We start from the raw sequence: 144,179 nt of genomic DNA on the forward strand, positions 1-144,179 counted from the left end.
ACATGAAAATTAAAAACAAACATGTTGTCTCCTGGTGAAAATCTGATCTCCTAAAATTAATGACGTTGGCAAGAATAACAATGCTTCACATTAGAAGGATTTAGTGTTGAAAGGTTGGGATGAAATGAAGGGTCTGAAAACCCCAGAGAACTAATCACAGGCATATGATCAGCTAAGGACAAATAAAGACAGAAAAACCCCATTCAATATGACATTACAACAACAATAATTACATAAGTTACTAATTAAGTTATAAATGTTATTCAAAATATTATTATTATTTAAATTATAAAAATCAAACAGATAAAGAAATGTATTATAATTGCAATAATACCACAGTACTGTAAAAAAAATAATATATATATATATATATAATTAATTTTATTTTTTATTTTACAGAAAAACAGTAGAATTAGAATACTAATATTCATATCTGTCTAAATTCCTCTGCTTTCAAATATTAAAACAAAGCTTTTTTGGCAGAAGATTGCAGGAAGACCTTATAGCCAGATATTTTTTTTTACTGCATGTACTCTGTACTGTAAGCTCAGAGTTGATTATTTTTTTTTTGCACTAATTTGTTTGTCCACTAGGTGGTATCACTGGCCCAAGTTGTTGTTTCAGTCAAAAAACCCCGGATAAGACACAACTAAAACAGAAGGCCTGCATAGACCAGTGCTTTTTTTGATGACTTCTGGCAAACTAGCACAGATACTGGTCAAGAATGAAACCTTCTAGAGCCCATGTGTTTGTGCACGCTATCAAATGTACACTATAAAAAACGCTAGCTTTTGTGTCAGAAGCTTTAAGCCCAAATTGTACTTCAGTTTTCTTTTGTTGAAAACAGATTCATAGATTATTCTCATTGCATTCTTTCAGAGATGGTGTTTGTTTGGAGCAGCATTTACTGTGAACCAAGCCGCTCAGAGACCATTTGTTTTCCATGAATTTACGCAATTGGGCGGGTCATACTTCTCAGGTCAGAAAATATGGAAATTGTATAAATATGGAAAAATCACATCCCTGGAATTAGCAAGTGTGATGGCTTAACATACCATATGCCTCCTCAATGAGGGCGCAGTAGGGGTTGATTCCTCCTCCTCGTTTAGCTTCCAGCTCACCCAGTCTTAGGATGTTCTCCAAGCCATTCAGTGCCACCTGTACGATCTTTGAATCCATCAGCGTCAGGAGGTCGCATAAGGGCTTGATGCAACCAAGCTCAACAAGATGCCTGAGGAGAAGATTAAAGCACTGAAATATAAAGTCGTCTTGGTTGCTGAGGCAGGAAGTGATCTGATCACAAATTGTCACAGGAGAGGCATGTTAAAGCAGTGATTTGTCTCACCTGATCTGCTCAGAAGAACCGCCAGATGTGGCGTTTGTGATGGCCCACGCCGCCTCCTTTCTTGTACGGAATTCGGCTACTTGCAGAATATTTATCAACGGGGGCAGCAAGTCTGCATCCATCACCATCTACAAAGATCAAAACAAAGATTGTGAGATAAAAAAACAGACACTCATGACATTTTCAGACCTGCAGATTATTTGATTTGTTCCGAAACAAGGACGTAAAATGTTACAATGTTGCATTTTCTTCTTTGTTCCGTTCGCTTTCACAAGGCAACATTTCAAAGTGTACCAAAAATGTCTTTATGCAAGTTTGGTTGCATTGCTTTCTCACCACAAGCAAACCGCTCCAGAATTCGTTTTTAATCGGGCAGTGACCACCTTGTTCAGGTGCTCTCAGACCCATTGTTTTCGTTCGGATCTGAGCTTGATTGCCATGTTTATATATATGCCAAAATTAACCAAACGGAGGAAGAAAACATGCTCCAAATGAGCCAGGTGTGAAAACGCAAACTGTGTTAACTGTGTAAACATGCATGTACCTGTATTTGTGCACGGTTCCCGGCTGTGATATTAGAGATGGCCCAACATGCCTCTTTTTTAATGGACTCTTTCGGGCTACTCAGCAGGTGAAGAAGACTTTGCAGGGCAGAGCAGTTAAGAATCACCTGTTCATGAGAAAACAAATGATGTTACGCCCAAAATATGTAATAGCTACAACATTCCTGCAGAGGAGGAAAGAAAATAGTTGTTTCACCTGAGTCTGTAGGTCATCTCCTGTGACTATGTTCCCCACGGCTCTTAGAGCAGGAGACACCACCTTATATTCTGCATGTCTGGAACACATGGAAACATCACCTCAGAAAACTGCTCTTACTCTAAGGATTTGAAGTAGTGCCCATAAAAATACAACAGAGAGAAGCCATCTTGAAAGCCTAAGCTAGTGGTTCTCAACCTGGAGAGGCTTGGGCCCACTAGGGGGCCTCAGCAAACCTCCAGGAGGGTCTCAAAATGGTTTAAATCTCATGAAAATAAAACAAAACATCATTAAAATCAGCTAAAACAACTAAAAAACAAGATATTTCTTATTTTAATTCAACTAATTGTTTTCTTTATGGAACCAGGGTTTCTACATTCTTGGAAAACATGGATATATGAAGTAGCCTAATTTTAAAAATTGTATGAATTCTAGACTTGAAAGGTCATATAAATGTATGAAATCTTAAAACTCAGTCGATATTTGAATATACATTTTTATAGTTATGCCAAGCTCTAAAATACTTTTGGTATCCAGCAAATCACAAACAACTGGAAGAGTCATGGGGGCTTCAAATGTTGTCATCAATAATTGGGGCCTCAGAGTCATAATAGTTGAGAATCTCTGGCTTAAGCTATTCATTATTCTTTCCATTTGTTTTTCATGTCTTACAGCAGCAGCTCCACTAGTCTGCGGCAGACTCCTGAGTCAATAACAGCCTGGATCTTCTCATTGGGACCATCAGACAGATAAGAAAGAGCCCAGCATGCATCAGCCAAAATGTCGGTATCATTCACAAAGAGCAGCCAGGACAGAACGCTGAGACATGGCGACACCTGCATTAAAAGACAAATACAACTTGAATCTCACTTTAAGTTTAAAAGCGTGTATACTCTTGTGACTTAATTAGGTTGAATTAAATTACTTCATTATCAAGTTCATGTTGATATATGTTGGTTTAATAAAAAATGTTAATTAATCCATGTCATTGTAGTATAAACAAAAACGAATTCACATTTTCATTAAATTATAAATCAACATTAACAAATAATTAAGCATAATTATTAATACATGTTCTAGCTTGAGCAAACATGACCATGATGATGTGTACTCACGGCAATACCATTGAGGTTCGTGGCTTGTGAACTGAAGTATGACTGTGGCTGTTTATGTGCTTGCTTGTCATTTAGCAGACACTTTTCATCTATCAAGCTCTCATTTACATACACTAATTCAGCAGATTCTTTTATTCAGTGACATAAGTGTGTTTTGTACAATAACAGCTAATAGTCATAAGCATTCAGCCACTCTAACTGTAAAGACAGGCCTCTGGCTGCTAATAATTGATGTGCTTTAGTCAAGTGTCCCAAGCTACAATAGTGAAACTGTTGTTTGTGGGTTGCCCCTTCCTGCAAAGTTTAGATTTCCAACTAGAGCATCAACCGCTGTCACTACACAAATACACAGGAAGAAGTCTCGTGTTCACCACGGCTGCATTTATTTGATTAAAAAAAAAAGTTAAAACATTATATATTGTGAAATATTTGTATAATTTAAAATGTTTTCCATTGTAATATATTTTTTTATGTAATCTTGGTGTTCAAAAAACATTTCTTATTATTATCAATGTTGAAAACAGTTGTGCTGCTTAATATATTTGTGGAAATTACAGTTAGAGTGGCTGAATCCTTATGACTATTAGCTGTTATTGTACAAAACACACTTATGTCACTTTGAATAAAAGAATCTGCTGAATAAAATTATTAATTAAAAATAATTCTTAATGACTTTAAACTTTTGAACAGTAGGTTATAAGGCATTATTATCGGGTTTTGTTTTTTTGCATTATTATGTCATGTTGCAAGTCCGATATCAATAAGAAGATAAAATCTCAATTTTAAGGTCTAAGATATTAAAATTCTCAACTACTTTGTATTAAAACATTTTTTTTAACTAAGGTCAATCTGTTTGAATTGCTACAAGTGAATCTGAGCTTCACAGCATTATAATGTACAACATGAAAAATGGATATTCATTAAAAATTATATTCAACAGCGTACATTAATAGTGTTTAAAATTAGCGTTAGATGATGGTAAGGGTAATCTAAATGTAAAAAAGGGGGTAAATTAGTTATAATTAAATACCTAATAGTTATGGTAATATATATATATATAAAGTAATTTTTAAAAACAGGCTTTAACGGATATTGTACAGATATAATGTGCATCCCTACTCTTCCATTTCTGTATAGGTACTATGGAACAATGTGTATTGTAAAAACCAGTAAACAAAAATTTGCACAGAACTGCAAGGAAACAGGAGGTGACTTTTACCTTGGCAAAATCTGGGGGTGGGTTTTTCCCTCTGCACAGGTTAGACAGAGCCCAAACTGCGTTCCTCATCATAGTCAGACGATTTTGTTTAGCCAATAACCTGGCATGAGAATCTGTATCATTAGAACTATTCAACAGTAAGGTTGTTCTAAAACAAATGGTTGCATGACTTACTGTACTAGAGAGGGTAGAATATTGCAGTCCAGAACATAGTCCCTGCACTCGGTGCTGTCACCTGCAATATTGCCTAAAGCCCACACTGCCTGCAGTGGAAAAAGACAGTTTCAATCACAAAGTTAGACCTATTTTTTTTAATACCTAACTGGGTCCATTTGTGCCCCTTCAGCGAGATGTTTACCTGTTCCTGTACATCCTCGAAATCCGAGCTGAGCATCTCAATGAAAATGGGTACCGCCCCAGCCTGGATGACCACCCGTGTCTGGTGGGATGTTCCTGAGGCGATGTTAGTCAAAACCCACGCTGCTTCAAACTGCACAGAAACAGGACATCTGTCACCATACTGCAGAAAAGCATTCATTAGTGCACCATTCCAGAGCCAAGGGGATAAAGATAGCAAGAGAGACTTGCAGAACATACACATTCAAATAGTGTGAGCATGTGCTGGGAGAGATTCGTGCCAGATGACTCACTGTCTCGCTGCTGTGACTTAGGGGCTACGTCTGCAGGCTGTTCCTCTGCTTCTAGGCTGTATAGTTCGTTTTGATATCACTTAGATACAGCTTACTAGACTCACCTGTAGCGTACAGTTCTCTCTTCTTTTCAGGAACTCAACAAATCGCTCCACGACACCAGGGGTGGCAATGACCTCATCAATAGGGGGATTAGGCTCTAATGGAGGGTTAAAGATGGAATTAGCATCCTTTTATCATAAATATGATTATGCAAATGCCATGAATTTCAGTCTTCGGGGTCTTTTACCTTTAGATAAGAGCTTTCTGAAGCGCTGTGTTCCGATGAGCTGTTGTTCTGGGGAGCTGGAGAAGATCATCTGTATCATGTCCTCAGAAATAACACTTCCCTGTAATGATGGAAAGACAGAAAAAGTCATAATCAATTTTTTCATCAATAAGTAAAAGACTGTGATTAACTATTGTTTTTTCTCTCTCACCGTGATTTGGTCCATATTGTTGGCCAGTGATTCCAGGTTTCCACCGTCCAACATCCCATCATCCTCCACTGTTCCATCCTCCTCCGCTGTGGCCACATTTCTGCGCTTGAACAGCTGTAAGAACACATAAACTGTGCTCAATAAAAATACCAACATGTGCCACATAACAGTCCTAATGTTGCATTTCTTTCCTTGGAAGGAGCAAGCGAGTCATTTATTTATTACTGTTAAAATATTTTCTCCTGTAGAATCAACTAGAAGTAAGGTATTTGCAGGCTGATTATTTCAAAGGCTGTAAATATTGTGCAGCTTTTAATAAGGCATTATTCTGTATTTGTTTGAGCATTTTGGCCAGTCTGAAAAGGGATGTAACGATTAACCGCGAGCCGGTTGAAGATATGCGATTATTCAAATCGGTTGAGATGCTAAACAAATCGCGATTCATTTGCATGTCTGAGGGGAACTTACGGTCTTTAGAAAAGTTTAGATGGTATTTTTTCTTTTCCTCTTGCCTCTGTATAATGCATATTAAAGTTCATAAGTGCAGGGCTGCTTTGTTTACAGCAGAAACCAAGGAAACTCTTTAAGCGCCACCTGCTGGCAGAGAGTGAATCTGCGTCTCATTCAGCTCGTCTGCTGTTTCGGTTTCATGCAGATATTTTTATGTATAGTTTCACAAAACTGAAGTCAAACCATTCTGTTTTTGTTTCAAATTTCGAAATTATACAATGTAATTTAGATTAAAAACTGCTCATGTTGCATGTATGCAGCATCTTTGTTTGGATCATAATTAACATGCAGTGGTTGCCTCTCATTTTAAATGGGAAGAGCACAGACAAAGCCTTAGTTTGTTTATATGAAGAGTTTTATTTTATTTTGTGTTACTTATTTATTTGGGTACTTGTTTTAAAATTTCAATTTAATTTTGTTATTTACATTTACATTATATTTAAATGTTGTCATTTAGCAGATGCTTTTGTCCAAAGCGACTTACAAATGAGGACAATAGAAGCAATCAAAACCAACAAAAGAGCAATAATATGCAAGTACTATATTAGTATATTATTATAGTGTTATATTTCAATTTCACAAAGAAATGTGCAGCATTTTGTCCAAGCAATAATAAAAGGACACATTTAATTTATAACTTGTCTTCAATCACATTTTGTAAAAAATAAATAAATAAATAAAAAGTTGTGAATCGAATCGTGAGTTGAGTGAATCGTTATATCCCTACTTATACAGTAACATTGTAGAAACAATAAAACATATTTATTAACTAAAACCTGCACTGCTATAAAGGCAGGTCTCAGTAATGATGATTTTTCTACTGTCAGAGTAGTTCACATTTTCACCAAATGAAAAGAAATATATAAACAAATATGAATAAACAACAAACAGATAAATATACATATATTACTGTTCAAATGTTTGGGGTTAGTAATATTTTTCAAATTGATAAAATGTGACAGAAAATACATGGAGTAATGATGCTACAGATATATATACACTTATCTTTAAAAAAAATTAATAAAACAAAACACTACCTATAGTACAATAACAAGATACAAAGCAAAGATCCACAAAGCCACTCCAGCTCTCTTACTTGTTCATCTTTCTTTTGTTTGCGAAGTTGCAGGCCTTCTTCCTCCCTCCTCCTCCTCATCTCATCTGTGTTGAGCGATTTGTTTTTATAGCTTTTGAGACGTGCATTGTCCTTCCCCTGACTCATGATGTTGCCTGCTGGAAAGACATGATCAAAGCAAGATGAGCAAAAGAGGAGTCACTAAGACTCATTAAAATAGTTGCTTGATCTCAGCTAGATGACAGGCTTTGAACGATCACTTAATATCATGTTTCCATCAGCAGTGGCCACATACACCAATCATAATGCCAAATAAGCATGCACATCCGTCATTTGAGACTAAACTAATCTGACAGAAGCAAAAAAAATACTAATGCAGTCTGAGCTGTATCCTACTCAAACGACCTCGTCTGTCACTTAGCATAATAGTTCGAGCATAATATTTCAAAAATACAAAATCATTGTTTTAATGTACTGTGATTAACCAACTGGGGAAGTACGGTGACATCTATTAGCTACAATTTTTACTCTATTCACCTGTGGTATTTTCCCTTAAATGGCAAAAGAATATAAAGATATTAGTAAGAAACAGAGCCAGACTGGATCTGTCAGTGTGTCTCTAACCCGCTTCTCATGGGCAGTGGCGCTTCAGCCCGCAGTGAAGGGGAGAGAGAGACCCATCCAACCATCTCCACCAAAAAACACCGCGCTAAACACACCAATCCAACCGTACATAGCGCCTAAGAACCGGAGACGATCGATTCAAGTCAATAAAATGTCATTTTAGCTCCTCACATGGCAGTGATCATCGACTGAAGAGCAGGTTTGTTGGTAATATCGTCTTAACGCCAGACTCGCCTCCCCCTCCCAGATCTGCGCAGCAGCCTCTGTTAGCTCCCCTGCTAACCCACCCAACAAGGTTGTCCGACTGCTGGCTTATAATTATGTTTTAACATTTTTATCTTTTGAATCTAACATCATATAGATTGTATAAAAGCATTCAAACACAAATAATCCACACTGGCGCACTAACTTGTCAAAACGGTCTCGTTGATCCCTGCGTCGTTTAAGCTGCTACCGTTCAGCCTCCGCCGGTATAGTGATACTGCGCATGCGCACTGGGAGAGGACATCGCGTGCGGAGCGCATGTCTGGTTCTCGGTGTACAGTGTTGACATGTCCACTTTTCATAATAAAGTGGTCTTTTTTAAATAAAGGAGCTTATAAATATGGGCAGTCGCGGGGTGCAGAGTCTTTTTTGTGCTTATGTAGCCTACTACTTGTTTCACTTCTGTTTCAGTTTTTATAACCATTTCTTACTATGTGTCAGTAAGTTGTTGTTGTTTTTTAGCATGTAAGTTTGGCTCAGTGTTATTTTTTAGGATTACTGATAAACTACAGTCGTTTGATTTGTATTATTTGTATTTGTTATTTATTTTAATTTTAGTTACATCATGTCTGAATTTATTATGTATGTATAGGTCTTTTATTAAGTTTTTGTTTTATTTAATTTGAGTTATTTTAATACTTCAACAAACTAAATGGAAATGAAATAATATATATTATTTCATTTCCATTTAGTTTGTTGAAGTATTAAAATAACTCAAATGTTTGGCTTAGTGTTATGTTAGAATCATTATTATACACTTATACCTTTTGTTCTTTGATATTTTGAATTGTTTTTAGCTTTATTTTTTGTTTTTCATTTAAATGTTAAGTTTTGAAATTTTGTTGTATGCATTTGTCATTTTTATTTAATTTCTTTATTTTTAAAATGTGTATAAGTAGTATTTATAAAGTTTTAGCTTTTAGTTTTGGATCTGTTTTTAGTTGTTTTAATACTACAATTGATTGCTTCTGTTGTCCTCATTTGTAAGTCGCTTTGGATAAAAACGTCTGCTAAATGACTAAATAAATAAATGTAGCCCTACAAAACGTATGCTGACCTGCTCTTCGCATATGTTATGCACTCTAAATTATACAATTATTATTACTCGATTTAAACTTGTTTCTTCTTTAGTCCCATGCCCAAATGATGCATAAATGCACAAGAGAAAGAGAAGATTATACATTGAGAGAGACGTGTGTGTGTGTGTGTATCACTATGGTTGACTTTTTATTATAAAAAATTCCAAGCAGGTGTTTTTCCAGCAAGATCTGGCAACACTGGGTAACCAGGTTTAGTCTTCTTCGCTGCACTGTGTCATGTGTTGAGTGTTTCTCTTTAAGATACACTACACATATTTTATAGCCTATAATTATAATAGTTTCAACAAAAGATATACAGAAAGTCTAAAATAAAGTAAAACTATATTTAAATGAAGTATTCATTAACATATATTAAAAGATTTAGTACAATATAGAGTTTAACCATGTAAAGTTTTATACTTTCGATTTTTTATATAACACATTTTTGGAAAACTAACAATCAACAATAATAGGGATTTGGCAACCTGAATGAAATAATGCGAAGCGCAGCACTGCTGTTTTATCTCATAATTCCCTTAACGCTGTAGGATTGTAGACATCACATCAGATTTAGGTCTATTTCATTTCAAGGTAAAAAGTACCCTCATATCGTCTCATCCTTCCCGAAAATATCGATATATCCTCCAGTTGTTCTTTACCGGTAGCTAGCCTACTAGACGGCTAGACAGACCGACTTTTCATATGCACTGTCATTGTGACTGCAACTAATGATGGCATCTTTTCAGGTTTTACGTCGTTTGTGCGTGCTTACACTCAATAAACCGGTTTATCACGTTCGAGTTATCTCAGCATGTGGACTGAAGACTTCCACCGTCAATCACATTAACGGACAACCTGATTCAGGTAGAGCTGCTGGTAGAAGAAGCCCTTACATCCTCTCAAAATAAGTGGATTTAATTGTTGCAGTTACAATTGATCATCTTTTGCAAGACAATATACCTTTTAAAGGCCGTATTTCAGTGAAGTCTGCAATGTCAGGTAAAGGGTGATTTATTATACAGGAATTTGAGACTTTTTGGTCCAATTCCCAATTATCTCTACTTGATAAATAACCACGATGTTCACAAAAAACACAAATCAAAGTATGTAATCTTTTAAGTAAATTAATTAATTGTTTGTTTGTATGCATGTATATTGTCTATTGTCTATGTCTATTTACTGGCTTTTTATTCATTCATTCATTCATTGCCATTGTATTTATTTTGCATTTTATTTATAAGTGTAAGTCAAATATAAGTGACTTATAATATCAGTCAAAAGCTATGCTGAAAGGAACCATTTATTAACATATACAGTATATACAGTGGGTACGGAAAGTATTCAGACCCCCTTAAATTTTTCACTCTGTTATATTGCAGCCATTTGCTAAAATCATTTAAGTTAATTTTTTTTCCTCATTAATGTACACACAGCACCCCATATTGACAGAAAAACACAGAATTGTTGACATTTTTGCAGATTTATTAAAAAAGAAAAACTGAAATAACACATGGTCGTCAGGGAAAGGCTTGTGTTATACAGGAACTTTGGACTTTGGTCCAATTCCCAATTATTTCTATTTGATAAATTACCATGATATTCACAAAAACATACATCAAAGTATGCAATTTTTTAAGTGAAATTCATTCATTCATTGTCATTTCTTTTATTTGTTTGTTTGTTTGATTTAGAGGAGGGGTAGGGTAAAAGAATATTACTAATATTTATACATAGTTATAATACAGAAATACCACTGTTGAGAACATTGACTTATTTATTCATTCATTTATTGTCATTTTATTTATTTGTCATTTTGTTTATAAATCAAGTCAAAATGCTATATTGAAATGATCCATTTATTAACATATAAAAGATAAAGAGTCATATTTTAGTGAAGTCTGTATTGTCAGGTATAGGGCCATATTTATAGTGTCAGTAAGGGCCATTTATTATATAGGAACTCTGGACTTTGGTCCCGTTCCCAATAATCTCTACTTGATAATTAACCATGATATTCATAAAAACACATAGCAATCTTTTAACTAAATTATTTATTGAATATATTTATTTATTGACTGCTTCGTGTTTTAAAGTGCGGTTAATTTTCCTGACTAAACCACTTAGCAATTGTTTTGTTTCTGCTTATTAAAGCAAAACAATTGTTTGACCCATCATTTGTAGCCTATACCACTAACCAAACACACAGCCTTTATGTGTCTACTAACCATTAGCAGGATTTTTTGCAAAATGCTGTTTTTATGTTGCATGATTTTTACTGGTATTAATTAATGAACTTTATTTGCCAATAATAGAATATCAACTCTTGATCTTGCGGTGTTATCATTTTAAATAAGTCTTTGGTTGATTTTCACAATTTCAGTGTCAGCTGTGACATACGAACAGCTCAAAGCCATGCTGGCCAATCACAGCGTGCAGCTATTTGATGTCAGGAATCCAGATGAATTCCAGGCTGGACGGATTCCTGATTCTGTCAACATTCCTTGTACGTCACTACTGAAGTGAAGAATCCGTGTTTCTTGTTTCTGTATCCACACTCACTCTCAGTTTTTTTTATTTGTCTGTCAGTGGGACAGCTTGAGGAGTCACTGAAACTCCCACCACAACAGTTTCAGCTGCAGTTTGGGGTGAAAGCCCCTGAAAAGGAAGATGATAACATAGTTTTCCATTGCCGAAGTGGAAAAAGGAGTCTGACTGCTCTTGAAATCGCTCATCGTCTGGGATTCTCTAAGTAGGCTACTGAAAACACACACTGATCTCATTATAAGCCCAGAACTCATATTATGTGGATGATCCAATTAATTAAATATTCCTTGTTGTTAGAGGCACTACTTGTTTTCTTTGTTGTTGTTTTTCAGGGCACGGCATTATGCAGGTGGATACATTGATTGGGAACAGTGTGAGAAGAAGTAACAGGACTTACTGAGCAACATTTTAAATGAACTTCGCATCACTGCAACAGTCATATTAATCTGGACCAAAAATCTGGAAATAGAAGATAAAATTAAATATTGACAGTTGAAACTGAAGAAAGTTGCTCGTTTTGCTGTTTGCTGTGAATCTGCATTATTATTACAGTGACTCCTCAATTATTATATATGAAACATATTTCATTAAGATGTGAATTTCATTAAGATGTGAATATGAATTACTAGTGTATTAGTCAGTATTGATATCGTTTAATGACTCATTCATTACTAATATGATATTAATAATATTTGATTAAGTTGATTTTTAGAAAATTGATGGAGCAAACCTATTTCAGATAAATACTTAGAAATTGCTACTTCAGATTGAACCAGACGGATCAAACTATTTCTTAAAAAAGATACTGGACTGTAAAAACCGATGTGAATATATATTTACACATGTGTTTCATTAAAATATTTTTAAAAGGCTCTGGACAGTGATTAATTCATTGCTGAATATTGATCTGGACCATCAATCTAAAATAAGATAAAATTGACAAATTTATTTACAAATGTGCTTAATTAAAATCATATTAAAAGACAGCACTTAATTCATCAGTACATATTGATTTGGACCATTAATCTGGAAATAGAAGGTCAAATTAAATGTTGACAGTTAAAACTGGCGAAACTGACAATTTATTCATACTTTGCCACTTGCAAAGATGTGAATCTGAAGGACTTAGTGTAGTGGAGTCATTATTAATATAGTTTTAATGACTCATCAATTATTATAATATGAATCATAATAGAATTAATTTATTTCAGATAGATAGATGGTCCTCTATTCTGCATTGCGTTATTACCACTAGGTGGCAGTAATGCAATTAGGTAAAATAAGGGAGCGTTCTATGGCCAGCAAGCAGCCATACACGGTCACAGGTGCTCGGATGCTCATTTCACTGCTGCCTGTTTGGATGTGGTCGGCTGCACCTTAGTAAATAGCTGTCAGACTGATACTGAACACAGATCAAGGCTGGCACATTTTTCATTGGAATGCAATCAAATCAACAGACCTTCCTTCATCCATCTTGGAGAGAATTATTTGAGTGTCAATTTATATAGCGCTGTTACTGTGGAATTATAGACCGTAGCCTATATAGTCCATCAGATGTAAGCAGTAGCTTTGCAGGTACTGGATTTGGCATACGCTAGCTGTCTCGTCTGAGCCTGGGCCTTGTTCTCTGAATGATGAGAACAGACTATGATAAATGTGACCGTGTCACTTTCACCCCAGCTATAATGGGGTCCTCATCTCTGAGCTGGTTTGTAAAATAAAAAACCCAAAACTAATTTCTTTGTTTATCACAGGGGACCTAAATATGCCCGGGGTGTTTATTTGCTGTCATTTTTTCTCCATATTCCAAATTTCTATTTCACTTTATAGTCCCTCGTTTGCTCTTGTTTCTGATATTTCTGACCTCATATCTCACCAGTATGAGAGAAACCAGGGCAAGTTGTCACAAGGCAATGTATCTCAAAAATCAGATTAGACAAATGAGTTTTCTCTAGCAGTGGATTTGTATGTTGGTTCAAACACCAAGTTGAAAAACATTAGTTAAAAAATATAAGCATTTATTAATCTTCATGTTAAATTCATAATTTACTAATACATGATTCAAATCAAAAGTTGTATCTGTTAACATTATTTAACTGACCTGGGCAGACAGGAACTAACAATTCACAGCTGACTAAAGTTAACAAAGGATTATAAATATGTAACAAATGAATTGCTCATTGATAGTTAATTTTAGTTAGTGCACTAATGATAACCAATGGGACTGTATTGTAAAGTGCTAACAAAAATTATTTTAGTCAACTAAGAATTTTAAGAGTTGTAAAATATCATTGCTCTGTTAGCAGGACAAGTCTATTTTTCAAAAATGTCAGGTATGGGGCAAGTTGTCACATTTTTATTGGAGATTTTATTGGAAGTTATCATGTGTTTGAAATGTTATACATTCCCCCAAAACAATGGTTTGATATTTTACATAGGTAGTAACCTTTAACATTTTACTGTTATCCAATTATATTATTTCTGTATTTCTATACAGTTTATTTTACATTTTATATATAATTTGTCATTTTGTATACAGACAGGTTAATTGCAAGTCCCATTGTGACAAATAACTTTCTTTTGAGATTAATACATTTAAATGTATGTTTATTAGATATTTCTCTGATCTTATAATAGACGGGTTAATGGCAGCCCAGCTTCTATTGCGACAAATTACCCCATATTGGATGACAACATGCCCCGCTATTGGGGCAGCGTGTTTCAATGAACAGTAGGCTATCATTTTTCCAAGGTAATATGTTTATTATATGGAAATGTTTAGTAGCCAAGGCACTCCAAGTGTGCCTATATAGAAACTGACTTTCAATAATAAAGAAAGAGATATTCACCATAGTAAAAGGCGTGACAACTAGCCCCGGTCCAATACCCCCAATCACTCAATAAGACATGCATTTTAACGTGCTATTATCAGGTCAACTTCTTGTGGCTCTTGTGCTGTTAACAGGTTCGCTGGGTCTGTCGCAGGTAACAGCTATTTTCAGACAGCCGTTAGTGATCACAGCATGAGTGGGAACAGTGTAGACATATCGTTCGAAAACGCCAGCGGGACGCGAATACCTTTAGAGCTATGACATGATTTATAATTGGGCTATTTGAGAAGTTATTTTATTCTATGACCTACTTGGATTTACCTCACACAATATTTGATCTATCATTAAGCACTGAACTAATGAGAGCAAAGACGCTTCGTGCGTAAAAGACCTCTTGGAGACGGAGTGAAGCTCGTCTCACGGCTGTAACGTTAATCACCCGGGCGAATCGAGGTCTGTGCGAAACCATTTGGGTACTGCACGGAGTTATTCAATGCAGAAAGGCATCGTGTGGACGTATTTTTGCAGCTGTGCATTAATAAGTTTCACATACGCTATGCTCGCCCGGCGCGCGGTAAGGATGGAGTCCCTTTCTCAGCACCAACGGCTCGCGCCAAGAGCTACTGAACCGATAACTTTCATCTCAGAGAAAGTGCATTCAGATGTGGTTCTGTTTCGGTTCTACGCTGGAGAAGCATAACAGGTAGACACACTGTAAATGGTTTAATATGCTGCTTGAATGAAGCACAGAATAATAATCGATAAATGCATGCGTTCACACTGGCTTTCAGGGCGCATTTGTGCAGATCATCACCATATCACCAGCATTTTATTTTATTATATCATTTTAATTTATTATATATTTTTTATTATATATATTTTTGTGGCATCAATGAGTGACTTTATATCAGCACTGGGGAAACAAAATGTCAACTCTTTGATCTGCAGTGCATTTTAGAACATCATCCATGTTAAAGATTTATGTTATTTAGTTAAACTTTGAGATGAATGAATTATAATTTGATTATTGGAGCTGTATGCATCTTATATTATTGCGATTTTTTAATACTTAAATCAATGTGTGCATTATTAGCCTTAATGTATTTATTTATTAATCTATTATCATCCATTGTAAAGGGTTGCATAAAATGGACTGGAGGAGACAAATCAAGCATGGATCACCAAATGAGCCTTCGCATAATAGATTTTATGATAACTTATATTTGTTGCTGAATAGAATTTTCTAAGATATAAAAGCTGTACTATGAATCAGAAAAAGTCGAACACTACACTGTAAAAAAAAATCCGTAAAATTTACGGTAAAAACACGGCAGCTGTGGTTGCCGGAATTTTACCGTAAAAAATACGGTAGCAACATTTTACGGTTTTAACTTAAATTTACAGTTAAATACCGTAATTTCATTAACTGATATAATGTTAATATACCAACCTATTGAAGTACTGAAATCTGTTTTGTACCTTTGTAATACACTGATAACCACCAAATGCAGGAGGTGATGAGAAAGTCAAATGATGAACCAAAGCCCATCACAAGTAGCTTTTAGATAATAACATATATAGAAGGTGCACAGTGTCGTTCAAACAAACACTAAACACCATCATGGTGACACACGTGAAACTGAAATAATGCAATAAACATTAATTTAACAACATTAGGTGTAACACACAACCCTAAAATACAAAACTGATAAGAAAAAACTAAGAAGAAACATAGTTATTTAAACAAAAAAACATCAAATTTGAAATGTAATGCAGGGAATTCTGGGAATGTCAATTTACGGTTATTCACTGTAAATTATACAGTATTTTTTCACTTCCAAAAATGGTATACTACCGTAAAATTAATGTCCAATACATGTAATGTCCAATACAGTTTTTCACCGTATATAGTAGGGGAATTTACCATTAACCATTTAACAGGATTTTACTGTAGCATTTTTACAGTCTTTTACCGTTAAATTCACGGTCATTTTTTACAGTGTAGTCATATCTCAAGCAAGTCAAGTGTTTTCTGAGTCTCTTTGCAGAATATAAAATCCAGGGACGTCAGCATATAAACAAGATTTCAGACACACTAGAGATGCTACAATATATGTTGTCAAGACTTCTGGTTTCCATTGATGTCTGTGTTTTGATCCCCCAAAGTCAAAAACTCTTCTCTCTCCCCAGATCTTTCACACTCATGGCAATGTTTAGCAGCAGTGAATGGCAGTGGAATGACTCAGAACATTCTCTCACCCCGGGGGGAAACTACAGCCTGATATCAGGAATTGAAGAAGTGAAGAGGAATTACTATGCCATGCTCTATTCCATACTCATCCTGGCTATTGTCTTTGGGAATGTTCTAGTGTGTATTGCTGTGCTTCGAGAGAAAGCTCTCCAGACCACCACCAACTACCTGGTGGTCAGCTTGGCCGTAGCTGATCTCTTGGTTGCCTCATTGGTCATGCCTTGGGTGGTCTATTTGGAAGTGAGTACACAAGAACCTACAATAACCAATAGTTCAGAGTGTTTCTGTATTTTCAACTATTACTATACAGTCCTAATAAAATAAAGGTTCTTTATTGGTATTGACGGTTCCATGACGAGCTTTTAAAGTTCATAAAAACTTTCCATTGGACAAAAGCTTCTTTATAGTGGAAAAAGGTCTTTAGACGATTCAAATGTTCTTCGGACTAAGTACAAAATGGTTCTTTTAGGACTGAAAGATTCTTTGGGAACCAAAAATGGTTCTTCTGTGGCATCATTGCAAAAACCCATTTTTGGGTGATTTGGAATAGTGTCAGTCTTAAACAGGCACATTTATACTTAATACATCAAAAACATTCTAATTTACAGAAGTGTGTTTACAAAAACATATACAGAAACTCAAATCAGTGAATCGTTTTTTAATATGTTAATTTACATGAACCATCCGAACAAACCGATTCACTAGAATGAATTGGATTTTGCAGCGTTATATATGAGATATATGAGATGCGTTTTCGGTGATCCAATTACAAGCAGTCACGATTGGGGTTTGAGTGTCTGCTGTTTACGCTGTAAAACAAAATGTTCAAGTATCAGCAAGTTATGGTTACCACATATGAGTTATTTTACTCATAAACTGTAAAACCCCAGCTAGAGGGAACCAAGGTGAATTAGTCTTCCGGGTTTTGACGTCATCCCTGCAGCACTCTATTTGAAAGCTAATAGACTGAAGAGCAGCAGATAATGGTGCACAAGTCATACTTCATTCAGTGTCCTCTAAATGATCAATAATTACCTTTCTCTTTAGTTAAGGATTCAATTCTTTAGTCCATGAAAAACAGCAGTTTTTAACCCTTTAACTGTCACCGTCTTGGAGCTCCCCCCCCCCCATCACATATTTTAGTAATCATCATAAATGATGTATCATTTGAAAGCTTAATTCATATAGCACTTGATTTATATGGTAAAACGTTTTGACCCTATAAACCTGAAAAGATTTTAACATTAAATGTTAAATTAGTTGCAAATGTTTACACCTGGTTAAAAATCTTAAAACATATTATTGTTATATTAAAATGTACAAATATTATATAACATGTCTTAATCAACCTGAATGCAGTAAGTTACAACTACAGTATAATTTTTACTGTGTAATTTCAAATTTCCTTCAATCTTCCGTGGTTTTGGTGGTAATGGTTAAAACCTTCATTGAGAGACAGTCTTCCTACTCGGTTAAATTTGGCTGCACATCTCTTGAATAGCTGCAGGAGGCATTGTGCTGCTCTTGATTAGTGCCAGAAAAGAAGATCTTCCTGTCATGATGCACTACACCTAGCAGTCTGATTCAGGAGCATGCAGTTCATTCATCTCTGCCGGAGCCTTCTTACACCTCCCTTGCCACTCGAATGGGCGTTATTGTTGTAGGCCAAAAGAGAGACAAAGAGAGTGTGGGATAAAAAGTGGGACTCTCAAAAAGAGTTCTCTCCTTCCTTACAGTGGAGAAACCATATCAGTGAGGCAGTGGGGCTAGAAATAAGTTACTCAGTTAGACCGTTTTCATCCATTTCCTTAAATTTTTTTTGTGCATTTAGTCCCTTAATATGACACTGTTGTACCTATGCAGGTGGTCGGCGGGGCTTGGCTCTTCAGTCGCTTGTACTGCAACGTGTTTGTGACCTTGGATGTGATGATGTGCACTGCAAGCATACTCAACCTGTGTGCCATCAGCATCGACAGGTATGGAGTTATTAATAAATGCCTACTTCATTGTTTGTGTGGTTTTTTTAAGAACTGTTCACTGAAAGGCTTTTTGGGGAATCAAAAATGGCTCTTCTATAGACCTTATGTAGCTCCACCCCTTTCACCGCTGTATTCATTGTCTTCTGTCGTGCAAATTTATGAATGGACCGCTCATTTTAAAATCTTCCCTGTCTGACATTTGTTATGACACCCGCTTTAAACATTAGAATGCACATGATAACTTTCGTTAACTCTACAATAGTTAAATCTACTTCACCAGCTAATAACTCTTTAACAGAGATGCTATAGAGCTACCGCAAAAAAAGGAAAATCAAAAACAAAATTCTAAAGATGCCTGTGCGCTTATTTCTCTGGTGCATAAGGTCTATAGCATCACTGAATTTTTTGTATCTATTTTTAGGAGTGCAAATTAAACAAAAAAATAATTTCCACTTGCTTTTCTTTAAAAAAAAAAAAAAAAACTCAAAAAATGGGCCCCATTCAGTTCCATTGTAAGTGTCTTATGGTACGGTCACATTAGCCACATTTTGAAGAAAAAAAAAATTCCAAGCTCTATTGTCAATAGTGTAGAAATGTATGAAACACTGCTCACACAGATGTCTCTTTCAAACCGGCTGTGGTATATTCTGAACTGAACCAGTTGTGAAAATCTGTGTGGGGAAAACTCTTGCACTGATGCAAACTTCCTGTTTGCATGGATTCCTATTGAAAAGGCTGGATTTCGCTCACAAAAATTCCCTGATCAATGATGTGACCGCACTTTTATGGCATCTTTACTTTTTTTGTTTTGTTTAATAAAACAAGGGATGAGTCACAATTTTTGTGGTAATCAACATTATGCCAAATATGCTGTTGAATTAGTTTTACTGAACCCAAAATATTCCTTTATTATGGTAATCAGCAAATGACAGGTGCATCATTAACACCTTCATACATAGAGCTGGGAGGGGTCCTTGTTTTAATTTTGATTGCATGGCATGAGTGTGAAAACATATAGAAGTTTAATTAGTTGGAGAATGGCAAGGGTGAGATGCTGATCATAAAGGACGAAACAGAAGGGCTGAGAGAAAACGATTCAGTAGACAAAAATGTATGTGCAGGGAAATATTCAGCAGGGGGAGAGAAAAAAACATAATTAGGTTGATTATGCCTTTCAGGCTGGCCTGGTTCGCCCCTCTCTTTCCTCTGTAGTATTCTGTTCTTGTAAGAGTAGTGTGCAGCAGATATAAAAACCGCTCATGAAAAGCTAATACAATTGCATTTGTATCATCCTGTTGAAAGGGTCGAGGATAATTAATCCCTTTTCGACATATAGATGTTGCAAATTCTCTTTCAGTACCCTGGCATACATTAGACGTATTCATTTTTAAGCAGATATTTTCTGTTTAACGCTTCGTGGCAGATGCTGAAAAAAGCTTTGTAGTGAAAGCTTATCTGAAATTGTGTTTGATCTTTTTTTTTCATATCAGAACTGGTGGTATATTCAAAAATTATTTTGTGGGGTCATTTAAAAATTTTGTTTAATCTCATAACTTTTCATGCTTCAGTGAGTGTGACCTTTTTCTGATCAGTATTCCCATTTCTCCTGAGATTAATTATTGCGTCTGTAAAGGTATATGGCTGTGGTGATGCCAATGCTGTACAACACCACCCACAGCTCCCGCAAGAGGGTTTCAGTCATGATTGCCACAGTTTGGGTCCTCGCCTTTGCAGTCTCCTGCCCCCTACTGTTTGGATTCAACACTACAGGTGAGCTTCTGTATAGTGTTTCTGGTGGGTTGTGACTCAAAAACAGGTCATAGGTGTTCTCATTTTACTATTGTCATTTTGCATTATTGAAACACTATTTTCCTAATTAATGCAGTACAGTTGCTTAGACACAATCTGTATTGTTAAAAGCGCTATATAAATAAAAGGTGACTTGACTTGACTAAATAAAATGCAAATACATGCAAATAACCAGGGTTGGAGCTCAAAAACAGGTCATAGGTGTTCTCATTTTACTATTGTCATTTTGCATTACTGAAACACTATTTTCCTAATTAATGCAGTACAGTTGCTTTGACACAATCTGTATTGTTAAAAGCGCTATATAAATAAAAGGTGACTTGACTTGACTAAATAAAATGCAAATACATGCAAATAACCAGGGTTGGACAAAGATACATCAAAATGTATTTTAAAATAAAATAGCAAATACCTTAATTTTAATTGTATGAAAATAAACTACAAAATACAGCAGCCACACCATATATCAAAATAAACTACTGTATTTTTGTATTTTAAAAATACTAAAAAAATACTTTTACAAGGGAGCATGAAATTTCTTCGCAAACCTTCCATCAATTGGCCTATTTGATCTATTGCTTCACCATTGCACTGACTCAGATGATTAAGTAAACAATGTTTGATAGTAACAGCTTTTCTCTGGCCGAGTCATGCAATAAATCTGACATATGCAACCAGTTAACAGATCAAATATTCACATATACCTGTGATCTCCCAGATGAAGGTTAGGTTAAAGGTAACCAACAGTTTAATGTTTAACAGTTTGCGAATTACTCATAATTGTATCCTAATTTAGTTACTTGGTGTTTGGTAACGAAGGGCCTACTTTGCATCAGCAACACTGACTCAATGACAAACAAGTCATTCATAAGAAGACAACTGATGGCACCTGTTTTCATAGCAACTAGTTGATCATTTGACTGTTTATCATAAATATAATAATAATATATTATGTGTCAGGCAGTCATTCATGCAGTGGTATGCAAAATCATGATCCTACAAAACAGCTACTTCAATTAGGGTACAATATTCAGCAATCGAATATTTATTTATCAATCACTGGACACCTGTTTGGAAGTTGAAAACAAACATTTTAGCATTTCAACAATTATTAAATGATCAAATGTTTCGATTTTAAATGTAGCCAGAAACGTAATCAGAAAGTAGCAGCAGAATTAGTCAAGGAGTATTAACCCAACTCCAACTGAATCTATTGAGAGCCATAGAAGCATAGAGGACACATTAATAGTGCCTTAATAACAAGTCTGGGCAAATTACTGAGTAGGCACCAATCAGAGGCCGCCGTTTTATGATGTCATCATGTAGGCTTCTTACAAAGTATTTTACAGTATTTTAAAATTACAAAAATACAAAACACTAAAGCATTTTGATGCAAAATATGAAGCCATTTATATCAACCCTATTATATGCTAAATAAAAAATCCTATTTTATATTTGAAATACATGCATCATAAATACTGCCCATTTCTGCAAATAACCATATGACCATGCATAGTTAGTATGCCCAATACAATCTGCTTCCTGAAGCAAAAGCAGTTGAGAACCACTCTCTTGTCCATTGGTGTGAAATCATCGCTTCCTACTGAAAGTGCTGCCATGAAATCTTGTAAAGGCCTAATGAATAACAAATGGGTTTGAAAATAAGAGTGACAAATTTAACCAAGAGATGTTTAAGAATCAGTGTAGGGAGAGTAACATATAAAAGCAGCAAGGCTTTAATAGCAGGACAGTGAATCTGGAATTCAGCTCAGACCGTGCATAGTTATTGTGAGTCAACTTTTTTGTAGCAAAATATTTAGTTCAATCCTGTTGTTACAACTGATTCGGGTTAATGCTGTTGAGATCCTCATTGTTTTGTGCCAAAAAAAAAAAAAGATTTAAAAATGAATTACATCACCTGTACAGTAGGTGTACCACTGTAGGTGGTATTGGGGCTGGGACATTCTCATTCTAGAGAGCATTTGATTGGACAAAAATCTGTGTTCTACAGTAAGTCATCATTATTTTTGTCAATTATCTTAGAAAAGAGAGACTATCCACCTTTTTCTTGTCGTAAAAATGAGCGCGGCCATTTATAAATTATATGGGTCTGGCTTCCGGTCTCATCTGCATCCACTCCGTCCAGCTATTTTTAGCTGAACAGAACAGTTCGTTTTGCTGCTTGATATTGAAAGTTGGTGTGTCTTATCATATTATTTTAATGTATTATCTTGATTATGAACACACTGGTTTGTAGTGCAAACAGTTTTACCGTTTACTGCACGTTGTTATTCTCCTCGTTATTTTCCTATAGCGGCTAATGAACCGGAAGTGTCACCCATAGGCTTACTTCCGCGTTGAAGAAAAAGGTGGATAAAATTCAAATGCATGAGGTACATGCGAACAGTTAATTGAGAAATCGGGTCCCCTCTCCCTTGTTGGAAGGGAGTCGTTTTAAGCTTTAAGGTCATTCGTTTTTAAGCTTTAATGTAGTTAGCAACTTTAGTAGTTTTTAGTATATCTATAACCATCTATCATAAGGGTAGCTTGACTGTGAGTCAACTACTTTACATGATGTATAGTTTCATAATCGACAAGTAGCTTCCTCAACCATGTATTTTCAAAATACAATAAAGCACTAGAATATTTATCTTGAGGGCTAATTTTATAGCTATAGCTTTCAGTGAGCTTCCATCAGATGTCAATAAATTAGGTTGCGAAGAAATTAACCATCCATTTAATTAGAGTAATCAGTTAATTAGTTTCACGGTGAGATATAATGAATGTCATCTCTCTCACACACACACACAAGCCTCCTAGATATGCATGCGATTTGTTCTGCTTTGGCTGCATGTACTGCAGATGGGAGCGAAGGACTTTGAGGGTCTAATTACGCTGCCGCAGAAACAATTTTATACATCGCATACTGCTGATAGGAGTATTGATTATACTTCCAACACAGCTGGCATCAAAACATACATCCACACTGACTTATTACTTCATATCTGTGATTTTCAATCTTAATTACTTTATGTCACACAATGGAATATTATACTAGCTTTATTACAGCAAACAAAAGATTCACAAGACTGGTGAAATGTATCTACTGCAAAGTATGATGAATATGCGTGTTTGTTTTTTGCAGATGACCCTGCAGTGTGCTCGATTTCAAATCCTGATTTTGTTATCTACTCCTCTGTGGTGTCGTTTTACTTGCCATTCGTGGTGACCCTTCTGGTCTATGTGCGCATCTACATCTTTCTCAGAAGGAGGCGGAAGAGAATCACCTTCCGTCAAGGCAGTGGTAAAGTTCAGCCAGCATCCGCACCACTATCTGCGGTAAGAGTAGATATTCTCACATTTCACATCCACACATAATCTCCTCAAACTGTTTTGGATTCTCTACTCTACTTACAACACACATAATCCACCAATAACAGTGCATAATCACTAGAAGTATCAGTTACCGGTGGTAAGTAATAAGTATAAATATATCGAAGCTCCAACTTGGATCATTAGCAGCCAATCTTGGATCGAAACTCTGTATTACATTTCACTTAAATTCAAAGAAGCCTGGAACTTGGTCTGTCTTTGTTAGGAAACATTACTTGGTTGTTTTATTCAGTGAGACAACTCTCCCGATCAGCAGATAGAGCCTTTGTATCATTGCCTTCTTGTGAAAGTAAGATGCACAGTCAGGTCTTTGGAAAAGTTCCAGCAAAGCCATTCGGCTATGCACCCTAGGAATTTTATTGTGAGATTTAGTTCCAGCTAACTGGAGCAAAATTTGATATGGAGAAAATGCTTTGTAGGCTGCCCTGAATAATTTCTTCCTGTTAAAAAGACTGTTTTCCCCATTCTATCTAATTTGAATAAAGAAAATGAAATCTAAGCACAGACTTGCATATATGAGCTGTAAATTGATTTGCATAACTGGGTGATTTTGTACTGTTCATATTTTAAATGAAACAATCAACAATAATTTACTTTAAAATGAAATGTATCATGACCTCATGTCATTCCAAACTCGTGTGACTTTTTCTTTTCTGTGAGACAAAAAGAAGAGATTTTTTTTTGTCATTACAAAGAAAGTCACTGGGGGTCCAATGTTATTTTAAAAAATGCTCTGGAATTTATAGACTTATCTTTGCACTTATAATTTAAGTGTACGGCAAAACAAAGAGACAGTACCAATGTTCAAATAGTTTGAGGGTTACTGTTGTCATTGTTAACTAAAACAAATAAAACTAATAAAAAATATTTGACAAAAAAATGTAAACAGAAATTTTGCCTTGGCAAATAACCAAAATAAATTTAATCAATAAAATTATTGAAACTAAAACTGAAGTTAAAAAAGGAAAGAAAATAGAATTAAATAGAATTAATTAACACAAAAGACAAAAGCACATAATAAAATAACTAAAATGTAAATGTAAAAATAAATAATAAAATAACGCTGTTCAGGGTTCACTGAGTTTCAACATGTCTTAGATGTGGATGGAGAACATTGTTAACTGGAGCCTTAGAGTCATAATAGATGATGAAGACACAGACTGGCCTGATTATCAGTAATTCTGTTCAATTAAGGTAATTTTGGTTCTTAATGATAATTCTATTTAAGTGAGGTAGAGGATCCATTCCAGCCATATAATGGGCTTCAGTGAAACAACACAGTCAGCATCAACTGAAAAACAGATTTTTTTTAATTCATTTTCCATAGCAGCCTATTTCAATTTCACTGCCTTGATCCTGGCATCTTTTCCTGTCTATTTCTCCTTTTTTCTGCTCCTTAAATTTGTTTTACATGCTTTTGCATTGGCTTTGTTTTCCACCCGCTGACTCTTTAACATTTCTCCACAGGAGACGTGTTTACAAGACGACGCTCACAAAGAGAAAAGAGACCTTTCCCCCATCAGGATCAATGTGATAAATGTGCGTATACCATTGTGCGCCTGCATGTGTGTATAGAAATGTGTGACTACTCTAATCTTGCATGAAATGAGGCTTCTCAGAGGAACAGAGCCTGTGAAGAAATCTTACAAGGTATTTTGAGATTGCTGGCAGCATTCTCTCTCCTGTTTTAGCATAGCGAGTGTGCTTCTGTTGCCATGCCTCCACAGACTTATCCTTGCGGCTGTAAACTGTAAACTGGAAATTTGCGGCTCTGACGTATGGCCCCCAACTTGCTCTGGCTGCTGATTTACTCCCTTCACTGGCACACTCTGTTTGTTGAAACTGTTTCCACAGGAGTCACATCAAAGTTATGGTATGGTGCCACAGCTGTTAGTTGAGGCCTTGGGATCAGAGCTGTGATATAAATAAGGGAGATACTGATTCATTGACAAAAAGAGGTGCAATGTGATTGATTAGATATTTGCATTAAAGATATATTTGCATTCTTGCAACAGGTGAGTTCAAAAGTTTAAGGTTAGTAAGGTTTTTTTAATGTTTTTAAAAGAAGTCTCTTATGCTCACCAAGACTGATTTATTTGATCAAAAATAAAAAGAGTAATATTGTAAAATATTATTACAATTTAAAATAACTGTTTTTTTTATAATAATGTATTAAAAAAATTTATTTATTCCTGTGACGCAAAGCTGAATTTTCAGCATAATTTCTCCAGGCTTTAGTGTCACATGATCCTTCAGAAATCATTCTAATATGCTGATTTGTTGCTCATGAAATATTTCTTATTATCAGTGTTGAAAACAGTTGTGTAACTTAAATCCCCTTAACTGTCACCGTCCCACCTGTGGGACGCTTGGCACTCTTTTTTGTTGTTGTCCTTTTTCTCTATCAAATGTTTTAGTAATCATCATACATTATATATTGTTTGAAAGCTAAGAAGCGCAAGATTCATCCTGTGAAAACCATTTTAAAATCGAACATTGCGATACCATGGAAATAGTACTTTAAAATGTTTTGGCGGTCTCCTCCCCCTTAGCGGGCAGTGTCAAGAGTCATATTACAAAATGCATTACGGCCTTTTACAATCAAAACTTTTTATAATCTTGACAAAAAAATATATCATTGGAAAGGTCTGAGTCTCAGGATTACACATTTTGTGATAGAAGCAATATTGACAGAGAAATGTCAACATATGTGACGTTAAAAAAAATGCATTTAAAATATTAAATGGCGTTTGGATGGCACCCGGTGGCTGTTTGGGGTATAACGCCCTAAATAAAATCTCACAGAAACCTCAATTTTTTTCATATCAACTTCAAATTTGGAACATAACTTATTTAGACATAAGGCTTAAATAATGCTATTTTATAGCAATTTTAGAGTAAAACCTGTTGTGTAAAATATTTATTATATATAAAAATAAAATAAAATTAGTACAGTGTATTTTCTTTACAATAAATTTAAACTTCTATAACTTTTTGATACTTTAATTTTTTTTTAAATTTCACATTTAATTCCATAATCTGCTGATTGTCTTCTTTAAAAAGAGACCAACCTTAGGGCTGTATTCCAAAGTGTTCATAAATTACAACAATTTAAGTTTGGATAGTGCACATTCATGCCTTTTTCAAAAAATGGGGGGTGACAGTTAAGGGGTTAAAACTTTAGCTGAAACATATTTGATTTTATTTAAAATAGATAACTTTTTTAAACATTATGAATGTCTTTACTGTTACTTCCGATCTATTTAATGTATCCAATTTAATGTATAATGTATCCAAATATATCGATAAAAAAATGACTAAAAGTGACTACATTTTGTAAAATGTTATACTTAAAACAAGACAAAAAATTTTTATCATTAGGGTAAGAAAAATCCATTAAACCAAATTTAAGATATATGTTCAAAAACAAGCTTTAAAAGGTTCAATTTTAAAGAGATCTTAATATTTTTAATGGAAAATAAAACCATTTTCTTTGCTGTTTATTTTGTTGAGTTGAAAAATACAAATGACCACAAAGAAAATTTGAGGTTAAAGATTTTTCAACCAATTTTCTGTTTTTCAACCACTTTTTAAAAATGTCCAAATATAGCTGTGTGTAGCACAACTGAGCTGAAAGCTACTGAGAAACATACTGTAATTGGGATTGAATACCCACTGGGATTGAAAATCAAAAAGCCTTTTAAATATCTTTTAAAAAGTCTAATTTTCACAATGTAGTGTATTTCACAATATTACTTTATATCCAATGGCAAGCTTATGTTATAGGGAATTATACTACATGAGTTTAATAAGATATGGCTGGAAAAACAGCAAATGTGTAGTCAGTAGCCAGAGGGTTGCTGGTCAAGAAGGCAATCCAACACTAGTCCAATGTGTAAGGCGGTGTGAAATCAGCTTCATAGTGCAACAAAAATACTCAGTAGTCCTCAGACGATATCATTCTATTCGAGGAAATTAGGACAGCATACCTCCTTGTGCTAATTAATTATAGAACAGACATACTTGCAGGAATAAAGATATTCTGCGCACCTTGAAGTTTGCATGCTTGCGTTTCATCTCCCTGTCTGTTCAGGAAACCAAGGAGCAGGTGATCCGTCCGCGGCTCCTCGCCAGATGCCCATGGCATAAGCGGCCTCAAACCGCCCCTGCCGAGAACTCGCTGCTGCCTCCTGTGATTACGCTGAACTACTGCAGCATCAGCCAGGCGTCCTTTGCTCGCACTGAGCAAGATGCAAACCGCGAGGAAGAGGAGGGTGGGGACGAGGAGCAGGAGACAGTTAGGAGCTGTGAGGTGAAGAAGTTGTCAAACGGACACGCACACACCACCCTGCATCCACCCCGGCCCGCTCGCGTCATGGTGTGTCCCAGTCAGATCCGCTGTAGAAGTATGCACTCCAAGGAAAAGAAAGCCACACAGATGTTGGCCATCGTTCTGGGTGAGACGCTTGCACTGCTTGTACATGCTCTATTATTAGATTCCTAGGTTTAAAAAAAAAAATGAAACCGTTATTTTTGTATTTATGTTGTGGTTATTTGTTGTTGTGGTTCTCATTTAAAGGCATAGTTCACAAAAAAAGAAAGAAAATTCTGCCATTGTTTACTCATCCTCAAGGTGTTAAAAACCTGTATGAATTTCTTTCTTCTACTGAACACGAAAGAAGAATTTGAAGAATGTGTGTAATCATTCCCAATATTTTTTCCATACTATGGAAGTCCATGGGGACCAGCAACTGTCTGGTAACACAAACAGTTTGAACAACTTGAGGGTGAGTAAATGATTACAGAATTTTCATTTTCGAGTGCTCTATCCCTTTAAAGTGAAGAGAGACTGTATACTTACAGCTCACTTATTACTGAGCTATTGAAATTCATCTTGCTGCTTTTTGTTATTTTTCACAATTTTCTACAAATCATTCAGCTCAAACTGGTTGACAGAGTTTTGAAACTTTGTTTTATCAGTGATTTCAGCTTATTGTGGTTCTTTGTAAGCTTTTATAAGACTAAATCTAAGATTAAAGTTTGCTGAAGCTCAGTCTGCATCTGACGTGTGCTACAGCTTGTCAGATTGCCAGCACGAAGCCACCTGGGAAATAGTGAAAATTCTGAATGCCAATAACTTCATAAATCACCTACAGAGTACAGTCAGATTCCAACCAACATAGCAGTTTTATACAACATCAAGTATATAATAACCAATTTGGCTCTATTAATGTCGACTGATGACCCATGAGTCGGTTTTCTGTAAAGTGTTAAATGACATTGATGGTAATCTGAGATGTCTGCCTAATTGAGGAGGAAATTAAATCACACTCATGGAGACAGATGTCTTAGATCGAGGAAATGGCTCAGCTGCCTCAGTTCAAAGTAAATTGGTCAGGGTTGTCACATGACCATTTTGCTTGTGGTCAAGGTTTTTCAGCACTAAAAACACCTGTTTTTTTATTATTTCAAACTCAACAAAGCAGTTTGTCATTTGCAGAAAACACTTTAGAAGTAGAAGTTCAAGGAGTAGTTCATCCAAAAAGCCTCATGGCTTTATTTCTTCTGTGCATCACAAAAAGTGCAAGTTTGAAGAAATGTACTCTTAGCTCTTTTAAAAATGGATGTTGCCACCATGACCAGCTTGAGTCAGAGAGCTGGACTGGAGAACTGAATCAATCTGATTCTAAATGAATCATTCAGTCTGCTTTTGTGGACTGGATCAAATGATTCATTGAAAAGATCCGACTCAAAAGAATAATACATTAACAAATGAATCAGTGTTGGTTTAGTATTTTTATTTACTACACTCTTAAAAATAAAGGTGCTTCACGATGCCATAGAAGAACCTTTTTGTCTAAATGGTTCCATAAAGAACCTTTAACATCTGAAGAACCGTTCTGTTTCACCAAAGGTTCTTTAAGGCGAAAGAAGGTTCTTCAGATTACAAAAAGGTAAGAAAGAGATGGTTCTTTAAAGAACCTTTGACTGAATGGTTCTTTGTGGAACTAAAAATGGTTCTTCTATGGCATCGCTTGAAGAACCTTTTGAAGCACCTTTATTTTTAAGAGTGTATGGTTGTTTATTGACAGTTTCAGCATCATTACTGGTACCTAAGTACGTTTGTCATTAAGGAACCCTGAAATATTTTGCTGTTACAATGAAATGTCAATACCAATTTACTCCAAATTAAAATACAATTAATACAATTTTTAAAAAAAATAATAAAATATATCATAAGAATACACAAAGTACTTTTTAAAATCCATAATCATTTAAAAGTCGACACATATAGGGAATAAGTGATGTTCCATGTCTGGCGTCCTGTCAGCTCCTACCTGAGTGGTGGTAGCCAGTCTCTCAAACTAGACTTGTATAGCTTCCTAGCAAAATCACGTTACAGTTGGACTCGTCTCTCTGCTAGTGTGCACAAACTGTGCCAAACAGGAACTGCATACTCTAACACAAGGGGCACACATACCCTGTATAGATGATAACCAATTCTTGATCTCGAACACCAAATTTCTTTACAGCATGTGATCCACTTGACCATCCTATTTCAAATCACTCTGGATGGTAACTCCTAAAACTTTAACAGAGTCACAGATTTACAAAGTGTCCTGTTATATAGAAAGTGATGGCCAATCTGGTATCTGTTTCAGGCGGGTGACATGTAAAACCTTGCATTTCTTTGAGTTGAGTTTCATTTTATGTTTCTCTGCCCAGATGCCAAGATCATTCAACATCTGTTGGAGATACAGAGCAGATGAGGGGTCTACCTCTGGGCCAGTTATGTCGTCCACATATTTTCAGTGATCTAGCTGATTCTGAAGGGCACTGTTAATCAGTGCTCTAGAAGATTATGGGCCTCAGTATGGTTCCCCGAGCAACTCCACGTGAGGGATATTCCCAATCAGATAGATATCCCTGATAACACACTCTTTGACGATGATTAGACATAAAATTACAAATCTATGAAATATTTAATATGTGGAATTTGTTTTATTTTCATTTTAGTTTAATATTTAGTCATTTTGTTTTGTGTTTTGGTCATTTTCATTATTTTTCCTTGAATAAATCTACTAATTTCTATTTTCTATTTCTATTGTAGTACTTCAGCTTCAAATTGTTCATGTCAGTTAGTTGCCAAGGCAACATTTCAAATTTTTCTTTAAGTGTTTTTAAGTTTAGGGTTTTAATCTACTATTGTACTTTATTTCATTTCACTTTTATGTCAAATTACCGAAAACAATTTTTAATAGTTTTGGTTAACGATAACAACACAAATGAATTGCTACCTCTTTAACTCTTAATAAATTTAAATGTGATCTGTTTTTCACACAAAGCTATGCTTTGGCATCAAAAGACTTAGGAATAAAGTCATATGGACCACTTTTATAGTTTTATTATGTCCTTTTTGACACTTTATAGCTCCAGTTCCCATTTATTGAAATTTGCACATAAAAGAGTGACCAGCACATTGCGCAGTTTCTCCTTCTGCGTTATTATGAATAATTTCATGTACCTGTTTATTCATTATTTGTGGTTTTTGCCTTGCAGGGGTTTTTCTTATTTGCTGGCTGCCCTTCTTTGTGACCCACATCCTAAACACTCACTGCAGAGCTTGTCACATTCCTCCTGAGGTCTACAGCGCCTTCACTTGGCTCGGCTACGTCAACAGCGCTCTCAATCCAGTCATCTACACCACGTTCAACATTGAGTTCCGCAGAGCCTTTATTAAAATCCTGAGCTGCTAAACCATTGGCAATGCTCCCATATAATGCTCAATGCAGCTTCCAGACATTATGGATTCCTTTTTGGGATGTGAAGTGCCATATGCAGAGGATATTAAAGGCCTTGAACAGTCTGAATTTGTTCAAGGTGATTTCAAATTCACTACAGAGTGATTGGTGGATTAGCATTCATCTAAATTAACTCTATTGTTCACTTTGAGATGATGGACCAATCTGGAGTTCCAGTTGGTGCTTCACAGCCAACAACAAAGCCTAGAATATCTTCTGGACCTTATTCTCCATCTCACCACCTTGTCGCATGCGGAGCGAATTCTGAGGTCATCATGTGTTTGCATGTGTCACAACGTTGAATGAAACGTTTTTGAATGAGTTTTGCTTGAAACTCTTCAGTTGTAAAAAAACAAAGAAAACTATTTATGTGGCTACAAAGGCTAGTGATTTGTCAAAGGGACCATAAAGCAGGTGGACCAAAGGAGCGTGAAGTAGTAAAAGATCCAAGACTGTGTTGTGCCTTTAATGGTTTCTCCTTCGTAAGGCCAGGTTTCTTCAACCAACTGCATATCAGGATAGAAAAGAGAAGAGATGGTGATGATTGTTATGGATGAAACATGATATTGTGCTGTGAATTAAAGCTACATTGAATCCCATAAGCCCTGATGTCATCTGAAATATATACACAGAAGCATTATGCCTCATTAGTTTTTTGATACAAATAATATATATACACATACACTAACATTCAAAACTTTGGGGCCTGTAAGAGTTATATATTTTTGAAAGAATTCTCATATGCTCACCAAGACTGCGTTTATTTGATCAAACATAGAGTAAAAACAGTAATATTGCGAAATACTGTTATAATTTTTATTTTTTCAATTTTAATTTAAAATGTAAAATTTAATTTAATGTAAAAAAATTATTTTATTTCTGTGATGATAAAGCTGAATTTTCTACAGCCATTACTCAGTCTTCAGTATCATATGATTTTTAAGAAATCATCCTAATACGTTGATTTGGATTTTGATGCTTAACATTTTTGTGGAAGCCGTGACGCATTTTTCCAAGAATCTTTGATGAATAGAAAGTTCAAAATAGAAAATAGAAATCTTTTTGTAACATTATTGTGACGTCCCAGTTTAGGCTGTGCGTGCGCTTGTGGGGTGTGTGTTTTAGGTGCCGCTTGGAGGAGGTGTGGCTCGCGCACCTGACACTTGTTGGACGCAGAGTTTAAGAGTGCCTGGCGTGTTGGTGCAGAGCGTGTGATATTGGGAGCTCGTCTCCTGCGTGGAGCTCGACGGTACGTGTTGTGCTGCGTGTCCCGGCCGACCCTGGCTTGTTCCTTCGTTTATGCTACATTTATGTTATATTTTGTTGGGTTAAAATAAATGTTTTGTTACGTATTGTTGCGTCTGGACTCCTCTTTGTTCCAGCCTAAGAGCCGGCTGTAACATTATACATGTAACCTTTTGATCAATTGAGTGTGTTCTTGCATATATATACACAGGTGCATCTCAATAAATTAGAATGTCGTGGAAAAGTTCATTTATTTCAGTAATTCAACTCAAATTGTGAAACTCGTGTATTAAATAAATTCAATGCACACAGACTGAAGTAGTTTAAGTCTTTGGTTCTTTTAATTGTGATGATTTTTGTTAAATGTGAGCCAAAATCATCACAATTAAAAGAACCAAAGACTTAAACTACTTCAGTCTGTGTGCATTGAATTTATTTAATACACGAGTTTTACAACTTGAGTTGAATTACTGAAAATAAATGAACTTTTCCACAACATTCTAATTTATTGAGATGCACCTGTATACTGTATATATATATATTTTTTAAAAGCATACTGACCCCAAACATTTGAACATTAGTATAAATAAACAATAAATAAACAAGTCTCACTTGTCAATTTTGGTCAATTTAATGCATCCTTGCTGAATAAAGTTATTGGCCACAAACTTTTGAATGGCAGTGTGTGTATAGACCTTTTGATATCTATACTGTATATATATATTTGTATATGCAGATCAAAATCAAACTCTCACAGCTGCTCTTTACCGTACCACAAAACTGACTGTTATGGAAAATGTGAACCCATGGTCTCCTATCTTGTTTAACAAAATCTGAACTACTAAACATCTTACACAACATCTTACACAGTATTGAACCACACATTTTTTAAAAGTTTTTTTTTTTGTCTTACCTCATGTAGGATATTATTCATGCCTAGGTAAAGAAACATGCCAGGACTACAATTGCCAGGAAAAAATAGATGCATGGCATGGTGCCTTTGCATATACTACGTGCACAAATATTGGATTGGAAAGACAAAAGCGTCTGGAGGTTGAAGGAGAAATATGAACAACATAACCCAAGGAGATGAGTGTGTGTGAAAGTAGATAAGTCAGTTTGTTAATTTGAAGTGAGTGAGTGAAAATGTGCCATTGAGTGAATTAAAACAAGTGAGCTGATTGGCCGACAGCGTGAATGTGACCAAAAGCTTTGAATAGACAAGAAAAAAAGATGCTTTGAATTTCAACCAGCATTGAAGGAAAGCTCAGCTGGAATCCAACTGATTATATGGAAAAAGCTTTTGAAAAAGCATCATGCTCAAGTGTGGCTTGACCCAAATTGTAGCTTTTCCAGACACACACTCTGCATGTGTGCCCTAACGTGTGTGAGAGCTGGTACAAAAGAGTGACAATGTGAGTGATGGTCTTCTCTCACTAATTATTAAACGCTGGCGAGACTCCAGGCCTCTCCTGAGCTCCGGCTTTAATGTGTGTGGCCCGGCACGCACACAGAATCATGGCTCTAGCTTGCTGTCAGTACGAGTGACAGCTAATGAATTCAAAATTGGCATTTCTCTCACCAAATCCGTCCCTCCTTCGGTCTTTCTGTTCTCAGCCCCCTTGTATCTGTCTAACGCACTCACTTCCTGCTGTAGATCCCAATCTGGCTGCATTGTAGACCGGCTTTTGTTAACAAAGGGGTCCTGTCAGTTTGCAAATCGTTTCTTTATGAGAAAGTGTGTGTATACATGTTTTTGTGGCTGAACCCCTGCCGGCATTTGTTCTAAGCTAGTCGCTAAGCTACATTAAGTAACAGCTCAAAATGGAGGTGGAAAGACATGTGAAATGTTATATAAGCTTCTGACTTTCACATTATGCCTCTGTCCACCCACCACCAGCCCATCAGACAGAACAACCTAACTCAATCACACCTGGGAAAAAGGCCCATATGGGACCTCTCCATATCACACACGCACAACAAACACACATCTAAATTGGAACATACTGGACCATACATTTCTAAAGTTTTTATATACAGCTAATTACTATAAACAAATGGAAGCCCATTGTTTGTAACAAGAAAAAAAAATCATGCTTTAAATAATAATTGTGTCATACAAGGTCAATACACTAATTATGAGACAAACTATGACAATTCAAAAGCTTTTGTTTTTGTCATGATTTTTATATCATAGGTTTTACCTTTTAACTTAGAGATTTCATTTTCTTCTGGGGACAAATTTTTTTCTACTTTATATTTATTAAATCAATTAGGGATGCAACCATACGATAAGCCAATAATTATTATGATCAATAACCGCTGATATTACAGTTCTATACTATTTTGTGTAAATAAACTAAAAAATAAAACACTAGAAAACTAAAATCAAGTGTTTTAAATGTTACAAGTGAATTCAGGCATAAAAACATTAGAATTTACTGTATTAAAAATGCTATTCTTAAATATGCTTCATTTTGAAATTTGCTAAAGATTATATTTAATAGTGTCAATAAATTATTAGTGTTTAAAATATTAAATTACAAAATAGGTAATCTAATTTTAATAATTTAATATTGAAATCCCTAACCTTATGTATGAGCAGCAGTAATAAAAAAAAACAACCCTCCATTACGGTATGCCAAATTTTTTCAAGCACTTGATATTTTAAGAGCAAGGGGAGGTTTGACAGCCTTTAAAGAAAGACAGCACAATGCACATGTCTTCATTACCATGTAGTTAGATTTAACATGAAAATAGACACAAACAGAGGATTGTATTTGTCTCACTGGTGACAGTTTAAAGACTATTGGATTTACCATATGCCTAATGTGCTAAAAGACAACCAGAGGGAACTAAGATAAGTCGCCCAATTACAGGTGGACAATAGCACAGCTGGAATCCTGGCTCTCTACAGCCAAATTAAAAGCATTTGCACACACACTTGAACATGTATGAGCATGCATTTCGAGTAGCCTGTATGTGACTAAACTAGTAAGTGAACCTCATTTAATAATTTAATATTGAAATCCCTAACCTTATGTATGAGCAGCAGTAATAAAAAAAAACAACCCTCCATTACGGTATGCCAAATTTTTTCAAGCACTTGATATTTTAAGAGCAAGGGGAGGTTTGACAGCCTTTAAAGAAAGACAGCACAACGCACATGTCTTCATTACCATGTAGTTAGATTTAACATGAAAATAGACACAAACAGAGGATTGTATTTGTCTCACTGGTGACAGTTTAAAGACTATTGGATTTACCATATGCCTAATGTGCTAAAAGACAACCAGAGGGAACTAAGATAAGTCGCCCAATTACAGGTGGACAATAGCACAGCTGGAATCCTGGCTCTCTACAGCCAAATTAAAAGCATTTGCACACACACTTGAACATGTATGAGCATGCATTTCGAGTAGCCTGTATGTGACTAAACTAGTAAGTGAACCTCAGCTGGTTAGTTTTGAGACCCACATGTCAAGTTGTGATGCTTCACTAGAGTCGGTTCTTCATAAAGTGTCCTGTGGTGAACTTATACTGTAAATCTGTGCCGTTGGGAGATGGGACAATGATCGTTCGTTACCGTTATCTGCAGCAGCAGTGCTGTGCAAATTCTGATAATTATGCTAGTCTCTCCCGATCCCCTGGAAAAACTGTCAATGGCTATAAATAAAGTCAGTTTGATGCCCCTGAAATGCACCTTCATGACCGCACCACCCCTGTCCCATTATCTGTCCCACTTTACCCTCTATCTATTGTGTGATAAAAAGTGGAGCGAGTTGGAACTACTTTCCTTTTGTGACTACTATATGAAGCTCCTAAAACAATGCATTTAAAGTGATTCATTGGTAGCTGAGTGGAGAGGAGAATTTAAGGGCCCATTTATCTCTACGGCCTCAAGGTCTCCTCTGACAAACCACATTGACTGCAAGTTCTGGTTAACATATGCCCTTGGTTTTACTACCAGCACAATGATCATGTTCAAGAGTTTGCTGTAGTGCATTTTTTTCATTATTTATTGACCCAACAACATATGATGCTGGTTATCATTTGGCCACTGCAAGACCAGAAAGGATCAATTGGAGATGACAATGTGTGTTGTGCTGACAAAGAGAATGAAATGAGATGCTGTCAAACGCAATTTAGCTCCCAGTGGACCGCACCACAGACTGTTCCTCGCACTGCAGTTCTCAATTAACCACCTTTGTAGGTCAGTTTAGTCTCCGCTACTGAAGCATACAGATTTGCATTAGAATTGGCTCAGGTAATTATCATCTGGGACTAATGCTACAGGATTCTGGGATGGAAATCATCAGCAAGTTATCACTTGGAGGAAGCACAGAAAAGCGGAAAGTTTAAGCATTGCAAAAAGTATACAACAGTATACCATGGTACTTTGATGTATAACATAGAACTGAATTATCATCATATTAATTTACTATATCATCACATTTACATGGTATTCCAATATACTTAAAGGAATAATTCACCCAGAAATGAAAATTTGCTGAGAAATGTACTAATTCTCAGGCCATCCAAGATGTTGATGAGTTTGTTTCTTCAACAGAATAGATTTGGAGAAATTTACTGTAGCATTACATCACATGCTCACCAATGGATCCTCTGCAGTGAATGGGTGCCATCAGAATGAGAGTCCAGACAAGTAATATAAGTAATCCACAAGTTCCGTGTTTGTAATAAACCCATCACCAAGGCATTTTTAACTTCAAAACTTTGTTTCCAGCTAAAATACCAGTCTACTATCCATAATATTGCTTTCTCTAGTGAAAAAGTTGTCTTGTCTTAATCAGGAGATAAATATGCACAGATCAAGTATTATTTACAAATGAAAGCAGTCCAAAACAGTTCTAAACAAATATGTTGATGGCTTTTTATGTGAGAGGACATGGGGGATGGACTTTTTCACTGGAGAAAAAAGTCCATCCCGTGTTGGATTATGGACTGTTATTTTTGCCAGAAGTGACTGTTTAAAGTTAAAACACCTTAATGATGAATTTGTTTATAACAAACATGACGTTTTTATCAACTGTTTGAACTCTCATTCTGACGGCACCCATTCACTGCAGAGGATCCACTGGTGAGCAAGTGATGTAATGCTAAATCACTCAAAATCAGTTTTAATGAAGAAACAAACGCATCATGCATCTTGGATGGCCTGAGGGTGAGTACATTTTCAGCTAATTTTAAACAAAACTTTTAAACTATTCTTAATCCCTCGTTTCCCCTTTTTCTTATCTTGCTCAAAACATAAAATTAATAACACATAATTTCAACATTTTCTTATTGCAACCTATTTCTACTCTTGCAAAGCATGCTGGGGACTGGTAATCCCCTTCATGGATAAATAAAAAAAATTAATCGCCCTCCCCCAAATGTGATTTTGAGGGGGCCCCCAGATTCTGTGCAACGGGCCCAGAATTCCTAGCGAAGCAACTGGATGTAGTTTATGATAAGCACAGACTCAAAGTGTTTTATCTTTTCTTTAGTCTATGATTCATGTTTGATATTTTGAGCTGATTTTAAAACATTGTTTTCATTTGGCAACCAGGCGCATGTTTCTGCATGAGTTTGTTGTGTTGGGAATGACTTAAAAGTCTAGAGTGTGATCCTCAGTCATTCAGTGTAGGAAGGCCATTTTTTTTGTGTGTGTGGTAATGTAAGATAGCTACTTAGTGTAGATTGTAAAAGCTGTGAACTGTATTCTAGCCCTGAGCTGTAACAAAAATGTCAGTTGTACAAAAAAACTGCTTTTTTGTATTCTTTCCCATACATGTCAAATAATTAACATTTATTTTTCGAGTCTTTCTGGGCCAGTTACATTTTAAGACAGCCTTTTCCAACATTTCCTTCTGAATATTGTCATATTTATAGGCAATAGGTGCTCTATTAATAAAAAGAGTGACACGTTCTTCACCCTTGGTCCTCATTACCGATGCTAACCCTCATTCTGTCAATACATCTCACCTTCAGAATGTAGAGCACCTCTGTCACAGAGCATGTGAATGCGTGTAAGGACCAAAGAAAAAAGGAAAAAATAGTGTGTACGCATATGAATGAAGCAGCAAACACATCTTTAAGCAGCTCTGACGAGGTCCTGGCACAGTTTTCACACCAGTCGCAAGTCAACAAATCAGTCCTCATTCTTTACAGGGAACAGAGCGAATCCAAAACTCAAGTAATTACCATGAAATCACATTCAAAGTTTTAATAATGCTGTGTTAATTACTCCCACATTCATCACTCACCATGATGAGCCTGCCATTTCTCTGACAGGAATAGTTTTTAAGCATCCTTTACTCAAGTACAACATACTCTACTAGCTTGGTCACACTCGTAATCTGTTTATATAAAGGTTTATGCTAAAAAAATGATGTTCTATGCTCAGTCTGTTGAATTTAATTCGGAATTATTTTATTTAAAATTACTTATTTTTACTCTCTCTCTCTCTCTCTCTCTATATATATATATTTACATCATATTTAATACCTTAACTTTTATTCTAAAATATGGAAAATAGAATTTAATGGTATAGTTGTGTCCAAACTTTCGACTGGCAGTGTACAATGAAATTCATTTTGGCTCCCAAAGTAAAACTGATCTACCTATCTGTCAGGATAAATATTCATGGACAGGATAGCTATGAATAAGCAGTTGCAAGTTATTTGAGGAGGTCAAAGGGTTTCATATGTTTTAGTATCTTCAGGCTTTCCATACTGATATTTTATTTCATTCCACGTCAGCATATTTCATTTATAAATAGCAATATAATAAAATCTACTTTCTATTAAACATTTTGTTTCAAAACCTTAGCAACAGTAAAAAGGCTGAGCATAGGTTTAGCCCTTCTAGACAGACCACCCTGAATCTGGACCCATCTGTTATAGTGTATTAGTTTGTCAAAGTCTATCTGCTCTGTGGTTTACAGGGCACTGCTGGTTTATAGAGAACCGGGACATAGTAAAAATAAAAAGCGAGTTTTAGAGGGAGGGGATTGATGAAATGTGGAAGGAAATCAACAGAGAGCGATAAAACCTCTCTTTATCTCTCTGAGCAATGCTTGTTAACAGAAGTAGATAAGGACAATCAGGGTTTATAGTTAAATCAATAGATCAGCAGATCTGATCACAATCTATTTGCAGTAATTCAATGGATCAGAGCATATAAGCAAATATACTGACCTGCAATCTCAGTGTACCCAGTCATTCTTGTTATACAGTACCTGTTGAACAAATTAAAGAATTTGCAGAATTTGAATATTTTGTCATTTAAATAACTATTTCCATAAAGGAATATTTCAGACTTTTAGAAATAGGCTCTGGTAAGGTTCAGGCTCCTAAATTAATTATATAAAAAAGATGAAAATAAATAGCAAAATTTAGAAATAGAAGTAGAAACGTACAATGTAAAAAAAAAGACTTTGTTAAAGTTTGACAAGAAAATGTCAGTCTTTCTACTTTAAGGTTTCACATTTAGTTCAATGTGTTAAGTGATGTTTCTTTATAATTAATCGTAAAATTTGATAGCAATTTCTGAATGAAAATTGTTTCTACACCAAATTTTTCGAGTGTAGGGATGTTGATGTGAAGCTTCATTATAGCCATTTTGAATTATAGTTATTTCTTTTATAATTAGTTCTGTAAATTTATTACACAGTTGAATGTTAAAGTCAGTTAAAGTGAGACAAATCAGTTAATATCACAAAACTTCACAAAATTGAAATCCATTGATAAAATTATTTCATTTTTGTTTGTGACTTTTTCTGAAAAAATTATATCACTTCCTCGAAGACGAAAGTGTTATCACTAACAGAATGACCGAGGACACAAGAAAATTAGAAAATAAAGTTAGTTTTGTTTCAGTAAGATTTACCCTTAAACGTAAATAGAACTAATATGATATTTATTTTTTAATAGTTATTTTAGTATAATTGAAATACTATTATGGTTTTAATTAATATTTTGATGTAGTTTTAATTTTTGTTTTCTGTTTTCATTTAAGTTGTATTTAAAGTTTTATTAATTTTGTTGTGTTTTGTCATGTTATTTATCAAGATACACTAAATGAAAGTGAATTATTGACAACTAGAATTTTTTTTCTTTTCAGCTAACGTTTATTTTATTCCAAGCAACAAAAATTGTTTTTTCATGGTTTTAGTTTTAATAGCCCTGATTGTGAATTTCACATTATTATTCAGTATGTACACACGCACACATACACTCGCACACAGTCTTGCTCTAATTTTCACTGCTCCCTGTAGTCAATAAGTCTCTCCTGTCCCCCTCTCACCCCACCTCACTCTCGCTCCAGACGTGTTAAGAGATGGTTAATGATGATGGAGTTGAAAAGCTCTCTCCTCTTCTGTCCAGGTAATGGAATCTCAGAATTCCAGACAAGTAAAGGAAATCTTTCTGTAATACAGGCCTGCTATCGCAGCAGCCAAAGGTTACAGAGGTCAGAATGCCTGAGTGAACCATTCCAAGGATGAAATTGCTGTAGCATGAAAAGAAGATATTGCAGGTATTCAGAAAAGAAATGGTCGAAAGAGAGATTCACACTCAGCACTTATGTAAAGGTTTATTTCAGATGACATTAACGCAATGTGCCACATATACTGTATGGACATTAGTCAGAGTAGACGGCATATTTAATTTGACACAAATGAAAATGACACTGTGAGGAAGCGCTGTGCACAACTGAATTATATTCAGCCAAGGAATTATTTTTGAATGAAAATGAGAGAGAGCAGAAACCGGTAATGCAACAACAAGTTGAACAACATTCAAACGCACCCTTTTCCCACTATATTTCCGACAACTTCCAAACATGCACCTATGGCATTCATTTTAGATTCAGTTCATGCCTGTCCTCACAAGATTAAGGTAATGAGGTGAGCGTCAGGCTGTAGGCAGTTGAAGATTTGAGTCTGGCTATCAGACAGACTCCAAAACAGAACCAATAGCCTGACCTGCTCCAGCTCCAGTTGAGTAACCCCATATACATCACTCATTTAGAGCTTCAGGAACGAGGGCACATCCAACAATAGTGATGAATGAGGAAAACGTTCAGCCCTCCAACCACCAGGGAGACATTCATTAACTAGCAGATTATAATGTTATGACAGACGCAGTGTTTCCCCTAGGTTTACTGATTTTTTTTTTTCTGGACTCCTTTTTAATGGTTAAATTAAATTGTATTAATCAAAAAGCATGTCTAATTAATTAAAATCATGAAACAAACAATTTAACATCAATTTATTAAAAGTTTAATGATTGTTTTATTTTTTCCAACCTTATGTTTTATTGTCAACTAATTCTGTTTTAGCATGTCTAATTATTTGAAAGCATAAAAACAAGTTTCATTTATTCTTACAATAGCCTTATGATTTTTTGCTCAGAAATTCTGTGTTGTGTATTAAAAAAATTTTAAGGCATAAGAAGTTAATTTAATCTATCTTTTAAGTAATGAAAATTAAACAACTGTTATTTTTTGGGAAATAAAGGTAATTTAATATTACAATTAAAACATTGAAGAAATATTGTATGATTATTCCTCAAACAAAGTTTTAATAATTATAGCAGTAGTAGTAGCAGCCTGTTACCTACATTCTACTCAACAATAGTAATATATTTCTGCCGCAATGCCTTCAAGTTAAACCGAGTTTTTATTTTGACGGGTTGCTGTGAATAGCTTTACATTTCTGTGTGTATATGATATGAGGATAGTTTTACTCCAATGAAACTGTCAAAGTGACTCTCAGAGCAGTTCTGGAGATGTTCATGTATTTATGTCCTCATTTAGTGAGAAGGCAGACTCTAAAATCACTGCAAGAGTCAGGCACGCTTCAGTATGAGTGGTAAACAAAACCGCAAGTCTGCGCCATTCATTGACACAGAGACACGCAGAATTCATATTTAAATACGAATCGTTTTGCGGCTTAATATTTACAAACACTAGTGGGAGTGTGCTCACTTGTGTGTGTGTGTGTGCGCCCGCACATCGGGGGAACAGTGTTGCCAGATTGGAAATGTCCAAGTATATCAGAAGCTCAAAATTATCGTATTTGGAAGAAAATTACGCCACCCCCCTAATATAATGGCAGGGGAAACACTGTAGACACCCCCCTTTATTGTGGTTATTTTGGTTAACAAAACCATAACTAAAACCATAAGAAATGCATTTTTGTTACTTAAAATAAAATAAACTTTTTAAAATAAAATATAAAAAAACGTAAACTTATTTTATTTCAGGTAGTTGACAAAGCAATATGCCTAATTTTCATTTAACTTGATGTACTAAAATAACTAAAACAGTAATAAAAACTAGTAAAACTACATAGACATTTAAAAAATAAAAAATAAATAAATAAAATAAATACACTACAAAATTACTAAAACTAAAAAAAATAAATGGGAAAATATTAATAAAACAAAGTATCTCAGTAATAAAAACAACACTGCTTCATATACAATGAGTGAATGTCAATTTTAAGTGATTAAATGATAAAAAAACATTTCATTATTGAAAAATGTCAGATAAAATAAAAAATTAAATGATTTTATAAATTTTTAAGGGGATTATTTTCATTACTTAAAATAAAATAAACTTTTTAAAATAAAATATAAAAAAACGTAAAAAAAACGTTTTATTTCAGGTAGTTGACAAAGCAATATGCCTAATTTTCATTTAACTTGATGTACTAAAATAACTAAAACAGTAATAAAAACTAGTAAAACTACATAGACATTTAAAAAATAAAAAATAAATAAATAAAATAAATACACTACAAAATTACTAAAACTAAAAAAAATATAGAAAAAACAAATGGGAAAATATTAATAAAACAAAGTATCTCAGTAATAAAAACAACACTGCTTCATATACAATGAGTGAATGTCAATTTTAAGTGATTAAATGATAAAAAAACATTTCATTATTGAAAAATGTCAGATAAAATAAAAAATTAAATGATTTTATAAATTTTTAAGGGGATTATTTTCACTTTGGCAATGCATTGCCCATGCCAAATTAAAAATGGCAAATACTTTTTTCAAAGCTTTCCCTTTATGCTACCATAATAACTGTGACAAAATTAAACTCATTAGTTTAATTTCACACAGAGTAACTTTATTGATCCATAAGGGGAAACTCATGTTAGCACTCTATACAGTACTAAAGCATTTACCATGTCTAATGTATTCACAAGAATGCTGTGAAATTCAATGTTTCAGTTTTATTAACATTACCTAGAGAATTTCCTTTAGTTCGGCCAAATACCATCTTTTCCTAGTTCCTAAATCCCTTATTGACCCTCTTAAGCCTTAGTGAATCCTTTTCTATCTAAGCCCTTATGAATAACACAAATTCACCTGTTTTGCCAAATAAAAGTAGTGAGGGGATTATTTCAAACTCATTTTCTATTCAGATCAACTCCAGCCAAGATGAACAGAGTCCACTCTTTAAGACCTTTGCTCACTTCTCCAAGAACATAAATCATAAATTCCCACTATCGCTATACCAGGGGTAGGCAAGTTCGGTCCTAGAGAGCCGCAGTCCTGCAGAGTTCAGCTCCAACCCTAATCAAACACACCTGAACAAACTAATCAATGTCTTCAGGATTACTAAGGCTATAGGCAGGTGAGTTTTGTTTTCAGGGTTGGAGCTGAACTCTGCAGGACTACGGCTCTCTATGACCGAACTTGCCTACCCCTGCCCTATATAAACCTTTTGTCTTAAAAAACATGCAACTGCTGAAAAAAAGAGGAGAGGGAGAGAAAGTAAAGTATAGGACGAATGGTGGAGGACTTACTGTCCCATTTTTGCAAACACAAATGGGGCATTTCCTACAAAGCCTCAATATCAGCATTACCCATTCCACCACCCCACTGCTGTCTCACAGGAAATGTGTCCAACTTCACCTATATTTTAACTCTGCTATGTGGAATCCTAAGTGGCTATAAGTCTGCCACAGGACTTCTGGGATATTTCAAGACACTTGCCATGAATAGGTTACAAAATAGGGCCTGAAACTGTATTCAGTAAATGTATTTCAGAAGGTGGGCAATAGAAGGAGGTGATTAACCTTTTTTATTTTTATTATTATTTGTAATAAATTTTAGAGGTCTAGAGTTTTTATAACCATGATACCAAAATTTGCGATCTGTCTAAATACAGTAGTAAATAAAAACCTGATTTTGTTATTTTCATTTCTACCAATAAACATCAAAATTAGGGGGCCTTTGCACGACACAATTTTCAATTAAAAACAGAAAACTTTATGCGTTTTAGCTATTCATTTACACAACAATGGCGTTTTGGAGGCCTGAAAACACACTTTTGAAAATGGGTTTCATAGTGCATGTTTTCGAAAAACTACAAAAACGTAAATATGTGCGCACATGTATTACGTGTTCAGCCTATAGTTATGTGTGCAGGTGCGTTGTGTTTCTTTACAAAGTGACATCACCAATTACTGGCCTAGCATGCATAATACAAGGTTTTATTCATCTTTGTGGATCTGTGTGAATGGAGATCATCTATACTCGAAACTATTCAAAATCTTTTCAATTTTTAGTACATTGTGTAAACAACCTTAAACAACACACAAAAAATGTATACAATAAAACTGACAACAGAAAAGATAACAGGAAATTAAATTGGTTATAATTAGTAATACTAATGAATGAATAATTAATTATTCATTAATAACAAAAATGAAGGTTCTTTATTGGTATCAATGGTTCCATGAAGAATTATCAACCGGTGAAGTGGGAACTTAAGAAGTCTCTCTTTGATTTAGAATAACTGAATCTTCTCTGAGCCATCAATTTGACAAATATATGTAACATCATATGCCTTCATATATCATTCAGGACACAAGACATGTGGAGAGCCAGAAGACAGGATTTGCACTTAACCGAACTTTTAAGAAGAGCAGAAGGTCAAGTTTTCTCACAAGAAAAACCCTTCAGTTTTACTTCATAACCACATTGCTTTTGAAGTAATTCTGACAAGGAGCACAACTGACATTCAACTAAAATAAAAATTCATATTATACAGTATAGCAAGATTATAAATTGAGAGACAGTCTATTTTAACACGCCAAGAGATCATGGATACTTGAAAAATCAAGTAGGCTAGATGCACAAGGAAATTCTAATATATTGAGACTCGGCTGGAAAGAAATTGTAATACTCTCACCCCCTCTTCATTTATACATTGCTCATACTTGAATGACCCTTAAAAGGCCAACATTTATTCAGGAAATATAACCTTGGGTCTCAACAAAGCCATAGAGAATCCATTGCAATCAAGCAGTAAATCTAAAAAGAAATTGTGTAGGTCATTTCAAACACTCCTGCTATATTAAATGGGTCACAAAATTATAAAAACGATTAAAAAATATCAAAAGGTACAAGTAGACAAGGTTCATAAGAGGCAAAAAGTCTTGAAGTATTGCTTCAGTGATCTAAAAAGAGCTAATTACGCAAAGCTTAAAAGCTGAATGTCAAGTTTATGATTAATAGGGGAGACCGGGGCTAGTTGTCACACTTTTTCTTCAGCGAATACTTCTCTATTATTGAAAGTCAATTTCAAAGTCTTGGCTACCTTTTTCCTTGAACATTTCCACTGTCGTTGCTTAAAAAAAACATTACATATTTCTGTAATTGACTTTTGACTCAAAACCTCAGAGTTACGGAGATAAAGCCCTTGTGACGAGTGGAAGCTGGTTTGGGATAAAAGTGAAGTGAAAATCAAGTGCAGGGACTAGCAGTGGAAAGTCATCCAGCAGTTCAAACCCTTTCTTTTATTAATGATCTCTCCTGGTTCTGCGGAAAAGGTAATTGGCTAAAATGTGGGGAGGAACTCACCTGCTGGGAAAGAGTCTCTTTGCAGCTTTTAAATGGAAATGCTTCTTGCTGTCCCTATACAAGCACACACATTTGAGTTAACACTCAAAAGTGAACGCTGATTTCCCCATATATACAGTGGGGTTAAAAAAGCTGGGATCACAGTGAAAATGTAAGTACATATTATAGTTACATTAATAAAACTTTCAAAAATTCATATTAATGCTAACAATATAATTAGCAAGTGAACCCTCCCCCACCCCCACATGCTCAAGGCTGATTTATTTGATCAAAAATACAGTAAAAAAAAAACAATATTGTGAAATATTATTACAATAACTGTTTTCTATTTCAAAATATTTTAAAATATAATTTATTGCTGAAAGGGCAAAGCTGAATTCCAGCAGCCATTATTTCAGTCTTTAGTGTCACATGATCCTTCAGAAATCATTCTAATATGCTGATTTAGTGCTCAATTGTTAATAGTTATTGTTGGTGATCAATTATTATTAACAATGGTTCTTATTGGTGAAATTGTGTTGAAAACTGTTTGTGCTGCATTTTGCTGTTTTGGTCATATGATGTGATTTAAATTTTTCTTACGAGTGTTACAAGCTCTTGGTGCATAAAGAAGATCTGTAAAGTTGCAAAGACTAAAGTCTCAAATCCAAAGAGATATTCTTTATAAAAGTTAAGAGTCAGCCACGCCTACCTAAAACGGCTGGTTCTAACTCGCCCCCACATATCTACATCAGAATGTGGGAAGATTTGCATAACCCCGCCCAAATGTTCACGCAAAGAAAGAAGGCGTAACTTTGATTCTTGCTGTTGCCACCGCTGCTATGTTGTGGAGTCACTGTGTGTTTGTTGTGAAAGAGAAACTACTTTGTTCGGCCTTCCAAAAGAGGACACAACTAGAAATCAGTGGTTAAGTTGTATTTACAACACTGTTCCAGAACAGTTCAACCCAAATATTCAGATGTGTGCTGCGGATGTTATGGAGGATGGATGAGGACTGTTTCCTGAACCAGTAGCCTACAATGCGTCTGTGGCACAAAGGCTGTTTCTATAAAGTTGGGCAGTTCCAACTTTGCACGTAGTCTGGTGCTTCTGACTCAGTCTTTAAGTACGTTTTTTATATTTAAATAATTTGCCACTGGTGATTCAAACGCGAGTTTTGAGCAGTGTAGAGTAGCACTTGTTGTTTGTCATTTCTCCGATCACAAATGCAGACATGGTTTTATGTTTACGCGGCGCGATACGCAACGCAATGCGTAAAAAGTCAGTATAAGTCATTATAATCAGTAATTATGTCCCCACTGGATGCAACAAATGCCTCGTTTGTAATGCGTTTTATTGGTTTTGTCTTGTCTAGTGATGTCCGGATCGCCAATGAATCGAACCAGTTCACCAAATCGAACTGAATAGTTTGAAACGGTTCGCGTCTCCAGTACGCACTAATCCACAAATTACTTAAGTTAATCGGTTTATAAACATGCCTGATATTCCCTCTGACGCGAAATAAACCAATATCCCGAGTTATTCAGTTACTCCTAACAGTACATTGACTGAACTGCTAAAAGAGAACTGATGATGGGATGTGCACGAGCAGAGCAGCTGGACTGAGTCTCGTCCTGCTGGGAGACGGCATCACAATATGGTAAGGGGCGTAACATTTCTGTCACACGCTTGAGGCATTCGGCCAATCACAACGCACTGGATAGTTGGCCAATCAGAGCACACCTCGCTCTTTTAGACCGATGAGCTTTGTAAAAATGTACGTGTTTCAGAAAGGCGGGGCATAGAGGAGAAACAATAATGTTCAGTATGTGGAAAATGTGTTTTTTTAACCTTAAACCGCATAAACATTTCATTACACCAAATACACAAAATAATGTTCCTTTTAGCAGCATCATATGACCCCTTTAATGTTTCCTAGGTAACTTGATTTTCAGGATGCTTTGATGAATAGAAAGTTAAAAAGAACATTTTTAACTGCATTTATTTGAAATAAAAATATTTCATAACAATATATATGTCTTTACTGTCACTTTTGATCAGTTGAAATCATTCTTGCTGAATAAAAGTATTAATTTCATTTTTTTTAAATCTTACTTTAAAAACTTTTGATTCATAGTGCATCCCAATTTCCACAAAAATAAGCAAAAACTGTTTTCAACATTGATGATAATAAATGTTTTCTGAGCACCAAATATACTAGAATATATCTATAAAGCATATTAGAATGATTTCTGAAAAATCACGTGACACCGAAGACTAATGGCTGCTGAAACATTCAGCTTCAGCACCAGTGGATTTTTTTTTTTATTATTATATAAAAGCAGCCTTTGTGAGCATAAGAGCCTTTTTTCAAAAACATTAAAATCACTTAATTATTTCAAACTTTTGGCCACTTAAACCTTTCAAAAGTGATCTCAGACCAGAGCCCACTGTATCTGTATCTTGGAAAAGGAAGCTCTAGTTAAATAACAATTTCAGGCAATTTTCCATTGATTCCCTCTTTGATTTCCCATTTCTGCAGCTTTCTCCTAACACAGGCTTTCTCACTTCTACTCTTTTAAAACACTCCCACTACAACACCACTCTCTCTTACTTACGTATTTAAAAGATTATCCTGTGCTGTACTCTTTTACACCTACATTTCAGTACTAGCTGGTACATGGCCAACGTTGAAGCATTGATTACTGCACTTATGTTATTTCTTTATGAACTGCGTGCATTGTAGCATTCCTTTTGTAGATTGCACTAAATAAAAAGAACTACCAAATAAATATGTTACTCACTGTCAAATGCACTCCTGCATCCTTAATAATAAATGTCATAAAATAATTATTTTATCCATGCTACAATATACACAGATTTAACATGAAACTTTTTTTTAACAATGAGGCACTTTAGGCTGTGCTATATTGTGAATATAGTCACAACAAAAATGTTTATAGTCACTCTGTTGTGCATTTATTGTAAAATTAAAAAATAACATGAAAAGGAATGTGAAGACCTGAAAAACATAAATACAAAAAAGTCAAAAACCTAGATTTGCATTGTGGTTTAAAGGAAAATGTCTAAAACTTAATGTTAAACTTAAAACTTGACAATTTAATCTAAACAATAATAGTAATGTGTAATAATAAATATTATACAATACCATTATTGTAAGAAAGAAATAATAAAACGCAGCACTTTCCAATAATAAAAATATAACTCATCAGAAAAATATGTGCTGAGCAAAACAGCAGGTGGTAATTTTTCAGGGCTATAGAGAGAGAATCTGAGCAAGTGCTGCTCTTTAAAGAGGCAATTTCACCATTATTAACGCTCCTTCTAAGTGAAACTCTTCATTTGATGGAGCAGACGGCAAATTTAAATCCATAAACTCTGAGATGAGCCATGGCAATCTTAAAAGGTTTGCTGTCTCACTCACATTAGCACTTTTTGTCTGATATTTTGCATGGCAAGAGCACATGCATCAGAATCCAGCTTTATATTCATGAGACACACAATCTGAAATCAAAGCCTTAAGTATGCTCTGATGTAGGTGTTCTTTTGTTCATTCTTTTTGCCTGAAGTCCTTCAATCATTTCAATCACCTTCTCAGCAATGGAGCACTCTATTTTTAAAGTCCTGCAGACGGTCGCTGGCTATTGCCTCCCGCAGCGCTTTGAAGAAGCCAAGATAATGCGCCATGTTGTGTAGCATGAGTAAAACACCGCCGAGCAGCTCGTTGGTCACCAGTAAATGATGAACATACGCTCTCATATGCTTTTTACAGCAGTAGCAGCCACAGCCCTCAACAAGTGGACGGAAATCATCTTGATACCTGAAAGTCAAACACACTGTTATGAGGCTAATTGTCACACCAGGGTATCTAGCTGTTAAAGGGAATTACATTTAAGGACTTTTAAGTGTCTTTAATGCAAAAAATAAAAATAATTCTAAGGACAAGTCTGTAATGCAACAACATATATATATATATATAAAAAAAGAATTATTGAAATAAAAGAAAATATATATATATTAATATAAATAAATAATAAATATTAAACAAATATAATAAATATTTAACAAAAATAATATATTATTAAATATTTATTAAATATATAACTAAATATATTAATATTTAAATAATAATAAAAAGGGAAAAGGTATTAAAAGGGAAACATATCTTCAAACAATGCAATGTGATCTGTATATTGGTGATTATAGCCGAAAGTTTTTTTTTATTTTTTTATATAGGAACAATAATATGGAGCTAACAGCAACTGTTTCAAAGTAGGTTTAAAAATATTTCATGCAAAAACTAAACGTTAAAAATCTAGTTAAATAATCAAGGCATGTTTTCCACAAAATAAATCCATAAAGGATTAAATTCATATTAAATGTACAAATATATCAATGCCTGTTAATAAACTAATATTTATCAATGTTAAGGGTTTTTTTGCTCAGTAAACAGGTACTTCACACACACACACACACACACATATATATATATATATATATATCATTACTCCTGCTGATGTATACAAGACATTTTTATAAGGCAGTGGTTTGAGTCATGGGTGGGGGGGTTGGAAAATCCTTTTGTTTAATATCCTACATCACTCCTTTGACCACTAATCTGATTTGACTCTAGTGATAGAGGCAATATTATGGAAATGCACTCAGACGCGAGTATGAATTACTAACATATTGCATTTATTTATCCTCATATCCAAGCTGAGGTGATTGAGATCATGAAAGCTGGGCAAGAAAGCATTAGATGTGTATGAAAGCATTGGATGTGCATGAAAGCATTAGTAGTCTCATCTGATATGAGCAAATGAAAACACACAGCTGTTTGAGGTGTGTCTCCCTCCATACATACACACCTTTTATCTTTGAGGTTCATTTCGAAAGGCATAATATTTTCATCCCCATTTGAGTTCGGCTTCTTGACAGCAGGCATCTCTCCGTTGAATTCCAACACTGTGTCAAACATACACACGATTAAACATTCAGCACAATTGCTTTACATACATTTGTGTTCAGACTTATTAGCCCCCCTGATAAATAGGAGCAAAGGCGGCTGTGAAAATAAATCCGCATTGTTTATCCTTCCGATCATTCATTCAACAAATTCACAAAAATCTAAGCTTCTCAAAATAGAAAGTGGCTGTAAGAAAATAGCTAAAGCATTGAAAATAGCCATCTTCACCATCAGGGCAATAACTAAGACACTCCCGTCAACTGGAGATGTTATGAATCTGCCTGGAAAAGGACGTGTGTCTACATTGTCTTAATGCACGATAAGGAGGATAGTTTGAGTGGTTGCTGAAATTAGTTGAGTCTTGGGGTCAGAAAGCTTAAAAAAAAATCAAACATCACCACAAATTGTTTATGAGGGTTTCTATGGCCAGATGAAGTTGAAAAAATGAGCTTTTGGCACACACAAGATTTAAACAGATACACAGGGATAAAAAGAACCCAATGCCCATGGTTAAATACACTGCTGGATCATTAATGTTGTGGGACTATTCTTCTAGGTTCTTGTTCAGATACACAGCATCGTGAATTCTATCAAATACCAACAGATACAAATTCAAAACCTGACTGCCTTTGCTATGAATCACATAATGGGCTGTGGTTGAGTCTTCCATCAAGACAATGATCTAAAACAAACAACAAAATCAACTGGAGAGATTTGTATGCAAGGTTTCTGATCTCTTGACAGGTGTTCCCCAACCTCATCAGTCATTATAGCAGAAGATTCAGAGCTGAAATGAAGGTTGCAAAAAGTACTGAATAAAAAGGTCAAACATCACCACAAATTGTTTATGAGGGTTTCTATGGCCAGATGAAGTTGAAAAAATTAGCTTTTGGCACACACAAGATTTAAACAGATACACAGGGATAAAAAGAACCCAATGCCCATGGTTAAATACACTGCTGGATCATTAATGTTGTGGGACTATTCTTCTAGGTTCTTGTTCAGATACACAGCATCGTGAATTCTATCAAATACCAACAGATACAAATTCAAAACCTGACTGCCTTTGCTATGAATCACATAATGGGCTGTGGTTGAGTCTTCCATCAAGACAATGATCTAAAACAAACAACAAAATCAACTGGAGAGATTTGTATGCAAGGTTTCTGATCTCTTGACAGGTGTTCCCCAACCTCATCAGTCATTATAGCAGAAGATTCAGAGCTGAAATGAAGGTTGCAAAAAGTACTGAATAAAAAGGGGCTAATAACATGTACTGAAGAAAAAACATTTATATCATAATGCAATTTTACCCCCACTTTAAATTGTTCTAATTCAATGAATGGTTAGATTTTATTTTCACACCCTTCTTTGCTCATATATACCAAAGGTGCTAATAATTCTGATCATAACTGTACATATTTCATGACCAGATCAAGTAGTGTATGGTGTGAACATGCCAAAGGAACATGTAATTTTCAAATTGAGGAACCTTAAAGACAAAATTGGTCTGTCTGTTGTTGAGTCAAGACATCTGTAGATGAATATGAGGCTTTGAGAGAAAAGCAAGTATTTTGGATGCTAAAAGAAAAGGGGAGCTCAGTTAGAGCTTTTTTTGATCAAAAACGTATATTCAAAAACAGTTCGGAATGTCCTGAAAAAGAAAGAATTCGCTGATGACTGGTGATGGTCTCAATCTACTCTTCACACGGCAAGATGCAAACCTCAAATCAGCATCAAAAATAGAAGGGCCATGTGATTTCAACATGGAGGCCCACATGAGGCTACCCACTACATGTAAAATAAAACAGCTTTTACAAGCTATTGATATGACCAGAATTAAAAATGATGTGAGGGTACATCATTTTTAACATTTTAAAATATTGTTTTACAACTAAAACTACTGAGTGCATGTTTAATTGTACAGATGTCTTTTATATTTCTATGAACAAATGAAATAATAATAAAAAAAATCTTTACAGTGACGTATATGCAAAAAAAAAAACTACTTAAGAGCATGACGGATTGAGAAACCAGTAAAAGGAGAAGAAAAACAGGAGTAAAACACACATGAGACAGAAAGAAGAAGAATAAGTAAAAAGACACCACAAAGTGGAGGTTTAGAGATGTAGAGAGGGTGTGAAAGAGAAGAGCGTGTGAAGTAGAACCTGCCGTGACAGAAGGCAGCAGATCAGGGTAAGGCTACAGCCAGTCTCCCTGCAGAGCCCTCTAATTGGCTGAGGGGATATTTCTTTCTCTCCTGATTCTGCAAGTGCCTGTCCTGAACTCACATCGATTAGCTTCTTCTTAGAACAGACTGCTGCACACTAAACAGCCCAAATCAATTATTCATGCCTGATAGTGAATTTTATGTATCTTCGCGTGATCCAGATACTTTGCAGACAAACGCAGGGGTCTCTATTCTCACAGAAAAGGCTTTTGAAAGTAAAAACCAACATTGAAATGTGGGAAATGATAATGAGGTCTGCCTTCATACAGTGGGTATAGGAAATAATCACTCCTCTTTGAAAATCGTAATCTTATTTTGTTTCTTTGCAGCCTGAAATGAAGACGGACACAGTTTTTGTTTTATCCAGCTGTATTATTTACTCAGTACAACGTATAACATCCAAGTGAAAGATATAACACCAACATGTCAGAAAGAAAAAAAACCTCCTAAAAATGACTGGTAAACTCAATCAGGTGTAGCTAATCACCTTCTCAATGGCACACAGATAATTTGACTTTCAACTGTGATCAGCTGTGGTCATTTTGATCAGTTCAGCATTAAAAGAGCTTTCCTGGACCATTTCAGTCCTTGGTAGTGCAACTGAAGCAAACAATCAACTATGGGTGGCAAGGCACAAAAGATCTCTGGGATAAAGCTGTGGACAGGCACAAGTCAGGAGATGGATAAAAAAAAAACTCAAAGCCTTTATCAATGCCTAGAAGCACAGTGAAGTCTGTTATTAAGAAGTGGAAGGTATTTGGTACAGCACAGACCCTCCCTGGATCAGGACATTTACATTTAGTCATTTTGCAGACGCTTTTATCCAAAGCGACTTACAATTGGGGGATACATAAAGCGATTCTTCTTAAAGAGGCAAACAGATACAGGAAGTGCTTGTAATATCAAGTTTCTAGACATTGTTCAAATAATTACAAGCTAGAAAGAGAAGGAATAAATAAAGAGATAGAATTGTTTTTTTTGATGATGATGATCAAGTCAAGTAGCTTCGAAAGAGATGAGTTTTCAGCTGTCGCTTGAAAATTGTCAGGGATTCAGCATTCCGGATAGGGGTGGGAAGATCGTTCCACCAGCCAGGAATGGTGAACGAGAATATTCTGGAAAGTGAATTTGAGCCTCTCTGTGATGGTACCATGAGGCGTCGCTCACCAGCGGATCTCAGACTTCTGGAGGGGATGTAGATTTGTAGTAGTGAGTGGAAGTAGGCGGGTGCTGAGCCTGTGGCTGTTCTATATGCAAGCATCAATGTCTTGAACTTGATTCGAGCCGCAACTGGTAGCCAGTGCAAGGAGATAAAGAGAGGTGTAACATGGGCTCTTTTGGGCTGGTTGAAGCCCAGGACGTCGCTCCAAACTGGATGAAAGTGTCAGGAGGAAACTGGTCAGAGAGGCGACCAAGAGACCTACAGTAACTCTAAAGCAGTTGCAGGAATTTATAACAAAGAGTGGTCATTGTGTGCATGTGACAACAATACCACAAATTCTACATAAATGTGGCTTGTATAGGAGGGTTGCAAGAAAAAAGCCACATGCAGTCACAACTGAGCTTTGCCAAAACTCACCTTGAAGATTCCAAGGCAGATGAGACTAAAGACCCAGCTGAAAACGAAACCCCATCGTATTCTGCTGAAGTTGAAATCGAAGGAAATTAAGTGAACCCCTGGCCATATTTATGCTCTATTATGCAGTGTAAGCTATGTTTGCCTAGGGAGACCAAACTAGCAGCTTATAAAATCTCGACATCAACCCTTCGCAAGCATGTAGAGGTGAGGTAAATACTTGCATCGTTGCATTGGTGGTTAAAATGAAGCTTTGACAGTTTAGCAAGAGGTTTTGCACAAATTAGCCAAAAAGACAGTGGTGCAGAGTGTGCGATATATATCGTCTGCGATAATATCATAATTGTTGTTTTAATGATGTGCGATTTGACTATCAGTATTTTGCCAAAAACCAAACAAAACACTCCTACAGAGTACCGTGAAGTCTAGTAGATTAGACTAGTGCGCGCGCGCATTTAGAGTGCGTTCTTTCACTGCGTGATTCAGTCTGTTAAAATGCATTTAGAATGATCACAAAATTGAAGATATAGGGGCAGAAAATGTATATATTTATATCTATATCTTTTCATATAGTAAATCAATATCACACGAAGAATGCCGTTTTTTCCTCCAAAAATCAGCATGATTACATATAGATTTACAACAGTTCAATAAACAATAAGTTAATTAAGAGACTTGCGTTTTAGACACAATATTGTCTATTTTTGCTATATTTCTACAACAAAAAGAATTCCAAACACAGCCACCATAGCAGTTTTGCGTCTCTGAACAACATGACGTTTTTTTGTTCCTGAATCAACCGTTTAAAGGGGTCATATGATGCGATTTCAATTTTTGTGTTACAAGCTCTTGGTGCATAAAGAAGATCAGTAAAGTCGCAAAGACTAAGTCTCAAATCCATATCCAGATATATTCTTTATAAAAGTTAAGAGTCAGCCACGCCTACCTAAAACGGCTCGTTCTAACACGCCCCCACATACCTACGTCTCTACCTGCGAAGATTTGTATAACGCCGCCCAAATGTTCACGCAAAGAAAGAAGGCGTAACTTTTATTCTCACTGTAGTATTGTTGCCGTGACGTGAAGGCGCTGTGTGCTTCGTTTAGAAAGCGAAACTACTTTGTTTGGCCTTCCAAAAGAGGACAATATCGCTTCGTCATGCCTAGAGCTGATCTGTGCTGGTCACTGAGGAAATACTTCAACTTCGCGCTGTCGATCGCCGGATCGGCTTTCATCGGGGATGAAGAGGAGTCCAGCCCGGGGTCGTCACATGTGGTTGCCGCAGGCATCACAATATGGTAAGAGACGTAACATTTCCGTCACACGCTTGAGGTATTCGGCCAATCACAACGCACTGTATAGTTGGCCAATCAGAGCACACCTTGCTTCTTCAGACCGATGAGCTTTGTAAAAATCGACACGTTTCAGAAAGGCGGGGCATAGAGGAGAAAATAATGTACAGTATGTGGAAAATAATGTGTTTTTTTTACCTTAAACCGCATAAAAACATTTCATTACACCAAATACACAAAATAATGTTCTTTTTAGCGGCACCATATGACCCCTTTAAATGATTCAGTTCAATCTCAATGACACACTTATTAACAGTGATTTGCTGACACCTACTGGCGGTTTTAATTTCACATTTAAAGTATCTTTAGATTCTCTTTAGTTGCGGGGCATAGAGGAGAAAATAATGTACAGTATGTGGAAAATAATGTGTTTTTTTTACCTTAAACCGCATAAAAACATTTCATTACACCAAATACACAAAATAATGTTCTTTTTAGCGGCACCATATGACCCCTTTAAATGATTCAGTTCAATCTCAATGACACACTTATTAACAGTGATTTGCTGACACCTACTGGCGGTTTTAATTTCACATTTAAAGTATCTTTAGATTCTCTTTAGTTTGAGATTTATAGGCCTATCCCAGAGGTTTCAAACTCAGTTCCTGGAGGGCAGCAGCCCTGCAGAGTTCAGTTCCAACCCTGCTCCAACACACATACCATGTAGTTTCAAATAAGCCTAAATGATTAGATTAGCTGGATCAGATGTGTTTAATTAGGGTTATATCTAAACTGTGCAGGGCTGTGGCCCTCCAGGAACTGAGTTTGACACCCTTGGCCTATCCCATTTTTGCCTCCCTCCCACTGTTAAAATGTAACTAATTCTTACTCAGAGTAAATTTTAAATGAGCTACTTTTTACTTGAGTAGATTTTTAGACAGGTACTTTTACTTGTACTTAAGTAAAATTTCATTAATGTAATGGTACTTTTACTTGAGTAGAATATTTTCGTACGCTTTCTACCTCTGGTTATATCTTTCACTTGGATGTTTTAAGTTGCACTGAGTAAATACAGCTGGATAAAACAAAAACTGTGCCCATCTGCTGCAGGCTGCAAAGCAACAAAATTTGATTATTTTAAGGGAGGGGGTGTGATTATTTTAAAGTCTCGAAGACTTTATTATTTAAACTCACACTTAATTATCTGAAACAACTAGCAGAAGCTCCACTTCCACCAAGCCATGCTGAGAAAAACAGTCCTCTATGCTGCTCATTCTTTCTGCTGGCAGTGAACTGGTAGTTGACACTTTAAATACATTTGAAATAATAGCCAGAAACAAACAAAAAAACATTCCGAGTATAATACTTGATACATCAGACTTTTATGGTTCATATAGTATGATATAGAAGAATATGGAGTTCACACTCAAGGAGAAATAAACCACCTCAATTTGATTCAGAGACCCAACCTGAACAAACACATGGAATATGGTGCAGTTGATATGTATATGGCCAAAAAGATGAAATTCTGATTGCCTATAATGTAAACCAACGACATCTTTGAATCAGTACAGTACAATTTACATAAAAAGCATAAAAAAATATCAGATGTCAGTATATCTTCAAATTATGTGTCTTAGTAAGACGATATTTAAATGCTTTGTTTTATAATCAAAGCTCTGTATTTTTTATTGTTGGGGAAAAACAATGCAATACAATGATGATTAACATACGTACTAATAAATATTAATTCATAAATATTCAATATTTTTCTAAATATTATGTATGGATAATCAAGTAAACCCAAGTTGTTTCAGTTCAGTAAGTGTTCAACTAGAAATATAAATAATAATATGAAAGGTATTCTTATGTTTACTTTACAAAAATCACATCTAATGTACCATGGCATGAAGATGGGCAGTTTTAGAGTGATACTAAAAAGCCTTTTATTTGCTAAAAAAGTATAAACTATTAATTCGATGACAGAAGTAGTTGTTTGTGTACAACAGGTTTATTTTCCACATATTCTTGATCATGATAATTTAAAGGCCTTCGAAATGTGTGTATCAAATATAATGTTTTATAGAGTTAAAGGGGTCATATGATGCGATTTCAAGTTTTCCTTTCTCTTTGGAGTGTTACAAGCTCTTGGTGCATAAAGAAGATCTGTAAAGTTGCAAAGACTAAAGTCTCAAATCCAAAGAGATATTCTTTATAAAAGTTAAGAGTCAGCCACACCTACCTAAAACGTCTCGCTCTAACACGCCCCTTATTTACAAAAGAACAGCACAACCTAGATGTTCGAATTTGTGCAACGTATTTTATGGACGACTGTTTTTTTTTACCTAGAAGAGTACAAGGCTGGCTGTGCACAAAGGCTATTTCTAAAAAAAAAAACTAAACAAAAGGGTCAATTTCGACTTTGCTATGACAATCTGGAGCTTCTGAATCAGCGACTGTAAGTATGTTTTGTTATTAGTTTAAGTATTTGCTATTGACTGTTCAAATGCGGAGTTTTGCGCAGCGCAGAGTAACGCGTCGTGTGTGTGTGTGTGTGTGTGTGCTTCTGAATCAGCGACTAAGTATGTTTTGTCATTAGTTTAAGTATTTGCTATTATTGACTGTTCAAATGCGGAGTTTTATGCAGCGCAGAGTAACACGTCGTGTGTGTGTGTGTGAGAGAGGGGAACAGGGTCACATCACAGGAGAGTGAACTGCCTGTCAGAAATCATAGCACGTCAGCTGTCTTAACCGCGGCTTGTGTACTGCATCATCACTGTGTCGGTCACGCGACCCTGTTGCTCTTTCGGGCTTGAACTGATGGTAAAACTAACGACATTATTAACTGTTTTGATATTTACTTTGAAAGCTGAAGCGATTATGGTAAGGGGCGTAACATTTCTGACGCGTGCTTGTGGTGTTCGGCCAATCACAATGCACTGGGTCAGCTGGTCAATCAGAGCAGACTGCGCTTGTCAAAAGAGGGGGCTTTGTTGAAAACTTTGTGTTTGAGAGAGGCGGGGCATAGAGGACCTAAAATAATGTACAGTATTTGAAAAATAATGTGTTTTTTGAACATTAAAGCATGTCAACATATTATGTTACACCAAATACACAAAATAATGATCTTTAAAATAGCATCATATGACCCCTTTAAGAAAGTGTAGAAAACCTGTAATATCTTTTCAATAGTATAACTATGGGCTTCTGCACACCTGTAGGGGTTGATGTACCTGCCGTCTCAGGGTCGGGATCAATGGTGTAGTTGAAAGAGAGCGCGCAGCCTCGCTCCGTCACCTGGAAGGGGAAGAAGCTCTCAAACAGGTCAACTCCTGCTTCAACACAGCTAATGACCTCATCAGGACGACCAACCCCCAGCACCAACCTGACAGAAATGGCAAAAGCTCAATGCACTGCATGCTCAGGCTTAAAATATAATACGAGTCAAATACAATGCTTTTTGCCTTAATGGGAGTTATTATTAATTAAAGGTTAACTATATAGGTTAATTAAAGGTCATAGTTGTCTCTGCATGTTAAGCTTAGATAGGAAAACGGATTTAAACATTGAATGAATTACACAATTCTGCTGCAACAGGTAATTCTAAGGCTTTGGACCTCACAATGCATTTTTCCCCTATTGGTTTGGGAATACTTTTCTCAGTGTACCTCAGTAAGACCCCAAAGATAAAATCAAAGCCAAGTTCAGCCCAGGGTAAATCATTAAGTATTAATACAAAACCAGTTAATCTGTGTTTTTTGTGGATGTCTCCACACTGCATTTCAATAGAGATCCAAAAGCTATCTCAAACACATCAACAAAGTCATGCTGTAAAACACAAATTGTTTTTGAGGTTATATCAATTTAAAAGTTTGGATAGTTGCAAAAAGTAAAATGAGGATTTAAAAAAAATGTTTTTATAAGAAGTATCTTAAGTTCAACCAGGCTGCATTTATTTAAATACAGCAATATTGTGAAATAATTCATTTAAAATAACCTTTCTATCTTAATATATTTTAAAATATAATTTATTCCTGTGATGTGATTTTCAGCATAATTTCTCCATGCTTCAGTGTCACGTGATCCTTCAGAAATCATTCTAATATGGCGATTTGCTGCTCAAGAAACATTTCTTATCATCAGTGCTGAGAACAGATATGCTGTTTAATATTTTTGTGGTAAACACTATATTTTTTCAGGATTCTTTGATGAATAGAAAGTTCAAAATAACAGCATTTATTTGAATCAGAAATCATTTGTAAGATTATAACGATTTTTATTGTCACTTTTGATAAATTTAATGCATCCTTGCTGAATTTATTTTTGAACAAAACATGCATCATAGTCCAATAATAGCATAAATACTGCAGCACAGAAACAACTTGTCCTGCTCTAAACCTAAATTATGTATCCTGTCCTACAGCCTGTCTGCCTTACAACCTTCTCCAGCTCCAGTTATTTGTGACCTGAGATACACCCAAGGGAAATGTTTCTAACAAGACTATAAAGCCCAGTGGGAAGCAGCCCTCTTAAGACCCCACTGAGCCACAAGGACGCTTCCATATCCACACTGCTTTACTTCCTGCCATTGTCTTGCTGTCTCTGTGTGATTCTCTAACCTCCTCGTCATTCTCCAGGAGAGGGAGATCAGAGAAATCAATCATTACACCACTAGGAACTCAAGGTGAAATTTGTTCCTGAAACCTTTCTAACCCCAGCACTTCCATCTCCCTGGAAGGGATGAGGTGGTTGCTATGGGCTCCTGGTGGGATGGAGTGTTGCTATGGCTGCTGAAAATCGAGGAGCATAATCAGAGAGTAATAAGAATGGGAAGATCTAGCCCCTCAGTCTCCAACTTAAGAAACGTTTGAGCATCTGAGGCAGAGATTTAAAAAGACACCTTTTTTACCTGGGTTTTTCTTGTGGAAGCTCTGCAGATGTCGCTTTAATCAGCTGAGCCCTCACATCCTGGTCCATGGCAGCAGAATGAAATCCATCCAGGACAAATCCGCCCACAGGACGCTTGACAGTCTCTCGTGCTGACCGGAGCCTCTCCTCCATAATGTCTCCACCCTCCACAACCCCAAATATCTCGGCCTGTTTTAATTCCTGTAAACAAAGACAGTACGTTTATATTTATTTAGTTAAATAAATTTCTAGATTTTACCTGTCAAGGCAAACAAAATTAATAAATAAAAAAAATCTCAATTTAAATCAATTTAAAAAAGTTAATAGAATTGTATTTTGTATATATATATATATGTTAATAAAATTCTGGCACCTCCATCTCAATATACTGTACAACGCGCCGACATACATTCACATCAAATGTTAATTCAGCGTTACACTGCACTTATTCACAATCATAAAAATGACATTATTTGCATGTGCTTTAAAGCCTTGCCGGTCAAACATGTCATTCGCGTGCTGTTCTGACGTGCTCTTTTTCTGAGCGCGTACACCTGAGGCGCACACACCCTAAAAAAACCTGTCAAGCAGCACCTGATTACTTGACTAAATTAATTTTTGCGTCTGATTGCGCTAATACTGTCAGAAACACACAAGGATTACATATAAACACTGTTGGTTATAGCTAAAGTGAAAGTAAACAGTTAAGAGAAAAATGGATGCATGCAGCTCTTAAAGTGACAGCAGACTAATTGTAATAAACATGCTGCCGTTTGTCATTAAAGGGATAGTTAACCAAAACATTTTTAATTCTATCAGTATTTACTAACTCTAATGTTGTCCCAAACCTGTATTAATTTATTTCTTGTGGTGAACACAAAGGAATAAATTTAATGTTAATAAAACAGCATAACATAAAAAGAAAAGTCACTCACTGCTCTTGACTGAAGAACTTTAAAGGGGTCATATGACGCGATTTCAATTTTTCCTTTCTCTTTGGAGTGTTACAAGCTCTTGGTGCATAAAGAAGATCTGTAAAGTTGCATATACTAAAGTCTCAAATTCAAAGAGATATTCTTTATAAAAATTAAGACTTGTCCACACCCTCCTAAAATACCTCGCTTAAACACGCCCCCACGTGTCTACGTCACTGTGTGGGAAGATTTGCATAACACCGCCCAAATGTTCACACAAAGAAAGAAGGCGTAACTTTTATTTTCGCTAGAGTGTTGTTGTTGCTGCGCCGCCATGTTGTGGAAACGCTGTGTGTTTCGTTGTGAAAGCGAAAATACTTTGTTAGACCTTCCAAAAGAGGACGATATCCGCTTCGTCATGCCTAGAGCTGATCCGTGCTGGTCGCTGAGGAAATACATCAACTTCGCGCTGTGGCTTTCACCGTGGACGAAGCAGAGTCCAGCCCGGGGTCGTCACATGTAGTTGCCGCAAGCCCGCCGGCTGCTCCTTCGTCGAATCAGCTGGCCGCGGCTCACTCAAGCCACTGTGTGTTTCGTTGTGAAAGTGAAACTACTTTGTTTTGTCTTCCAAAAGAGGACACAACTAGAAATCAGTGGTTAAGTTGTATTTACAACACTGTTCCAGAACAGTTCAACTCAACTATTCAGATCCTGAACCTGCAGAGTAGCCTACAATACTTCTGTGCTCAAAGGCTGTTTCTATAAAGTGGGGCAGTTCCAACTTTGCAAGAACAGTCTGGCGCTTCTGACTCACATCCTGTAAGTACGTTTTTTATATAAAAAAATTTGCCACTGATGAGTCAAACATGAGTTTTAAGCAGTGTAGAGTAGCGCTTGTTGTTCTCCGATCACAAATGCAGACATGGTTTTATGTTTACGCAGCGCGATACGCAACACGTAAAAACACAGTATAAGTACGGATGTAACGATTCACTCAACTCACAATTCGATTCACGATTTTTTTTTATTTTAAGACAAATTATAAATTAAATGTGTCCTTTTATTATTGCTTAGACAAAATACTGTACGTTTCTTTGTGAAATTTAAATATAACACTATAATAATATATTAATATAGCACTTGCATATTATTGCTCTTTTGTTGGTTATGATTGCGTCTATTGTCCTCATTTGTTAGTCGCCTTGGATAAAAGCATTTGCTAAATAACAATTTAAATTTAATGTAAATGTAAATAACAAAACTTAATTTAAAACCAGCCCCAAATCAAATAAATCTCTTCATATAAACAAAATAAGGCTTTGTCAATGCTCTTTCCATTTAAAATTAGAGGCAACCACTGCATGTTAATCATGATTCAAACAAAGATGCTGCATACATGCAACATGAGCAGTTTTTAATCTAAATTACATTGTATAATTTAAAATTTTGAAGCAAAAACATAATGGTTTGACTTCAATTTTGTGAAACTAGATAAAAAATATCTGCATGAAACCGAAACAGCAGACGAGCTGAATGAGACGCAGATTCACTCTCTGCCAGCAGGTGGCGCTTAAAGAGTTTTCTTGGTTTCCGCTGTAAACAAAGCAGCGCTGCACTTATAAACTTTAATATGCAGGGCTCCAGACTGCGACCATTTTTTCTGCCTGTTTTTGTGTGCGGTCGTGCTGGTGCGACCACCGCGTTGGTCAACTCATAAGTGCTTCAATTTCTGTTGCATATGAGAAACATCAAAGGGCAAACGAAACTGAAAGCATAACGAAACAGCTCAGCTACAGCAAAAATGACGCGCTTATTGAGGAAACGATGGATGGTTTTCAAGCGAAAGTCAAGTAAAGACAGCTTCTTAAACCAGAGAAGGTGAACATGCTGCATTCTTGTCATTTGAAAGTGAAAGCATCCAAAGCGCGGCTTAACACAGCAAAAGAGAAACTCCCATTAACAAAATTCAAATCACAAATAATACTACTGATTATAAAGAACGGGTTGAATGTTAACCACTTTCGTTTCCATATAACTATAAACTATGATAAAAGTTCATCAGCATGCATTAAATAATCCCATGTTGTAGCGCAAAAAAATAAAATAAAACAAAAAATTGCGACCAAATCATGTGCTCGTGCGACCAGCTGAGAAAGTTAGTTGCAAAAGAGCATCAGGGGGAAGAATGAGTCTGGAGCCCTGATATGCATTATACAGAGGCAAGAGGAAAAGAAAAAATACCATCGAAAGACAGTAAGTTCCCCTCAGATATAAACTCCTAGCCCTAATTGAATCGCGATTTGTTTAGCATCTCAGCCGATTTGAATTGTCACATATTTAAATCGATTTTCAACCGGCTCGCGGTTAATCGTTACATCCCCAAGTATAAGTCATTATAATCAGTAATTATGTCCCCACTGGATGCAACAAATGCCTAGTTTGTAATGGGTTTTATTGGTGTTGTCTCATCGCGCCGGGACACGGCATCACAGTATGGTAGGGGCGTAACATTTCCGTCACACGCTTGAGGTATTCGGCCAATCACAAATCACTGGATAGCTGGCCAATCACAGCACACCTCGCTTTTCAGAATGATGAGCTTTGTAAAAATCGATGCGTTTCAGAAAGGTGGGGCATAGAGGAGAAACAATAATGTACATTGTGGAAAATAATGTGTTTTTTTAACCTTAAACCGCATAAACACATTGCATTACACCAAATACACAACAATGTTCTTTTTAGCAACATCATATGACCCCTATAATACAGTTGCTTTAATAAGAATCAATGTATAATTGATGTATATAGTGTTTTATTTTTATATTTTTTCATTCAATTTCTTGAATGCTACTGCTAAATGCACCAAGTGTACCTGAAAAATAAAGCACTGTTTGTTTTATTTGTATATTATGTGTGTTAGTAATGTGTATCTAGTTCTTATTTTTTAATAACAAAGATAAAATAATGACAGTGATTTTTATCTTCGCTCACTTTGGCCTAAATGTCTGCCATTGTTTTTTATTTTATATTTTGTTACCTTGTAAGGTTTTGTTTTTAAAATAGGGAAATTAGTCATGATAAATCATCATGATAAAATTGTGTTTTTCCTGAAAAAAATTGTGATATGATATTTTTGCCATATCGCCCACCCCTAATTTCCACCCCAGATTAATGCTGCTTTGTGATTATTCTTCACTACAGGTAATAAGAATATTATACAGGTAATTAAGAATAAGGTAATCAGAAACAAAAATAATCTTTTTGTAAAAAGTCTCAGTTATATTACTTTATTCTCCCTGACAGTCAAGCCCTGAATAGTATAAAATATGACCATTTGCCATTTTTAGGGGAAACGTATCCTGCAGTCACTAACAGGTATTCAGTCTGTGTTTTTGTGTACTGACCTGAGTTTTCTGGTGCAACACCAGACATTCATCCAGATGGGCCAGAGTCCTGTCCACTGCTTTGCGGACTCTCTTGCGAGAGGTACCGGCCTGCCAGGTCTCTCCGTCTGCCATGCTCTGATAGCAGTCCGGCTGGACAGCTGCCTGAATAGCCATGAACCTAGCCACTGTCAGCTCTATCCTTCCACCGCTGCCCCACACAGACACTGTCTGTTTAATCGCACACAACCATTAAATCCCTCACAATTAACAGTAAAGGGATGGCATAGATTTAGAGGACACAAAAGCTCTTTGTAAGCCAAACTGCAGCAGTTGAAAACCAATGAGATTTTACTAAATTTACTATTTGTAATGATTTATTGGAAGTGTTAGTGACAAAAGAGGCTGAAAACAATCATTTGACAGTTCTCTTACCTTGTTGGTGATGTGACCAGCAGGGCTGGTGTTTGCAGAATCATGCAGAGAGCAGAAAAGCACAGTATCATGAAGACCTGCGTAGGAAACCATCAGCTTTGTGTTAATCACGTCAGAGAATTAGCTGATCAGATGTCTTTTGTAACTAGCACAACTCAAGCAGCTACTTCTAATCAAAACAGACATCATGCATTCAAATCTAAAATGTTTTAACACCAATTTCAATGACTGAAATTTTAAAGCTATAAATAGTACAAACAACATATGACGAACTGCAAAATACACTTGTATTATTCATCCATTTACTAAATTCTCAACAGCGATGGAATGCATAAGAACAGTCCAATGCAATCAGGCAGAACACTTGTTCATTATAACAAAACTGCTTACTGGCGAAATAAACAACCAAGAGCTCAACTCATTATTCTGAAGATATAAAAATGCATTTATATGGAGATTAAAACAAATTGGGAAACTGATGAGAGGTGTTGATGGCAAAAGTGTACATTTGCATAGCTTGTACAAACTAATTCCCAACTGTAGATTAGACAAACGTGTACATGTATGAAAGGAACATGAAGAGGAATCTAAATTCGGCATTATATGGAAATGATGGAGGTGAACTTCAGTGACCAACTTTATCATGTACAACAATTTTTTTTTTGTAATTATCCAAATGGAGAACTAGCAGCCACCTCAAGTCACCCTTTGAAATGTCTTCACGGTCACACATCTTAATATTGTGAATGCAATTACCTTTCTCATTTCTGGTTGGATTGCTGAAGGCAACGACTGAAACAGTGCCCTTCTTTTTCGTTACAGTTGCAAAATTAAAACTGAAAACTCATTTTTCGAAAATACATCTGCTCTATGCATCCAAGCATGAATGCACGCATAATTATTTCTAAACAGTCAGTAGTCTGCGAGGGAGGAGAGAATCTGAAAACATGCCTTCAGAACTAAAAATCAACACCCGCACTGGTAAATTAGGTAGGTTGAAAGCTAAAAGAATTTCAAAACCAAACTAACTTGATTTAATATTAATTTTATTTTACAATGCTTATGGTTTGGGATATTGAAGTGTGCAATTTCTACTAGTAGCACCAATTGGAATTGCTATTTGTTTGTTCGAGCAATAGAAGTGGCTTGAAACTGGTTTCAAGTTTATTTTGCTGTCTGCCAGGGGTCCATGTTTCACCTTTAAGAAGAGTTTAACCATATTTCAAAACTTATAGCACTGTGAGCAAACGAGATTTTTATCAAGTGCTTCAAGTCTCAAAGCTTGTGCAGGATTGACCTATAGCCAATTATCTTTTTTTTTAAATTGGAATCATCTTCAAAAGTATAATACTTTCTGCCACAGTCTCAGCTCCAGAACCTCTTTGATAATTTATGAACCACTTGATGTGTGAATTTTCAAACTGTGTGAACTGCTTCAAGATCTATAAGCCAACTGAGAAAATGTTTACACCCACACTGCTGGCTAGAAATGACTTACAATACTTGTGTGATAAAGATGATCTTTTCAATGATTTTGAACAAACTACTAGTCACTACTAGTAAAAAAAAAAAATTTTTAAACAGTGAAAGCTGGCTGTCTTATGCAATAGAAACTAAATGTTGTATTTTTAAATCAGTGCTACATAACTGCACAATTGTTTATAAAAGCCATTCATAAAAATCAGACACCTGTACTTATAATTAAATATCAGGGATGTTGCTAAGCGAAGATATTCTTACAGGCACACTGTCTGAAGACATTTTTAACCAAGAGAAAGCAAGTCACAAAAAGTTAGTGAAAGAGTGAAATGCTAACCTGCAAACTTTCTGACACCCTCTTTGAATTCCTCCAGAACCTCATGATGCTCTGCACTGAAAAAGAAAAAGTGCTGAATAACTGAAACTGTAGATATATAAAATAAATCAAATAAATCAAACCTGTCAATATGGAAAAAAAATATTTGCAAACGCAAGATCCATCCCTATTCTACTTTAATAATTACATTTTTATTTACACTACTGGTCAAGTTTTTTTTTTTTTGATTTTTAAAAGAAGTCTTTTACACTCACCAAGGCTGCATTTATTTAATAAATAAACAAAATTGTAAATACAGAAATGTCTTTGAAATATTATTACTACTTTAAATAACTGTTTTCTATTTATATATATTTTAAAATGTAATTTATTCCTGTGATGCAAAGCTCAGTTTTCAACAGTTATTACTCAAGTCTTCAGTGCCACATGACACTTCAAATGAACAATATTTATTTGAAATAAAAATCTTTTGTACCATTACATCTCTGTCTTTAGAGTCACTTTTGATCAATTTAATGTGTCCTTACTGAAAAAAAGTACTAATTCTTTACAAAAATCTTACCCTAAACATTTGAATATTATCAAACAGTAAAAGCTGTTTTGGGGGGGGGGGATTTACATATGGCTACATTATTTTTTATTTAATGCAATTTAATTATTTGATTAAAGGTTTTCATTTGTAGATGGTTTATTGCATTCTGTTCTTAAGCCCTGCAAGAGCACTTGTACAACAGGGTTCATTAACTATTATAGTTAACTAATTCAGTTAACGGAAATGAACGTTAACTGTACCTTTTTAGCTACAGTTTCTAAAGCAATAATAACTAAAACTAATTATTAATAATAATAATACGGCACTGGCATGATTGGAAAATACACATTGAATTTGCATTGATTCAAGCAATCACAGTGACACAATACATCAAAATCATTTATCTTTTTTTATTCTTACAAAAGTCTTCTATTTTAAATTAATGTTGTTTTTTAACTTACATTAAAGGATCCGGGGGGAAAAAAGTGTATCACAGTTTTCAGAAAAATGTTAAGCAGCACAACGGTTTTTAATATCGATAATCGTAAGAAATGTATCTTGAGCATCAAATCAGCATATCAGAATGATTTCTGAACAATCATGTGACACTGAAGACTGAGAGTAATGATGCTGAAAATTTAGCTCTTCATTACAGGAATAGATTATATTTCATTATATTTTTTATATATTAAAATAGTAAAGTTATTTTATTTGTAATGATATTTAATAATATTACGGTTTTTACATAATTAATGCAATGCTGCAACCTTAGTAAGCATAAGAGATCGGTATATATATGAACTTTTGATCTGTATACATGTAGAAAGTGCCTACCAGGAACTCAAGGTAACTTTACAGATGACAAGACAAAAATATAATAAATCACTACTTTCATAGACTTCCATCCACTGGGAATGCTGTGAAAAATTCAAGTTGTCTCAACATCAAATTTTGTGATCTGACAGCAAATTATTTCATTTTACAGTCCCACATGTTTGGTTAGAAAAACTACTGGCCAAATATTCAGTGAATCCCTGTCCCTGAACGTATAAGCTGAATTTATAACTTATGTATGAGTATAACTAGATTCTTACAGGCAATCCACTGACACCTGTGTAACTGATGGCAGGTCTCTCAAAGTGTGTAAAGTGTCCTGGGTCAGGTGGGGAACAGTTGCACAGCGAGTGTACAGCAGACAGCCGGGCACCTCTAGAGAATGCTGCCCTGATTTTCCCAGTCCAGTCAAAACTCCCAGGCGACATCCCTGAACCACTCGAGACAGTTCCAGTTGCATCCCACTTGTGGAGCTGTAGCTTCCTTATGTGAATGTTTCTCTGAAACTTGGAGGAAATTACAGCTGGTCACCTGCAAAAACAACATTCAACCTCTTTATTCTCTCATTTTCCAGAGGGATATAGTGATTGACAAGCAAATAAGCACATATGAATGAAATAGAAGACATTACTGTCTAGTTTACCAACCTGAGGCAAAGTTTCCGTTATACAACGAGCACTCTACGCCGTGAAAACTTGTGAGCAGTGAATTAAAAATAATATGTCATATTCGACAATAAATTATCAAGCGTACCAATTTGATATTAGCTGCTTCCGAAAGCAGGACATGTGGGAGCTTCAGGTCGCAGAAATATTTCGTAGCGCTTTGACTTGGGTCTCATATTTACGACGTCATAACATTTCTACAGCGCAGAGCTGTGCAGTTGACTTCCATATGCTACATATTTCACAACGAATTGTGTCATTACTGCTTATCTTTAAAATTAATGAAGAAAAAGAACGTCGTAAGCCTCTGTAATTTGATTGAGTATCTTAAACTTACTGAGAACCCCTATTAATGTTGTAGTTGTTATTATTATTTTACCATCTGTCTTTTTAATATATTTCTTGAACAAATTGATATAAAACAAGTTACGAAAATATTGTGGTGACATATATGATATATCGGGCTGTTAACCTTAAAACAGTATTGATGACTTTGTCACATTCAGAAAAATGGTAATGAGCATGAGCTGCTCAATTAATTTAGCTGATTCAGTTATTTTAGTGTTATATATTTTCTGCTGCTAATTACAAAGCATATTTTAACAAATGTAAACATAAAAAATAATGAACGAATGAACTAACTCATCCGTTATGCATTGTAGACATAACATGTATATTGCATTGCAGTAACTTAGTCCGTTGTGCTTCTGAGTGAAGAGATAACACATGACAGGTGCTTGTTGAACCAAGAGGTCTGCATTGCATACAAGAACTAACTCTGAAGAGAAAAACATTGAAGAGAAAAAAATCACATATGTTGTTGTATAGCAATAAATGCTAAGAACTAACGGTTTCATTGTTTTGCATTCAATAATTAACTTATGTTGTGCATAGAAGAAATTAAAGTGATAAAGATGATAACAATGATTTGATCAAGGGTTTTTTTCACTGAGCATTGTATTGTTTGCTCGTTTACTGTTTTATTGCACAATATACACATTTTTGCAATGTTATTGCACTACGTGCATGTTTAACATGTTGACCTCCAGTGTGAGGTAGTTATTTATTTTTATTCAGTTTGCTCATTTTCGACTTGTAAAAAAAAAAAGAAAAAACATTCTGGTTAAACCATATAGCCTACCTGAAAATATAGAATTTTGATATGTTACAAAAGAGTTGTTGTAAAATGTAATGGTCACAGTTATGTGGTTTTGAAATATGTTGTGGCAAAGCAAATAAAATGCAAAACTGTATTACTTCTGAAAAGGTTTTTGTTTTATCTTCCCAGAAAAGTAATAATTTTGATATATGTTGCACTGGTTATAGAACATGAAATCATTCTAACTTCTATATTTTAAAGTTAAAAACTAAACAGACAAAAACGGTTTACTATAGGTTAACGTAATTAATTCCACATTTAGCTTGGGAACTGGGAATTTTACTTAATTTGCACACCTTGATTTTCACACAATAGGCTAAACAACAAATATTGCAATACCGGTTGTTACATTTACAATTGTGAAATACTAAAAAACACAATTGTAGGGTCAGCGTCTGAAATAAATGCATTTAGTAGCTTAGTAGTTCACCTTTGAGATCAACTATGGCCACACAAGAGCCGGCGTACTGTCTCCATGGTTTCAAAGTAGACGCTTCAGTCCTCGTCGGTTCTTGTTGGGATATGTAGTTTTTCTTAGGCGTCAACTCATGCTACATCACTTTGCGTAAACTACAAATCCCACAATTCCATTGCTGGGCGAAAAGTTTCTCACTTAAGTACATGAATGTTTCGACGAAGCTAAATTTGTATAACATATACTGTAAATTGCTGCTACATACACTTTGAAAACATGTGAAAACATATTATATTAGCTTACAATCCAAATGCATGCCCATGTACAAGCGACCATGGCAAATCCCATTCACAGACCGGATATTTTTCGTTGGAAAACGACAAAGACAAAAACACCAGGCAGTATTAAGGCGAGTAAACCCTGCTTCCTCTTTTCTCACTCAGTTCTTCAAAGATGTAGCTTCGTGTTTTCCTTCGTTTCCTTTTTTACAATATTCAGCCAGAGGTATTCATCTAAATATATGTCACACTCAGGTTATCTTTGGTCATTCACATTGGTTATTAGTAATGAATAGATTTGTGGCTCAGCAGAAGTATTTAGCTCAAATGCGCAATGAAAACCCCTTCAGGTGTATGCAGTGTTGGGGAAGTTACTTTTAAAAGTAATGCATTACAATACCGCGTTACTCCATAAAAAGTAACGAATTACGGTACTTGGTTACTTTTTATGGAAAGTAATGCGTTACGTTACTTTTGCGTTACTTTTAAATCTGGACAGGGCTTGCTTGCTTGTTTGTTTTTAAAATAAAAAAGTTATATTTTTGGCAAATATAAAAGCCTTTTCACACCAAAAGTGAAATGAATAAGCCTCAGCCTGAAGGGAAATTACATTTATGTCCGTATAGTAGAATGCAGAAGAAGAAAGTTCAACACACTTTAGCAATAAAAAAGACACACAAATGTTTGTCTAGAGTAATTTTTGCTTATTAGTATGGTTGAACTGGATCATCGAAGGTCAGAAACAAAGACATTGGTTAATAGAATGGGATTAAATACATAAAGGACATGTGTTGTTTAACATTTAATTATTGCAGGTTTGCGTCATATTCTGAGTTGCATTATTTGTATTCATTTTGAGGAATACTGAATCAGTTTTTTTTGTGAGTGAGATGAATTAATGCATATTCATATTTATTTTAGAACTACAGTAACATCTTCTGATTTCTCTCAACAAGGGGACAGGAGAGCTGTCAATCAATAAATTGAACTTTTGATCTGTATACATGTAGAAAGTGCCTACCAGGAACTCAAGGTAACTTTACAGATGACAAGACAAAAATATAATAAATCACTACTTTCATAGACTTCCATCCACTGGGAATGCTGTGAAAAATTCAAGTTGTCTCAACATCAAATTTTGTGATCTGACAGCAAATTATTTCATTTTACAGTCCCACATGTTTGGTTAGAAAAACTACTGGCCAAATATTCAGTGAATCCCTGTCCCTGAACGTATAAGCTGAATTTATAACTTATGTATGAGTATAACTAGATTCTTACAGGCAATCCACTGACACCTGTGTAACTGATGGCAGGTCTCTCAAAGTGTGTAAAGTGTCCTGGGTCAGGTGGGGAACAGTTGCACAGCGAGTGTACAGCAGACAGCCGGGCACCTCTAGAGAATGCTGCCCTGATTTTCCCAGTCCAGTCAAAACTCCCAGGCGACATCCCTGAACCACTCGAGACAGTTCCAGTTGCATCCCACTTGTGGAGCTGTAGCTTCCTTATGTGAATGTTTCTCTGAAACTTGGAGGAAATTACAGCTGGTCACCTGCAAAAACAACATTCAACCTCTTTATTCTCTCATTTTCCAGAGGGATATAGTGATTGACAAGCAAATAAGCACATATGAATGAAATAGAAGACATTACTGTCTAGTTTACCAACCTGAGGCAAAGTTTCCGTTATACAACGAGCACTCTACGCCGTGAAAACTTGTGAGCAGTGAATTAAAAATAATATGTCATATTCGACAATAAATTATCAAGCGTACCAATTTGATATTAGCTGCTTCCGAAAGCAGGACATGTGGGAGCTTCAGGTCGCAGAAATATTTCGTAGCGCTTTGACTTGGGTCTCATATTTACGACGTCATAACATTTCTACAGCGCAGAGCTGTGCAGTTGACTTCCATATGCTACATATTTCACAACGAATTGTGTCATTACTGCTTATCTTTAAAATTAATGAAGAAAAAGAACGTCGTAAGCCTCTGTAATTTGATTGAGTATCTTAAACTTACTGAGAACCCCTATTAATGTTGTAGTTGTTATTATTATTTTACCATCTGTCTTTTTAATATATTTCTTGAACAAATTGATATAAAACAAGTTACGAAAATATTGTGGTGACATATATGATATATCGGGCTGTTAACCTTAAAACAGTATTGATGACTTTGTCACATTCAGAAAAATGGTAATGAGCATGAGCTGCTCAATTAATTTAGCTGATTCAGTTATTTTAGTGTTATATATTTTCTGCTGCTAATTACAAAGCATATTTTAACAAATGTAAACATAAAAAATAATGAACGAATGAACTAACTCATCCGTTATGCATTGTAGACATAACATGTATATTGCATTGCAGTAACTTAGTCCGTTGTGCTTCTGAGTGAAGAGATAACACATGACAGGTGCTTGTTGAACCAAGAGGTCTGCATTGCATACAAGAACTAACTCTGAAGAGAAAAACATTGAAGAGAAAAAAATCACATATGTTGTTGTATAGCAATAAATGCTAAGAACTAACGGTTTCATTGTTTTGCATTCAATAATTAACTTATGTTGTGCATAGAAGAAATTAAAGTGATAAAGATGATAACAATGATTTGATCAAGGGTTTTTTTCACTGAGCATTGTATTGTTTGCTCGTTTACTGTTTTATTGCACAATATACACATTTTTGCAATGTTATTGCACTACGTGCATGTTTAACATGTTGACCTCCAGTGTGAGGTAGTTATTTATTTTTATTCAGTTTGCTCATTTTCGACTTGTAAAAAAAAAAAGAAAAAACATTCTGGTTAAACCATATAGCCTACCTGAAAATATAGAATTTTGATATGTTACAAAAGAGTTGTTGTAAAATGTAATGGTCACAGTTATGTGGTTTTGAAATATGTTGTGGCAAAGCAAATAAAATGCAAAACTGTATTACTTCTGAAAAGGTTTTTGTTTTATCTTCCCAGAAAAGTAATAATTTTGATATATGTTGCACTGGTTATAGAACATGAAATCATTCTAACTTCTATATTTTAAAGTTAAAAACTAAACAGACAAAAACGGTTTACTATAGGTTAACGTAATTAATTCCACATTTAGCTTGGGAACTGGGAATTTTACTTAATTTGCACACCTTGATTTTCACACAATAGGCTAAACAACAAATATTGCAATACCGGTTGTTACATTTACAATTGTGAAATACTAAAAAACACAATTGTAGGGTCAGCGTCTGAAATAAATGCATTTAGTAGCTTAGTAGTTCACCTTTGAGATCAACTATGGCCACACAAGAGCCGGCGTACTGTCTCCATGGTTTCAAAGTAGACGCTTCAGTCCTCGTCGGTTCTTGTTGGGATATGTAGTTTTTCTTAGGCGTCAACTCATGCTACATCACTTTGCGTAAACTACAAATCCCACAATTCCATTGCTGGGCGAAAAGTTTCTCACTTAAGTACATGAATGTTTCGACGAAGCTAAATTTGTATAACATATACTGTAAATTGCTGCTACATACACTTTGAAAACATGTGAAAACATATTATATTAGCTTACAATCCAAATGCATGCCCATGTACAAGCGACCATGGCAAATCCCATTCACAGACCGGATATTTTTCGTTGGAAAACGACAAAGACAAAAACACCAGGCAGTATTAAGGCGAGTAAACCCTGCTTCCTCTTTTCTCACTCAGTTCTTCAAAGATGTAGCTTCGTGTTTTCCTTCGTTTCCTTTTTTACAATATTCAGCCAGAGGTATTCATCTAAATATATGTCACACTCAGGTTATCTTTGGTCATTCACATTGGTTATTAGTAATGAATAGATTTGTGGCTCAGCAGAAGTATTTAGCTCAAATGCGCAATGAAAACCCCTTCAGGTGTATGCAGTGTTGGGGAAGTTACTTTTAAAAGTAATGCATTACAATACCGCGTTACTCCATAAAAAGTAACGAATTACGGTACTTGGTTACTTTTTATGGAAAGTAATGCGTTACGTTACTTTTGCGTTACTTTTAAATCTGGACAGGGCTTGCTTGTTTGTTTTTAAAATAAAAAGTTATATTTTTGGCAAATATAAAAGCCTTTTCACACCAAAAGTGAAATGAATAAGCCTCAGTCTGAAGGGAAATTACATTTATGTCCGTATAGTAGAATGCAGAAGAAGAAAGTTCAACACACTTTAGCAATAAAAAAGACACACAGATGTTTGTCTAGAGTAATTTTTTGCTTATTAGTATGGTTGAACTGGATCATCGAAGGTCAGAAACAAAGACATTGGTTAATAGAATGGGATTAAATACATAAAGGACATGTGTTGTTTAACATTTAATTATTGCAGGTTTGCGTCATATTCTGAGTTGCATTATTTGTATTCATTTTGAGGAATACTGAATCAGTTTTTTTTGCAAAAAATAAAGTAACTTGAGTTACTTATTTGAAAAAGTAACTCAGATATTCTCTTGTAAATTAAAAAGTAACGCGTTACTTTACTAGTTACTTGAAAAAAGTAATCTGATTACATAACTCGCATTACTTGTAATGCGTTACCCCCAACACTGGGTGTATGTAACACGGGATATTTATCCAGGGATTAGATGTGTGAGGCCAGTGTGACTAATTCACATCAGTTTATGTGAACTTCAGGCATGAACAAGGTTGGAAAGCTCTTGGTTTAACCCAGTGATCAGCTTATGACTGTAGAGAAGCCGGTAATACATTTTGAGGTCTAAGTCTATTTTGGGTGGAAACAATGAGCAGAGCTGAATTCATATCTCATATTGCAGGTGCAGCTGAATGAGAATGACATAAAGCAGTGGGTGAAGGTAAGTACATTTCAATCATTTGAATTCATGTCATGCAGAAAATTAATGCAAATGTATGTCAACGCTCGTGACAAAGAAGTGTGCTTAATTGTATTGAATGTCCACTTATAGTGTACTTAAATATAGTACACTTTCTTAACTGTTTCTTAACACGCCTAAGTACACTTTTTAAAAGTGCATTCCATGATATTTTATTATTAATTATTCATTTCAATTAACCTTCCCGAAAGTGTCCAAAAACATTACATTTGGGTAGATTATTTTAAAGTATATTATTTTTGTAATAAGTACTCTTTTTCTAAAGTATGCTAAAGTGTACTTTGTTTTTGGTTTATAAGGGATGCAGTGTCTGAGATCATGTATTACATATAATTTTCTTTTCATAATTATTCTCAGAGGGTGGAGAAGGCTTCAGAGTTTGCTGTAGCTGAGGTGTTTTCCATTAAGAAACCATGTGGTAGAAAAAAAAGTATGGCTCTGCAGAACGTAGAGCAGCTACAGGATCACAATGATGCGTACAGTGAAGGTAATCTTTAACTAATTAATATTCAGCACTTAATGCCTGTGCAGGTTTTTATCAGTATTCCACAGTTCCACCTGTATTCTACAGCTCAGTCAATTCTAAGTGAATGGATGAACCAGAAATTACGTCTGGAGCTTGAAATGGATGATGACGAGGAGGAAGAGGAGAAGGAAGAATCCAAACAACTTGTTAAAACCACACAATCCAGCTATAATAACTTTGATGGTACAAATGAAATGAAGGAAGTACCTTCTTTGTTTTTTGAAGTTTACCTTAAGAATTCCCATAAAATATAAACAAGTGTTATTTTAGGGTTGTTTAGATACTATTATAGTATTTATTAATATTTTGAATGAGCTTTTATTTTTAGATTTTCAGTTTTCAAGTTTTAGTAATTTTATGTGCTTTAGTCATTTTTAAAAAATATTTCTATATAACTTTATTTTAATTTCAGTTTTAGTCATTTTTGTAATTCAACTGAGTTCATGGTTCAGGGTTATTATAGTTAACTAACACTAAATCTAAACTAAAATTAAAACCATTGAAATATTTTGTTACTTGAAATAAAATAAACGATTAATTAAAAAAAACTTTTTTAGCTAGTTGCCAAGGCAACAGTTCTCATTTTAATTTAGTTTAACTTGGTACTAAAATAACTCAAACTGAAATAAAAATTTATAAAACAAATGTATACATAAAACTACTAAAAATGACCAAATTTAAATGAAAACAGAAATATATACAAAAAAATATTAATAAAAAATTTTAATAAAATGAAAATACTATAAAATAAAATAATACTGTTTCAGTTAGTTGCCAAGGAAACATGTTCATGTATGTTTTTTTTTATTAATTTTTCTAATATTTATATTTTATTTTATTTAAGCTTTATTTCAATTACCAAAAACAACTTGTAATAGTTAATAATAATTTATTAGCTTTTAGTGTTTTAGTTAGCATTAACAACACTGATCTCATCTGGACTTTCTCTTTTTTCATTAGACATGTACTTTCACCTAGCACAGGAGGAGGAGAACTCTGTAGTGCACAATTTCCTCCAGGACCTGATGGAAACCGAGGTGTTGGACTTTGGGATAGTGGAGGACCTTAAAGTAGACTCTGATCAGAATAAGAAGAAATGGAGGGACCCTAGCATTACCATGGAGGTGCGTCACAAGCAGGTAAAGGAGAACCGCATGCGCAGAGATGCAGAGCATGAGAAACTGCATAAAGAGAAGGAAGTGCTAAGGGAGGTGCGAGAGGAGGCGTGGCAACTGGAAAAGGAGAAGCAGCGAAAGAAGAGGCAGGAGGCACACAGACAGGAAGAACTGATCCACCAGGAGATGATTCGCCTACGCAGAGAGATGGAGGAGAAGAGGAGTGTGGAGCAGCTTGCACGAAACATGTATAACAACCACAAGAGTATTTGGGCACTCTAGTCACAATTAAAAATGTATGAATGTCAAAGTAAAAGAGGTATCTGCAAAGAAATGATGCTAAACCTTTTCTCACAACTAACTTCACTTGGCATCTTTACTATTTCACCCCAAAATCAAAATAATTTTATTTTTATTTTGCTTATAGGAAATCAGACCCCCATAATACTAATTTGTATTAATGAAATGCAAAAAATCTTTCTCTTTAGTGTAATACAGCAATGAAAATAATTCTGTCTAGACAACATGTTTTTAAATATTTTATATAATTAAATTAAAAAATAAATTAAGATAAAAAAGAATTGATTAAAATCAGCATAAATTAAATTCAGTAAAATAAATACTACGATGATATACACTTACTTATAATTTAAAAATGTTACAATTTAAATATAAATATATTTATATATAAAGAGACAATATGTTAATATTACAGTAAGAAATTAACACTTATTCAGCAAGGATGCGTTAAATTGATCAGAAGTGACAGTAAAGACATTTAAAATGTTACAAAACATGTAATAAAAATCTGTTTAATAAATAGATTAATAAATGCTGTTGTTTTGACATTTCTGTCCATCAAAGAATCCTGAAAAATGTATCACGTTTTACACAAAAATACCAAGCACCACAACAGTTTTTAACATTGATAATAATAATAAATGTTACCTTACCAAATCGGCATATTAGAATTGTTTCTGAAGGATCATGTGAAGTAGAAGTAGAAAACAGTTATTTTCACTTGTAATAATATTTCACAATATTACTGTTTTCACTTTATTTTTGAACAAATAAATGCACTGGTGAACATTATAGACTTGAATAAATCTTACCAACCCCAGAATAATAGTGTTATATGCAGAATTTAATATTATTATTTTTATTGTATAGTGTCGTGTGTATTTTTATTGATTACTTTGATGAGAATGATATTTTTTGTGCATTACAGTAGGCAGCTATTTAAGTATTTATTAAAATAATGCCACAATGCAAAAAAATATGAATGGCTTTAAAATAGGTATATTTTCTTTATTTAAAATATAATATCTTTTTTACTTTCGAATATGGGGTGAAATATGACCCTGACGATACGTGACATTTTTTGTGAGACAAATCTTTACAGTTTATTCAAATCAAATGAATCTGTCACCTCAGGCACCAGAGTGGATCAGAATTTAATACTTGCTTGTTTCATGTACTCAGTGTAATCCCTCTAGATTTTACCAAAGGGTCACTTCCCACAGCTGTTCTATCCGTGTGCGCGCGTGGGAGACACAATGTTTGTTATTAGTCACAATTTCACAAAGATATTCATTCTCCTTTCAATCCCAGAACAAAGAGTGCCTCGGGGGAAAACACCAGCAGCCACACCATCCAAAAAGCATCTCTGCATCGTGCAGCTCTTCCCCAGCCTACAGTACAAGGTCAGTCATACACATACGCATTCGAGCAGTTGGGAAACTGTCACTACGGTTGTTCCAAGCATGGAAAATTAATTTCATGGCTATGCCCTAGTTTTAAATCCTCTCTGATACTGAATGCATTGATACAGATGCACACAATCTCTATACACTCATAATCCACTTGTGCAACTCTATGTAAAGTAAACCAAGAACAATACCAAAACCGCACTATGGCTCTTCCATGTGTTAAAACTTGAGCTTCATTGTTATTGATTACATAGTCATATTTTTTTCAATTATCAGGGTTTTTTGAGTATCTGAGGGAGTTTGTGCACAAGGTAGCGTCTGTCAGCGGGTGGTTGTTAACAGCCCCTATGAGTCAACATCCTGCTGAGTTAAAGGCCCTGCCGACTCATCAATGACATCCACTATTTTTGATATTATCATTCAATTTCTGAGGTGGACTGTCCTGGCCTTGGCAGTGACCTATGAGATTTTTTTCACAATGATAAACTGACAAGCTATTGTCCTGCTCAGATCTGATCCAAATGTTTTTACATTAAACGCAAGGTCATGTAGCATAAACACAGCCCGTTGTAAATGGTGATTGTGTTTTTCCACCTCATTCATTTAAATTAGTGATAACAATTATTATTTTTTTAATTAATAATAAGATAATTAATAAATTATTACAAATTAATAAGAAAAGTAGATTTTTCTTGAATATATATATATTTTTCTTTAATTTTGCTTTGCATTGGTGAGTGTATTTTCAAAACTATAATTATTTTCCCATAAAACACTGTATATGAGCTATATTTAAATTAACAATACGTTAATGCAATAATTAATACATTTTAAAAAGTAGTAAGAAAAGTCTATTCTTATTGAATGTCTTTTTTTATTATTTTGTCATTTTCTCATACTTGAACTTTACATTGGTGAGCTTTTCAGAACGTTTCATTTTTTTCCCCACTATTACACTATATTAAATAAGTAATTATATATAAGTAAACTGATAACTAGTTAACTATTCATAATAGAATGAAATATTATGTATTCAAAAAACAGGAATGTGCTACATACAGGGGCAATTTTCCCCCATATTTTAAATATCTAGAAAATGTTTGTCACTTTTGGTAGCATTTTGTCTCGAGCCATGGTGAATTCCTGATCCTGGTTGCAATACATGACTTAATCAGTGAAACACTACAAATGACAATGAGATTTTGAAAAAAATCACTCAGTTGGTGTGATACGAGACGCCGCCTTGAATACAAATGCAAGCAACACATCAAACTTGTACCAAAGAACCATAAGATCAGAAGAACATGCTGCAGAACTTCACAGTGACCCTTTAATCTGGCCCTTTACTGATGTCTCGGTCACCCACGAACTCTGTCTCTCACTTTCCTTTTTTATGTTTCTTTCAGCCATGGAGGAAAGAGCACAGCAGCGTGCCGAGCGCCGGAGAGAGATAGAGGAGCGGAGGAGACAGAAACAGGAGGAGAAACTGGTAAGACTTGCCTCTCTTCAAGCATAGAAACGTGACTATGATGAAACAAGCCTCTCCTTTTTTTGTTCTGTAGGCTCAAATGAAGTCAGCTGAGGAGGAAAGACTCAGAGCTGAGGAAGAGGAGAAACAAGGGGAGGTAGAGAGGAAGAAGGAAGAGAAGAGGCAGCAGAGAAAGGTGTGTGGTCAAACACATTATCATGGGTTTTACATCATTGGATCATGTTACTTTTAATGTTTTATTAATTGTTTATGCTACAGACATGAGTGATGCCTCAAATCATGCGGCTTATTGAGGAGAGGGGTCTGTTTACTTTTTAAGTAATTGTAATTATGATTTTTAGCCCGTTTGAATGATTTTCAGGTTTTTCGGATGATGAAATGGGTGAAAATAATCCCAAACCTATCTAGGGAAAAAATGGTAAATTGAAAATGGTAATTGGTAAAATTGATAAAATGGTTTTATTCAATTTTAAAATATTATTTAACATCACTGAATCAATCTAAATACATTAATTTATACTAACAAGACACATTTTTAATGAGTTAAATCAGGCAGAAATTATGGAAACCATTTTCACCACAGAATAGAAAAATAAAAAAGGTAATTGCGACTTTTTACCTAAAAATTCTGACTTTATTCTTGCAATTCTGAGTTCATATCTCACAATTTTTGTGGGATATGAATTTGTAATTCTGAGAAGAAAAGTCTGAAATGTGAGAGATAAACTTGCAGGGGAAAAAAGTCAGAATTGTGAGACAAAAAGTCACAATTACCTTTTTTAATAAATGGCAGAAACACAAAATAGAGTTGTGAGATATGAACTTTAATAAGATATAAATGAGTTGTATGTAGACTGTAGGTTACCACTTTTTACTGTGCAGAATGCCAGTATGAAACCACCCAGAATGCTCTAGAAACTGATTAGCAGCATGCTAAAAACCATTCAGAATAACAACAATCTAGAAAATACAAAAACAAAATGTTTATAATACATTAAATTAATGTATTCATCATGTTTATGCACACAGCCAACTTGCACACAAGTTTTAAGTAACTATGTGTGTGTGTGTGTGTGTGTTTGTGGGTTAATGTGAACTTAGAGAGAACTTGAGAAGCAGAAGAGAGCAGAACGGGAACAGGAACTGTCAAAGCGGGCGGCCCAGCACTACCTCAGAACCCTTTTACTGCACCGAGGCCTGGCACCATGGAAACACCTGCTGGAGCAAAGCCATGTCAACACACAGGTCAGCACTACTGCAAACACACACACACACACACACACACACACACACACTCACTCATGGCCTACAGTAACAATGCAGGCCATTCACCTGCTTTCCAGACAAACACTCACACACTCAATTATTCATCCAAAGAGTTATGGGCAGCTCGCACACAGACAGGAAGGCCAGCTGTTGCCTTGCATTAACTCTTGGTCCATTCCCCAAATTGTTATGATGTTGACAGTATACTGTTGCGTTTCCACCTGGCTAACCACCTGTTTTCGAAATAAATTAACAGAGAGCGGATATCTGAGATTCAGGAGGGAGATGGAGTGACTGAGAGGGAGAGATTGACAAGGACAGAGACACAAAGACAGAAACAGAATGGCTTTGAATTCAGAATTTGCATTGTTGTTTAAATATTGATCCACATCCATGAAAGCAGAAACCTCAAGGTCCAATTAGTTGCAAAACTAGCATGTATGTCTATAATATTTGTACAGTACAAAAAGGAAGTCAGCAGGGAAAATTTTCAATCCATAAAAAACATGGGAGTGTATTAGATGATGACAGACTTAATTAAAGTAGACAGTTATTTATGTTCGGGTGTTTTCGCATTTTCGGTCTCCTCCAGAAAGCGGTGGATCATTACACACTGGCTCTGCAGAGACGCTGCTTCTGCTCCTGGCTTCAGTCTGTGGATGAGGCCCATGCAGAGAGAGAGGCCAGTGCCAACCAGCTGTATCACCGGATCTTACTTCAGAGGGTTGTGTGTAGCTGGAAAAGGGTAAAATGCCACACACACACACACACACACACAGACTGGTAGGAAACTGTGAATGATTAGAAAAGTTTCAGATTTTGACACAACATAATTTCTGTAGTGATATTTGGTTTAGCCAACAAAAGTTCTTGTTGATTTTTGAATAAATATACAGTATATATATAATATATATATAATATATATAAAATTATTTATATATATATATATATATATATAATCCATAAAAAATTATTATTTTTTATGTCAAACACGTCTTTCAATGTGACACTTTTAATGCACCATAAGGCCAAAATGTCTTTTCTAAAGATAGTAGAAAAAGAAATGTATGGGTTATTTAGTATTTTCAGTATTTAGAAAAATGAATGTATGTTTGCTCTGACATTGGCCCTCTGGGCTTTGTAGGAGAGCTGTCAAGAAGTGTTTTGCTGGCTGGAGGCGTCTTCCTGTTGTCTTGCGAGAAGAGAAAGAAAGAGAGGCACGCAGAGAGCAGCTCAGACGTAAAGTGGCAGAGATTTTGCCCGACTTCCGCTCCTCCCCTATTGACTCCCCGTGGCACTCCGTAAATCCTCTTTAACTGCACACACAGGCTTTACATGACATCATCAAATGACACTGAAAACATCTGCAGCTTGATGAGCCACCATGTTTAATCATTTTACGCTTGTTTATTTCTCCATGGTACAGTTTAATCGAACAACTTGTAGAATGGAATGCATTACATTATAAAACCGTCTCACATGGGACAAAGAAACATCCGGATTCTGAAGTGCTTCTTTAGCGGTTTCTTTAGAAGGCATTTAATGAAAGGAAGCCAACTTTGATTAAAAAATGCTGCAACAATTCCTGCACATCAAAAAATTGCTGGATGGTACATGCCACAGATTTGTCCCCAGTTGAAGCACATGAAAAGAAAATACACACACAGGCACAAAGACCTCAAATAACAAACATGAAGCTCCACATAAAACATTCATACTGAGATGACAGTTTTAAAGCTGTGTGCTGTCTGGATATAGATGCAGTGTTGCATCACTTCTGATGTTCCAAAAAGGCACTAAATAAGGCTTGATACTCAATGTTTGTTCACATAAGACACACTTTGGAGTTGAGGGAACAAATATTAGCCAGCAAAATCTATAAAAGAGCCATCTAGCAGTGAATGTAAACCAAAAATGTGTGATATTTGTTAGTTTGTTTTCCTCTAATTGTAAGTGCAAGTTACACATGGTTCCCTATGATTGAAATTACTAAAAACATTTATTTTAGAAAAATTAAATAACATGACAAATCATGGAAGAAAATGAATATATTATTTATGATACTTATTCATTCTTATGAATTCTTAATATTAATCATAAAAAGTATATATTTCGTGAGAACTTTACATAATATTTGTAATGCCAAGCTGGTAAACACTAACCACACCTGAGTAATGGTGTACTTGATGTTGAAATACACTGGTAGAGATGTAACATACTACAACACTGCCATCTAGTGATCCACACAATTCAACTGACTGTTGATGAGACCTTGAGCACAATGTCTAGAGCCATAAAACTGACTCTGGAATGGATGTTGAAGGCATCAAGTAGCACAACATTATACTTCACTGTGTTATACTGGTGCATCTCAATAAATTAGAATGTCGTGGAAAAGTTCATTTATTTCAGTAATTCAACTCAAATTGTGAAACTCGTGTATTAAATAAATTCAATGCACACAGACTGAAGTAGTTAAAGTCTTTTGTTCTTTTAATTGTGATGATTTTGGCTCACATTTAACAAAAACCCACCAATTCACTCTCTCAACAAATTAGAATACTTCATAAGACCAATTAAAAAAACATTTTTAGTGAATTGTTGGCCTTCTTAATCATCACAGACTGTGGAAACTTAACACTGGACTTCAAGCAACTTGGTCTATGAGCTTCTCCACCCTTCCTCCAGACTCCAGGGCCTTGGTTTCCAAATGAAATACAAAACTTGCTCTCATCTGAAAAGAGGACTTTGGACCACTGGGCAACAGTCCAGGTCTTCTTCTCCTTAGCCCAGGTAAGACGCCTCTGAGGTTGTCTGTGGTTCAGGAGTGGCTTAACAAGAGGAATACGACAACTGTAGCCAAATTCCTTGACATGTCTGTGTGTGGTGGCTCTTGATGCCTTGACCCCAGCCTCAGTCCATTCCTTGTGAAGTTCACTCAAATTCTTGAATCGATTTTGCTTGACAATCCTCATAAGGCTGCGGTTTTCTCGGTTGGTTGTGCATCTTTTTCTTCCACACTTTTTCCTTCCACTCAACTTTCTGTTAACATGCTTGGATACAGCACTCTGTGAACAGCCAGCTTCTTTGGCAATGAATGTTTGTGGCTTACCCTCCTTGTGAAGGGTGTCAATGATTGTCTTCTGGACAACTGTCAGATCAGCAGTCTTCCTCATGATTGTGTAGCCTAGTGAACCAAACTGAGAGACCATTTGAAGGCTCAGGAAACCTTTGCAGGTGTTTTGAGTTGATTAGCTGATTGACATGTCACTATATTCTAATTAGTTGAGATAGTGAATTGGTGGGTTTTTGTTAAATGTGTGCCAAAATCATCACAATTAAAAGAACCAAAGACTTAAACTACTTCAGTCTGTGTGCATTGAATTTATTTAATACACGAGTTTCACAATTTGAGTTGAATTACTGAAATAAATGAACTTTTCCACGACATTCTAATTTATTGAGATGCAACTGTATATGGGTGATAATTCACTTGAAAGACCAGTTCGATTGTTTTCCATCAGCGGAGACTGAGAGCTGAATTTCTACACCAGATTTGATGGTTTATGATTTGATGGCTCTGAAGCCTTGCTCATGGTCAAGAATCCAATCCAGTTACTATGGAAGCCTCTTGAGTAAACGCCTGTGTCGATGATCAGACCCCAGATAAGGCTGCGACCGGTTTTCTCTCTCAAAGCCAGACGCGCCTCCCGTTCGGTCACGTTGAAGCTGACGTTGATAAGCTGCAAGAGCAGCAGGTGCAGTAAACCTCCTGTCACAACACAGCTGTACCAGGCACAGGTGAAACACAGAGCAGAACTGATGAACAGAAAGACGGAGACAAATAGGTTAATTTTATTATTATTATATGTTATATTATTAATACTCAAAATACTAAAAATGCTGTTATGAACAGTCATACTGAAGCTGTGTGAACTTGAGGATCAAAACTTTCATCTTAACTTTAAAGTTGCAATACTAAAATTACTTAAACTGAAATTAAATAGAATAGAAAACATATATAAAGGTGTAGAACCATCTCAAGGATGATCAGAAGAAATGGACAGCACCTGAGTTAAATATATGAGTGTCACAGCAAAGGGTCTGAATACTTAGGACCATGTGATATTTCAGTTTTTCTTTTTTAATAAATCTGCAAAAATGTCAACAATTCTGTGTTTTTCTGTCAATATGGGGTGCTGTGTGTACATTAATGAGGAAAAAAAATTTACTTAAATGATTTTAGCAAACGGCTGCAATATAACAGAGTGAAAAATTTAAGGGGGTCTGAATACTTTCCGTACCCACTGTATATATATACACACACACACACACACACAGTATATACAAGCTTTATCTTTGAACAAGGAAAAAAATATTTAACAAACTCAGGTAGAAACGGCAAACGAGATAATGACTGGCTAGCAGTTGTGTAGGTCTCCAAGGACAGGAAATATCTAGGTTTACTTTAGTGTAATGAGCACTGATGGAGCTGAGCCTTATCTAAATGATGTCTACAGGCAGAGCAAGAGGGTTTTCTAGGCCTGTCTGTCCACCTTGCAAAGCCAGATGTGTGGGCTGTATGCGTAGTTGTATTGAAAAGTAGTTGGTATAAAGTAAGTTTGTGTGTGTGTGTGTGTGAGAAATTAAAAGATAATTCAAAATATGAATAAATAATCATATATAAATAATACTAAAATAGTGCACTGCAGCCCACAACTTCTGTCTTAAAGGAACAGTACACCCAAAAATATGTTTAGTACAACCATTCAGCTTTTCGCTTTACAAGATGTTAATTGATGGACTGGAGGCATGCTGATTATTCGTGGAGTATTGTGATGTTTTTATCAGCTGTTTGGACTCTTTCTGACGGCACCCATTCACTGCAGAGGATCTGTGTGAACAAGTAATGTAATGCTAAATTTCTCCAAATCTGTTCCAATGAAGAAACAAACTCATCTACATCTTGGACAGCCTGAGGGTGAGTACATTTTCGGCAAATTTTGGTTTATATGTGAACTATTCCTTTAACCAGCGGCATAAATTTTGGGCAGGACTTTGTGTTTGTATGAAGAATGGCAGATGATGATTGGGAAAGACTTAATTTTTGTTCAGTTTGTTCTCAAACCCTCAACAATTCTGCTGAATACTGATATGGTGCATTTGAAGCAGCAAAGTTACTTTTTCATGAATAACTAATGAACTGGAAGGAACAGAGGTGTTAAGAAAGGTCTGAAAAGAGGGTCAGAACCAATTGAATTAAATAGAACAGAAAGCATTTCTGTGAGTTTGTATATTTGGATCCAAACCTGAACTGGTTGTAGACGTCAGGACAGTAGAACAGTGCAGTCATTACATTCTGGTCGGAACACACGCTTCGAAGAACCAAACTGATCCCGTACAGCGATGTCAGCAGAAAGAAAACAAGTGTCAGAAGGAAATTGCGGTGATTGTCCTGCCCCACACAGCTGTTGATCCTAACGCAAACCAAAATGACAAACAAGACACTGAACTGAGACCTGGAGATCATTTTCACATATCACTTACACAGAGTAAGAAGAATGCAGAGGGTGAGATCACCTCACTGGCTCCAGTACACATATGTTTACATGAAGAGCAAGACATTTTACAGCTGCGCTGAACAAAAAGTTTGATTACTGCATATTAATCCATAACATAATAAATGGACAACTAGAATGTTCTGAGATTTCCAACATAACAATGGGCATATTCAGTGCATAGCACATGAGCTAACCCAACTGATACAGGAATTCTGGTAACTGTGCACTCTTTGATTTCATTAAGGATTACATTCTGTGTTTTGTTTCTGGGAAAGTAAAATTATAAGAGTATGCAGATAAGACTTCACCATGCAGCATACAATATCTAATATTAGATGCTAAAGATGGGTCAATAACTAAAGCAAAATGCTGGTAATGCTAATGTGCGCATTTACATAAAAATTAAGTATATTTGATGGGCATGAAAAATACTGCATGAAAATTAGCCCTATTCTAGCAACATGTTTTTTGCATTTTTTTAATCAATTCAAATATTCTCCCAAAATCTCATTACGTTTTATTATTTACATCTTGATGAATCTTTCATCATTGGATTTTCAGTACTGTAGCTATATATAAAATAACACATTTTACAAAAACATGAAAATTAATATTTAATATATATATATATATATACACACACATATATTATGTATATTATATCATTTTTATGTATTTATGCAGTGTGTGTAATATATATATATATACATACATATCAAAAATAAAAGTTTGTTTACATAATATACTGGTGTGTACAATTTCCATAAAAATATTTCACAATCCAAAAATGTTTTGAGTGAAATATGATCCAAACATAATAATGACTGAGACCCTCTTGAATAAGCAGTGCTTTTTAAATAAACCCACCCACCAGACACAGTGGTGGTCCAGACGCAGGATGCAGACCCCACAGATCCTGCAGTGTCCCGCTCTCGGGGGCCGCACCACTTTGCATACTGCGCACCAGTTCCTCCTCTGAACACTCTGCTGTGCTGTCCCAGATTCACAAGTTTGTTCATGATTGGCTATCACCACCTGGTGCTGTGCTCCATTTAGATAGGCGGCATCTACGTCAGACGGAGGTTTGTGATAGGTCACTGTACTATGAGTGTCAGTTGGATGAGGCCTGACGTAGCCCGGCCCCCTCTTAGTGATTATAAGGAAAATTACCGTAAGAGCAACACCCACTGTCACAACGGTAAACTGAAGGTGATTCACACCACCACGAGGAACGACTTCGGTGATGAAGAGGTAGAACATGTAGAAGAGGGAGAAGAGTGCGAGGCTGAGGAAGAATAACGTGTGTCCTTTCTTTCGGTGAGTGAAATAGTAGTACCAAAGGACCAAGACGGGCACTGCAGTTAGCACTAAAATACCCAGCAGGTAGTGCAAAGCTGCAATGTGCAAAAAAACAGGAAGCAGAATAAGAGGAGGGATCACTGATATATCAACTTGTCTGGCTCCAGATATCCAGGGCACTCGGAGACGATCATTGAACGTGGCCATAGCCCGAGACAGAGAGTCTGAATTTTGAGGCTGCTTCTTCATCCATCTGGAAAATAACAAATTCAATCATACTCATCATTTAATCATTTAAGCAGTAATCTATGAATCCAAAGTGCTTACCTGTCACAAGCCTCATCCAAATCCTCACAGTCACAGCAACATGCTGCCAAGTGACTGCGTCCGCCATGACGATCAATGTACTCGCAACAGCACAGAGGATCATCCTGATCTAGTGTGTGACGGGATCTCTTCGTCATGATGGATATCAGCCGATAAAATGGAGGTGAGGGAAGATATTGCATTCCTGTGAGGAAACCAGATTGCACGTTTATTAGATTTATGTGGCTGACTAATGGGTAGACAAAAATATACATTGTATATTGTATTGGTCATTCATCTGGCATATCCTAGAATATCCCGTATGTAAAGGGACAATGTCCCTGAGGATGCACCATCTGGAACAATTTCTTGTATATGTGGTGTCTATGGTTTATAGTTTGCACATACTTGAGTCACATTATGTTAAATGGTGTGAGAATCAGTTTAAAAGTAGATTATTAATGCATCCAGGCCTGTGCATTAGTTATATACAACCAAAAAAAGCATAAAAAGGCATTTTCATGACTAAAAATTATAGAAAATAAAATAAAATATTAAAAACATTAAACTTATTTTATTTCCGTGTCAGACGCTTTTATCCAAAGCAACATACATTGCATACAATGTAGTCCTGCATTTTATCGGTTCATGCATTCACTAGGAATTGAACCCATGACCTTGGGTATATATATATATATATATATATATGTATGTATGTACTATGTATAAATAAATAAACACTGGCTCCAGATAGATAGATAGATAGATAGATAGATAGATAGATAGATAGATAAAAGCAATGAGGTTCTGATTGACGACCATTGAGAACACGGCATATAATAAAAGTAATCACGATAATATGTAAATAAACTGATAGTGAAATGTCAGACGTAACATGCGGCATGCGATGTTTCATACTTACAGTACAAAACATTCATACTGCAGAAATAGTTCCTTTCGGGCAGCAGGGAGTACTTTCAGTGTGAGCGTCAGCGTCTGGCTTTGCTAGAATCAGAGTCTCATTTTCGGTAGTGGAATATTTGAGTCTTTTTACCCAGCTGCTCTACCAGAGCTTACTTAGTCATTTACTCCATATAAATTACTTACAGTTGCCCAAGAAAAACTACACAAAGCGGCCCAAATCTACGAGGTTCACAACAGAGAGCACCAGGAAGTCGCGTAACATAAACAGCAACAGCGCACAGCACGCGCGTTTGACCGCCCTGTGGACGTGACTGGCGAATGTCTTCCTGACGTCAGTGCAAACTAACCCTTTCATTTCCTCCGATTATAAACTTTACTTAATGGCCATGGTTTGTTACAGAGAACCAGTGTTGGGGAAAGTTACTTTTAAAAGTAATGCGTTACAATATTGCGTTACTCCATAAAAAAGTAACTAATTACTTTTTATGGAAAGTAATGCGTTGCGTTACTTTTTAAATCTGGACAGGGCTTGTTTGTTTGTTTTTAATATAAAAAAGTTATATTTTTGGCAAATATAAAAGCCTTTGCACACCAAAAGTGAAATGAATAAGCCTCAGTCTGAAGGAAATGTAAATTTACGTCCGTGCAGTAGAATGCAGAAGAAGAAATTTCAACACACTTCAGCAATAAAAAAGACACAGATGTTTGTCTAGAGTCATTTGTGCTTATTAGTACGGTTGAACTGGATCATCGAAGGTCAGAAGCAAAGACATTGGTTAATAGAATGGGATTAAATACATAAAGGATATTTGTGTTGTTTAACATTTAATTATTGCAGGTTTACGTCATATTCTGAGTTGCATTATTTTTATTCATTTTGAGGAATACTGAATCTGTTTTTTTTTTGAGAGAGAGATTAATTAATGCATATTCATATTTATTTTAGAACTACATTAACATCTGATTTCTCTCAACAAAAAAAAGTAATTTGCGTTACTTATTTGAAAAAGTAACTCAGATATTCTCTTGTAAATTAAAAAGTAATGCGTTACTTTACTAGTTACTTGAAAAAAGTAATCTGATTACGTAACTCGCGTTACTTATAATGCGTTACCCCCAACACTGCAGAGAACACCGTTTCCAGATGCTTCCAGTCTGATTTTCTCTCTCTCACTTATTCGCCTTTAATGGACATTGAATTGAAAATGGCAAGAGTTAAAATAGAGAATACCTATGTATTAGTAACAATCTTTTTTGTGCTTCTGGACAAACACAAAATGCAACATATTTCAAGTTCCTTGACAGACCGTGCACGTGACGTCATTAAGGGCTGTGTATGCACGTCTGCAGCCTTTTAAAACCTAAAAACTTGAACTTTTTTTCAGTAATATTTCTCTATTTTAGAGACCCAGACAGCACTTTCGGGGGCATGTTGTCACACCCTATGGATGAATAGTTATAATGTATAGCAATGTTGTGATATTTCATGCCTAGGTTGCCATAAGAAAATCTCAAAATCATAAGTTTCACAAATTGAACATTGTAACGCCATGGGAATTTTATTTATAAATAGGTTCCAAATATTTTTTATATATAAAAAAAAAATCAGAAGAAAATGTTCAATCTATGCAGAAAAAATAGACATCTATACACATCCACCCCTTACATATTTTTCTGTGAAAGAATTAAATGCTTGAGGATTACACATTCTCTTTTAATAAATTACCACACTTTTCAATGATGTGTCACAAATTTAGTTCACAGTGACAATACGGTCCCTAAAATTTGAACAACAAAAGTGGTATTTTAAAGACCAAGAGTGTAAACAATTTAAAACATCAAACATGACCACTCATCCTTTACAGTAAACTTCAGATATTTTATCTTCACACAAACTTGTACTATTAGACTTTATTAAAATCCTGATAAACATTCAAAACCTACAAGCATTCATCAATTTCAATAAGCATAATCATTGGTCTCTAGTGATCCCTACTTTAATAAGGTTTTAAGGTGCAATCATTTACAAATTCTTAGAGGGATCTTAAGACAAGGACATTATCTAAATCAAGACAAAAAGGCCACATGACTAAATGTTAGGCAGATCTTTAAAGTGAGCTAGAGGCAATGGGCCTGCATTGCCCCCTTTATAATTTAAGACCCTGTGCAACTGCACTGAATCCATTACATCTGAAACTTCTGTTGCAGTCCAGAAAAAAAAAATTTATATATAAAAAAAAAATCAGAAGAAAATGTTCAATCTATGCAGAAAAAATAGACATCTATACACATCCACCCCTTACATATTTTTCTGTGAAAGAATTAAATGCTTGAGGATTACACATTCTCTTTTAATAAATTACCACACTTTTCAATGATGTGTCACAAATTTAGTTCACAGTGACAATACGGTCCCTAAAATTTGAACAACAAAAGTGGTATTTTAAAGACCAAGAGTGTAAACAATTTAAAACATCAAACATGACCACTCATCCTTTACAGTAAACTTCAGATATTTTATCTTCACACAAACTTGTACTATTAGACTTTATTAAAATCCTGATAAACATTCAAAACCTACAAGCATTCATCAATTTCAATAAGCATAATCATTGGTCTCTAGTGATCCCTGCTTTAATAAGGTTTTAAGGTGCAATCATTTACAAATTCTTAGAGGGATCTTAAGACAAGGACATTATCTAAATCAAGACAAAAAGGCCACATGACTAAATGTTAGGCAGATCTTTAAAGTGAGCTAGAGGCAATGGGCCTGCATTGCCCCCTTTATAATTTAAGACCCTGTGCAACTGCACTGAATCCATTACATCTGAAACTTCTGTTGCAGTCCAGAAAAAAAAAAGTGTGTCCATCAAATTAGCATCAAGCATTTCAGGACATGATTGTGAGAAGCCCTTGTGCTTCAACCTGATACACTGTTGTTACTTCAATGTTTAACTTCAGCAATATCAGATTTGAAGAATGAGAAAATGCACTGTTGCTTCTCTCCTTCAGCTTCAAGGTCAAGTTAGTAAATCCAAGAGGAATTTGCGAAATTGAGTGTACTAGTGCGAAAGTCCCCTCCAAGACAAAAACAGCACTGAAAAAGAAAAAAAAAAACATCCAACCATAACAAAAAAGCCCAGAGAGAGGATGAACATGGCTACGAGCCTGCCCTGAAGTGACAGTACCTATGGCAACACTCCTCAGCAAGGACAAGTCTTATGGGAAGAAAACCCTTTTGTTGTCAGGTCACCAAACTCAATGCCATTTAAAGCTGAGAGGAGGATCTGTTGTAGCCCTGAAAGGTCTGCTGAAGCACCACAAGAGAACTGCGTAGCTGTGGAGAAGGAACCAGCAAAAATAAACAATCACATAAGAGACTTCTCAGCCAATAGAGATACCGTATGTAGCTATAGTTTTGACTAACAACATAAGATCAACTTTTTCTGGTCAAGAACTGCCCAATTAGACAGGAAGGATCATCTCACTGATGTGTAATGTTGAACAACCACAGTTTGTTTTGCATTTACATGTCATTGCAGGGTGTGTTTAATAGAACACCCAAACATACCTGTTCTAGAAGGTTAATGGAGTCCTGCAGTACTGCTCTCAGTAAATGTGCTTCTTCTCGACTTCTGTGTGGCATACCCGGTCTAGGCCCTTGGCCAGGTGCCAAACTACATAAAAACATGAAGTCAGTTTTGTTCATAAAAATTCACAAAATTTACAATGTGAAAGAGCCTTTACCTGGACTCTACTCTCTCCTTCATTCTGTGCTTGGTGTTCAGATACATACGGTGAGCGACATCTTCCATGGCCCAAAGTTTATAGAACAGCCCCAAGTTCAGAACCACCAGAACAAAAAGACTGAGAGGCAAAACAATGTGACATTCGTAAGCACATTAGGTTTTTAAGTAATTCTAAATCATCATGGTTAAAACTGGCAGTTTTTCTTCCATGTTTCACACTGCAGATGTAAGCTGCATATGTTTATTTTGGCAACCATGTTAACAGGCTGGAAAGTTCACACAGCAAATTTTCTATTTTTGCCACTGCAGCACACTGAACACAGCAGAAAATATGGAGAACATGCACTGTTAACCCATTTATCAACGCAATCTTTTGCAAAATAGCAACATATGGAATACACAGTGAAAGTTTACGGGATTCTAGGTTCCAAACAAACAACACTTTCCATTCATTAAATCTTACTGAAAACATGTGCTTTAAGTTGTTTGTTAAAATTTGCAGTCAATTCTGTTATGTGTAGATTATTTACCATTTGAATGAAAATGTGCTCACCTTCCTCATGCAAATCAAGAGTAGTAACTCTAACAACCATTTTATGATTTTAGGTTGTAATTAGAGGAAAAACACAATGTAGTAACCTAGAATCTTTTGTGGTTGTTACGCGGCAGAAACACTGTCAATGTCAGAGCTCCAAGCTTACGCACAGCTTACTGTGTGTGTATGAGGTGTGAAACAGGCCTTATAGTGTGAATGAAGCCTTACATTAAGCTCATCCCAAACACAATCGAAGTGATGTTCCATCTGTGTTGTGTGTTCTTTATATCCATGGCACCTATAATGTAACATGCAATGTAAGTCTAATTGTTATAAGTCTAATACACAATGTCTTCAATGTTTGCTTAAATATTAAAAAGCATAGGCCACAAAACAAACATCTTATTGGCATTAAAACAATTTCTGGTGGTTTAATCAGTATTTTAAGGCCAGTAGCAGAGATATTGGATTCAAAGATTAAAACTATACATATATTTATACCCATGGTGCCGTCTCTCTGCTGATCTAAGTCTGCGCTGTACTGCTTCCCTGGCTTCATGTGTTCCTGTAGGGTGCGACTGTAAGTTCTTCGTCTTCTGCGCAAACCACCCGTCTTTCCAGCATCTCCGCTTCCTTGAGTCAACTCTGCCTCCTCTTCAAGCAGCTCTGCCTCTGGAATGTGCATTGTGAGGTGAAGATCATTAAAAATGCATTAATTTGTGAGTCCAGAGTTATTTTAAGGTCAGTGGATCGATTATGGATCTGGCTTTTGGCACCCCTGTAGTTAAGTAATTAAATGGCCTTGCAGGCAATGGATCTAAGGGTGGATTCACACTAGCACTTTTGGTGCACACCCGGGTTCGATTGACGTCAGAGTTCGGTTCGTTTGGATGATGTGAACGCTGTCTTCCGAACTCGGGTGCGCACCCCTTGAACCGTACCCGAGTCCGCTTAATAAGGGTGGTCTGAGGTACGGTTCATGTGAACTCCGGTACGGTTCGCTGCTGATGTGAATGCAATCGTACCAAATCACAGAAGTGAAACGCTATTTATGACGTATTATTTGATAAAAATGTGTGTTTCACTCACTTTCCTGACGAGCGTGACTGACGCGCTGCAAGCAGAGAGCTATATATCTCATTTCTGTTTGCCTTCAGAGTACTTTAGAGCATTTGCATAAGGCAGATGTAAGTGCAGTTATGTACTGAAGCTTTGGAAACAAAACCAACGGTTCAAAAGCATAAATATAAAATTGAAGAGAGCAATGCTATGCATTTTGCAGTCTTTTCTTGCACCATCGTTACTAAGCAACGGGGTAAACAGCTGCTGGCTTGATAACGCAAACGAACCGCGGTTCGGACCCAAATAATATAATACAAACACAGTCCAGCGGGGGCAGGGGGAGGGGGGAGCAATCGAACTCTGGTTCGGACCAAGCAATCGAACCAAGTGTGAAAGCACCCTAACTGATGCATTTCACCAATAGGAAACGGACACATCCATGCTGCTAATAGCCCTCCCTAGACACTCTCATCAGGTCACTAATGTTCATTACTCTTTTAATTCCCTAATCCAACATCCCATGGCAGAGAAGCTATTAGCCAGCTATCTATTTCCAGTCGATAAGGAAAAAATATATTAATCCATATTAGTTTTGGACTATAGCTTTATATTGTTATTTTGTTTTGAAGTGTTTTATACGCTGTTCTGTTTTGATTTGTAGCGAAGGATATATAGACTCAGACAAGGCAATGGATTGCAGACTGGCCCACTATAAAGCAGTGCTACTTGTACTTTTATAGGTTTTTATTAATATTAATTAATTTGAAAGTTTATATATTATATTTTCTGTTTTCCTTTTACTTTTATAGTTTTAGTAAAAAAAATGTGTGTGGTTTTGTCTTTTTTATTTTGTAAATATGTCTATATCATTTTTATTTCAGTTTTAGCTTTAATTATTTTAGTACATCAAGTTAAACTAAATGAAAATGAGAAATGTTGACTTGGGAACTAGAAGTAACAAATTATTTTTATATTTTATTTTTTATTTTAGTTATTTTTATTAACTTTTTTATGGTTTTAGTTGTATTCTATATATAGCCTAACTATAATAACTGTGAACCTTATGAAGTGAACAGTGACATAATATAATTAGTGACATTCAGTCATCTAGAACAGTGTTTCCCAACCTTTTTTTAGTCGCGGCACCCTTTGGAAAAATTTTAACAAACTTGTGGCACCCTACAAAATTAATTTTGTCACAATATTTGAATTTCTAACTTCGATGTGATAATTTGAAAAGTACAGATATTTGGTACAACAGGGAAGAACTGCAGAATATAATGTCATACAGATATTTTTTATTTTATTAAAAAAAATTGTCCATCAATGGTGGCAATCAGTAGGCTAATTTCTAATGAAGAGACCAATTTATAGGACTGATTTTAATGTAGGCTTTTATACATATGTAAACATTATTTAATTACCATTATAACTAGCTATCTCACAAATTTTTGCTCATTCAGTGTTTTTTTTATTTTACAGTGGGGTAATTTTGGTGCAGTAGCACGAGATAGCTTGATTTAAAACTTTGAATTGAATAAAAAATGACAAGTAAGCAGTCAGTAATAAAATAAGAACAAATAAAAACAAATAAAGAAATTAATAATGATAGCACAAATAAAAAATAATGACAGGCCTTCGAATGAAATAAATAGCTTTTTAGTTTTTCAGGTAGGTCTAACAGTAGGGTTAAGATATTTAATTTTTACCTATTATCCAAATAATGTTTAGTCCTAGAAAGCTATTATTATCAAAACACGCGAGCATAACAGTGGTTAGCAGATCAATGAATGTGAGGGCAGCGTTACCAGAGTTGCCCATATACCACACCATGTTACAACACAGCAGGGCTATTGCAGACAGAAACAATACTGTACTACATCGATGTTTCCCGTCGGCTCAATTTTTGAGTGGACTTTGCTGTTCCGATTCGCATGAACGGTATATGAGTGGTGCGACTGAGCGGAGCACACACGCATAGAGTGGATAATACGCAGAGCGTCACACCTCGTGAAAGTGAAACCTGAGCAGTGAACTAATTTTCGGCAGCCAAAATGTCGGTGCATCTCTAATTATTGGCTAATTATATAATATCAGAAATGGATATTATATAATAGATGCTTTTTTGAACATTTTAGCAATTTAAAAATATTAAAAAAGGATTTTTTACACAGCACCCCTGCTCTTGACAGGCGGCACCCCGGTTGGGAAACACTGATCTAGAAAATGGGCACAATCTACAAGAAGTTAAACGGATGAGTAAAAAGGGAAAATAGAGGGTTAGGGAAAGTAAAAATGCATTATACCAACCAAGGTGTCTGAAGTAGTCTTCTAGGCCACTCCAGGAGTTTTTTGTGATAAAGGATTTCACAAGACCCCATGGGTGCTTTTTGTATTTGACATCAGTGTAAATCCTGCACAGAGAGATCATGAGTTCAACTATTTACTAAATGGCTCTTACATCAAGAGATTTCAGTGCTATAGTCAAAATGAAAGTGGTTAGACGTACAGATATGAGGATACCGCTCACCTGAGTCTGCACTTGTGCTTGGAGTTGCGGATGATACAGTAGCGATTCTGAGTGTAGAAGTAGTCATGGTAAGGTACATCATGTGTGTAGACCTCTGCATCTATCATGTAGTACTGACCCTCCCTCGACTCTTTATATAGTGTCTAAAATACACAAGGAATAGAAATCAGAAAATATTCCACATACACATACAGGACGAATTTACACAGCAGCACAATACAGATGTCAGTCCTGTTTGGATTGCTAAATATGGTTCTGTTCAGTTTAGTTTGGTTACGTGTCCATATAGATATTATGCAACATTATTCAATCCTGTGCACTGCTGTATGTACAGGACAATTTGAGAGTCAATCCTACACATTCATTGTATGAATGTAGACACAGTCATCAAGCAGGTCATTACTGCATAAAAACATGATTATTGCATCAACTTTAAAGTCCAATTAGCTCAAACAGCCACGATTAGATCAAATAACTGGATGAAGCTGAATTTGTAATTGCAGCACACCTCCAGTCATTTTATTGTTAAAAATGTTAATTGTTGCATAACATAAATGGAAACAAAAGCTGTCTATTGCCTAATTAATTGTTTTAAACAAAACAGTGGGTATATTTTTTAACTATTCTTTGCATCGCAGACTAAGAGCTGAAAGACCAGAAGAATGTATGTGAAGTTCAGTTAAAATGGTTCTGGCAAACTAATTTATTGTTTTATGGATTTAATTTCACACAAAAACAACTGACAAAGCACAGACAACTAGACTGGACATACTGATTTGTCAGATTTGTAAGATAAAAGTGGCAACAACAGGTGCAAATATTACAAAAATAATCAAAGGAAGGACCCATCACCCCTCAGAATTCACAGAAACTTGTGATCCACAACTGCAGCTCCTTCCTGCTAACCAAGTCTCTAAATATAAATGTGACATAACCAAATACTGCATGTTAGCTGACAGTGCAACCAATGAAACGCAGCCTTTCAATAAGTTTGTACAACAATTTTTACAATTTGTTTGACACAAAAATCACAAGTCACTTTTGAATCTCCTGCGTAGGTAGCAAACAGTGGTGCAATTCGCTAGTTTTTGGAACAAAGACAAAGTTGTGACTCTAACCTGGGTTTCTGTGGCAGTGGAAAACTTGCCAATCAGGGGGTTATTAATGGTGATGGTGAAGTTCAAAGTCCTTTTCATACCACCAGATTCCTCCCTTTGCCAAGAGGTAGAGCTTGCACCTGTCAGGTAATTTTTTTGTTACTATAAACTTTTGTTACTATAAACTGTATGGCAAAGCAATAAATGCAAAAACCAATGTTGGTATTTTTTAACTAAAACTACAATATTATAAAACATTGTTTTGGTAAGTGAAATCAATAAATAAATAAATCAATCAAGATGAAAAACTTAAACTTAGAAATGTTGCCTTGGACAATAACTGAATAAATATAAATTAAAGGTAAATATAAATATAAAACACATTTTGTAAATAAAATTATCAATAATTGTCATTATTGTCATTTATTGGGCAAATAAACTTAAACAACTAAATAGTATTTATTCACATAAAAAAGGCTCCTATGCCCTTCATAACAGCTTGCATTCTTGCTGGCATTGTTTATGCACTTTTTGACTGTAATTGGGTATCTGAAGAAAAAAACACTATAAAGCTCTCTGCCTTTCTTTCATAGATAACAGCAATAATTATATTATAGCATTAGAAATAGCCTACTACTGTTACTAAAGAGCTTACACATATTGGAGGACTAACCAATACAGAAAGCTAAAAAATGATTTTGGTAATCACCAGTACTGTTAGTTTAAAGCAGCAGTGGCACAAACCATAATTTGTTAAAAACCTTACATAAATTAGTTTTAATAAATTTAAGCATTGTATATAGCTATACATGTATATAGTTTAAATCTTTGCATTAAAAATTAAAATAATAACGGTGATAAAGACGAATAAAATCACAAACTCCATAATAGGTAACCAATAGGTAAGATTAATGTTCTGCAGGAACACGTTCACTTTGATCACAGTCACGTCTTACTGTCATTTCTTTATCCTGTAATAGGCGGTTATGAAGCGTCTGATATTTATATTCAGACAACTACACGCTGTTATCCCCTTACAGTTCCTACTCTCATAAAATACTCGCAATGCATGTTTACCTTTAAACCTCGATTTAACTTGATATGTGATAAATGTTTTTGTGCTGATTATTGTCTCTCTTTTCCATCTGTCTGACGCACGTGCCTGCCACGCCGGTGTTCTGGCGATTTGTGCTACCCTGTCAGATTTTGCTACCTCCCATTAAAACAGATGGTAGCATAATTCGATAGCGAAAAGTGCTACCTATCAGATTTTGCTTCCAGCATGATATTAATAAGGTGTGAGGCTTTATTATAGGGCTGAACGATTAATTGCATTTGCGATAATATCACGATATGAAAAAACGCGATTTTTCAATCGCAGAGGCTGCGATTACACTCGGTCACGTGACACACGAGAGTAAAGAGGTGTGTTCGACTTGAAGATCGATCGGTGTATGACATCAAAGTACGGCGAGAGAAAGACACAAATGATACATAGAGGAGTCAATTTTGTTCTGGGGGTCCTTTAGGATGGTTCTAAATTGACTGGGGTCCGGTACGCCAAAAGGTTGAGATTCACTGTCTTATAGCTCTCACAGTACTTTGATGACAAACACCTATCGGTCTAAGCAGCGCTGCTTCAAGTCAAGCGCGGACCATCAGCAGAAAAATAAAAGAAATAAAACAGTGTTTAGTGCAGTCCACATGTTTACATGTGTTTATTACAGTGACTTTGAATGACCTAAAGTAGTGTGGTAAAGCAACAGATTTGTTTTTATATTTCTGCAACATACTTTAGTTTGTGTGATTTGTTACTGACTTTCATATTAAGGTTTACACCAGACTTACTTGTCAGTGCTTTATGTTGTCATAATTATTACATACTTACAAGGTTGGAAGTTCAACAGATCAGTCAATATACTGTGATTGTAGTTAAATAAAAATGTAATTCATATCAATTCATGCATCACCTAATTTCACTGTAACCTATAGGCCTGGCCTACAGAAAATAACATTTATGTTTAATCTATCTAATAGTGTGTTGCTCATACTATACAATGATTTATAGCTTGTCTTTGTTGAATAATACAGAACATAAAGAGCTTTAAAAAAAGAATTGCACATTAAAAATCGCAATTAAATTATTTTCCAAAATCATTCAGCCCTACTTTATTAACATGTACACCTACCCCAACCCTAAACCTACCCGTACAGTAGGATAAATACAGTGATGGTAGCATAATCTGACAGGTAGCATTATTTGTCAGAACACCGGCGCTCATTCAGTAAAGATTAAAACTCAACACAGACTGTCAGGACGGACCTTTATGCAAGCCATTACGCTAATGCATTAGCTTAAAATAAAGAATTATCATGTTTTGGGCAGCTTGGATCACGTAACACTCCCGCAGCAACTCATTCTGTTTCCTCCACTATTTTTTGATGCATTTTGTCCATAAAAATGCGTAATTCAGTGATTTTGCGTAATTTGTCGATGATGAATCAATTTTATCGATTAGTTGTTGCAGCCCTAATAAAGAGTATAATAGTACATGAATAACACTGGCAAAAATATAACACAATATTTCTGGAGGACCAAAGTCTACTACATGCTGAAATGAAAAGTTACCAATCACATTTATATAGGAATGGAACTGATGATTGTAAGAGAGGTAAAAGGAAAGAGAAACGTACCTATGATCTTCCTGATATCCATAAACCTCCGCATGAAATTAGAATCAGTGAAAAGCAGGTCAAACATCTTCTCAGCACTGATGTGAAAGACCCGGTTCACAAACAGCCTTCCCTGAGACACGGGAGACGCTGTCTCACGTTCTTCCACTACAAGAAATCAATACTGACGTAACCAAAATGCATCAAAACAGCCATGGAATGAGACATAGCTAAGACACACACACAAACAACTCACCCTCCTCCAGGCTGTCAGATCTGCTGTTATCGGAGATCTGGTCTTCATTGGCATTTAGATCCAGAGAGAGAGAGGAGCGTTTAGACACTCGTTCAGACCCTGAGCGGTTTAATGACAGATTTGGACTGCGCTGATGGGACGGGGTACTGAGAGTGTCATCCTGTTGAGATTTTGATACATATATCAAGTTCAAAACCTTAAACTTTGAACATGCCATTAATGAGCTCTACATCAAAGACATTGTACTTTCTTTAATCTTTATAAGCGAATCAAATGCAGAGTACAAAAAGATTCAACAGGTTGACCATTGATAGAATTCTGACTATATATTCACAGTGATTTTGTTGAATAGTCTTAATAACAATAACATACAATATTATTTCGACCAACAAACAAAATAAAAATTAAAAAATAATAATAATTATACACAATCTTTAAAATTTATATTTCTGATTTTAAAAAAATATAATATTTTTGTAGGTAGGAAATAAATGTTCATAAAAATAAAAATCTGGTAAAATCTCAAACAAGTTCTTAAATAAAATTGTCACCTACATTATAGTTTAAAGACTGAAATGTTTTGAGATTTTTTTTCCACTGTATCACCCAACCCTACCAGTCATTATACAAACAATTTCAGGAAAAATCCATCTGCCAAAGAAACATTTGTCAACGTACCCCTCCATTTGCTGAGAGCATGCTTTGCAGTCCTACTGAAGACTGTGTGTCGTCTCCCTGTGGTGTGGTGGCCTCATAAGAATTCAGCTCCCCTTGGGGAAGACGAAGCGATGTGGGCCTTTCTGGTCTCCCCGTGTAATCCTCTCCACGCATATTCAGACTGCAACAGAGAGATGGGACCTTAAAACCAAGTAACTGATCTCTCAGTTGTCCAAACAGGCGTTGACATGTGAAGATGTGATTGGTTGTGTGTACATGTGTGTAGTCAACCTGGGCACGGTAAGTGTGACGGTATCTACTGATGATTGAATGCTTTCCATTTCATCATGACTCAATCCTAAGTCGTTGCCATAATGCTGCTTAACCATCTGCAACAGCTCCAACTTGGTCAGTTTCTGCAAGACAGGAAAGCTACATTGAGCAATGTACACTCACATGTTTCCGCCTCTCCCATCTGCACGTTGGAAAAAAACTCAAGTTCCTGTACTGATGTTAATCTAAAACAGCAGATAAAACAGCCCTAACCTGCTTCACACATCACTGACCAGGGAGCAAATATGTTGGGAGGGCAAATGACACTGACATTATTTGGTACAAATTATTAGTAATAAACAACCCTTTGTTTAAAAACAAAATAATAAAAACAAGCAAATAATATTATGTAAATAGATACTATATAGCCAGTATCAGCCAAAGTGCAGTACAGTGCTATAATAAAAAGGTGGATTTTTTCCTCCCCAAAAATTTGTTTTTTAAAATTTGCCTTTTCAGTTCAATTCCATTCGCAGTCGTAACGATGGAAGACTGCCGAAAACTGCGGTTACCATGGAAATAAGGCGTAGAGATGTTTCAGCGACACACATTGTAAATGTAAATAGACCGTATCAGCGGACACAGGCAAGAGTTACTCGACAAAATGTGGCTGAAAAACTCAAATAAAACCTATATGAAAAAAGACTTTCGAGTATAAAGTTCACTAATATTCGCGTCGGTTTAAAAAAAAGTGGCCAAACAATCACAACGAAAAGCAAAACATAGTTTCAAGGCCGTATGGCACGGACACATTAACACAACAAACTGACGCGAATACATTTTATGGATTCATGAAGCTCTAAAAATTCCCCACCTATTTACAAATACATGACATGTTTAAAGAAGTAGCACCGTGTGTAATATATTCTCAACTCTACGTAAAATCTGACGGTGGGTAAAGTCTCTCCGTCTCGTCACCTACCTGCTGAACCCCAGTAACCTGAGCGCGTGTAGCGCGCGACTCGTGCTGAAATCAGGAAGTCACGAAAGGCTACAACTGCGCCGCCTAGTGGTGCGCTATTCATTGCCTTAAACTGCATATCTGCTTTATTCGTTTATCATATCGCTATACTAATTTTCCTGTCATTTTAGCTCTGCCGTTCCTAGTGCATGTAAGGAAAGAGGCACTATTTTCTGTTTTCAGTTGAAGAAAGCCACGTCTCGATGGGGTCAATGAACTATACATTTATTTGCTGCCTTGTCAAGTGTGCCCTACAGATTTAGGTTGTTTACACTTAAGCATATCCCTGACCATAGGTCTATAGAGTATTATTCTGTCTGTTTTCCTCATATGGTATTAATATGCCACATTAGTATCCACCCTAAGCTACAAAGAAATAGTTTGTGTCAGCAATTAAGACTGACTCAACACTGTAAAACTGATAATGGAAGTGTTCTTGAGAATAAGTGTTCTGCTTCTGGCAACCCCGTTCCTATTACATATCTATTTCAGATCATATTTCAGAATAAGCTGTTGTAGAGTAAAAATGTACAGTGATGTACATCATGCAGGTAATATGCTTTAGAAGATATGTAAATATAAAGAATATTTAAATCATCTAAAACAACGATAGTGAGGTTAAAAAGGAAAATGTTAAAAAGAAAGAAAGAAATCACCTTCTCCATTAGAACGTTCTGCCAAAGCCGAAACATACCCAGGAAACTTTTCTCTCTTGCTGAAAATGAGCTAAAGAACAACTGTGGAAAATGACAATATATGTATATTAATATATATATATATATATATATATATATATATATATATATATATATATATATATATATATACATATATATATATATATATGAATTTATCCTATACATGTATCTTCATAAATAGGAAAAAGCAAGAATGTAAAACCTTTGATCTCTGAACTTTACCTTCTCTGAATTAGTATTGATCTGGATGGCATTTGGTATCCATTTTGCTGTCTTCTCTCGTAATATTGAGATGATATCCTGCATATTTACTGTGATCTAAGACAAAATCAAGTTTATTAGGTTTATTAAAGCAGAGCAATGGAATCCATAACCGAAATTACTAATGAAGTATCTCAGCTAGGCTCATTATATGTATATAGATAGAGGCATAGCATATATTAGAGGTACAGTGAATACATAACATCATCTTTCTTTGGAACTCACTTTTGTACCACGAAAAACATGACTGTAGAAACATAAACAATTCTCTGTAAGGTAGATGCGTCCTTGTAACAAGATATCCTTCTGGAGAGCACAGGTGTAGTCTAGGGAAAAGATGGATCATTCAAACAACATCTAATATGGTTATACAAATATTGTGGCTCTGCCAACAAACATTTTCAGTAGAGCATATTTTTACATTGTTTGTTTGTTTGGGGTTAGGGTTTTACCTCTCTGTCTCCTTCTATTAGTCTCACCTGCAATTAGTTTCTCAGACTCAGACACCTCTTTGAATAACTTCCGAAACTCGTCACTCCTCTGTTTATAAATAGTGTAAAGCAATGCTTCAGGTGACTGAGGTGCTGCTATGCACTGCCCACTGACTTCCAGGCCCTGTGAGGTCAAATCACAGCAATTCAATAAATAAATAAATAAAATTGTCAAATATTGTTTGTGATTCTGTGAAATAGATACTATAAAAGGTGCATGCTCCCAGGAACAACACATTTCACATGCCCAAGAGCTTACTAATATCTCGCAACACTTACTGTAGCAATCAATGCCATTTGTGTAATCTCATCATGATACAGTGTCTGTAATCTTTTGCAGGACAAAGTACATCAAACTGTACAATATTAATCTGATAAAGATTAAGTTAATATAGTGCTGCCATGTGACCTCTACCAATGTAATCTAAGTAAAAGCATGCAGCATATTCAATCTCACCTCTTGTTCTTCTGAGCTCAATTTGCCTTCCACAGATTGACTGTTGTCCTGTGTGAGCTCATTGGCCGTCACTCGTGTGGGTGTTTGGGCCATGTCTTTCACCTGGTGAAGTAAAACTTAGTTGCTGCTATATTGATTTGTTAAAGGTAATTTCACAAAGCACTTTTTCAATAATAATAGTCAGATTGATCTACTGGCTATTAACAAAACCAATAAGCTCACTAAAATACCTTATTTTATTTGACAGCATTACAAATCATTTCTTTCTGCAAATTAAAACAAAACATGCTACTGGGAGAAAATATTTTCTTTTGCAGACATTCTTCACTCTTTAAAAAAAGAGTTTCTCTATTTTCTTAGCGATGCCATTAAAATCCATTTCAGGTTCCCCAAAGAACCTTTAAATTAATCATTTTGTCTTATTGTAACAAACATTATAATTACCTAATTATTGTATTAAAGAACCTTTTATGCAATGGAAGTTTCTTCATTGAACCACAGATGCTAATAGAGAACCTTGACAGAAACATTAAAGAACATTGAGAGAAAAAAAACTTAGTAAAGACTAAGTATATGAAAAAAGACTTATCAAAGGCGTATTCTCATATAGCCTACAAAATCCATACCTGAGAAGGTCCTGTTCCGTGAGTCCTGGTTATGTGAGATCCAGGCGTTTACAAATTGGGCTTGCAAGAAAGTTATCATGGGCTTCAGTCGTCGCAGATATTCCGTTGCATGTCGTTGGCATGCTGCGGTGTTGTCTGTCTCGGTTGTTACGACCGTCCTGACTCCTACTCACACCTGGCAACAGGTGAACAGTCAGATTCTACCAGCCCATGAAGCAACGTGCCATTCGCCGCTGAGAACAAAGCACACTTTGTATTTGCATAGTTTACGGATGACACCAAGGAGGCTCTTCAGGGTTTTTTTTATTTTTTATTTTATCTGAACTTCGTATGACACTTATAATTCATACAAAATAAATAAAAGTTGCCAAAATATTTATTTTATAAATTTATTTACATTTATATTATTATATCATTCATTTTTTGTAGGCTTAACGTTAGATATTTGATTAATTAAAGCTTAGTTTTGTCATTTTTATTACATATATTACTTTTATTATACATAGTAGCCTACATATCGAGGGGTGAGAACCAGAAAGGCGTAAGTGACATTTCACCAACTTTACAGGAGAGCCAAAACTAAAATTTTACCATAGTTTGAACTGACTTTGTGTACTGATTTCAATTGTTTATAATAAAAATGTGTACACTCATTGATGACAGTACTTTTGCCAGTAGAAAGATCTTATTAAGAGCTTTCATTTGATATATAGTATGTATATCTCCATTTCACCAAAAATGTCACTTACGCCCTTCTGGTTCTCACCCTTCGATATTGGCTATATTCAGTTCTGTTGAAAATACTTGTTCTTTTTACAAATAAAGTATATATGTTTATAAGCATGTAACTATATAAAACATTTTGAATTTCCATAAAAGTTTGATAAAAGGGAGCATATTCTCAATTCCGTAAACAAATCGAAACAGTAGACCTCTCATAATTTCGACTCATAAATCAACTTGAAATAACAGAAATTGTTGTGAAATACTGAGACTTATTATGGATGTAAACACACATAATATTTTATGGGGCTCTTGCATCAGTTCAGGCACATAACATTTTTATTAAAAGAATATTAAAAGACTACATTATGTTGGTTAATCAGGGTTCAGACACTAGTGGGTGTGTCAGTTTAAGGCTAGATTTATCTATGACATTTAATATGATGTGTAACAAGACAGTAAAGTCAAACAAACCTAAAATCATAGACGCAAGTTAGTTATGGGAATTTATGCAGCACATTGAGATAAGACTAGAAAGTGTTAGAACTGAATAGACAAGAAGGGAGGGCAGGGAACTTGAGCATCCACATTCCAGATTCAAGATGAGAAAATGCAGTAAGACCAGTTAAACAAACTGACATCATTCATATGCACATGTACTTAGGTAAATAGATTGCACACAAATGCAGACAGGTCTGCCTGAACATACTATTCAACCTCTGAGAACAAACCAAACTTGAAGAGTAAGAAATGGAAGAAAGGTGTAACACTGCCATGAAAATGGACCCATCGAGTGTTTGAATGAATAGTAGATAAATCAGAGACATTCCTATCTTAATAGCTACATTTGTAATCTAGATGTTAAAATGGATGTAAGTTTATGACAAAACAGTTTATTTTATCCTATAAAATATGGAATAATTATTTGTTTTTATGATATGCCATTTTATATATGCCAGATCACATGATATTGGTAAGAAGTTCATAGTTCTTGGCTGCTCAATGACTTGTACAAAGCTAGAAATACTTGAGGAACTACTCTCTAGAGTGATGAAAAGGTTGCAAACACACCACCGCCCAATTGAATTTTAAAGCACCGTTTACACAATACATATCTCAAAACAGGTGTAAAATGATGAGCACATGACTAAGCCAAGGTTGCCAGTTAAACATCTTCATTTGAAGAAATAGAAGAAGTAACTTTGAGAGTAGGGCAACCAGTTTTCTATTTTTGGGTGGAATCATTTCCACATATTTCATATTAATAGCCATGATAATCTTGCTTGCTCAAGTTTTATCTGAAAGGGATCAAACATTAACGCAAAAAAGAAAAAAAGGCTAAAGGCCTGTTAACCAAATATTTTTGGTTGAAACAAACTACTAAAAGCATTCCGTTTTAAATTTCAGGATTCCAAAACACATCCACTTAAATACTGTTATTCACAATACTTGTAAATTCATCCATTTTTAAACAAACTGACATCATTCATATGCACATGTACTTAGGTAAATAGATTGCACACAAATGCAGACAGGTCTGCCTGAACATATTATTCAACCTCTGAGAACAAACCAAACTTGAAGAGTAAGAAATGGAAGAAAGGTGTAACACTGCCATGAAAATGGACCCATCGAGTGTTTGAATGAATAGTACAGATAAATCAGAGACATTCCTATCTTAATAGCTACATTTGTAATCTAGATGTTAAAATGGATGTAAGTTTATGACAAAACAGTTTATTTTATCCTATAAAATATGGAATAACTATTTGTTTTTATGATATGCCATTTTATATATGCCAGATCACATGATATTGGTAAGAAGTTCATAGTTCTTGGCTGCTCAATGACTTGTACAAAGCTAGAAATACTTGAGGAACTACTCTCTAGAGTGATGAAAAGGTTGCAAACACACCACCGCCCAATTGAATTTTAAAGCACCGTTTACACAATACATATCTCAAAACAGGTGTAAAATGATGAGCACATGACTAAGCCAAGGTTGCCAGTTAAACATCTTCATTTGAAGAAATAGAAGAAGTAACTTTGAGAGTAGGGCAACCAGTTTTCTATTTTTGGGTGGAATCATTTCCACATATTTCATATTAATAGCCATGATAATCTTGCTTGCTCAAGTTTTATCTGAAAGGGATCAAACATTAACGCAAAAAAGAAAAAAAGGCTAAAGGCCTGTTAACCAAATATTTTTGGTTGAAACAAACTACTAAAAGCATTCCGTTTTAAATTTCAGGATTCCAAAACACATCCACTTAAATACTGTTATTCACAATACTTGTAAATTCATCCATTTTTATTTATATTTTTCCAGGACTCAAAACACATTGTCATGTGAGCAATGAAGAGGAAATGTCCTCAAAGAAATATACAGGACAATACTGCAATAAACATCCATACCAAAAACGACAAGAAATATGTTGATAACCATTTAAACAGTAAATATTCCAGCAGTAAATACAGTGAATCTCTTAAGTCATGTCTTCCAGTCTTCTGTACAGATAAAAATATCACAATAATTACATCAAATTATTTAATAACATCTATGTCTATAGAGAGGATGATCTGTAAAATATAAAGAACTGGGGCAGGGCAGAGGCTTTGAAGAAGATCATACAGATTGCACATATACATAAATGCGCACACACACACGCACAAACAAAGGTGTTTGGAGACACCTCAAGAACACTAGAGCATCTATAACACCACAAGATGAAAAAAAGCAGTGGTATGTATTAGACAGCAATAAGACAAGGGAAAAGGACAATGACTGGGTGCGTTTGTGGGGATGTGGGGTTCTGCTGCCCTGCCCTGAGAATGATGGCTAAGGACAGACTCTTAGTCTTCCAGTGTACGGAAGGAGTTCTGCATGTCTTCATGGAGCTGGGCATAATCAGCTTTGATCTTCTCCTCACCCTCTTTCACTGGGTCCTGAAATACAGTTACAGACATTAAAAGACATTCATAATTACAATATTTTTATAGTTATATTAAACAATGAAATTTGAAAATGAAGTGTCATTTCTTTTTAAATGTGTAAGTCTTTTCAAACTATCCCAGTCAACGAATAGAATTCTTATAGCTGACGACATGTTAAGTTGGGATAGAAGAAAGTATTTTTGTCTTCACAAAAAGAACACACTTCAGCTTTAAAAATAATACCAAGACACAATATTCAGTCTCTAGCCATATAATGTGAATGATCACTATGAAAGAGGAACCAAGCTATTGGCAAACCAAGACAATGGAAGTCATAATAAATCAAGTGGTGGAGCAGTGGCACCTAGTTGGAAACCTCAGAAAACTTCCAAGAGGGCTGCAAGTTTACTTTATTACATAAAATAACTTGTTAAAATAATTTGATCAAAGTGACTTGGAGGCAAAAAGCCACTGGTTTAGACATAATTAAGGCATGATTGATTTTATCAAAACACAAACAATGTTTACATCCTGTACCTTGAATTTCATGGAACTGATCTTGTACAGAATTTCTCCCATGTGCTCCCGAATCATGGCCCAGGTGATCTTATTGTCGCTCTGTGCAGTGGTCTCTACGGCATGACGTGCCATATCATAGAACGCAATCATGTTGGACAAGATACCCACTGTCTTATAGAATGGACAGAACCTGAAAAATGAGAAATTTAGCATTTTAGACCCATAACGTCACATTCACAGGTCATGTGACAAGGCAGCTGAATGATCCTCAGCTTCAATCAGTTCAATACCTGTCATAAGGCGTGTATCCATTTTGCTGCAGGAAATCATCTTTGATTAATTTGGCAACTTCCAGCGTGATCTTATCCGTTTCAGCCAATGATGCCTTAAAAAAATAAATGTGTTTTACCACTGAAAAATACCTGTAATAATACCACAAAAAGTGATGTATACAAACATGAACCCACAAACTCACCTTCCCCACGAGCTGCACAATCTCGGCCAAGTCTTCCTCTTCCTGCAGGATCTCTTTGGCTTTGGTACGCAGCGGCACAAATTCAGGGAAGTGCTTGTCGTAGTACTCGTCCAGTGCTCGTGTGTACTTACTGTAACTGATGAGCCAGTTCACTGAAGGGAAGTGCTTTCTCTGAGCCAGCTTTTTATCCAGACCCCAAAACACCTGGAAGAGGGAAAGAGAGGAAGGATTACAATAACAAAAAGGACTTTTTAGACTGTTTATCTCTGGAAGAAGAACAAATAATGTTATTCTGCTATGAGCCAGTGTGTTAAGACTGCAGTGTGAAGGAAAACTTCACATACTTGTACAATACCAAGGGTAGCAGATGTCACAGGATCTGAGAAATCACCACCAGGGGGAGACACACTGCAATTAAAACGAAACAAAAAAAAAAGCTTAAAGTGAGTCTGCAGACAATGCATATATTAACAGTTAACAACAGCATTCATAAACAATAAATCAAAACCTTACCAAAGCAAACAAGCAAATGATGCAGTCTGAAGAAGAAAAAGCATCCAAAAGATCTACTTACGCTCCCACGATGCTCACACTGCCCTCTCTCTCTGGGTTACCAAGACATTTAACTCGACCAGCACGCTCATAAAATGAGGCCAGACGTGCTCCGAGATAGGCAGGATAACCGCTATCTGTGAACACAAGCAAACAAACATAAATTTACTTCAGAAATTGTAGTTTATAATATTTGCGGTCATGCCTGAGATGGTCACAGCACACGTACCAGCAGGCATCTCAGCCAGACGACCAGAGATCTCCCTCAGAGCCTCTGCCCATCGAGAGGTGGAGTCAGCCATCATGCTCACATTGTAGCCCATGTCCCTGAAATACTCAGACAGCGTGATTCCTGGATGGAATAAAGACCCATTAATGATGACACACAGCTGCTAGGTTTTAAAGCACACACATTATTTTTGCATCAAAGGTTCAACAAACCTGTGTAAATGGAAGCTTCTCTGGCAGCCACGGGCATGTTGGATGTGTTGGCAACCAAGGCTGTTCTCTTCATGATGCTCTCTACTTTCCCATCCACCTCCATGGTGAGCTATAGGGCAAGAGAACTGTCAGTCACCCTACCATCTATTACAGTGTTTGTGCTGTTGGTACAACGACAGTGCTATTCACCTCAGGGAAATCTCGGAGTACTTCAGACATCTCGTTACCACGCTCTCCACAGCCTACATAGATGATGACATCACTGTTGGAGTACTTAGACAGGGACTGAGAGATCACAGTTTTACCACAACCGAAAGCACCAGGGATGGCTGTGGTTCCTCCCTGCACACACCTGTGAAATCAAACAGTCAACGCTGAAAGAACTGTTGAGCTTTCAGACATTTACACTACTGTTCAAAAGTTTGGGATTTTTTTTTAAAGCTTTTATAATACTTTTATTCAGCAAGGATGCATTAAATTGATCAAAAGTGACAGTAAAGACATTATAAATGCTACAAAAGACTAGAAGAATCCTGAAAAAAGCCTTTTCTCAAATATATTAAATAGAACAAATGTTTTCAACATTGATAACAATAAATGTTTTCTTAGCAGCAAATTAGCAGATCAGAATGATTTCTCAAGGATCATGTGACACTGAAGACTGGAGTAATGGCAGCTGAAAATTCAGCTTTACCATTACAGGTATAGATTACATTTTAAAACAAATTCAAATAGAAAACAGTTGTATTTTTATCAAACGGTTGTAATATTTCACAATATTATGGTTTTTACTATTTTTGATCAAATAAATGCAGCCTTGGGGAGCACATGGGAGAAATAAGTAAAGAGACTTATTTCAAAAACACTAACAAATCACCCCAAACATTTGAACGGAAGTGTATATCTGTAATGTTTAAAACATCCACTTTCACAGTACTACTGTACTACATTTTTTCCCTATAATTATTTAATCACTCCCATTTCTGTTGATTGATGTTTATGAAAAGTCCTTATTATTACTTAAAAATCCTTTGGGGAAAATTGAGCTTTAGAAATGCATGATTTGCCCATTGCGAATAATAAAATGAATAATAGGCTCATCTGAAAATTGAGCCTATTATTCAGAAAAATTACTTTTGGGTTTACTTTTTTATTTTTAAATAGAAAACTTATATTATTCTGATTCCTATGGAATCATTTCACACAGCATGACTCACGGAAAGAGGGCGTCCAGTACCCGCTGACCAGTCAGCAGAGGGTGATTCGCAGGAAGTTTCTCTGTGACTGGCCGGACCTGACGCACAGGCCACACTTGCACCATGGTGTATCTTTCTTTTACCCCCTCAAACTCCAACTCCAACACCACATCCTGACAAACACACACACTAACTTCTGTAACAGTAATTGTCATTTTACTGTTTTTGAAAAATATGTTCATGTTTTTAACCTCACCGAGACATCGTAGTTTCCAGCTGGTGCTACGTATGTGACAGTTCCTCTGCTTCTTGGTGGTAACATTATTTTGTGTTTAATAAGAGAGTTTTCAAATACCATACCATAGATATCACCTCCAGTGACATGACTGCCAACCTGGACACAGAAACAACAGCTTAAAATCATTCATTTTATCATTTGATTAATCACCTGATTGCATTGCAGTTCCTTGAAAGGGGTCATATCATACATTTTTTATTATTATTACTACATTTATTTTCATTTATGTCCACTAATCATTATGTTGTGATGCCTAAATTAGTTTGGGATCCTTAAGAATATGCAGAGATTTAGGTGCTACACACAGCCAGGAACAGCAAAAACTCTGTCATGTTTCCCAGATTTTCATAGTACAATGATCTTTTTAAATCGCAAAAGTTTACAAAGAATGTTGATATGCTCATGATATGACCCCTAAAAGCTAAGTAATTTGCCTTCTTGGCATCTGAAAGGATGTTAAATCCTTTAATAACTAAGAAAAACATCACAACCATCATAACCAAAACTAAACTTGTAAAACATCAATAATTCTGTACCTTAACTTAAAACTAATCTTTCACTTACTCGCACACTCTTGGATGGAGAGAACTCCCATTTCAGATCACGATTAAGGGCACCAATGTTGACTCCTCTAGGAATGTAGATACTTTGTGTGAGGTCATTGATGTCTTTGAGGGGACGCTGAATACCATCAAAGATGGAGCCCATGATTCCTGGTCCTAACTCCACAGAGAGGGGCTTCCCTGTGCGCAGGACAGGGTCACCAACCGACACACCAGCTGATGAAAGCTCAGGAACACTACAATACTATTTAATAGATTCTAAGCACTGCGTACAACAGAAACCACAGAAAGTATGTACTGTACTAAGGTTAGAATAGGATACATGTCTCTTCATAGACCTGAACGGTGGCCATATCACCCTCCAGTCTAATGATCTCCCCCACAAGCTCACTGTGGCCCACTCGTACCAACTCGTACATGGCAGCTCCTGCCATACAGGAGGCCGTCACCACTACAACACAATTAGTGAGTAAGTTACGGGATCTTCAAAAATTACTTGTGAATAGTTAAAAAAAAAAAAGCTAAATAAATATAAATTAAAAATATATATCAATAAAATAAAAAAATCCAAATCACAGATGACACAAAAAACTAATCTAAATTAAATTAAATTAAATTAAATAAAACACCAAAAGCTCTGGTGACATAATAATCCAAAATAATAAATTAAAATAAAATAAAATAAAAACTATGACATCTGAATTCCTACTAACCAGGTCCAGATACGCCATGCACATATCCAAATTGTCCCTCCTGCTCCTCATCTCGGATCTTGGGAAGCTTGGAGAAGTCCATTTTGAATGTGTCTGATACAAAATGAAATGAAAAAAAAATAAATAAAAAAAACTTACTTTCTGGACTTATTTCTACACTTCTGAACATTCTGCACAATACACAAACTGCACATGATTATTGTGATTCATTTATATATTAATATACAGGTACCATCATATAGTTAAATATGTTTAAAATGTATAAATGTGTTTAGTGTATTATTTTTCTGTTATCATTTTATATGTTTTTATCAGAATGATTTGCAGTAGTAATAATAGCAATTTCCAGGACAGGAGGTTGTCTATTGTGTAAACAGCCCATTTATACAACATGTATATGCAGGACAAACATGGAACACGGTCACATGACCAAGGGCACATGACACTGACTGTAAAACAGAAACCATGTGAGGAAGTTGGGAAAACAGACAGTTGAGCAAATCTGGAGGGGGGTGGGGGGTGGGGGGAGTGTTTTGTAGTGGCAATTTATGACAGATCAAATCATTTTTCGTTGAGAACCAGCCAACTAAACACCCGAAATGGTCTGTAAAAGCAATGCATGACACTGACACCTTCCTTCATAAAAGTAGCCAACTATATTTCTTGCTATTCAAAACCTCAAGAGGAAGCAGTCTAACTTCCAGGTTTTTGTGAATTTATAATCACATGATGCTCCTATGACATCTGGGATTGCTGGGGACAAATGGTCCATTTGGTATTAAGAAGTATGTTCAGATCAGAATTTTGACCACAGGCGAAAAACTGAGTTCCGTCAGTACAGAAAAATCCTTAAGGACATGTGGTCTGCAAACCTAGCATGCTGTTGTTAAAAGGAAAACAGCAGACGGCCGATGTGTGTCAAAACCTAGTGAGCTGCCTTCTGACCTATTGCCTATTTGGGTATCAAATATCACAGTGCCCAAATACAATCATCTCTACAGAGACAAAGATGAGAGGACTAAATAAAGGCTATTAAATATATATTCTCCAGATGTATTCAAAGATCGTTTAATGCTTGTAGCTGTTGCACGCACTGGATCTCGAGCTGCGAAGAGATGCTGCATGATCACATGATCACGAAGCTGCTGATAGAATTTGACCTTTGCTGAAAATCTAAGCTAAGTTTTGTCTCCCATTAATTAAAGCGAGTAATGTGATCCATCTCATGTGTTCGTGAACACTTAAATCCATCATATAGATAATATACTGAAATTCTCCAGCAATCTGTTTAGCATCCAAGTGGGTTATTCCCAGTGCAGCAGGGAAAATAAACATCTAACGATTCCAATCAGCTGCATGCAGAGGCGAAGCGAGGCGAGCAATGATTCGGCGACACAAGACAGTGTACAGCAGTAAAATAAGCTGACGCTGTTATATGATTATTAAAGAAAAAACTACAAAGAGAATTTGAGAAAATCATATTTTCTGCTTGATAAACCTAACAAGTACACTTCTGCAATACAATGCTTTCAAGCATAACATATATATATATATGATTATCATTTCAAAGATTAGTAAATACCTCAAAAACCGAGACAGTCCTGTGTCCAGATCCTTTGGTGAGATGAGACGTGAGGAACGAGAAAAGTCAGCTGACTTCATTCAGTCGAGAGCTGTCGTCACAGCACGTTCTCCCTCTGCAGAGTGAACAGCGTGCGCAGAAAACTCTGTATCGCCCCCTACTGTGTGCTGAAATAGTGTTACTGTGATTTACTGATGCTTTGTGCATTGTCCTCTAGTCTGGTGTCTGATAGCTCTATAGCAGGGATCCTCAAATCTGGCCCACGAGATCCACTTTCCTGCAGAGTTTAGCTCTAACCCTAATCAAACACACCTGAGCATGCTAATAAATGTCTTCAGGATCATTAGAAAATCACAGGTAGGTGAGTTTGATTAGGGTTGGAGCTAAACTCTGCAGCGCATTGGCCATCCAGGGCAAGATTTGAGGAACCCTGCTCTATAACATATCCAACAAACAAGGAAGACTCGTTCTTTTTCACACGTAAATATTTTCATTTCTAAAGGCTGAGAATTTGGCAAAATCAGTGGCAAAATCCCCACAAAACATGTAGATTATGAAGTTAAGGCCAGTGTTCGGGGTAACGCATTTCAAGTAACGCGAGTTGCGTAATCAGATTACTTTTTTTCAAGTAACTAGTAAAGTAACGCATTACTTTTTTAATTTACAAGAATATATCTGAGTTACTTTTTCAAAAAAGTAACGCCAGTTACTTTGTTTTCCCATTTATTGACTGACAAGTCTCCTGTCCCCATATTGGGAGAAATCGGAAGTGCAGAGGAGTTGTGTGCGCTGTGTGAACATGATGTTACTGTAGTTCTAGACTAAATGTGAATGTGCATTAATTTATCCCACTCACAAAAAACAGATTTAGTATTCATCAAAATGAATTAAAACTCAGAATATGATGCAAACCTGCAATAATTAAATATGTTAAATTAATTATTATATGTAGAATGCAAAAGTCTTTTTTCAGTCTAATTTGTTTTTTAAATGCATGTTAATTCTGACAATATTGCTGTCTGAATGCTTCCTATTTGATTGAGATTTTTCAGTGATGGTGTTACAGTGATTTGGCATTGCATGATATTTGTGTGTGTGTGTGTGTGTGTGTGAGTGTGTAAGTGAATGAGCTGAGGATTGTCTTGCTGGGGAAGGATGCACTAGCAAACAACAGGAAATGCAAAAGCATTTCATACAAATACTCTGAAAAGTAATTACTCTTAATTTACAGTGCATCTTTTTTTTCAATATAATGATCATTATACTGGTCCTTTACTTGTCTGAGTAAAAAAGTTACTTGTCCAAAGAGAAAGAAGGAATTTATTGCGGGTTAACTATTATTTATTCAGAAGCAGTATTCTCATCAGTGTTCTATCAGTGATGTGCTAGCTGGCAACAGGAGAGGCGTGATTAGATTAGACCATGAAAAGAAGACAAATGCATACAAATGTAATGCACTTGTATGCTTTTGCAGATATGCCATGATAATTTGCATGTGGTGTTAGACATTGTTATGTAATTGTGGTAAAGTAGTGCGCCGCATTTTCACTCCCAGCCTTCAGACATTGCCATCTCTTTTTTTCGCCCGTGTTCCGAAAACGCCTTAAAATGCCTAATATAATCTACCGTCAGATTAAACCATATGCCAGTAAAAATGGCACGATTTAAGTCCGTGCCAAACTGGATCGTGTGTCGAATCTAAATCCGAAAATGTTGAGTCAGTCTTCAAGTTGCTACCTTACCTTGGTTAGCCAGCCACGTTTATATTCCTATGAAATGATCTCTCGTGGATCCTGAGGCCGTTAGTTTGCAATTAAAGCTTGTTACTGTCATGTTAATGTTCATATGTGTGAATATTTTGATGTAAATGTGGAAAGATGGGAAACACGTGATGGAGTGAGCTTAGCCGCATAGCATACTGAATATGACAGTTCTTAGGGGTTTAAGGCACTTCATGAAGGTTGTTACTTGAAGTTTAGCGTATAAATAATACACATGTTGTAATAAATGTATAAGACAATTTTGCGTTATGACACTAATGCGTTAATATCTCACACAAGTGATTTGCTTTGACCATGTTTAAAGATAAAATTAAGTCGTGTTGACTGTCTAATTCTTTTTAAATACCCTTCATCTTAAGTGTTGCTTTAAATTCAGTTTAAAATGTACATCTTTACCACAGTGGTACCCAACCCTGTTCTTGGAGGGCCTCCCAACAGTATACATTTATCTGACACACCCATTACAGATCTCTGATGTGAATCAGGTGTGTTTGATTAGAGAACCATCTAAAATGTGTATTTTTTTTGGGGGGGGGGGGGGGGGTCCACAGTTTTAACAGTCTGAAATTGTCTAGAAGGCCATTTGATAGTATTTATATGATCTGTCAGGATTTACCCAAAAAGGGAGACTTTATCTCCACTCAAGCTTGCAATGCATTTAGAGTTGATGATTGGGAATCACAAGGTTTTGTTGTGTAATGTAATGGTCATCCTCTGTAAACCACTTTTAGGGCCCATGTTTTTCTCCTGTCACCACATACTGGTTGTTTAAGTGGCAGCGGTGAGCACATGACCAGCAGCTGTTGCATGCTGACCTCCTATAAATACCAACTTTACACACTGCTAGTTTACAGTCAAGTTGACCCAAGAAATGTTTTTGTGAGTGCACCAACTAGAAAGAAAATAGTAAATAGGGAAGCACTGATATTTAAAAAAAATAATAATAAGAAAGGAAAAGAATAAGCAAAAAAAAAAAAAATTTTGGCTGATATTAAAATTCTATACTATTTTCTCTAAATTAAAAAAGAAACTCTAAAAATAAATCAGTTACTTTAAATGTAATTTAGTCATCACATTTTGATAGAATACAAAAACTGCATATTCGTTTTGAGATTTTCTAAAAATTACAGTTATTAAATTACTTAACGTGACCGTTACATGATGCCAAAGGTAATGAAAAATGTTAAAATAGGGAAAATTATGAACATGCATCCATCTGCTGTATATCCAATATCGACTGATAACTGATATGGTACCAATTTATTGTGTATTCCTACTAGTAAAGCTGTATTCGTGTTATTTTTAGAGACTGTATGCTTTACTGATGTGTAGCGTCTGCACAGCTAGTTGACCATTCTGCTTTTGTTCTAGTAGCCGGATCGAGTTGGGGGACGTTACACCCCACAACATTAAACAGTTGAAGCGTCTGAACCAAGTGATCTTCCCTGTCAGCTACAACGACAAGTTCTACAAAGATGTTCTTGAAGTAGGAGAGCTCGCCAAGCTAGGTAAGAAACAAAGCTTCTGTGACATCCTGTTGATTCTTTGGATATTAGTCAATGTTAAATGTTGTTCAAAAGTTTGGGTTTGTAAGATTGTAATGATTTTGAAAGTCTTTTATGCTCACCAAGGCTGCATTTATTTGATCAAACATATAGGGAAAACAGTAATATTGTCAAATATTAGTACATTTTAAAATAACTGTTTTCTATTTTATTAGATTTTAAGATGTAATTTATTCCTGTGATGGCAAAGCTGAATTTTCTCCATTACTCCAGTCTTCAGTGTCACATGATCTCTTCAGAAATCATCAAGATGCTAATTTTGTTTCTCAGAAAAGATTTTCAATTATTAAAAAAGTTGAAAACACTTTAAAAAAACACTAGAAAGTAAAAAAAATAGCAGTTATATGAACTAGATAGTGTTTGTTATATATTATATTATAAATATCTTTGCCATCACTTCTGATCAATTTAATGTGTCCTAATACTTAAATAAAATTATTAATTTCTTTCCAAAAAAAACTTACTGACCCAAACTTTTGGACAGTAGTGTAAATAGATTCCTGCTTAACGTGTGAACCTTTTACAGCATATTTCAACGACATCGCAGTTGGTGCCGTGTGCGGTAGAGTGGATCACTCTCAGAACCAGAAGCGACTCTACATCATGACCCTGGGTTGCCTAGCACCTTACCGCAGACTTGGCATAGGTGAGATCACTTCTCTGGGTGTTTTATGCACTTGTGTGTCCTCATTTTTTTCAAATTTTCTCCATTATTCCAGTCTTCAGTGTCACATGATCTCTTCAGAAATCATCAAGATGCTAATTTTGTTTCTCAGAAAAGATTTTCAATTATTAAAAAAGTTGAAAACACTTTAAAAAAAACACACTAGAAAGTAAAAAAATAGCAGTTATATGAACTAGATAGTGTTTGTTATATATTATATTATAAATATCTTTGCCATCACTTCTGATCAATTTAATGTGTCCTAATACTTAAATAAAATTATTAATTTCTTTCCAAAAAAAACTTACTGACCCAAACTTTTGGACAGTAGTGTAAATAGATTCCTGCTCAACGTGTGAACCTTTTACAGCGTATTTCAACGACATCGCAGTTGGTGCCGTGTGCTGTAGAGTGGATCACTCTCAGAACCAGAAGCGACTCTACATCATGACCCTGGGTTGCCTAGCGCCTTACCGCAGACTTGGCATTGGTAAGATCACTCTTTTGGACGTTTTATGTGCTTGTGTGTCCTCGTTTTTTTCAGTGGGCAGAAAGGGGTCAGATTCCCTTGGATTGAATTAGGGCTGCATGATCAATCGCATGCGATATTTAACGAGCATCTTATTCTGTAATCAGCGGTAAATCTCCATCACGTGCATGCTTTCACATGGAGCACCATTAACTACACAGAGCCGTAGTTCACTGATGAGCTGCGCAAAACCACGTTCATATTCGCGCGATTTTTTGCGCAGCTCATCAGGGAACAACGGCTCTGTGTAGTTAATGCTGCTCCATGTGAAAGCCCGCGGGTGATGGAGATTTACCGCTGATTAAAAACCGGCTTTCTGATTGATGGAGATTTAAATATCGCATGCGATTTATCGTGCAGCCCTAGATTGAATGCATAATTGCATAATCAGATTATTGTCTTTGAGTGATGCCTGACATGAAGATTTGTAATCCGCTAGAGCAGTGATGTTTGAATTTTGTTATTTGCACATTTTCACATTACTGATATTTATCTTGCCATGTTTGTTTGAAGGAACAAAAATGCTGAACCATGTGTTGAACATTTGTGAGAAGGATGGCACTTTTGACAACATTTACCTGTGAGTCTGAAGACAGTCTTGTGCTTTATTTGTTGTGAAACCTCCATCTGTGTCTCATTCACATAATGTTTAATGTTGATTCTCAAGTAACCACATAAAGTCTGCTGCAAAATCAATGACTGAATATTTATGGAGTCTTCTGTATGCTAAAGTAATGGTTTTGCTCTCTCTTTCATGTCTCCACAGTCATGTGCAGATCAGCAATGAGTCTGCAATTGACTTCTACCAGAAATTTGGCTTTGAGATCATCGAGACAAAAAAGAACTATTACAAGAGGATAGAGCCAGCAGATGCCCACGTTCTTCAGAAAAGCCTGCGCAGCCCATGTGCGCCCCCAGCAGGAGAGCTGCAGAAAGCCGACTAGGGATCGAAGCGCAACACCAGATTGGTCTCTTCCCCCAAATGGAACTGTAACAGATGCCCCAGGGTTGACACACTCACCACTTTCTTCAGAGGACATTTTAAACAGAAAAAGTCAATGACATATTTGCTGCATTTATTGTGCAAAAACTTTAGTCCCCCCTCAATTGTTTTTTTTTTTTTTTTTCGTTTCATAATTTAGAGAGTTGAAATTACATGGAGGTTTTCAAGCAGAATCCGTAAGTGCTCCAAAAAGCTGCTGACGACTTATTGATCTGACATGGTGAAGGTTATGTTTTCAAAGAATGCTGTTTGCATTTGTTTTAGATTTGTTTAAGGTAAGGGGACATAGCTTTGCTTGGACAAAACAATAGAACTAAAGAGGTTAAAATATGACTCGATGCGCCCCAGCTGGTAACCTTGGAGTGATTGTTTGAATCGTCTTAGGGGCACGTGGGATCCGCAGAAATCCATCACCCCGCCACCGGAGCCCTTGGACACACGGCAAGGGAATCTACTGGTGGGTCCTGCTTCACCATACAGGCAATATGCAGTGCTGGAGGGTTGCATGTGATGCAATGTCTCCTTGTTGATGTCAGCCGCCTCAGTCTGAGTTGAGGCTAAACCAGTGAGGAAATGGAGCGTAGAGCCCCCTCGAACAAGAGAGTGGTACAACTGTTTTAGTAAGGAGGAGGCTAAGAGGAGTAAACTCCACTTGTTTATGAATGTTTTGTTTTTCAGCCCATTATTTAATATCTCCATTTTTTATTTTTTTATTTGTGGATTGAGTCTGGGCTTTTTCTAGGGTTTGCAGTAATGCTGCTGGAGAGATGTTAAGGCTTCAGATAACAAACAGGAATGGCTTTTTATGGGCCTTGACGGTTGCATTGTTTACAGTGAATGTGATTCTCTAATAATTTTAGTCCACCAGGACTGAAGTTAGTTTATTAGTGTTTTTGATGTGAACATTTCATCCCCCCATACATTTCATACATTTGAATCCTAGCTTCTCCGTTGTTACTGCAGCAGAAATAAATCCTACCACGATACATCAGTTACATTTCAGTGATGTTCACTGACCACCACCTATTTCACACACACAATGTGGGAGTGTTACAGGTTAGTTCTACAAGTTGTTTTATAGGACTTACAGACCCAGATCCCAGGAAAAGCCCAGACATGCCCTCTCCATTGTAGTAAAGGCATGTTTTTGTTCCTCCTTTATTTGGAAATTTTTATCTTTTTCTGGAGCTCTATATTGTATGACTTTTAAACCTCTAAATAAAAATTACTATTTGCATTATTTTTGTTTTTCATTATTTTTGTGGACATGAATGTTATTCTGCATTCAATGTTTTTAATAAACTTTTTATATATATAAATTTGTTTGATTAAATATATATATTATTGTGAGTTTTTAAATAATCATTGGACGACAAAAACATTTTTTCCTTTTTTTTTTGTTATTTAAGTGGTTACAAAGTCGCCAAGACTGACACCACTAACAACAAACATTCACGTCTTCTGCGTTGTGTGCGTTTTTCCGATTACTTCCTCAACAATAGGGACTTTGCATACCTGCTGCACGGATTCGTGATCTGATTGGATAGAATCTCATTCGTCTTCACTGTGATTGGACAGAACGGAAGTCCCGCCTCACTGTTTTGTGACTGGCAGTTTTATGCTAGGTCAGAGATGGAGTGAATTGTTCAGGATCAAAGTTTTGACGGGGATATCGTCAGCTCAAAGGATGGACAAGCAGTCGGTAGGCTTTTTTTAAGTGACAGACCTGCTGACATGTTGTGTTAAAGAGATTAGTGATGCAGTTAGTAATCGAAAACCATGGTGATGTGTTCGCAGTCTTGTTAGCTCACTGCCAGTTAACCTATTGGACGACAATAATTGTTGTTATTTAAGTGGTTACAAAGTCGCCAAGACTGACACCACTAACAACAAACATTCACGTCTTATGCGTTGTGTGCGTTTTTCCGATTACTTCCTCAACAATAGGGACTTTGCGTACCTGCTGCACGGATTCGTGATCTGATTGGATAGAATCTCATTCGTCTTCACTGTGATTGGACAGAACGGAAGTCCCGCCTTACTGTTTTGTGACTGGCAGTTTTATGCTAGGTCAGAGATGGAGTGAATTGTTCAGGATCAAAGTTTTGACGGGGAAATCGTCAGCTCAAAGGATGGACAAGCAGTCGGTAGGCTTTTTTTAAATTTTTGAGCTGTGTTTGCTTTATGGGTGACACTTAACAATAAGGTTCTGCATTTTAATGTTCTGTAATTTAAATATTTTAATGCAGTAAATGCAATAGGTAACAATTTACTATACTTTATAACATTTATTATTCTAAGTTAATGTTATTGTTGTATACATTTATGTTAGTAAATGCATTATGAATGAACATGTCAATGAACAATTGTGTAAATTAACATTAACATACATGAATAAAAATTGCTGTTTATTGTTAGTTCATACCCAGTGCATTAATGTTAATGAACTGATTCTCATAGGAAAGTATTACAATTTTATATTTATAAATATTTTCTTTAATTCTGTGTATATGCATTTTTAGTTATGTGATTTAATTAAGAATGCAGTTTAATTATGTAGAAGTTTTCTGATGTTTACTGATTTTTATTCACTTATGAGCTCAAGTTGTTTATCATTTAATAATTTTCTGTGAAATGTTAGGCGGAAGAAAAACAAGGAGATCCATAATGCAGGTGAGAAAGCATTATGGTAAAAATTAGTCAAACAGTTTTTGATCTGATGTGAATATTTAATTAATATTTTTTAAAAGTAATATTTTGTATGCTATTCCTTATTTCTCTTAAACATCAGTGGAAAGACATCGTAAAGAGAAAATCAATGCTGGTATAAATCGGATTGGAGAACTTTTGCCTTGCTCTCGGCTGTGTTTGCTTTATGGGTGACACTTAACAATAAGGTTCTGCATTTTAATGTTCTGTAATTTAAATATTTTAATGCAGTAAATGCAATAGGTAACAATTTACTATACTTTATAACATTTATTATTCTAAGTTAATGTTATTGTTGTATACATTTATGTTAGTAAATAATGCATTATGAATGAACATGTCAATGAACAATTGTGTAAATTAACATTAACATACATGAATAAAAATAGCTGTTTATTGTTAGTTCATACCCAGTGCATTAATGTTAATGAACTGATTCTCATAGGAAAGTATTACAATTTTATATTTATAAATCTTTTCTTTAATTATGTGTATATGCATTTTTAGTTATGTGATTTAATTAAGAATGCAGTTTAATTATGTAGAAGTTTTCTGATGTTTACTGATTTTTATTCACTTATGAGCTCAAGTTGTTTATCATTTAATAATTTTCTGTGAAATGTTAGGCGGAAGAAAAACAAGGAGATCCATAATGCAGGTGAGAAAGCATTATGGTAAAAATTAGTCAAACAGTTTTTGATCTGATGTGAATATTTAATTAATATTTTTTAAAAGTAATATTTTGTATGCTATTCCTTATTTCTCTTAAACATCAGTGGAAAGACATCGTAAAGAGAAAATCAATGCTGGTATAAATCGGATTGGAGAACTTTTGCCTTGCTCTCAGGCCTTGAAACAGGTAAATATGTAATAGAACTAGAACCTAAGCACAGTTTTAAAAGTGCAGTTTTTTTTATTGTTTCTACAGAGTTTTCACTTTGTAATATCTTGACTCTCCTTGTAGAGTAAAAATATGATTCTGGGAGAGGCTTTTCGTTACATCACTGAGCTAAAGCGACAAAATGATGAAATGCTGCTTAATGGAGGAGACAAAGTCCAAGGTGAGCGACGAATTAATTACAATAGTTAATTGTATAACTTAAGTGCATTTACATGTGATCCATTAACATTTTACTTATTCCTTATTGGTACATGGTTTTATGAAGATAAGTACTGAATTAAATGCCTGTCAATGCATTCTTTGTAAGCTAATGTGTAGTCATTTATTTTGACATCTGTGTTAAATATGTCTCTGCAGCAGAAGAGATAAAGCGCTTACGGCACCAGCTGGAGGACCAGCGCAAGGAAAGTGTTCATTATATTGAACTCCTCAAAGCTAATGGCATCAATTTCCTGGATGACCCCACTATACACTGGAAAGGGAAGCAGCGCTGTGCAAAAGTAGCCAAAGTCACTCCAACTCACTTGATGTCAAAGGGAATAATTGTCTACTCCAATGACAACAACTTCTGTCCCGCAAGCAAAGTCTCCATTCCACCAAATCCGGTTTCTCATCTTGATAAACAACCGGCAAATGATGTAACTGTCCAACCTGCATGTGATATTACATTGGGTACGGGTCAGTCTGTTGGTATTGGAGCACCAGTAAATAAAGTTGTAGTCTCCTCTGCTTCTTCCCACATACCTGTAGCAACTGTTATTCCTGCTGTATCAAAGCCATGTCTTACAGTCTTGGAACAGTATTCTCCTCTGGTGCCTGCTACTCCAAGATTAAACCCTCCTATGAATTATATTACTCTTCAAGGTGTATGTCCACAGCCTATTGTCAGCACCCCAGTCCCTCCACAACTTCAACCAGATAACCCAATCCCCAGTCTCACTTCTGCTACCTGTCCGACCACACCTCTCAGACTTCAGCATATGCTTAGCCTATCTTCACTGCCTCAAGTTGTGATCAGTAACTCAGTGGTTCCTGTTGCTGCACCTACTGAAATCCAGTCTGTTAGCACTATCTTACCAGCAAGCTCTACCCTTTTTAGAACCAGTGCAGCTAGTAGCACTCAGACTACATGGACAACACTACAGCTTGCAGGAAATACAGTTCAACCTGTCTCTCAGGCACTCGTCACAGATGGTGCCAGCATTTCACATAACCCTCAGCAACTTTCTGTATGTTCAGCTGGGACAAAACACCTTGAGGAGCCTGCTTCTATCCATTTGCAACCACGGGCTCCTGTGCAACTGCAAGCCCCAACACCAACATGTATTCCTTTTCAGCCATCTGGGCCAAGACCTCAGATATATTCAGCAGTTGTGCCATGCCCTCAGAGAGCAGTAGCACAACAGTCTTCAATTTTATCAGTGCCAGCCATTGTATCCCAAACCGTAGTGGTCCATCAGCCTGTTGAAACACAGACAGCACAGTTGACCCATCCACAATCATCTGTTCGGGCACAACCTGCATTATTACCAAAACCTCAACTCAACTCTGCTCTGATGACCACCTGCAACCCCACCCTACAACCTAAAACTCCAGTTCAGCCTGCTCTGCCGTGCCAGCCTCATTCCCAATCTACAGTGGTGCCCCAAGCCCAGTCTGCCGTTGTGCCTCAACTGCATCTCAGTGTGGTGCCTCAAGCTCAGCCAATCATAAATCCACCAACTCAGCCTGCCCTTGTGCCTCAACCACAAGCTGCCACACTGCCAGTGTTACAGACAATGCAGTTATTGCAGGTGAATTCTGAGGAAACACCAGTTGCTGTGACCTCCTCTCCTCCAAGTAACTCACATGTTGTTATTCTGCAACAGGGAGGCTCATGTACAGCACCACAGGTTCTCAGAGAGGATGTCACTAGTCAGACACCCTGCCAGCACATTGTCATAATTCAGGCACCTACTTTGACACCTGCACCACAGAGTCATCACACTGCCATTGTGTCAACTGCAACCCCAACTTTATCCAGTCAAACGACCACTTCAAACCCTACCTGTACAGCTAGCATGCAGGCAGCTGGTACAAAGCAGTTGGTACATATTCTTCCACGGCCCTCAACCCAATTGCAAGCACAAGCACCTCAGACTATCACTGTGAATGGACAAGTTTATGTTCTGCAGCCGGCAAAGTCACCAGATAAGGTAAACTCTCAATCTGGTCAAAGTGTAACTCAGATACTTCAGTCCACCTGTGAGGAATCCACCTCCAATGTTGCCATGAATTGTTTAGGTGCTCTAACTAATCTTAGTCAGAGCATTTCAAAGGTCTCAAGTCAAAGCAATGTTCAGATATACTCCATTACTCCACCTTCGTACACTACTGTGCAACGTCTTCCAACGTGTGGTTCAGAAGTCAACACTTCTACTGAAATTGTTCTTTCCTCCTCTGTACCTGTACCATCAACTGCTGCTGGCAGTGCAGTTAAAATTATGCCAAAGAAAGGTTGTGGGACTTCTGGAAATCAAACCAGACGAAACTCAGTTAGGAGAACCAAATTGGTTAAACGAAAGGAACCTAAACCTGGGCGAAGTTTGCATAGAATTACTGTCAAGAGTAAGGCATTTGTTGCAAATGATACATTTTCTGAGTTATCCACTGTAGCAAAAAGTGTTGATTCAGTTAGTTCTTTAAATAAGGATACGGTTTATCATGTTAACACGCAGCGAGGACCTGCCCTAAACAGTGTTAGTTCCACCTGCAGTAGTTCTGCAATCATTAGTGTCAGTTCATCCAGTGAAAAATCAGCAGACAGTTCTGTCACGCCTTCAGTAAATGGATCTATTGCCAAGCCCACATTGGCTGGTGGAGAGGTTTCAAAGTCTAAAGCAAAATCTATAGATGATGTCCACTTGCATAACAATGTAACAGTTAGTAGTGTCAGTACTGTAAGTTCTACTCAGGGTAACGTGGTTATTTCTACAAATTGTGGCAGCTTGAGTAAAGAAATCTTTACTCCAGATGTTGGTCCCCAGCATAATTGTTCAGTGGTTAGTGCTGCTCTCTCATCACAGTGTAGCTCTGTGGATACTGCTGTAACTTTGTCAGTTGCCTCATCAGAAGTTAATGTTAACTCTTCATGCAGTGTGACATTTTGTAGTGAAACTACTGAACAGAATAAGGTGAGTAGCAGTTGTGTTTGCACCAGTAGAGAAGGCGGATCAACAGAATCAAGACCCAGTTTTACAGAGAGTTCCCCTCCGCTGATCACTGTAAGCTCTGCCCAAAACAATTCAAAAGGTAAATCTCTTAATTCAGACCTTTGTCAGCCTCCATTACCAAGTAACGTATCCACACCATGTCAAACATTAGGCATCAGTGTTAATTCAACAGAGGGTGGGCCAATGGTTTCCATCATGGCAAATCAGGCCATTTCACAAACACAAGATGAGTTTGCAAGAAGAGAAGAGTTGACTGACTCCTCTCAAAATCAGACATCATTTATTGTGCCCTCAACTCCTGGACAAGACACTTCTATGTCAACACAACCTGTTCATCTTCCAGAAACTTCTAGGTTATCGGACACTTTCAAGTCCTTAAAACGACCATCCACAATAAATATGTCCATGACAACCAGTGACCAAGGGAATTGTGCAGATTTCAAACTGCCTGAATCAAATATGAACATACAACCTGGCAAGGATAGACAATCTGATGGTGCCCCAGAAAAGGGTGTGACAGAGATAGGCGCTTTTGCTCAAAAAGAAACAGTTCCTCCACAACAAGTATGTACATTGGAAAATGATTCCTTTGATCCTCCACTGGGAACCAATAGACAGACTGATTCGCCTCTTGCAGGAGGTTCAGGTGGAAGAGGGTTTTCTGTTGCATCATTGCTTCCAGCAGGCCACAACATCAATGCCTCTTCAAGTTCATTTGGCGCATTCACCTTCACTTCTGAGCAGGCAGAAATATTAGCAATGGCTGCAAGAGCCATATTTGAACAGGACAGCCCAGGCAAGAGGGCTGCAGGATGCAGTGTTGACAACCCAACAAATACTTCTGTCACAGGGTGGGACCTTCCAAAAATGCAGCCAGCCCCTTCTAACAAGGATAGTGTGACTGACCAGCAGGTTAAACTAACAAAGCTGGCTGATTTACCTGTGTCAGAAACTTCATCTCAAGTCTCTGCTCGAGTTCCTCCAGTTGAGCCTTTAGGCAGCAGTACTACTGGTGTCAGACTTCCACAGAGCATAGCTTACTCGCAGTCTCAGCCTAGTTCTGTCACCAGCCTTAATGTTAATAACCTCATCAGACCAAGCTCTAACCAACTTTATCCAGGATCACCCAATCTTGCACAGCAGGTTTCTGCTCCGTCGTCAGGAGTTGCTGCTGTTATGGTGACTCAGTCTTCCTCACAAGTTCCCCCAACCTGTTCTGGTCCTGCTCAACCTAATGAATATGCACCTTTAAAGAATGCTATGATGCGAACCCATGTTGGTATTGGAATGGTTGAACGTCATCAGAAGGATATGCCAAAAAGGTCTTCCCAAGATGACCTTATTCTTCCAAATAAGCGTTCAAAACTGTGTCCAGCAGGGAATGTTGCAAGAGTGGACATCAAGGCTCCAGATCACGTGCAAATGATGGTTGGTCAGATGCCCTCAAGTACTTCTGCAGTTATGCCAAGAAATCACTCTGATGGTGTTGGGGCTCTGTTTTCTGGTAATACTTTCATGAGCACTGTGCTCCGCCCTACAGAAGGACACTGCTCTACTCAGGTGCCAACACATGATCAAACTCAGCCAAGTGTGGTTCACCTGCATCAAGGACACACACAACATAATACATCGCAATCTGGGCTGAACTTAGGTGGAAACCCCTACCTCAAGCATCAACAACAACAAGAACAAAGACACCTTTACCAGCTTCACCATCACCTGACACAACCAGAATCTCAGATCCACAGTATTCATCAGAGGAACCTGCTGCAAGACCAGCACGTGCAAAAAAAGAGAGGAGTGGTGCGTGGTGGGCAGACCGGACCAAATGTTGGTTTGCAGAAACCACATCATTTGGAAAAGAGTGGTGTGCAGCCTCCTCAGCAACACCAACAGCAACAGCAGCATTCACAACAATCCCAGCAACATCAACAACAACAACAACAACAGCACCATCAACAGCAGCAATCACAGCAACAGCAGCAAAAAGCACAACAGATTCAACAGCAGCAACAATCACACCAACAGCAGCAGATGCCACCACAGAATTCCCATTCACGTCATCAGCATCTTCAGCAGCAGATTCAGCAGCAGCACTTTGGGGCTAGACAGGACAAAAACTGTGAGGCCCAACAGGCAGGTCAGAGGGCACATCAAAACAATCACTTGGGTCAGCCAGAACGTTCATCTGGACAGGATCATGGGGCTGTGCAAAGACTATTGGGGTCTCGTTCAATGGAGCAGCAGCAGTTGACCTCTCAGGCTAATAATTCTGTTTCGCGTTCTTCGGATCTTGCTTGCACTTCATCACGTCAGGAGCGCCACCGTCTCTCTAGCTACTCAGCAGAGGCTCTGATAGGCAAGACTTCTGCTACTGGTGAACAACGTATGGGTGTGCACCTGCAAGCACCTCGAAGCAATGCACAGGACCAGTCAGAATTGCGAGGGTATGTAGATTCATCACGTGGTAAAGGTAACATTACTCATAATTCTCAGACCAGGATACCACCTGACCATGCTAATAATGCAAACGCCCAGAGAATACCAGATTGTGGACCTTTCAAGGCTCTGGTTAGTGGGCATCAGCTAAATAACTTTGAAGTGCAAGTGTCTCGAAGTGGTGATATGTCCAGCAAGTCTGTACCTCAAATCCAGAGAGGTCCTCAGCCACAAACAGGATTTAGAATGAGTGCAGGGCCTACAGGGGATGGGCGTTCACGTGGAACATATTCAGGTCCGCATCCTGTTGCTCAAGGTGTGCACATTGGAGCAGGATTGACAAGAGAACAGGAGGGATGTCACCAGAGCTTTATGCAAAGCCTTTTGGCACCTCATATTCCTGAACAAAATGGGCACCAAAGGGCAGCCCAGGGCTGTACCCCAGGGAGTATAGAATACAACTGTGTTCCTGGGACCTCTGCTGGAGAACTTCAGGCTAAATCTTCTAGCCCTAGTTTGCACCCTGCACAGAAAGCTGCTCCCATACGTCTAGGGGACAACATCAAAGGCCATATTTCTCAGCTCAGCGCAAATTTGCATGGTCCACCTGTGAGAACAGGTCCACCCCATCCCCCAACACCACACAGCAGTTCAGACACAGGACGTAATCAAGGCTCAACCAGGTCACTCTCTGTTAGTCAACGCCCCCATCATATTGGACCAGATCCACAAAGCACAAAGATTCGTCCAGGAGATCGACCACGTTCAGGCAACTTGAGACCTGGAAATCCTTTTGAACCAGAAAGTTCTTTGCCTCATCCATCAGGTGGAGGAGTGATCCTTAGCCGTACACAAACAGGAAGTGAAGCTAGACGAAGTAACATTGTGCGTTTCATGGCAGATGGTGCTCAGGTCAGTAGTGACAACAATTTAGTGTCCGATCGCTGTGCCGTGTCTGATCTTACCCAGAACTTTGGCTTTTCTTTCATTACTGAAGGAGGAATGAACCCACCACCTCCCATTAATGCCAATGCATCTTTCATCCCACCGGTCACGCAGCCCTGTGCCTCTCGCAACCCAGCCCTCCTTCCTGTGGAACCTCAGAACACTTTACCTTCATTTTATTCCTCATATTCCCCTGCGGCTCATCCTAGCCTTCCAAGTGAGATTCCTTTACAGTATTTCTCAAACCAGATGTTTTCAAGTCCAAGCACTGACAAGAGTGGCAGTGCACCACTGAACAACCGCTTTGGTTCTATTCTTTCTCCCCCTCGACCTGTGGGTTTTGCACAGGCCAGCTTCCCACTTCTCACAGATATAACACCAATGCCAATTGGAAATTCTTCAGGCATCACACCTCATTTATCCAACTTTAACCTGACCTCATTGTTCCCTGAAATTGCCACAGCAATGCCTCCTGATGGCTCGTCTATGCCAATGTCTCCTTTATTGTCTCTTGCCAACACTACTTCCTCAGATTCAAATAAACAGTCTAATCGGCCAGCCCACAACATCAGTCATATCCTGGGTCATGATGGGACTTCTGCTGTTTAAGGTTTTATAGGGTTTTTCATCCCTCACCACATAATTTTTTTGCCCTCACCACTGCATTGGTTTTGTAGAGGATGGCCATGGTGTAAAGACTTTTTTAATTCCTCAAAAGCAAATAAAGCGTGGAATGTTCTCAACTCCCAAGTCAGGATAACTGTGGAACTATGGGGGCAAAGTAAAATATTGCATTATGTCTGTTAGCCTTTGGTTGGTTATTTTTGCTTTGTTTGTCTGCTGATAGTTTGGGCTGTCATGGTTCTACATGATGTATAACTTGTTTTGTATTTTTCTTAAGAACAGCTCACATTGTTTAATAGAAAAAGTAATGTCTGTATGTTCTTTTACTTTGTAGCAACAATAATGAAATGTTAAAGCAAATAAAAGGTTATAATTTTGCATTTAATGCTACAGTAGATATATCTGAGCTGGTTTGTAATGTATCTGTTGTTTTTCAAATGTTTAAAAATATTTTTACATCTTTAAAATGTTTTTCCTGCAGAATATAATTCCAGAAGAACTTTCACCTATTTATGAAATTGAATGTGTGGTCAGTTGGTATTTGTAAAAATGAAAAGTTATTAAAGTTTCTAAGTTAAAGGTATGTTTCTGACTTTTGTGATTTGTTGATTCAGAGGGCATAATAAGGTCCTTTTTTATTTCTTCCAGATTGCTTGTTTTTGCATGTTAAATCCACCAGATGTCAGTACCTTTCAAATATTTTGTCATTAAACTGTGTCATTACTTGGTGTCAGTTAGATTTAAACTACTGCTTTTAAATACTGAACTCGGTTAACAATATATATTGGTTGGAAAATTTTGTCAATTACTGTACCTACATACTGTAAAGCCAAAAGGGCCCTGGATGCTTGAACCACTTCAGGCATTTAGTTAATATGAGCTACACCAGTGGTTATTTTGCTAGTTTTTCTACTTCTATGAATTTGAGAGGATCATGACCTTGAGACCAGATAGTTAAAAGTAAAAAAAAAAGTTTACTAGAAAAAAGTGTGACTTACAAATAATTATAACCATAGAAAAGCATGCATTGACACTAATCATGTTCAAACAGTATGCCATCAAATGTTACTGAAAGTACAAACAGAAAAGATGAAAATGACAACAGAAAATATGATTACTTTAGCTTTATTTACAGGCAATAGTGCTCAAACCATGTAACCATGCAGCTACACTTCTAGAATATGTTGGAGATTGATAATTTCCTTCATGTTTCATGTTTATAACAGTGGAAAGAAGCTAATACTGATGCAGGAGAACTGCAGGTCTCCAAAAGTAAAAGTACAACTATACAAGCAGACTACATCAAACCAGTTTAAAATATAAAAATCAGCATATTGCAGGTAGGCGTGTTCATTTTAAGAATGTCTCACATCCAGGCTACTGAAAAAAAAATTATTAATACCTACAATAAATGGTCTCTTTTTCATAGTCAATATTACTACACACAGAATGCATATACCTTGCATATATTTGTTAACATTTTTGTTAAAGATGAAAATAGGTAAATCTTAGTAACAGATGTACAAAGCTGTAAAACACTGTACCGACAAGATGTACACCACTCAAAATACCTTATTTAAAACTGAGGACACACCTGAAACAAGTTACAATCAAAAGGTTCTTAAACTGTTTATTTGTGTGTATTCGAGTATTTAAACCTCACAGTAGAGTCTACATGCCATAAAGCCACTAAATGTATGTGGATACAACATACTGTGCATAAAATATGTATGCATATAAGGTGAACATATACTACAAATATTTTTGATGCAAAGTGTTTTTAAACAGTCAATTGTCCCCAAGCACTGCACATTATAACATTCTTAATGAATGGATCATAATCATAATGCCTTAAAACCATTACATTTCCCACTAGCTGTACTTCAGACATCAATAGATGCTTGCCAGTGGAAAATTTGGAGCTTATTACTGATACTGTATGTATGGTGTCGAGGTGTCAAGTTGTTCGTATCTCACACGAGAATCATTTATACAGCATGCTTATAAAAATGTCCTGGTGGTAACAGACAAACATACCAAAATTCATATTACATCTGATATAAACAACCTATATATACACACATTCTAAAAACTGTATTATGTACAAATACATAAATATATAAATATAGCATCTGTAATACAAAAATAAATATTTTCTTTTTTTTCTTGCTTTTTTTCCTACAGTTTCATCCATCTTTTGGATCTTGTGTCCTTTGTTCCTCAAGCAGTTTCATGTTCTGAGTTGTTCCCACTTTGTGTAGCTCAGCATCGTTTATACCCGCATCAACTGCTGTTAACAGGGACAAGTCTGTGGGGAAAATAAATATTGCATTCAGACTACTTTTTCAAAATATTAAAGTATTTGGTGTATTTCCAAAAGCTAAATTTGATTAAACTTGACAGTTTCAAGAGTTATAACTGCATGTAGCTGCAGAGTGTACCCGGGCCACCTTCATTCATTTAGTCTCTTTTTGAAATTGCAGGTACTTTTGACATTGCCTTTATCGTAATACATGAAGTAACTGAACGCACCGGCAGTGAGCTCCCCTTCTATGTGAACTGCTTCAGTGAGGGAGTGATAGGCCTGTATGGAGTCAGGACTCTGAGATGGCTGCATAGGGTCCAATAAACTAAGGTCCTTCAAGGGGTAATCATCAGGCACACAGCATCCCTCATCAGGACAGCCAGGCACCCTAAGAAAAAGGAAAAAAAGTTCAAATTATACTTGTGTTTTCCTAACAAACTTAAATGTATACCTCAGTGTAACAGTCACCATGAAACAGCATTCACAACCATTTGACTTCCATAATGACACGAATATTTAATTTTTGACAGGAATGAAAACGAGGCTGTGAGGGACAGATGTACAGTGAGTTCACTGGATTGTACTGTTGTTTAACAACATATTGATTGTTCAGCTGATCAAACATTTTTACAAAAAAACGTTCAATAGGCAAAAACGTTTTGAACGTTATGAAAATGATGTGATCTAGGACCTTATATAGTGCACGTCATTGTAAAGACTGTAAGAATATCCTTCACAGCCTCATTTTCATCCATGTTAAATTCAATATGGCATCTAACCTGAAGGTCTATTATGCAGATTTTATTTGAAATTTCCAGGTAGAGAGTGAAAAGATGTGTGGCAGCAATGTACAGTAGAAGAATTTTTATTATTATTTTATTTAAATCATTGTATGTATTCTAGTAGACCCTAAAAATAAAATAATGAACATGTATACAAGCATAATATATGGGGCACTTTAAAAGTGGGTGTTTCATAATAAAATGAAGCAGAATTAGAATTCATACCCGTTACAGTAATTGTGGATATGTGGTTGCGGATTGGGAAGTTTCTGAGGCAACAATGCATCACACTCCAACTCATAGCCAGCGTCCTCCTACAAGAGTTTAAAGAGTTATCAATTCAATGCAATATCTTCATTCACTGGCCTAAAACAGCAATTCAAGATGTTTATTACTCTTACAACTACTGTGCTGGACATCACAAAACATTAAAGGGGTCATAAACTGAGAAATCAAAATTCCCTTGATCTTTTGACATATAAGAGGTCATTGTACTATAAAAACATTCTGTAAGTTTCAGAACTCAAAATGTTCTCATTAGTCTAAAAACAGCTTATATTGAGCCCAATCTGCCAAAACGACAGGTTGTGGAATGTTGCACTTTATGACGTAATAGTGTGGCTAAACACCGCCTCCGCAGAAGATGATCAACACCTGCTGCTACATCACTGCCTGTTTAGCCCCGCCCACCGATGTGCACACATAATGTAAATAACGAGAGGCAAACGCAGGTCTACACAGAAACCAAAAGATGACGATGACTCCGAAAACAAAACGCTGTTCAGTGCCAAGTTGTGGAAAAACACAGTCTTTGCATTGCCTTCCTCCTGATCCCAACATTAGGAAAGAGTGGATGAACTTTATTTTTAATGTCCCAGACCGTGTCAGTAAGAACTTGGTCCTTTGTTCAGTTCATTTTACCGCGGATTTGTTTACAAACAAGGCATAATTTTACGCAGGATTTTCAGAAACAATGAAACTAAAAGACGATGCTGTGGCGACTATTTTGGATCCGACAGTAATGTCGCACCACACAAGTGTGAGTAACTGTTTTTAGAAACCAAAAGATGACGATGACTCCGAAAACAAAACGCTGTTCAGTGCCAAGTTGTGGAAAAACACAGTCTTTGCATTGCCTTCCTCCTGATCCCAACATTAGGAAAGAGTGGATGAACTTTATTTTTAATGTTCCAGACCACCATCAATAAGAACTTGGTCCTTTGTTTAGTTCATTTAGTTCGTGGATTCGTTTACAAACAAGGCACAATTCTACGCAGGATTTTCAGAAACAATGAAACTAAAAGACGATGCTGTGGCGACTATTTTGGATCCGACAGTAATGTCGCACCACACAAGTGTGAGTAACTGTTTTTTATTAAGTAGTCACTATTGCATTGTCTGGTAAACAGAACGTTTGATATGTACTGAGTATTTATGCGTTTTTAACATAAATCACAGCAGCGTCCATCGGTGCAGTATGTAGGCTGTCAAACATGCACAACTGTTAGCCAATCATAGCAGTGGGTGATTACTTCCGAGTCAACAATCTGCCACACCTATTGATAGTTTTCACGTGATGTCACATACTCATAGGAACGCCCACCTGGAGGACAAAACGAAGCTTTGCTCAACTGACCGCCAGTTATTTTTATGCAGTTTGCATCAAGTAATAATGTAGTAAAACGCATACATTAAAAGGCGAAATTCAGTAAACATCTTATTATGTATATTTTGTACAGGCAAGCAGATGAAGCCAGAATATAAACGCAATGTGCAAAGTTTCACGTTAAATGGTTTCCCATAAAAAAACATTATAAGGAAAACACTGAACCATTAAGTGGATTGCATTCATATTCCGGCCTCATCTGCTTGCCTATGTAAACTATGCATAATAAATATAGAGAATATTACCGTTTCAAATATATTAAGGCACTTTAAGTGTTTTAACAACGTTTTGTCGCACTGTTTAATGATTGAAATATTGCAGCGGGTGCTTAATATGGATTTCAAATGGCCAAAACTTGCATTTTGTTCACATACCTTTGTTTTTATTCTTTTGAGAGCCGGTCACGTGACTGAAAGCTATGAATTCAAATGGAGCGTCCCCATAAGGGGGGTCAAAACAGGACAGAAAATACCGTATTACTTCTAAATGATGATGTCTTTTGATGTAAAAATCTTGATAACATTATAAGTGGACCTCAAAATAAAAAAAACAAAGGCAGTTCATGACCCCTTTAAGCACCAAGTGCCAAAATTACCTGGTGTCCAGGAAGCTGCAATGTAGTGTGTTTCCCATTGGGAATATATTCTCCTTTAGGAGCATAGACAGTGTGGGCAGGGGTCAGGTGGGGGCCTATAGGATAGGGTCGACCAAGAGCCAATCCTTGCAGTGGTACCATGGTGTACTGGCATGGAGAAACTGTAGCTGGCAATGCTGGAAAGCACATGTCTAAAGTTTGTTCTGAAATAAAATAAATACAAAATTAATTGTTTATGAGAGTCCTACTATCTTATCTTTGAATTCTTAATGAAGAACTGTTTTCATGTTTCTAAAATGGCACTTACTTTGTTTGGCCCAAACTCTCCACAGACAGATTGGGATGAAGGCCACAATGATGAAAACAAATGCTCCAAGAACAACGCCCACAATGAGGTAAGGCAGATCACCAGGCCGGGGAACGGGGTTTCCTGGATGGTCGGGCCTGGACGACGCTGTCTCTGGAGGTGTGGTCCTCTGGTGAGGGCGAGCTGTAAGTACACACAGATGTTCAGACTTAAGATCTGCATTGTCAGAAGAGATCTTTGTTCTAGAAATTGGCTGAGGTGCGGTTCGCAATGTGATTAAGAGGATAAGGACAAAAACCTTTAGTTTCCATGATGACGACATTTCCGAACTCACTCTCGCCTCCTTCGTTGAAACACTGCATCTTAATGTCATAAGCCGTCTCAGGCTGTAGGTCAGTGATGGAATGCCAATACCGGTCACCTAAAAAGAGCATCACACAATTACATTTTATATTTCTTTAATATATAGGCCTAGTTGAAAATTAAAGAATAAAGGAAGTACATGACTTACCTTCCACTACATCCTTTTTGTAGTCACTGTCATTGTCACTATCGGTGGGTCGGTAGAAGATGTAGAAGCCATAAATGGGAGTGTTATTGACCGATGTGTACTGTAGAAAGAAAAAAATATTTATTTCAAGGTCTGACAATGCCACTGTGACAGCAAACAGCTCACATTTCTTGAATTTGACCGTGTAAAAGTGTCTAGTAAAGAAAATGCTTACCGTCCACTTCAGGATGATTGTGGTCTCATTGATGGCTTCATTGTAGGTGATGTAGGGTCCATCGATGGGGCGCCGGTTAGGTGGACCGCTGCCCACCACTGTGTAGGCTTTAGAGGGAGCACTAGGTGGACTCGCTCCCAACACATTAACGGCCAAGACTCTGAACTTGTATGATGTTCCTGCAAATGCAATAGAAAGAAAAACATACCAAGTCACCATCTCATGTGTCCAATGGCATTTCTTTAACTTAAAACTTTAACTTGATTGGCCAGTCACTTTTCCTAATTAATTTGTCAATGGTTAATATAAAAGTTGCATCTAAAAACAAGTATATAATGTATGAATTTTTTGTTACATTGTTACATTTATTTAACATCAAATGTTAACGTTTTAAATTTCTACTTATTTGTCAATTTTAAAAATAATTGATTAATTTAGTTTGTTACATTTAAACTTTTTACACAAAAAAATTAATTTGCACATTTAAAAGTGATTTATTAATCATTTAATTAATTAATTAAACTACATTAAGCATTATTAAATATATTTTTTGTATTTATATATATATATATATATATATATTTTTTTTTTTTGCATTTGATTGATTTATTTACATTTACATTTTTTGAATTAATAAACTGAAATTGCTTCTTTTGTCATACGTGAGAATTCTAGTTCACCATATATCGCTATCGGCCACTGAAAACATTACATCAACTGATCATCTTCTTCACTTATGCGAAACTGACATAAATCTCACCTTTCTCCAGGCCTGTTATCTCGACTGACAGGCGAGAGGGAGGGATGTTGTTTACAGCCACCTCCCACTCTCCACTGCCTTTCCTCAATTTCCTATAATCCACACGGAATGACTGGATGGGAAATCCACGGTTCCCACGAGGGATCCACGTCACATAGGCTGAGGTCTCTGTGGCCATGGAGACAGTGGGTCTGTCTGGAGCTTCTGGAGCTGGAAAGACAAAAAAAGATGGTCAATAAAACAACAAATACTTTCAGTGAGAGTGTGTATGCATGCACACTGTACATACACAAACACTAACACATAACACACTTACTGTAATCTCATCCTTCATTTATGATTGAAAGAAATCAAGAGAACAGTCATGTTAGCATAATTAATAATAAGAATAGTATTAATCAGAACTATTAGGGACTGATAAAACTTAAATAAAACTAATATTTTAAACATTTCAAATGTATTTAATGTTACAGTTTCTCAGTACTTTACTGCAGCTGTAAAGAAATACATTACACAATATATTACTGTATCACAAGCTAAAGTATACTCACGCGAAAGTCGAGGTGGCACCGCTGGTGTTTTTGGAGGGCCTATGGGTCCTCCCCTTCGCCCTGCAGACCAACATTAAAGACATTTTATTTCACTACTTAACTCTTTTTTTAACACTAAGATATATTTAAAAAAAATGTAAAAAGTGCAATTTTCTACACAACTCTGTGGAATACCTGATTCTGATTAGTAAATTGTGGCATTCTGAGGTGAAATATTTTTATATAATTACCACTAAAGTGTACAATTGACTGATGTCCCAAAAAGCTGTCTCAGTCATAAAATAGTTTTAATTTCAAATCAATATTTCTTGCTAATTTAATTAATTATTTGTTAAGTAGTCAAGTAATACAGTGCACAGCATAAATGAGTACACCCCCTCTGATTAAATATAAAAGATGTATTTTCTTAATGATCACTAATATAATTCATAGAAAGATGGCAAACAAGTTAAGTCTGAGTATGATTCAGTGGACCATATAACACTTAATTATCAAAAAATCACTTACCTTTAACAGTTTTGGTTCAACATACTTACCTGTTGATCAATACTTGCCTTAACCTTACACCAGAAATGTTTTTTTGTGTTATTTAGTAACTTTCAGGAAGGTGTACTCATTTTTGCAACACAACATTTTATCACTTTGAAAAGAAAATGGTATTTTCTTGAATAATTTTAACATTCTTCTTTGGTAACTGATCAAGCAGACTTGTTGCAATATTATATCTCTAAAAAAACATAACATGTCTTCTAAGCAAAGAGTAATTGCTGAATTTGTTAAGTTTCAAAGGGGGTGTACTCACTTATGCTGTGCACTGTATACAAGAAAATGTGTCATTATAAAAAATAAACCTCTTCAAGGAGATGCAAGTTCATTTCGCCAACAAAAACAAGTTTTCAAACGTGACTGCAGAAAGGTAATTTTGAACTAGCCATATGGTTGCATACATTTGCCTGTTCTAAAAGTCATCATCGCAGGCTGCCCAAGTCCAGCGCAGTTCTTAGCAGCCATCTCCACTTCATAGAGGCTAGCAGGCTGCAGTTTGGTCAGTGTAAGCTTGTGCTGGGTGCCTGAAATGGCATTAGTGGTCCACTCTCCGGGAGATTCTCCAGCCTGTGAGACAGAAAAGTACAAACAATGAATCATAGGAGTGGAATCACATGACAAACATACTGTTGAGCGAAACGAAGCAGATCACACTGTAAGAATGAACTGAGCGGTGTTGTACCTTTCTGTACTTGACGACATACTCCAACACAGGAGCTCCTCCATCATGACGGGGTTTCCAGGTAAGCTCATAGTAGTCTGCCTTTCCTGTTCGTGGCTGACTCAGGATGACTGGTGCTTCAGCAGGGGAGACTCTGACCTCAGAGCAGTCGAAAGGCAACACTGCACTGGTGGCCACGGGCTTCAAGGGTGGCTGTTCCCGCAACACCTTATCTGGGCTCAGAGGTCGAATCAGGGGCAGCTTGCCTGATCTTGAGGGCACTGAAACTGTAGACAGCACAGCAGAACCAAACAAAAATGTAAAAAAATAAATAAACAAATAAATCAATGTTTATTTTACAGATGTATGTATTATATAATGGACAATACATTATTATAAGTGAATTATTAATAGAATTTAATAGAAATAGTATGATTATTAATATGTATGTATGTATGTATGTGTTACTATACTATTAAGTTTAATTTATTTTAGGGTTGTCAAATCAGTAAATTGCGATTAATCACATCCAAAATAAATGTTTGGGTTTACACAATATATATATATATATATGTGTACTTTGTATATTTATATGTATATTTAAATACATGTATATATTTGCCTGTGTGCGTTTATAAATATATTCCTGTATGATTAATATTATATATATAAATATAAATATATATTACATATATTTCTTAAATATATACATGTATGTGTGTGTATTTATATATACTTATAAATATACACACAGTACACACACATATATATTGTGTAAACACAAATTTTTTATTTGGATTCGATTAATCACAATTAATCGATTTGATAGCACTAATTGATTTTAAATTTGTATACATTTTTTATTATTTTATCACTTTTAACTACATAATAAAAAAAACTATAAAAGTGATGAATACTACTACTACTACTACTACTACTACTACTACTAATGAAAGTAATTAATAATAATAATAAAATAAAAACTTAATAACAATGATTATACTAATGCATTTTATTATTTATACATTTTATAATGTTTATTTGATAAATTAACAATTTTTTTATTCACTAATAAAAGTGAACAATATTAATAGTAATAATAATTAGTAGTAGTAGTAGCAGTAGTAGTATAAATGAACAGACAGTAATATAATAATCTTTTACTAATTAAATAGTTAAAACAAATAATATA

The 144,179-nt window shown here is 36.1% G+C and overlaps 11 protein-coding genes and 1 long non-coding RNA gene across 20 annotated transcripts in view; 5 read left to right on the forward strand and 7 right to left on the reverse strand.

Moving 5' to 3' along the window:
- The window catches only part of LOC107584958 (importin subunit alpha-5-like), a 10,219-nt gene extending 1,919 nt beyond the window's left edge, over positions 1-8,300 (reverse strand). Inside the window, exons 1-13 of one of the 2 annotated variants that reach the window (XM_016271736.1) lie at positions 8,186-8,300; positions 7,174-7,310; positions 5,568-5,681; positions 5,378-5,477; positions 5,193-5,287; positions 4,797-4,928; positions 4,613-4,701; positions 4,439-4,538; positions 2,777-2,940; positions 2,105-2,183; positions 1,890-2,015; positions 1,346-1,473; positions 1,056-1,231 (exon numbers count right to left, since the gene is read on the reverse strand). In XM_016271736.1, coding sequence (XP_016127222.1) covers positions 1,056-1,231; positions 1,346-1,473; positions 1,890-2,015; positions 2,105-2,183; positions 2,777-2,940; positions 4,439-4,538; positions 4,613-4,701; positions 4,797-4,928; positions 5,193-5,287; positions 5,378-5,477; positions 5,568-5,681; positions 7,174-7,310; positions 8,186-8,300 — 1,555 coding nt within the window. Of the gene's footprint in view, positions 1-1,055; positions 1,232-1,345; positions 1,474-1,889; positions 2,016-2,104; positions 2,184-2,776; positions 2,941-4,438; positions 4,539-4,612; positions 4,702-4,796; positions 4,929-5,192; positions 5,288-5,377; positions 5,478-5,567; positions 5,682-7,173; positions 7,311-7,947; positions 8,149-8,185 lie in introns of those variants that run through there. The other variant, XM_016271737.1, reaches the window with a different exon arrangement.
- Positions 8,301-9,979: 1,679 nt separating this feature from the next.
- Positions 9,980-12,091, forward strand: LOC107585014 (thiosulfate sulfurtransferase/rhodanese-like domain-containing protein 1). The gene is made up of 4 exons (XM_016271821.1): positions 9,980-10,118; positions 11,500-11,622; positions 11,706-11,868; positions 11,996-12,091. Exons 1-4 carry the CDS (start codon positions 10,112-10,114, stop codon positions 12,048-12,050), a joined length of 348 nt encoding a protein of 115 aa, XP_016127307.1. The 5' UTR covers positions 9,980-10,111; the 3' UTR covers positions 12,051-12,091.
- A 3,065-nt stretch (positions 12,092-15,156) lies between these two features.
- LOC107585015 (D(3) dopamine receptor-like) lies at positions 15,157-32,321 on the forward strand. Its single transcript, XM_016271822.1, has 8 exons — positions 15,157-15,197; positions 16,685-16,985; positions 18,609-18,721; positions 20,358-20,494; positions 23,679-23,872; positions 25,394-25,465; positions 28,020-28,383; positions 31,487-32,321. The coding sequence occupies exons 1-8, from the start codon at positions 15,157-15,159 to the stop codon at positions 31,681-31,683; spliced, it is 1,419 nt and encodes a 472-aa protein (XP_016127308.1). The 3' UTR covers positions 31,684-32,321.
- Positions 23,798-28,059, reverse strand: LOC107585016 (uncharacterized). The gene is made up of 4 exons (XR_001609204.1): positions 27,977-28,059; positions 25,574-25,840; positions 24,544-24,579; positions 23,798-23,867 (listed from the first exon to the last, which is right to left on the reverse strand). It is a non-coding gene; the product is annotated as an uncharacterized lncRNA (long non-coding RNA).
- Positions 32,322-49,898: 17,577 nt separating the features above from the next.
- qtrt2 (queuine tRNA-ribosyltransferase accessory subunit 2) lies at positions 49,899-74,113 on the reverse strand. 6 transcript variants are annotated; one of them, XM_016271740.1, is made up of 10 exons: positions 70,505-70,545; positions 70,399-70,431; positions 70,012-70,282; positions 68,386-68,441; positions 66,570-66,646; positions 66,156-66,365; positions 61,839-62,038; positions 60,145-60,314; positions 51,734-51,830; positions 49,900-50,685 (listed from the first exon to the last, which is right to left on the reverse strand). In XM_016271740.1, exons 3-10 carry the CDS (start codon positions 70,209-70,211, stop codon positions 50,460-50,462), a joined length of 1,236 nt encoding a protein of 411 aa, XP_016127226.1. In that variant the 5' UTR covers positions 70,212-70,282; positions 70,399-70,431; positions 70,505-70,545; the 3' UTR covers positions 49,900-50,459. The 6 variants fall into 6 exon arrangements, with proteins under 6 accessions (XP_016127228.1, XP_016127227.1, XP_016127226.1 ...); XM_016271742.1 differs by lacking the exons at positions 70,012-70,282; positions 70,399-70,431; positions 70,505-70,545 and adding exons at positions 73,550-73,820; positions 74,043-74,113 and having other exon boundaries at positions 49,899-50,685; XM_016271741.1 differs by lacking the exons at positions 70,012-70,282; positions 70,399-70,431; positions 70,505-70,545 and adding exons at positions 73,550-73,820; positions 73,937-74,031 and having other exon boundaries at positions 49,899-50,685.
- Positions 74,114-75,722: 1,609 nt separating this feature from the next.
- Positions 75,723-85,236, forward strand: LOC107584998 (coiled-coil domain-containing protein 191-like). The gene is made up of 13 exons (XM_016271800.1): positions 75,723-75,937; positions 77,063-77,101; positions 77,498-77,627; positions 77,712-77,849; positions 78,627-79,054; positions 80,278-80,315; positions 80,393-80,484; positions 81,897-81,979; positions 82,053-82,154; positions 83,081-83,224; positions 83,838-83,990; positions 84,294-84,310; positions 84,390-85,236. Exons 1-13 carry the CDS (start codon positions 75,839-75,841, stop codon positions 84,559-84,561), a joined length of 1,635 nt encoding a protein of 544 aa, XP_016127286.1. The 5' UTR covers positions 75,723-75,838; the 3' UTR covers positions 84,562-85,236.
- A 1,479-nt stretch (positions 85,237-86,715) lies between these two features.
- LOC107584961 (palmitoyltransferase ZDHHC23-like) lies at positions 86,716-91,649 on the reverse strand. Of its 3 annotated transcripts, none has more exons than XM_016271745.1 (5): positions 91,334-91,649; positions 90,433-90,616; positions 89,678-90,358; positions 88,555-88,713; positions 86,716-87,064 (listed from the first exon to the last, which is right to left on the reverse strand). In XM_016271745.1, the coding sequence occupies exons 2-5, from the start codon at positions 90,612-90,614 to the stop codon at positions 86,791-86,793; spliced, it is 1,296 nt and encodes a 431-aa protein (XP_016127231.1). In that variant the 5' UTR covers positions 90,615-90,616; positions 91,334-91,649; the 3' UTR covers positions 86,716-86,790. The 3 variants fall into 3 exon arrangements, with proteins under 3 accessions (XP_016127231.1, XP_016127232.1, XP_016127230.1); XM_016271746.1 differs by having other exon boundaries at positions 86,716-87,031; positions 88,555-88,722; XM_016271744.1 differs by having other exon boundaries at positions 88,555-88,722.
- A 2,905-nt stretch (positions 91,650-94,554) lies between these two features.
- LOC107584962 (GRAM domain-containing protein 1C-like) lies at positions 94,555-105,868 on the reverse strand. Its single transcript, XM_016271748.1, has 13 exons — positions 105,845-105,868; positions 104,186-104,310; positions 103,916-104,075; positions 103,238-103,397; positions 103,003-103,149; positions 100,330-100,448; positions 99,212-99,354; positions 98,992-99,095; positions 96,121-96,291; positions 95,848-95,917; positions 95,083-95,202; positions 94,907-95,012; positions 94,555-94,672 (listed from the first exon to the last, which is right to left on the reverse strand). Exons 1-13 carry the CDS (start codon positions 105,851-105,853, stop codon positions 94,604-94,606), a joined length of 1,503 nt encoding a protein of 500 aa, XP_016127234.1. The 5' UTR covers positions 105,854-105,868; the 3' UTR covers positions 94,555-94,603.
- Positions 105,869-111,297: 5,429 nt separating this feature from the next.
- Positions 111,298-117,839, reverse strand: LOC107584963 (V-type proton ATPase catalytic subunit A-like). The gene is made up of 15 exons (XM_016271749.1): positions 117,718-117,839; positions 116,136-116,228; positions 115,745-115,873; positions 115,424-115,638; positions 114,818-114,955; positions 114,583-114,734; positions 113,555-113,717; positions 113,366-113,474; positions 113,154-113,276; positions 112,947-113,061; positions 112,717-112,780; positions 112,373-112,576; positions 112,188-112,282; positions 111,916-112,087; positions 111,298-111,390 (listed from the first exon to the last, which is right to left on the reverse strand). Exons 2-15 carry the CDS (start codon positions 116,215-116,217, stop codon positions 111,298-111,300), a joined length of 1,854 nt encoding a protein of 617 aa, XP_016127235.1. The 5' UTR covers positions 116,218-116,228; positions 117,718-117,839.
- Positions 117,840-120,849: 3,010 nt separating this feature from the next.
- On the forward strand, positions 120,850-123,427 carry LOC107585000 (N-alpha-acetyltransferase 50-like; the record flags this gene model as incomplete). The annotated part of the gene is made up of 4 exons (XM_016271801.1): positions 120,850-121,006; positions 122,098-122,217; positions 122,770-122,836; positions 123,023-123,427. Coding segments are annotated over 4 exons (522 nt in total), but the record flags the coding sequence as incomplete, so codon positions are not given.
- A 3,067-nt stretch (positions 123,428-126,494) lies between these two features.
- Positions 126,495-134,467, forward strand: LOC107585001 (basic helix-loop-helix domain-containing protein USF3-like). The gene is made up of 5 exons (XM_016271802.1): positions 126,495-126,499; positions 126,595-126,626; positions 126,745-126,827; positions 126,933-127,029; positions 127,227-134,467. The coding sequence occupies exons 1-5, from the start codon at positions 126,495-126,497 to the stop codon at positions 134,072-134,074; spliced, it is 7,065 nt and encodes a 2,354-aa protein (XP_016127288.1). The 3' UTR covers positions 134,075-134,467.
- A 739-nt stretch (positions 134,468-135,206) lies between these two features.
- The window catches only part of LOC107584964 (brother of CDO-like), a 17,297-nt gene continuing 8,324 nt past the window's right edge, over positions 135,207-144,179 (reverse strand). Inside the window, exons 7-18 of the mRNA XM_016271750.1 lie at positions 143,009-143,274; positions 142,728-142,893; positions 141,781-141,840; positions 141,230-141,439; positions 140,470-140,648; positions 140,256-140,355; positions 140,043-140,165; positions 139,745-139,927; positions 139,438-139,640; positions 137,402-137,490; positions 136,622-136,782; positions 135,207-136,397 (exon numbers count right to left, since the gene is read on the reverse strand). Of these exons, the coding sequence (XP_016127236.1) occupies positions 136,276-136,397; positions 136,622-136,782; positions 137,402-137,490; positions 139,438-139,640; positions 139,745-139,927; positions 140,043-140,165; positions 140,256-140,355; positions 140,470-140,648; positions 141,230-141,439; positions 141,781-141,840; positions 142,728-142,893; positions 143,009-143,274 (1,862 nt within the window). The 3' untranslated portion in view covers positions 135,207-136,275. The remainder of the gene's footprint in view (positions 136,398-136,621; positions 136,783-137,401; positions 137,491-139,437; positions 139,641-139,744; positions 139,928-140,042; positions 140,166-140,255; positions 140,356-140,469; positions 140,649-141,229; positions 141,440-141,780; positions 141,841-142,727; positions 142,894-143,008; positions 143,275-144,179) is intronic.

The sequence above is a fragment of the Sinocyclocheilus grahami genome, unplaced genomic scaffold (genome assembly GCF_001515645.1).
Source record: "Sinocyclocheilus grahami isolate Dianchi unplaced genomic scaffold, SAMN03320097.WGS_v1.1 scaffold65.1, whole genome shotgun sequence".
Lineage (NCBI taxonomy): Eukaryota > Metazoa > Chordata > Actinopteri > Cypriniformes > Cyprinidae > Sinocyclocheilus > Sinocyclocheilus grahami.

Bases quoted from the DNA above. Each gene is read 5' to 3' on its own strand.
- LOC107585014 (XM_016271821.1), top strand. The intron at 11,623-11,705 runs GTACGTCACTAC...TTTGTCTGTCAG, and splicing joins TGATTCTGTCAACATTCCTT to TGGGACAGCTTGAGGAGTCA. The intron at 11,869-11,995 runs GTAGGCTACTGA...GTTGTTTTTCAG, and splicing joins CATCGTCTGGGATTCTCTAA to GGCACGGCATTATGCAGGTG.
- LOC107585015 (XM_016271822.1), top strand. From the start codon at position 15,157: ATGTGGTTCTGTTTCGGTTCTACGCTGGAGAAGCATAACAG. The intron at 18,722-20,357 runs GTATGGAGTTAT...GCGTCTGTAAAG, and splicing joins TGTGCCATCAGCATCGACAG to GTATATGGCTGTGGTGATGC. The intron at 28,384-31,486 runs GTGAGACGCTTG...TTTGCCTTGCAG, and splicing joins GATGTTGGCCATCGTTCTGG to GGGTTTTTCTTATTTGCTGG.
- qtrt2 (XM_016271742.1), bottom strand. From the start codon at position 73,749: ATGCAACTGGAACTGTCTCGAGTGGTTCAGGGATGTCGCCTGGGAGTT. The intron at 66,366-66,569 runs GTAAGAGAACTG...GCGATTAAACAG, and splicing joins CTGGTCACATCACCAACAAG to ACAGTGTCTGTGTGGGGCAG. The intron at 50,686-51,733 runs GTGTGTATGTAT...TTTGACTTTCAG, and splicing joins ATGAACCTCAAAGATAAAAG to GTATCAAGATGATTTCCGTC.
- LOC107584998 (XM_016271800.1), top strand. From the start codon at position 75,839: ATGCATGCCCATGTACAAGCGACCATGGCAAATCCCATTCACAGACCG. The intron at 80,316-80,392 runs GTGTGCGCGCGT...TTTCAATCCCAG, and splicing joins TTCCCACAGCTGTTCTATCC to AACAAAGAGTGCCTCGGGGG. The intron at 82,155-83,080 runs GTGTGTGGTCAA...ATGTGAACTTAG, and splicing joins AGAAGAGGCAGCAGAGAAAG to AGAGAACTTGAGAAGCAGAA.
- LOC107584961 (XM_016271744.1), bottom strand. From the start codon at position 90,614: ATGCAATATCTTCCCTCACCTCCATTTTATCGGCTGATATCCATCATG. The intron at 90,359-90,432 runs GTAAGCACTTTG...GTTATTTTCCAG, and splicing joins TTGGATGAGGCTTGTGACAG to ATGGATGAAGAAGCAGCCTC. The intron at 87,065-88,554 runs GTTTGGATCCAA...TCTGTTCATCAG, and splicing joins GACGTCTACAACCAGTTCAG to TTCTGCTCTGTGTTTCACCT.
- LOC107584962 (XM_016271748.1), bottom strand. The intron at 99,355-100,329 runs GTTAGAGTCACA...TGTGTATTTTAG, and splicing joins CCACTGCCACAGAAACCCAG to ACACTATATAAAGAGTCGAG. The intron at 95,203-95,847 runs GTAAGGCTTCAT...TTTGCCTCTCAG, and splicing joins GTGTTTGGGATGAGCTTAAT to TCTTTTTGTTCTGGTGGTTC.
- LOC107584963 (XM_016271749.1), bottom strand. From the start codon at position 116,217: ATGGACTTCTCCAAGCTTCCCAAGATCCGAGATGAGGAGCAGGAGGGA. The intron at 112,283-112,372 runs GTGAGTTTGTGG...TATTTTTTTAAG, and splicing joins TTGTGCAGCTCGTGGGGAAG to GCATCATTGGCTGAAACGGA. The intron at 112,088-112,187 runs GTATTGAACTGA...CTCATTTTTCAG, and splicing joins GGATACACGCCTTATGACAG to GTTCTGTCCATTCTATAAGA.
- LOC107585001 (XM_016271802.1), top strand. The intron at 126,627-126,744 runs GTGAGAAAGCAT...CTTAAACATCAG, and splicing joins CAAGGAGATCCATAATGCAG to TGGAAAGACATCGTAAAGAG. The intron at 126,828-126,932 runs GTAAATATGTAA...CTCTCCTTGTAG, and splicing joins GCTCTCAGGCCTTGAAACAG to AGTAAAAATATGATTCTGGG.